Source organism: Leptinotarsa decemlineata, unplaced genomic scaffold (assembly GCF_025532065.1).
Source record: "Leptinotarsa decemlineata unplaced genomic scaffold, Ldec_3_MD MMD2_P_RNA_scaffold_6, whole genome shotgun sequence".
NCBI lineage: Eukaryota > Metazoa > Arthropoda > Insecta > Coleoptera > Chrysomelidae > Leptinotarsa > Leptinotarsa decemlineata.
In genome coordinates this window covers 1752842-1897020 of record NW_027412533.1, presented here as the reverse complement: position 1 = coordinate 1897020, position 144179 = coordinate 1752842, and the positions used below count along the sequence as shown (strand labels likewise).

General features: G+C 35.4%; 1 protein-coding gene across 1 annotated transcript; it reads right to left on the bottom strand.

Moving 5' to 3' along the window:
* Positions 1 to 49776: 49776 nt before the first annotated feature.
* On the bottom strand, positions 49777 to 127809 carry Dop2R (dopamine D2-like receptor). Its single transcript, XM_074170093.1, has 6 exons — positions 127790 to 127809; positions 125423 to 125611; positions 88950 to 89202; positions 85366 to 85631; positions 55440 to 55624; positions 49777 to 51504 (listed from the first exon to the last, which is right to left on the bottom strand). The coding sequence occupies exons 1-6, from the start codon at positions 127807 to 127809 to the stop codon at positions 51290 to 51292; spliced, it is 1128 nt and encodes a 375-aa protein (XP_074026194.1). The 3' UTR covers positions 49777 to 51289.
* Between the last annotated feature and the right edge of the window lie 16370 nt (positions 127810 to 144179).

Genomic DNA, 144179 nt, shown 5'->3' with positions numbered 1-144179 from the left:
TTTTTTATTTTTCCTGCAAATCATTGTTTCAAAAGTTATTCAAAGTAGCTCGTTTTCAACTTAAATAATTTGTATCTCCCAAACCATAAGCTTCACAATAGGCTACCTTCATAACTCGGTAGATTTCTGCACGTAAATGAGTTTCCCCACGTTATTGCACAGGTGAAAATTATTTTCGACACTTCCTACCCCTAATGATAAGATCGAACACCCTAATAACGAGATTGAATTTATTTAACGCACGCACACCTGCCGTGTATTATTATAGAGGAAAGCCATTAGAGTGAAAAAGTGGGGATTAGAGAAACGAAGTGTCCGAATAACTGAGATGGAGTATCAGCACAAGGTTTCATTCGATGGTTTTACATTGAGTAATTTCGACGTTAAGTGCCTCGAGGGCAAGAAGTGGAATTCTTCTGATATTTAATGAGCTTTTTGAGCTCCATTATCATCAATTCTTTCAGAGTAGGTAAGAAGTCCAAGAACTTGTTCGTATTTAAGAAATTGCATTGTTCTGAAATAGTTCAAAATTTCTCCAGATCATGTCCAAACAATAGTGGCATCGTCTCATTTTTTATTTTTTTGCGGGTTTTCAAGATTTTTCCAACATAATCTCCATGAGTTTTCCATTAACATTTGGAATAACGGTGATTGTTCTGATGAAAATTTATGTCCGGCTTTATATTCAAGATGAATGGGGAATTTTTCTGGAACAAAGTTTAACTTTACTGCAACCAGCGAAGGCTTATTATTATGAAATACTATTTCAAACTCCACCAGATAATTTCAGCTTCCTTTGAAAGCTGATAAGGGGCCGATAAGGGGCCGTTTAGTATCCAACGAAGTCGTTTCAAGAACAAAAAGAATGGAAAAAGTAACTGTTTCGAAAGGGTTTTTTTTCTAGTATGTGTCTGAAAATTACTTCTTCGCATAATCTACACATTTTTGTACAGAGTTACTTTTTTTGAAATCAATTGCATTTCGATTATTGCCTTTCTTTGGCAGATTCCCAAAATTGTTTGTATTAAGATGAAGAAGTAGAGAGCTGGAACCTTTTTTTCCAAAACTCAATCTCTTCTCAAAAATATACCCCTTCAAATTCAAACAAGATTCCTACGGCTGGAATTTAATCAAATAAACGAATGAATATCATTACGTACTGTCATCGATGACATGAGTAGATCAATCTCATTCGTAATTTCATGGATAAATGGAGTATATTTCTTATGTTATTCAGATTTGGTGCTGAAGAGCTCATAAGGCAAGTGTCTCATGACAAAACATCGGATGTTTACAGTGTTCTACATAGGTGAAATTTCACTTACCTCTTTCATTCACTATATTGTGTAGGAATTATATGAATAATATCTGATCAATTTCATAATGAACAGGGAAAAGTGTTTTTGTATAATTCAGTGTTCATATCAAAGTACATTTTCAGAAGGAATTTTTCTTTCGTGGAATACAATGTATATATGAAAGTAGCTATTTCGAAAATTCTTCCTCTTTCAGTTTGACTCTGAAATTCACTTTTTTGCTCTAGTCTTCTCGAGACTCCTCCGGAAGAAAAAATATCAAGAACAGATAGTTGTTGGTTTACAGATGGATCAAAACACCTTTCGGTTCTGGTGTAGGTGTTTTCAGTCGCAGACCCAGGACAGAGGTATTAATCTGCCTAGGAACCTATGCGACTATATTTCAAGCGGAAATTCCTGCTATTGAATTGTGTGCGGAGAGATTGGAAATATCCCACCTCATACAAAAGTCAATAAAAATATTCTTGGACAGTCAAGCGGCGTTGGAAGCTCTTGGTTTCTATCGAGCAATGTCTAAATTGGTAGCAAATAGCCAAAAACCACTCTCCTCGATAGGAAGACTTTACTGATTGTCTCTGGTCTAGATTCCTGACCATACTGGCCTGGAAGGCAATGAGGCTGCTGACTCACTTGCAAAGAAGGATGCTGCAAGCAGCTTCATCGAACCAGAACCAGTCATTGGCATCGCTTCAGCCTTTGCCAAACAAAGATTGGACACCCGGACGGCAAGAAGATTTATGGACTTCTGGCAGAATCTTTCAGAATTGGCTCACTCCAAGGCGTTTATTTACCTTTCGAAGCTTGATACCAAACAGTTGTTGGACTACAGTAGGGATGAATTACCATGTCTAACAGGCCTTCTTACAGGTCACTGTCATTTTAATCATCATATGCAGAGATTCGAACTATCGGAAGAAAGTGTGTGTCGTCTCTGTTTGGAAAATGATGGAACAGCAGAGTACATACTTTGTGCTTGTCCCGCTAGGGACTGAATCAGGTTCTTAGAGTTCGGCAGAACCGTACTCTTACCATCTGACCTGAAACATCACTCACCATACGAACTAAAAGGCTTCTTTAAGAAGTTGGGTCTATTTGGTCGAGTGTGAATAGGTGTGAGCCACAATAAACCCTTGCAGGTTGCGGTGGAGGGTCGAATAGATCCACTCACATTGGACCTAACCTAACCTAGCCTACTTTTTTGCATTATCTGCACATCTTTGTATGAAATTACTTATTTTGTTTCCTTCCTTCCTTTGGAAGATGCCCGCTTTTCATATGGAGATGGGGAAGAGAGTATCCAAAACCTTTCTTTTGGAAAATTTATCTTTCCTGAAAAATATACTACGTTCAATTTGAAAGCAGAAATAATGTTAGTCAATATGATATCATTAACTATAGTAATTTTTCATTCATTCCATTCATTTAGATATACTGTTTTTTTAAATGATAGTATCAGCACTAACCATGTCGTATACTGATTGGAGATACTTTTGTTTTCTGCAATATCGAAGTTCGATTTGGATCTGTGACGTTCCAGCATGGTTACGATCACTTGAAATCTGTTCCTGAGTTACCATTTCGAAAAGGATTCTAAAAACTGCCTTTTTTCAAACGGAATGTTGGCGGTTAGGTGCAGATTAAATAAAATGTATACAGATTGAAACGCATTCTATTTATACAATTCCCAATCCTGTTCACTTTCAGATTCATCCGCTTTTTGGAATGTTCTATTTCTGAATTCAGTCATCTTTTAGATAACTACAGTTTAGTGATGAGGTTTTATGTGTTTTATGAGAACAGCAAACACTCAGTTTGGAATTAATGAGTTTCCATAGAATTGTTAAGATATCATCCTCGTTCTTGATTTTGATTTCCATATCGGCAACTTTTGTGAATATATCTCCGGAAGCAATTCAAATTGCTTTTTCATCCAATTTTTTTCACCAAGAGAAGTGATTTAAAATAAAATAGAATTGAACTTGAACTATCGTTACTGCAATTTAATCCTACAAATACATTTTCAAACGAATACAATTCCCACAATTTTCTCCATGACCCTGTATTTTGATTTGGTAGTAGGAATTCAACAAAATGTTTTTGAGACACAATTTGGAATTGATGAATCAGTTAGTTTCTGCTCGGGATTCTCCTTTCCATTTTCTGGAATTCCAAACACCCTCAGCTTCTCTTTCTATTGAAGAACACGAGTCAGTTTCTGTTAAGTCATCTCAAATTTTGTTGACAATTCTTCAACTCATGCAGTCAATTTTTGTGAGACTTTTTCTGTTACATCTGTCAGGCATAACATGAACTTCTTATCAGGAACGAGCTCCTTTATCTGTTTTCGGTCGTTTCTTTAATTATTATAGCAGATATCTCACCTTCATGTCTCTCAGTGGAAACCATAATGAATAGTTTTGACCTGCGATGTGAGAAATATTTGGTACCAACAAACGGCTTATTCGTTGCACTTCCAATGCAAAGAAGCAGCAAATTTACGTGTGCTCATTGCGAAACCATGCAATATATATTTGAATGCATACAATGCATTCGTTGAGTAGCTCCAATTAATTATTCAAAAATGCACCCAAGCTCCAGATGAAAGAATTCTTAAACAGTGAAGTTCAAGGTGTACTGAGGTGAACCTTTAAACGATGAGCAGCCACAGTACGTCGCGAAATCGAATGTGCCAAGTCATTAGAACACTTTCCGTGAAAGTATCTATGAAAGAAAGACAAATCTCCAACCTTTTTTTTATGTTCCAGGGTATCAAAGTTGCACGTGATATTCGTGTCTCTAATCAGGCGGATGGCTCTTTTCTGGATGGAACCCTGCAACTTCAAGGTATGTTTGGGGGCAGAGCTACATACATGAGAACGATACTCCAAAGAAGGTCTGATCCGAGCTTTATAAATAATCAAAAATTGCTGAGGTATGTACAGTTTTCTAGTTAGTAACAGTGTTCCAAACTTTCGAGAAGCAGCCTTTGCAATTCCAGCGACATGATTGTGCAGACATTGTGAATACATATTGGTGTCCATTTTAACCCCTAACAAACTTATCGAAGCAAAAAGCGAAATTGCAACTAGGGAGACAGCCGCGGGAAAAAAGGGTCGTTCATAAATTAAAGTCACTTTTTTATCACTATTTGGGAAATGTTGTATCAAGTTAACGGACATTAACTTGGCGATGTGGTGGTGCTCCATTCCACTGAAACCATATCGTATTCACTGGAACTTGAAGGTTTCCTGAATCATGATATAAATTTGCTGAACTTGGAATTTTGAAGTAGTGCCAAATAATTATCGCAATTCAAGTTGCTCTCAATGAAAGAGGGACCAATGATATAGTTTCCTACAATCCCTGCCCACATTAGACATTAACCTCTTGAGGGTATTGCGTGTGTTCTCTCATTCAGTGAGGATTTTCCGTTGACCAGTAGCGGCCAATTTGCCGATTAGCATGACCGTTAAGTGACAAAGTACACTCATCAGAAAAATTAACGTCTTCTAATTGCATGATATTGATATCCAACACGCCATCATCTACTAACAAAAATGAGTTCTACTATCAAAATCGTCTTCCCTGAGCTTCTGAGTAGGTATTATTTCATAGGAATGCATTTTATTTTCTTTTAATATGTTTACTATCGATGTCTGGCTAACATTGAATCTAATGGATGCCTGTCTACTCGATGTATGTGGGTTTTCCTTTGACTCAAGCATCACATCTGATTTGAGTTCATCACTCATTGCATTGGCAGCTGCTTTTTTTATCTGCCACACATGACCAAGCTCGTGACACTGCTTCTGTATTTTGCTCATTGTTCTTTGAGATATGGGTGGTGAATTAGGAAAATCCTCAGAAGTAGGCAAGCTACTTCCTGTTGTGTTTGGGGTTTATCTCCGTAACTATCCATTTGTAAAACTGTTATTTTATGCATTTTCGTTGATCTAACCATTTGTCAGACTTGAAATTAACGAACTTTGAACTTAAATTGGAATACTGACAACTAATATTGTAACATACAAAACAAGTTGACAAGGCGTTTAAACGCCATAAAAATTATTTACAGTTTTTAAATGATACCATCTAAAAAGAACATTGCTATGGTTTTTGCTCACTTCATTATTATCAATAATAAGTTTTGAGTATATTGCAGTAAGTTTTGAGTGTATTTAATCGAATACACATACATACATAAATTTGATTTATTTTATTTTAATTGTTGCAATACACTTGGAAACGATAACATTTTCAAATAGAGAATGAAGAGACCTTTCAAACGATGTATCACAAGCCTATACTTCTCATTCGAAGTTGTACCTGTCATTCAATGGGGGTTGAAGGTAGGGGTAGCATTATTCCGTTGAAATATGTCAAATTATAATTTGAATTTGACGTGTTTCGTGATTTTGTTAAAATGTTTACCATAACCGAAATAATGAATTTATTTCATTTGGCTTTCACACATTGTATAATCAAGTACGAAGTCTACTAATTGGTGTTGTTCTAAAAACGGTAGACCATAAGCGTTCCTTGCTAAATGTGACTCAAATCGTTTCTGCCATAGCATAGCTGTGCTTTCCCGTCCATGACGATATCGATCATTCACGAAAGTCAACTAATACATTTTGTACATCAATTAGCCGGATCTATCGAACATTACCCAGACAAGCTTTTTATCTCCCAATCTGGTCGCATTATTCTTGACCTGATGACATTGAGCTACGGCACGAGCAGCTCATTGGGTTAGTTTGCGTTATGGAAATAACTGAATAATTTATTATTTACTGCATGTTCATCGTCAAATCGCATGTTTTCCAAATAGTAATGTACTCACAAACACAATATTTGCCGTTCATTCCACAGAGGATCATAAACTAGAGAGTTTCATGTTTATCTCCATAAATAACTAATCTGTTGAAAACAATGAACATTATCAGATATTGCTTCGTCAACGGTTCTCACTTGAAAGCATTTTTCCATTCAGTTACATATCCGTATTCAGAAAATTACTTTCAGTCACGTTTTTTATTGATCATTAAGTTTGACTTATTTCCAGTGATTGTCGCCTTGGAAAGAAATACGTAATTTTCCTTTAGAATCATTTGAATGTTAACAAGATTTTTCGACTCCAATCGGTCAGATTTTCAGTGAGCAGAATATAATCCTCTATACTTAGTTATGGTGATTTTTTTGACAATCTCAAAAAGGGATAAAAAATCAAACAGACAACTGCATGAATTGAGATATTTCCACATTCAGTAACGTCAGAAAGCTCCGAGATTCATTGACGTCGATAAATTAATATTTGTGTGCACTTACATTAAAATTTCAAAAATTGAAGTGACTTTCTTTGAGTTTTATTCTCCATCAACTCGGTCAGATTTTGTCTTTTCTTAACGGTGTTAAAGTGTGAACTGTTGCATTGGATGATGTTGTTATCATGCTTGTTTAGACTACTCTGTATCGACTGTAGGTAAATTTGTGCAGTTCTGCTGTTTTGAAGAGATCCATTGCATAATTTCACAGAAAATGTATGATTGCTGTATTTAAGAGTGCCACATTATGTGCAACTGCAGTACGAATATAAAAAACGACTGCCTTGTTTGAAAGCAATACTCTGTGATAGTGAAACCATTCGGTCCATTTGCGAAAGTCAATGCAGAATTTTCTCAGAATTTGATTATCGCAGATTCGCACGTAGCCAATTATTTCGTGTATCGAATTATGCATTATTTTAATACACGAAATAATTGGCAATTTGAATGACAAAACACGACATATAAAAAGTGAACATTTGAATAAGCTCGAATTTTGAAACATTTTTTTGAATATCATGTGAATGTACATAGATTATTGTCATTCATTGAGTGATATGTCATGGATACGCTTTATATAGAACTAGCGAGCCGCCCCGGCTCCTCACGGGTGTATTGCCTATACTAAACAAACTACAGAATGTCTTTATATACAACGTTCACAGCTATTTTTTCAGTAAACAATACAAACATGTTTTCTTCAGAGGTTACTCTTGAAAGGGCGATATATGATTGGTGACCCGGTACCGCTGCAACTGCTGCGGTACACTGCATTTTGAATCTGTAATATTTTCGAAAATATTAATTCAAATCACATGCTGTCATGAGGCATATTGATCACATAGATAATTTCATAAACGCGTATTTTCCCGCGCAACTGCCGTGTCATTTGGAATATTCTGATTTTTTTTTTCATTGAATTGATGGATGTAGCTGTTACTACGTGGTAGGAGATGAATGAAGATGAAAAGGAAATGAATGAAGAAAAGATAATTGAAACTTTCTATGTTTTTACCACTTTTATTGGTAACTAACATTACATTCTCAAACTTATTCTTTAAACTAACAATGGTTCATTACATTAGCATTACATTATATAGCACCCATCTAGGTAATAATAGAGATACTTGGATTGATTGGGTACCTGAATTTTGTTTACTAGTTACAATGCCGATATACTAATTTGAAAACCGGTGAGTAAATTAGCACTTAACAAGTTGCACCCGCAATGTTTATGCTTGTGAATTTCCAAGGATTCTGAATAATTGAGTTTGCAACCTTTTCTTGCATAGTGCAAAATTTCCGTATCGTTTAGATTTGGAAACTTGTGATTGCATGTTAACGAATGGTTTAAAAACGTCGAATCATTTTTTCTCAGTCTGAAGGACCTTTCATGTTCAGCATACCGTTTCTGGAAATTTCGACCACATTGTCCCACATAAACACTATTACACTTCAGACAGTTAAGCATTGAAAATGATTTCAGATAACCTGACATATGGTCTGAATGCCACTTCCACATTGTTTTTTCTGGAAAAACCCGCAATTATCTTTGTTTTTTTCCAAAATATGTTAGAGTTACTCATTTCTTGATTTCTGTTTGTTCGACCTGAGGGTATATTAATCTGCAAGTGAATTTACGGCTTTGCTTTCTGACTAACTTTTGGATAATATCTGCGTTGGAACCATTATTATGACCTATATGTGTAATTATATCAATTTTCCTAGCTAGATTGTTAGCAGATCAAGGCAATGAAAATGCTCTGTGCAACACTGAATTGTAGGCTGCTAATTTATGACTATCTGGATGAAAAGAATCGCTTGGGATGGTAATGTCTATATAGCTAGGTTTTCTGAAAACATTGAACTCAAATTCATTCTGATTTTGTGTAATGATCAGGTCAAAGAAATTTATCTGTTTCTCAATCTCTGTTTTGAGTGGGAACTGAATGTTGCTATTGAGATTATTCATGAATATCATAAATTGGTTCAGCTGTCGTGTAGTACCTCTGATACAGGCAAAAATATTGTCTACATATCTGTACCAAAAATGAATATGTTTTTCACTCAGGTCGGAATTTACTATAGTGGTCTCCAAGCTGTTCATAAATATGTCTGCTAAAAATGGACTAAACAGTGAGCCCATTGGTACCTGACTCCTGAATCCTGTTTATAAAATTCGTTGTTGAACTGTAGGTAGCTCTGATTAAGGCACACATCGAAAGCTGTTCAAACTCCAAAGGAAGTGATATGGTCTACTTTGGCTTGATCTAATATATCTTAAAGGAGGGGCTCACAGTCGTTGTACGGTATGTTGGAGAACATACTCTTCACATCGAATAAAACTAAAATTGAATTATGTGGCGTGGTTTGGTTCCGTATTTTTTCTACTACAGTGAGTGAATTTTTAATGCTGTGAGGTGCGACGAAATTGATAATATTTTTGAACAACTTGTTAAGACGTGTTCTAGTTCTCTTACCAAATTATTTATATACGAAACTACCGTTCTTATAGGTTTATCCTCTTTATGTGTTCATATCAGGCCATATAGTTTAGGGCAAGAGGTTTTCATGTTGGTGATTCTCCGTTTCTCTGATTCCGTGAAAATGATTTTAGTATCTGGGAGGAAATTTTTCAGTTCATTTCAACTATTTTGCGTAGATTTCTGCTCAAAATACAGTGGCATGGATTCCTAGGCAGATTGTAATATCTGTCCAGGGTCTGTCACTGTACCTGAAGGTGTTCCTGATCCATCTATTCAAAGCTATCTGCTCTCAATATTGTCTCCTCCCGGAAGATACAATCCCTTTGATTTAAAATAAGGACTACTTATATGAGACAGCTTGTAGTTGACAGTTGATGACATTAGGATGGATGTCACTCTCAGAATGCTATGCATAAGTATCTATGTTGTACAACAGCCTATTTTTCAAAAGCTTTTATTTAACTTGACTTATATGTATGTTAATAAATCTTGCAAGTTTAATTTGACCCACTTCCCGGTATCCGATTGACCTGAAATTTTGCATGCTGGTCCAGAACCGATGACAATGCATGTTAATCATAAACATGACCTGATGCTGTTACCAGGATCGGCTCCGTACGAGAGATCTCCTCAGCGGTAAATAGCAGGGACACGAAATTTTGTATACGCATTCGTTTATGATAGGCAGTTGGTAGGCCCATCATGAAATAGATGCCACATGCAGGGTTGGCTTCAATAAGAAAAATATATTTCTAGAAAAAAAATAGAATCAAGCTTTCACCTCCAAATACCCACTTCCCGACTCTAAAAAGAAGACAATCAATGGTGTAGACAAGATAGTCTAATAGAGTCTACTAGAAAAAATTATAATATAGATTTAAATAATATTATACCATCTGATATAAACAAGTTGGAAATATTTGTGGGGGTTAAGGTAATGTTGTGATACAATGTTGATGTGTCTAAGGGTCTAGTGAATGGTGTCATCGGTCATATAAAAGAAATCATATGGCCCTGTTTCCGGAGAGCACGAATGTATGACACATACATTCCATCAGTCCGTATCGACTTCGGCAAAGATGGGATCCACGTTATTCAACCGAAATTTCCAGCTAAATTCAGCCATGGTACAGCTGAACGTAGAATGTTGCTAATTGTTTCATGCTGGGCTTGTATAGTTCACAAAATGCAGGGTAGTTCGGTTGACCACGCTGTTGTACACTTGGGTTTAAAGTTGTTCGCTGCCGGCCAAGCGTACGTGGCTTTGAGTAGTGTCACATCAATAGAAGGCCTCCTGATATAAGAATTAGATTGTTCGAAATTAACTGAGACTCGGCTATATAATAATGATATATGTAATAATAGTTCATCCTAATAATAGTTTTCCCCGTACCTTGAGTTTTTCTGTTGGAGGACTCTCCGTTTTATAGATGGACTTTCGTATTGATTGATAACTATCGATTTAAACTAAAAAATATGAAATAAAATAATGATAAAAACTTTTCAAACAAGTTTTCATTCAAGTGCCCTAAAAAGATCAATAAATCACATGAACCACATTCATTTATGACTTTACAGAATTGGAATTATAATAAAAGCTCATCGCGATGCCTAGAAGAAATCTCTACATTTTCAGTCAGATGAAATTTAAATAAAATTTTAAATTTCAAACCCCATAAATCCTATGTGTGCAAAAAAGTTATCCAAGGTTTAAGTTCCACATTTTGAGCATTCACGGCACTTTTATTCAATTACAAACATTATGAATTGCTTACAAATTCAGTAGGTGCCTACCTAATTACAAAATTTCAATTACAAATTGAAATTGTTGCGACAAGCTTTTATTATAATTTCAATTATGTGAAGTCATAAATGAATGTGGTTAATGTGATTTAAAATTTGATTTTGATCTTTTTAGGGCACTTAAATAAAAGCTTGTTTTAAAAGTTTTTTATCATTATTTCATCTATATACCAGATTTCTTCACCCGAGTCGACAACTAGGCAATTGCTCCGTATGTGATCAATGGTCTGATAATCATTACATATATATACGATGATTGAAAGGGTGGGGTAAAAATAATACTTCAAAATTTACACAAGACGAACATTTAATGATAACAGTTGTTTCGACATAGCGTGTCATCCTCTGATCGAATTATAAACTGATCCAGGTATATGATATCTCCTCCTTGAATGATACCAAAAATTGCATTGGTAGGTAGAAAGAAATATATCAAGGGGCATATGGAAAATTACTAATAACATTATTGATGATTAGAGAAATATAAATAACTATCTGATCTTTCGGAACAATGTTGTTTGTATTAGCAAGATGTTGTTGTTTATTCAGTCTGCAACTTCTCAAATTATCCTCAAATCTCTGGTTGAAACTACGGCCAGTCTGCCCTATATATGAGGCATTGTAGGCTTGGAGACCCCATATTTTTGTAATTTGTCCCGTGCTGACTTAGAATTATTCATGAGCGAATGCAAATTGTTACTTGTCTTGAATGCTATATCTATGCCTTGTTTCTGGAGAGAGCCAGATTATTTGTTTGTAGAATAACTGAGATATGTTAGACACGCAAAACCATGGTCATTATTTTCTTTGATTCGAGGGTGGGTTAAATTTGAAATTTTGCGGTTTTGTTTTAGTATTTTGTCTACGATGGAGGTATTTTATCCATTATTGACGGCAATCTGATTGATTCAATTCAATTGTTTTTGAAAATTTGACTGGTTTTGCAGGATTTTAATGAATTTTGTATCATGGAGTGGTATGCTGCAAGTTCATGAGAGTATGGGTACATAGGTTGATTGTAAATTGTGTGATTGTGTGTGTGATCGCGAATTATATATTGGGATCAATAAAGAATTCACAATAGAATTCACAATGGAAATGGAAAACAATCACAATTCACTGAACTTCCTAGATTTGAATATCTGCCACTCAAACAAAAAACACATTTTTTTAATATATTACAAACCCACACATTGAATTATATTTTTATAGTTCTACAATCATCAATAATGTTATTAGTAATTTCTCAAATGCTCCTTGATACATCTCTCTACCTACCGATGCAACTTTTAGTATTCAAGGAAATGACGTCATATAAATCGGTTAGTTTATAACATGCTCAGGAGATAACACACTATGTCGAAATAGCTGTTGGCATCAAATGTTAGTATTGTGTAAATTGTGAAGTTTTATTTTCACCCTACCCATCCAATTTAAATGAATTTTTACATATTAGAAGCTGAAACTGTAAAACATATATCCACTAGATTTGTTTGGGGACCAAGCTCCAAGATTTTCGACATGTCCAAAAAGACAGTCTGGCTTTGTGTGGCTTTATGTGCCTGGCTTTGTGATATTTTGAGTGATTTAGTACCATGTAGTACCTGAAAATCTTAAATCTATCACAATTGGAATGGCTTCGCCATTGAAGGCAAGTGGAGTTAAACTAACAAGACTTCTGTTCCTGGTGCAGGAGATTATTACAGTTTTGTTAGGATGAGTTTACGTACTAACTGACTTCAGTTCTTTCTATGCCAATTGAAATGTATTTATTGTTCAGATACTGTTCAGTAACTGAGCTTTTCCAATGGGAAATATTAATTGCTTTTACAGTAAAGTATATTTTCCTTCTCTGTAGATATCAATAAAAAATACTATAGGATTCAGACATTATTACTCACACATTAATAGTGAAAAAATTTGTCCAGATTATAAAACTGAAAGTTGAAAGTTCACCTACTTGAATTGTTTGATCAACAACCGGCAATAAGTTCCGACTATTCAGAAGATGAAAACTGTTGTCTGACTGGATCATGTGATGTTTTGCAATAACGTTATCAATGCAAATATTTGCCTAATATTCCTTGTGTTTATGTACTTCAAGGGCTTGTGAATCGAGTAAACAGCGTTGGAGTAATGATCCCAATTAATAAAAGTTATTTTCCCATTCGGGGGGCAAATTACCCTGTGAAATTTATGCATACGATGGCAAATTTATTAGCCTTGTAAACAAAACGATGTTCTACAATGAGTGAACTTCAATAATTTTCACTTATTATGTAATTCATTACCGAAAATGACTATACGAAGCATTTAAAAACTTTGCTCCTGGGATTTTGAAAAATATAGGAGATACAGCTTGTCAAATCCAGGAAGAAACTTGAGAACCATCTCTCTCGCTCTCGTAGTCCTCTAATGAACGCATATCTAGTGTATGGGACCATAACGGAATTCCGAAAGCTCTTCCTACATTTAACAAGCTGTACATGGAAATTTTAATTGAAGTTAAGTTGCATTATTTGGCCATCATTTTTTTCATTCAGAGAATGCGAGTATTTCCTGAAATTCGAACTTTGGTTATCCGGGATGGGTGGCCGTGTTCCAATGGAGACATTAACTCTAACGTTTCGGTCTTAACTACGATGAACATATTCGGCAGTGGTTGGCAGCAATGCGTTTCGCCCCCTTGTTGCTAGACTCGTTAACGTATCGCTGCCAACCACTGCTGAAGATGACCATCGTAAATATGGTTGAAACTGTCGAACTTGTGTCTCAATTGGAACACAGCTACCTAGCCCGGATAACCAAAGTTCAAATTCCAAATGAAAGTTGATAAAAATAAAAAATGTTGTCTCTTTTCCTCAATTTGTGCAAAACTTTCGGTTCAGTTGACCATAGTATATTGTTGAAAAAATTAATCAATATTGGAATCAGAGGCAATCTTCTTGAATGATTTCAAAATTATTTCTATGATAGAAGACAATATGTTTATAAAGCTAATCAAGAAGCTCTTTTCAAAATATAACTTGTGGTGTACCCCAAAGATACATCGTTGTTCCTGTTCTTTTCCTTATTTATATTATTTCATCAGCTAATTCACAATTGAATGGTATAATTGAATTATTTGTTGATGAAAATACTATCATATATTTCTCAGACAATTATGAAACAATAAAAAATTATATGATGGATGATTCGGATGAAATTCTAATTTGGCTTGTTGAGCATAAGTTGAGGCTTAATTTCAGAAAATTTTCATATATGAATATTTTCCTGGGAATAATTGAAACTTCAAGTGATTTGATAATGTTTGATCAAAGTTCCATTGAATATACAAGAAAAACAAAATTTTCAGGTTTATACATTGATAAAAAATTATCATGGAATGAACATTGAAAAAATTAAAAAGGAAATATCTCCTCTGATTGGATTTTTTACAGAAATACAAACTTTTAACCTTTGAAATTCCAAAAATATATGTATTTCAGTCTCATTGAATCACATTTGCACTATCTTATTTCTGTTTGTAGAAAGCAAGTGAATCTATAATCAAGCCACTGAAAATCTTACAAAACATAATAATAAGAAACCATTTATTGGACTTGAATTCACTCTATAAACTCAAAATTAGCTGACTCATTCATTCTGTTGAAAATGATACAAAAAAACAAACTTAAATTTTATTCGAATTGGATTAATTCACAGTCACAATGGAAAAAAGTCGATATATCATGATGGAATCATTATAGGTATATAGTTCAATTTCAGAAAAAATAAAGAAGAACTTTGCCATTACGAAATTTAAATATCAACTAAAAAAAAAATATAATTACATTTGAATTCGTTATCAACAAATCATTTCAGTAACCAATTTCATTGTTTGACTGCATTTCAATGTAATTTTTTTCAAGTTATGTTATGTGTTATCTTATTTCTGTTATTTTATTTATTATACTTTGTAGTATACATTGGGACGATAAACTGAATTGAATTGAATTTATGGCCGTGATAGTTCAAAACTTCAGTTCAGTTCCTGAAATATTGAAAAATATGGTGATTTTGGAAATCGTTTTAATTTTTTCCTGATTCAATTTGATGACATATTTCAATAGAAATTGCGTTTTTTCATTGACACTTTATCATCATGAATTTTCTTTCTTCTCAAGTCTCTCCAATTATGTATCTCAAATTACCATTGTTCTTACAAAATTTCAAATTATCAATGATAACATTTCTATGCAGTAGTAGGCATTGGTTCTCCAATCTGTCGCATCTGAACAATGAAAACAATAATGATCGTTTTTATAATTTCCATCAGCTAATAATACGAGCCATTAAAAAAATATTATTCAATCTATTGAAAATGAAGGGCGAAATTCAGTTCCCTCAGATATGAATCTCTGATTGACCTGTTCTTCCTGCACAATGAATCACTATTGTCGGTTAAACTGAATTTCATAGATAAAAAAAACGCAATATAATGAAACTTTCGAAAAAATCAATGAAAAAGTGTGAAAATATGTTAGTCGAGTTGAAATTATCACAGAGTTGCTTATGCCGAGTTTAGTTCATAGTAATATGATAAAATTATACAGGGCTTTTCATGATGAGCGTTAATTAGCCGTTTATGGCAAACTATTCAATGGATCAACCTGAATATTCCACAGTATGCATAAGTCGATATGACCTACACGCCTAAAATATTTTAGACGAAGCGGCGTTGTCGCTTCTACTATAAAGAAGCGGCTTCTTTGAATTTTTGAATAGAACACCCCGTATATAATATCATATTATGATATATTATCTCTTTGTCAACGAATGACTATCTATCACCATTTAGAAGATATAAATTAATTTCGATATTTTTTTTACCAAACATGAACTTTTATAACTGCTGGTAATCTTGAACTCTCTTGCAATAAAACGATCAATTTGAAATGAAGTGGAGTGATACTATGAGGTTCTTCACTCCGAGTCATATTTTCATTTGCCTCACACAGGGTCTTCAAAAAATGCAGATACTTTGATCTCATGAAAAAATGAGTGGAAACAATAGTTTCATTAACGCTGAAACACGAACTGAAAATAATAAACCCATATATTAATGAGTTAATTTAATCGTCAGTGTATTTCAGAATATGTTCAAACACATCTCCACCTCTACTTAATCAAACATATGATCTCTTCAAAAGATTGTCATGTGTAGCGCTTCTGATCAAGTCTGGAGTCAAACTATTGGAAGCAGTTGTAACTTTTGATTTCATATCTTCCATTGTTGTTATTGGAGTAGAGTAAACCATATTTTTAATGAAACCCCACATAAAATAATCTAATGGATTGCCATCTGGTGTTCTAGGAGGCCAACGAAAAGGTCCATTATTACCAATCCATCTGTCTTCGAAGATTTCGGTTAAAGCTTCGCTGACTGAATGAGAATTATGGGGTGGAGCACCATCCATTCGGTACCATACACGTTCTCTTCCTGGTCTATTATTTAAAATCATTTGAAATCCATTCCTCAGTAAATCTTCATATTTTTATGCATTCAAATTATCATCATAAAACTCGATATAAAAAATTGACTCATTCTTTATGGCACAAAATACATTGAACTGCCATCTTTCTTGAAAACCCCTTTGGCGGACAACATGGGGATTTTCTGGCGCCCAGTAATGACAGTTGTGTCTATTGAAAACTCCATTTTTTGTGAACTTGGCCTCATCTGTCCATATAATATTGTCAAGGAAATGTTCATCCTCTTGAGTCTTGACAAAGTAACCATTCAAAGAATTCCACTCTACGAGATAAATCAGTCTCTTTCAAATGTTGGACACAGTAGAACTTATAGGGATGCCATTTAGGCTTATTAAGAATTCAACAAATTGTCACGTAGGGTATACCTATCTCCCTTTCAGCCTTGTGCAGAGAAGCATTTGGAAATGCATGAAAGTATCCCAAAACTGTTATACCATTGTCATCATCATCCACTTTAGTCTTCTTACAAATGATTTTTGGACGGAAGGTTCCATTCAACCTACACATTACCTATCACAGAATGTTTAGTTGGAGGTCCTGCCATTTTTGTATTTACTTTGTTCATTGCTCCTCATGAAAATGTGTTAAGGGTACTGTGATCTGGCAACCTAGTTGGCCATCTCAAAAAACCTTCATTTGCAAAATATACGGCACCGAACCTCTTAGTAAGGTTATCAATATCCGCTTTATGTTTTCAGGAGAACACCGTCTTGTTAGTCCTAGATACAATGATATTCAGCCAATGGATAATTGTCTAATGATCCATTTACAATATTGTTCAAGAGGTGAGGGCACAACAGTTTGCTTCATTTTTTTTCAATGAAATAATACAATTAACTTTTTCATGTCACAATCAAAATTGAATCTCAGGAAAATTCTACAAATTTCTGACGGTGAATCGAATATATGAGTAATAGTTGAAACTTTTCCAATGAAAATCATTCAATGAGATTCATGCTATCATTATATTATGATGAGTTTTCGTTTCCGAATGGAAATCTTGCGACGTTTCTCTCATTTTATTCTTGATATCGGGAGTTAATTTTGGACAGCACTGGGTCTCTGGAATTTCATTATGTTTCTAAATTCATTCCATCTCGAGATACAGGCAATGGAAAAGATCCGATAATAACTTTCAATTACATTGGTGAAATTACTTCCTGTTGAAGATGATCAGAGAAGTTTTTGGAATTCATGAATCAATGGGCATGTTGAGCGATTAATCGATTCAAACGAAAAAGTTTCGTAATTACAGTGTAGTGGCTAACAGTTCATTAAAAGGGTTGATTTCAGCTTCTCCTACTACGTAATTTGTATTGACGAAAATATTTTTGTAGGTGAGTGATTAGGACAGTGACAGTGATTGAAATTATAATCGAATAGTAGTGACACCTAGAAGTTAATTTCATGGTGAAAAAGAGTTATTTTCATGAAGAGATTTATTGAGGTGAATTTTTCTAGAAATTATATGAATGTTCAAACGAACAACATCGAGGATTCATTAAATTTCCAAGGCATATAAAGAAAAGTTTTCAAAATCCGTTCACCTGTAATAAATTCGTTTTCATTGTTGGCAACTCAGATAGTAATCAAATCCAAATTCCATGAGAAGTTTCACGCGAGAAAGTCGTATAAACGAACTCTGAAGTATCTTGAAGTTTCGACATATAAAAAAGGTTTCGGTTTTGTTTGAGAGGGTGTTCATCAAGTTGTCGGGCAAGAAATTCCAATTTATCCGAGAACAGAAAAGGACTAAACGATCATTCTCTTTGAAGAATAGTTCTGGGTGAATCAAAGTTATTTTCATCGAGGTGAAGAAAATGAAATATCACGTACAAATTTATTGTGGAATAGATACTAAGGGAATACGTGCAGATTATTTTTTATGGGTGGAAATCATTTTCAGGAAATAATAGAAACATGGTTCTGAATTCAGTGATTTCAGAAGTATTTTATTGTATTCTCGTATTTTAGTTTTGAATTAATAGATAATGAATAAAGTATTATAAATCATAAAAAAAATTATTCGACTCATTTTCAATCTAAAACCAAATGAATCGTGTCGACCATATTTTCAAAAATATAAAATTTTAAAAGTTCCATGTATTTATGTTTTCAAATGTATAATGTTATTTATGCAACATGTTGAGATGTATCAAACAGTTTCTCATTTCCATGATTACCCAACTAGAAACGGAGACCTCATCAAAATTCCTACACACAGCTCATCATTCTATGAAAGAAGCCCCTCATATAGAGGTATAAAGTTTTTCAATCATCTTCCCGCAAAACTGAGAGAGCAACGGAATGAACATTTCTTCAAATCAAAATTGAAAGTATATTTGCAAGACAAATGTTACTACACAGTATCAAAGAATTTCTTGATGCAAAATGAAAATGTGTTTGCTCAAATGTATGAATATAAATATTATACATGTTTTCATGAATATGTGAACAAATCTATTGAATTGTGATATTTTAATATTGTAGATTGTGAATTTGTCTATCATCACACGGTTTTTTTTTATTTGTTACGTATCCTATATCATGCTGTATGTGATCTGTAAGGATTGAATAAAGGTTATTATTAATGAATATGTTGAAGACTGGATTGAATACAGATGTCAACTATCAAAGTTGATTTGTTTATGAGCAGATTAGAATTGCCAGCAAAAGATGAGTCAGACTATTCACTATGAACTGGGATCCAATATGTAAAAGATGTTTATATTGAAAGAGGGGCCATATTTTTAGGGGTGACTAATTTTTGGAAAAGAAAGTTTTTGGCTCTCTACTACTTCATCTTTACACAAAAACAAAGAAGAAGAAAAAAAAGTTATCAATTTTAAAATAAGTAACTCTATACATGGATGTGTAGATCATACAAAGAAGTAACTTTTAGACACAAACTGGAAGAAAAAGCACTCCTGAAACAGCTATTTCCATATAAACATTGAATTATATGAAAGAAAAATTCTTTCGAAACAAATACTTTTATATGAACACTGAATTATACAGAAGGACACTATTCTCTACTCAGTTTGTATTCCAAACATTCGTTATGAAATGGAATCAGATATCATTCACAGGAGTTCTACACTAAATGAATAGTAAAAAATTTGCACTTACATGGAATACTGCCATCCTCACTGGTAGACATCGATGTTTCGCCGTAAAACACTTGCCTTAGGCCTCTTCAGTTCCAATTTGGATAACATTATGAGAAAAAACACACAGTTCATTCATGAATTACATTTATTTTATTTGCATGATCTACACATCCATGTATAGAGTAACATATTTTAAAATTGATTACTTCCTTCTTTTCTTCGGAAGATACATACATTTTTTAATGTCGAAATGGAGTAGTAGAAAGCCAAAAACTTTCTTTTCCAAAAATAAGTGAACGATGTATTTGCGACTTTTAATGCAAGGAAATCTGTAGTTTGTTTCAACTATAAACAACAGATCACCCAATTAGAAGTTTTTCATATGAAATTGAAAAAAACGAGGAGTTATTATTCTTGGATATTTCACTGATTAGAAGCAACCAGAGTCTAGAATTTGATATCTACAGAATGAATACCAGTACTTTCAGATATATTCCTGATAACTGACACTATTGTCCACAACATGAAATGGCAAGTCTGAACTTTCTTCACCACAGACTTGTTTCCTTTTCTTTTAGTAAAAAGGCTGCATTGTTGAGAGTAATTTTATCATAGATATACCTGAAAGTAACAAGCATTCTTCAAATATAATAGATAAGTCAATGAGGAAGTATATGAACTGTGACGAAAATATATCGCTCAGACTAAGGGAGCCATTGAAATTCGATTCAAAGAACACGCAACACTTATCTGACTTCGGAGACCAGAAGAATCTAGTATCACTCAACACGTCTCAGAGAACGGTTATAGATCAAACTGTCTAATATCGATCGGTACAAGACGATCGAGAAAAGTATTGCAGTTCTGGTGTATGGAGTTATTCTACGCCAGTTTACATTTCAAGTAGTTACGTCAATTTGCGCCTAATATTTTATTGGTATTATTATGGTTATTACGAAAATTCAATTATAACTGCGAAGAAACCCTGTTGGATGAAATTTATCAAAGTAAACTTCAAGGTTCCACTAAAAATTTACTCCCGATGATGTTCACCTGTTTGGTGAAACGTGGATCGCTTCATCATAGTTTCACAGTTCTGGTATGCGAAATAGCTTTTCCCTTTAGATAAAATAGTGTTCAATGATGAAAAATGTATACAGTGAATATCGATTACACCAACTTCGAATTGACTTCAAACTCGATTAATAACACAAAGTTCGATCCAGCACGAACTTCTTGAACAACTTATCGCTGTCAAAAAGAAAAATTAGCACTTTCCGGCTTCGTGAACGCCTGAATTTTACAATGAAAACTGGAATGAACGAGTGTTTTCTTCATGTTCTATTTTCATAGTCTGGTGAAACTTCAGATATAAAAGAGAAATTAAGTGGTTGTGGTTGGGAGGTCTAACCCGTCGAGTACAATAAAGTATGTGCTCGAGAGAAAACTCTTATCGGTTTCAAAGAAGGGTAATAATGATTGAAGAAGACTTGATTGAAATTGTTTGGCTTTTCACAATGGAAATTTTGACGAGGGATCATTAATATCTTTAAAACAAGCCTATTTGATGCTTGTTGAAAATACAATGAAAGTGGTTCAAATTCGAGTTCATTAACCACAATTATTTTCACATATAGATTTTCTGGTTGATTTGGTTCGTGAGTGACAAGAGTTGAATGCTCAATTTTCCTACGGAGCCCAGGTTGATAGAATCTCTGAATAGAATTTGAAAGTTGTCATCTCTACTATTCATCTGATTAAAATATCTCAGAATTGAAAATATCTCAATATGAATATTTCAATAGTGATTTTTTAAGGGTGTTGGCAAAAGGTTTCATCAAATCTAGGGAACATAATTCAAGGAAAGAGGATATTAATCCTTTCAAGTGATTCGAAGTATGTGTTTCGAGAGATGCAACAGAAGAATCTTGGCAGTATTAATGCAGTGACAGTTGTCTGATACGATTACGATCTTCATTGTGATAGTATACGGGGTCTTTCAAATTCGAACCTCACCATTGGGATCTCGGAAACTATCAGAGATACGGAGATGGTTGAATTCAAGCAAAGTTGCACATTTATCTAACTAACAATAAGCCGTTGCGAAAGTCCTGAAATTCCGAGTATATCCGGAGATATCCGGAAAAACAGAAATTTCAGAAAATGCTTTCAATTTTTTTTGTTTTCATGTTTCAAAGAATTCGAAAATAAATCACACTTCCACATTGCCACTTTTTCCCTGCTACATTCCCTGTTTTCAGATTCGCTATCCGACGTTTTGGCCACCACCATCATCATCTCTATTTTTTCTCATGAGCGCTACATTGTATTCTTTCTGTTTTGAATAGAAACAGATATTACCTTTTCAATGATGTATCATAAGTTATCATTCCTTCTCGAAGAATTGGAAATATTGAAAAAAATTAATTCTTATCTTCAAAGGCTTTGCTTCAAAGGCTTTGACTTTGATGTTTTTAAATTTGACTTCCAATTTGTTACACTCAATGACATTTTATTATTGTACGAGTCGTTGAATTTTTGGCGAAAAATGGCTTTCTCGAATGAAGAAAAAAAAGAGATGTTACAAAATTATTACAAATACGATAGAAACAGTGAAAGGACATCAGAAATGTATTTAAACTTGTATCCCGAAAGTCGACAACCACATCGAACTATGTTCAAGGTATTAGATCCAAATCTTACCGAGTTTGGTTGGTTCATTTGAAAAGCCGAGGCAAAAATACGTAGACAGAATGGACCGGGGAACTAAAAAAAATTTGATAAATGAGGTAATTTAGACATTGTGTCCTTTTCTATAAAAAGCAATAATTCGCTGATAAACATGAACTCAGGGAAATCTTCGTGTCAAATATCCTCTGAAATGAATGTCTGTCATACAAGTGCTTGGAGACATATAAAAAAAAGGTTTAAAATGTTACAAAATACACATGTCTCAAAAATTGCATCCCGGTGATCCCGAAAGACGATTAGAATTGTGTAATTGGCTAATAAGAAGACCTGATTTTTCTGTTTTCCTGAAAAATCTAAATTGAACAGACGAAAGCACTTTTAGGAATTATGGGATATTCAATCGAAATAATGAACACATTTGGAGCATAAACAACCCCAGACAGTTCCGAAAAATTCGACCTCAAGTGCGATTTAGTATTAACGTGTGGGAAGGAATTTACAAAGATAGAATTTTGGGTCCTCATTTATTCGACAGAATTCTGAATGAAAAAACCTATCAACAGTTTTTAATGTCGATTTTCAAAGACTATTTGGATGATCTACCTTTGGCTAAGTATAAAAATATATGGTTTCAACATGATGGTGCTCCACCGCACACTAGCAGACGAGTATCTAATTACCTGACTGAAAGATTCGGTGATATATGGATAAGGAATATTGGGCCGATGATGTGGCCAGCAAGAAGTCCACTCTTCAGCGTTATTTATATATTCATATATATATTCAATATAAAAATATTGAGGAAAAACAACACAGCATTGTTCGAGAGTTCGGAAGATTGAGGAGGAGGAAAATTAATCGTGCAGTGAATAATATTTGAAGAAGGGCACAGTTGTGTTATCATGAACGAGGCCAGCATTTTAAGCTTTTGCTGTGATTTACTTTTGTCTTTACATTTTAGTCAATTATTGATATTTGTTCAAAGTTCTATTTTCATTGGAAAGGACACAATGTCTAATTTACCTCATACACACCTCATTTATCAAATTTTCATTGTTGATTCTGTATCCGCATTTTTTCATTGGTTTTTCAAACGAACCAAACTCGGTGAGATTTCGATCCAATAGCTTGAACTTAGCTCGACGTGGTTCTCGTCTTTCGGGATACAAGTTTAAATGCATTTCCGATGTCCTAACACTGTTTGTGTCGTATCTGTAGTAAATTTGTATCATATCTCTTTTTCTTTATTCGTGAAAGCAATTTTCTGCTAAAAATTTAATGACTTGTACAATAAAAAAAAAAACATTGAGTGTAACAAATTGAAAGTCAAATTTAAAAACATCTAAGTCAAAGCCTATTATGATAAGAATTGATTTTTTTTAATATCTCCAATTTCTCGAGAAGAATTATAACTTATGATCATCATTGAAAAGGTAAACTTTGATTCTATTCAAAACAGAAAGGATCCAATGTGGCGCGCATGAGAAAAAAAATTGATAATGGTGGCCGGAAGATTCAGACTTGCTATCCGACCAAAACGTCGGATAGCAAATCTGAAAACACTATGATGTAGCAAGAAAAAAGTGGTAGCGTGGAAGTACAATTCATTTTCGAATCTTTCGAAAAGTGAAGCCAGAAAAAAATATAAACCATTTTCCGAAATTTCTGTTTTTTTCCAGATATATTCGGAATTTCAGAACTTTCTCAACGGCATATTTTCAGTCAGGTAAATGCGCAACTTTACCCCTATTTAATAATTTTCGTATCTCTCACAGTTTCCGAGATTTCAATGGTGATGATGGAATTTGTAACACCCTGTATGGTGTAGTATAGTGACTCACTGGGTTGAATTATCAATGAATATACCACAAGTATAATTTTTGATCTTTATTTCTTTTCCTGATTAGTACACATCGCGGAGTCACTGTTATTCATCTCCTTAAGAAAACAACTACAGACGTAGTAACTTCTTTGGGAGTAGACATTTCTACCATATTTTGAAATCAATTGTCATCATCTCTGTGATATTGCCAAAATAATTGATTAGTTTCGATCGTTGACTAATGTGTTGACATCATTCCCACCTAAGTAGAATAAATGATTTGAATGTCACCCTAGATGAACACGTTTGATAATTAATGTATGATTGTAACATTAGACACGTTGACATTTTTTTTGATAACTGAGAATTTCTTCCACTATACATTAGAAAAATATTCATTTATTCATCTCTATTTTACCTCAGATTGAACACAATTGTGCCGGAGTGTTTTCCAATCCTAATTGAAATATGCACTTTCTGGTGTGTCCTTGAGCTCTCCCAGAAATTCGTTTTTCATCTTCTCAATCGCCGCAAAACCTGCCTTTCCATGGTGTCCTCAATCTTTCGAACAGGAAGGAGTACCAGTCGTTGAGGCATGATTGCGATGTTGTTATCGGTCAAAAAATTACGAACAAGCAAAAGTCATAAATTGTTTTTCCACAATGCCGGACGTTTTCTTCGTATTCTTTCTCTCAAGCAACGCATAACTTCAAGATAATACTCTTCGTTAACCGTACAACCATGTGCTAGAAACTCCTGACATACTACGCTCCAGTAATCGGGGAGAACAGTGAGCGAAACTTTAACATTTGATCGAACTTAACATGCATTTTTTTGTTATTTGCTTGAGACGATTGGACTTTGGTTCTGTTATCTTTCCCATATGTTTGGTCAACAGTTATGGCGCTCTTAAGCAAATTATTAGGGATAAACTGCTTGCCAATCCCAACGGATCTAGATCCTTCTAGTCGGTAGCTGAAGCTGTTAATCAAAACTTTACAGAATCCTCCAAGTTGATGCAAATTCTTTGATCCATATTTTTGGATAGCAGAAAATCGCCGAACACGCAAAACACTTCTAACATGCATACCTCTCACCAATAAACTAAACATGCTGAATAGCTAAAACTATGAATAAACATTTGAGACAACTGTACCAACCAGAAAAAATCAAAATAATTCAATTGAATGTACGTAACCCGCGAAATTTGAACACTCACCTTATTTTTTGAACATACCTCGTATATTCATCATCGTTCTTTTCAACTTTCAAGTATCTAGTATAATCCCGTGAATTAGACATACTTCAGACATATAGATCTCGTTCAGAAATAATTATTGAAGATAATCATAGTTCTCCAGAGACAAAATTATTTCTCATACCAGAGTAACCCTAATTTCAACAAGTTAGAATTACTTCAGTCATGACTCATTCATGATATCTAATTCATTTGCAAATTATTGAACTGCCTAATAGACCCCAACCATTGTTACTTCAGTAAATAGTATTTTCATGTCAAAACCAGAGCAAGCAACACTCGCAGGAAAATATGTTTTTGGAGTCCCACTACCCGTTTAGTGTATATGAAGCTTATAAATGGCAATAAGAAGTTTTCTGAAAAAATGACAAATTCAATTGGGTTTCATTCGAATACACTCACCGTATTGATGAAGTGAATGCTGAATTTGAAGTTTGAGATTAATGAATAGAGTTACCAAAAATGTTCCACCTAAACATTTTGGTTTCTTAAAAATATTTTACGAAGTTACAAGGTAACCAGCAGAAGTGTCGCATATTGAAGTTTGGTTTTCAATATTACTGGACCAACATTACCAACACCAAACTGTTATTTTAACACCCCGACACGTGTCTGTTCAATTTTTTTCTTGAAAATGATCCCTTGGTAAGCGAAACACATGTGGAAGTGTTAAAATGACGGTTTGGTATTGGGAAAAACCTCAGTAATATCAAATACTACAACAGAGGTTCCAAACAGTGCATCACAAGTACATAAATTTGGTTTTCAAAATGGAATGTTATTTATATATTGCTCTCTATATTCGGAGTTCTTCGAAATAATGCTACTGAAAATATACTAATGTTTGGGTATACGAGTATATCGAGTGGTTCAGACATCAGAAAGTTGATCTATTTAACCGTCCAGAAATGTAATTTTTTCATCATTGCATATTACTGGAGTTTTTTCCCAACACACGTGTTTCGATCACCAAGTGATCATCTTCAAAGAGGAAGTTTAATCTTGATCACCAAGTGATCATCTTCAAAGAGGAAGTTTATTCATCCTCTTTGAAGATGATCTCTTGGTGATCGAAACACGTGTCGAGGTGTTAAAAATAACGATTTGGTGTTGGGAAAAAACCCCAGTAATATTCATTACCACACCAAAGGTTCCAAACAGTGCATCACAAGTTTATCATTGCATGGTAATTCGATTGTTCTTTCTGATACTGGGTGATTCAAAACTTGGAAACGATATTTTTTCAATCAGACCATTGGATTTTTGATTCAAAATATTTTTTTACTGGCAGTTTGTTCAGGATACTCAATCTTGGTAACGTGAAGACTGTAATGAAACAAAAAAGGATTTTTCAAAATCCCCATAGAAAATTAATCTACAAAAAAAGTTCACGTTATCAGCTTGCTTTATTCAAAACCAAACCCTTCTGATTGAATTAAAGGAGAAAAATGATTGGGAGTAAAAAATTTTGGCAAGAATCTTCTAAAGAGACGAAGGAAGAAAATACACTACAAAAACATACTTTCGTCTATTTTCCACGATAGTTCTATATTTGTTGACTAGTTTCGGTCATTACACCATTTTCAAAACTGATGTTTTTCAAAACTAGTCAACAAATATGGAACTATCGTGGAAAATAGGCGAAAGTGTGTTTTTGTAGTGTATCCTCAGTGAACATGAATTTCCATAAAATATATAAGTCGTCAATCAAAGGATTATCTGCAAAGAAGTAACTTTCAGACACAAACTGGAAAGAACAGCTACTTACACATAAAAATTGAATTACACGAAAGAAAAATAGTTTCCGAACAACTATTTTATATGAACATTGAATTATACAAAAAACACTTTTTCCAATTCAGTTGTACTCCAAACAGTAGTTATAGAATTGAATCAGATATCTTCGACACAATAAAGTATATGAAAGAGGAACATGTTCAGTCACATGGATCACTATCATCCTCAATGGCGGACGTTGATGTTTCGGAATAAGTCATTTGATTTATTGCCTCTTCAGCACCAATCTGGATAACATTACAAAATAAAACATTCAATTCATGAAGATATTTTGAAACATTGAATTCCCCAGTCGAATTACTTTTCAGATTCCATGTCAATGGTGTAACACACACAAATCACTTAGTATATTCTCCTCATTTTCAGGATGTGATTTTCATGAACAAATCAAATATTGAATGAAATATAGCGTGTTCATTTAAAAAAATCAAGAAAATATCGTTTTCGATTTTTGATTATCGTTATATCAGAAACAGATCTAATCAAATCAGCAATCAATAAAAAAGTTGTTTCTTCAAAAGGTCTTCATAATATAACAGACTTCTCAAATTAGTTTCCATTCGAACGAAGACGAATAAATAGATGAATTTTCCGAAGTTATTTTGGGTATAACTTACCAATGATAATCCACGCTTTTACTCTGTATATAGAGCAGGATAACTTGCACCCGCCCTGCACCAAATTCTTGAGCAGCAAAAGCAGAGTCTACACTAGTAGGAGAACAAAATTTGCCTGAATAGGTGAGCAAACACTTACGATAATTTACTCAAAGCCAAGGTAAAAAATCCCTGCATTGTTGAATTTTTGTATAGGAAGTTGTAGTTGATTTACCGTTGATCTCATATGGAAAGATTGCTGCGGATAACAAGGAGGAAATCTGACACTTCGAACATTCGACAACCTTAATATCGACCAATCAGTTGAAATCTCTTCAGTATACTATCATATCTGCTATAGACCATATTCCAGAAGATGGTCCACAGTTTCCAGAGCTGTACACTTTGGCCTGAACAGCTACAGATTACATGAAAAGAACATTTTCCTGCAGCCGTAAGTAAATGAAATGCATCATAGGAAAACTATTTTACTTGCTTACCTTTTTCTGAAGAAGGTAGAAAAAACTGACAGCAGATCAGGTCTTTGCTAGATCACCATATTCAAATGTACCATATTCTGTCAATCTTCACAAGGAAATTCAGGCGACGGTAGCTGAACATATACTCTTTGCCTGCCCTGCCATGAACTGGATCAGACTTTAGGCACTTGGCAGATTTAAAATCTTGGCAGCTGACCTGGGAGATCACTTACCAAATGGATTTATTTGCTCGAGTTTGAACAAGCGAAACCCACACTAACGCCAGTTATTCCAGCTTTCCTTTCTCTCTTGAATACGTCACTAGAAGGGGAGCTCCTTTTCTCCTGTCGGACAGACGCTCAGTGTTCAGTGTGCGTTAGATATATACTGGTGACAATATTATGAAAATATGACCAGCAAGCACGTAATATTTTTTTATTATGTGGACCATGGCTTGAAAATGATGATACTGATTTTGTTTATGTACATTATTGGTATCATTATTCAATCCTACAGAAGTAACAATTGGCTTGTGGTAGCTATAATATATGTACATAAACAAAATAGTCAATGGAAGAATCTATTAATAAATTACCGATCCTAACATTATCATATTAATATACATTGAATTTAAATGATAACCCAAATTTTTCTCCAACTTAAACAATTTCAATATTAAATAGTTCAACTTGTAGGTATTTGTTTTCATTATCACTTCGAGTGTCCCGAGACGTACACGTTTGTTTTTTTCATTATAAAAACATTTTTCCAGAAAGCTATCTTCAAAAAGGTACAGTTAAAATTTGTTCACTTCAAAATAACAGAATTCTGGTTTTGTTTGGTTTTTCTACCTCTATTGTAGATTCAATCAGAAAAGCCAATATGGAAATTAATAACAATAGAATGACAGACTTTGTCCGTTAAATTATATCCTCTACAATATCATACTGAAAATTCCTTCTAGTCATTTAGTTTCTGTAATTTTTAGTAATGAAACAAGCTTGTATAAGAAATAGCTTTATTAACATAAAATAGTAGCCATGCACTATCAGTATTCTATGTTATAATAGTAAGCGTAAGATTCACAATTTACAAAAGTTCGGAATATCAGGAGCTATCGTCCGTAGAAAATGGGCTCAATTGTTTTCTCAAGGACGATTTCTCATTTCCACAAGAATTTCAATACTGTGATAACGACGGAACATTAAATTATGAAGAAATTATATACATCGGCCTTATATTCACAAACAAGTGGAAAACCACTTAATACATTCAATCTTATAATATACACTAGATATATTACTACATTTTGAGTTTTCGTCTCACGACAGAGATATGGTAGATTTGGTTCTGAAGATTTCATTTCCACCAGAAGTAAGTGCCTATTCTATTTTTTGAGTCATACAAATATCACCAAAATTTTAATTACAACTATTTACACTTATGAATACCCTGTATGGTGTAATATTTATGCAATATCATCTGAATGGTCGAAGCAAAAACAACATGCAGACATATGTACAGTTTTCGATTCGTGAAATGTTCATAAACAACAGTAAAATTGTTTTTCTATAAATAACCAATTTAGTTAGACTTATCGTCACTTGAATCTCTTTTTTAATTCATTATTTTTGAATCGTCTATGTACTGTAACTTGCGACAATATACAAGGAGACTTGATGTAAACCAAAAACACGTTATGGATATTTTAATAGTATTTTCAGAAAAAAACATTAGACGAGTCTTTTTATTCGCAAAATTATTAATTTTGAAATTTTACCATTGATAAACTTTCAACGCCCTCAGGTTGAAATTTTCATGAAAGGAAATCGAAATAAACAGAGTAAATTCAAAACAAGTTATATAACAATAACATTATAAATCAATGTTGTACTATCAAATACATTCCTCAGTTCATTCAGTACATTTTGATAATCATATATTCTCGATGCATGAATTCTGGAAAAGTTTCAGTAAAAGGGTAGCCGGGACCTTAAACGTTCTACCTGTTAATTTGTCTTTCTCTTTCGATGAAATCAATACCTGTACGACTAATTAACCAGTTGATTTATTTGAAGAATAATTGTTGTAGAACAACCAGCACGATCACCAGATTTATCTCTACTAACTTATTTGAAAAAGAAATAGGTGAATGTTACAGTTTGGGCCACCAAACCGTTATCTCTTTAGGATTTGTAGTAATTTATTGTAAATGAATGTTGATAAATAACATCAAAATGCTTTGATAATGTCATAGGTCTACACATCCATCTATTGTTTAAAAAAGTATTGAGAGTTGGAAATCAATTGTAAAAAGGTAAAATTATTGAATTAGCGAAATTATACTGAAAACTATCAGACCAAAATATTCGGGAGAGTTAGTTGAAATATTAATGTTGAAAATGACATAAAATTCAAAAAAAGGAGGAAATTGAAATATGTGGACAAAACAAATATTTGGGACATGAATTAGAAATGAATTGATAAATCAATTGGATAATTAGTGGAATAGAATATGTTCAAAATATGTTTTTTTGTTAACCAGCTGTCGCACCCCTACGAACGACATCCCTCAGAAGTCGAGCTGAGGACTAGGGAGGTCTTACCTTTTAACGGGTGATTCCTAACACGGGATAATAATAATTAGAAATATATGCAATATAGTTTTTTTTTCAGTATGCGTTTCCCTACAACAGAGGTTTCTTCATTTGGACCAGTCCAACTGGAAAAACTACTGTTATTGATTTTCATCAAGAACGAGTCACTGTGTTCGAAAAATGAGTAGAATGCCAATTATATGTCAACAATAAACATGGAAATTGAAAGATGATTTGAATAAATGCAAAAAGATATTAAAAAAAATCAAATTTAAAAAAATCAAATCTTTCATTCCATTAGCTTTCATGGGATGGAAGATTTCGAACCAAGCTACTTGACAGTGTTAACTGATCACTGATGACTTCCAGACGAAATCCATCTTAATTTCGTTCAGGTTTGGAGACCAGCTCCCCTACCCTTTTGGCTGATCATTGGCCTTGAGAGGGACCAATGGGTACATGACTGATGGGTGACGGCATGAAGTCCTTAGACATCAGTGCCGCCCTTCACGGGATACCCCTACCTGGCTGGGGTGGGATGGATGAAAAAGTTATTCATCCTTTAACGGGGGACATGAGGGCCTCATTCGACAGAGTGTCGGGGCCTTCTATATCGGAAGGGGTCGTCTACAGCATAATCTGTGGCTTCCCTAACTAACGGGTTTTCGTGAGTTTCCGTTTTTTCAAAAACTCTCACATTCCTCGACTGAATGGACTGCCGAATGGAAGGCAGCTGCAAATCTCTGCGGATGGCTTCATTCCGCACGAACCAAGGAGCATTCACAATCATCCTAATTAACTTATTTTGTAACCTTTCCAAAATGGAAATGTTGGACGGAGCCGCTTGTCCCCAGACGCCTGAAGCGTACATGATGACAGACTTGAACATCGTGTTGTAGATCGTGATCTTGTTCTTTAAACTCATTTTAGATTTCCTGTTGATCAGAGGGTACAGTCTAGCTATCCGACCCTCGATCTTGGATTTAACGTAAATAATGTGCGGGTTCCAAGTGAGCCTACGGTCTATTAAAAGACCGAGGTACTTTACTCGCGCCTGCCAGTCAATCTCTCTTCCAGAGATTCTCACTTTTCTGGCCGGAGAAGATAGTAATCTTCCCATGGTTATCGCCTGAGTCTTTTCCGGGTTTACTCGGATCTTCCAATCGAGGTACCAGCGCTCGAGGTCGTCCAATGCACGCTGCATGTAGACGACGCCGAGCTCCCGCCCCATGGAAGACGAGAGTAGAGCCGTGTCATCGGCGTACAGGGATATCTTCACTCTTTCGGACCTAGGCAGGTCGCTTGTATAGAGCGAATACAGCGTCGGAGAGAGCACGGCCCCCTGTGGCACTCCAGCGAGGATCTCTCTGTTGTCAGACAGAGAGCCCTCTACTCTGACCTGAAAGGTTCTGCCTCTCAGGAAAGACCCGATCCATCGGATCAGGCCCCGAGGTAGGTCGAGCGCGTTTAGCTTATGTATAAGGCCTTCGTGCCATACTCGGTCGAAGGCCTTTGAAATATCTAAAAGTACAATGTGTACTTTTTTGTTATTATTCAGCTCGCTGATGGTATTCTCGACCAACCTTAGAGCCTGTAGTTCGGTGGAGTGATCTCTCCTGAAGCCGAATTGTTCGTTAGGCAGAACATTTCGGTCCTCAACTTCTTCGTTGAGTCTTTGCAGAACGACTCTTTCAGCCAGCTTAGCCGCCGACGAGAGTAGACTGATCGGGCGATAGTTCTGCGGGAACAGCTGGTTTTGACCCTGTTTCGGGAGCATGACGACGATCGCATGCTTCCACCCTCTAGGGAAGTGTCTGAGGGCCAACGAACTGTTGATAAGACTTAGCAAGAATTCAACGCAGCTTTCCGGGAGTCTCTTCAACAACTTGTTAGTTATTGAATCGGCCCCCGGAGCTTTCTTTGCTTTCGCAGCCTTGATGAGACCCTTCAGCTCCTCCATAGAAGCTGGACGGATGTCGTCGTCGTCATCCTCCCTGAGAAGTCGGTGAACCCGGTCTTCCAGCAGCATATCGCGATCGATGTCGTCATCGTCGTCAACGTTAAGTTGAAACTGACGTTCCATCGTGTCTGCAAAGGCTAACGCCTTGTCGGCGGGGGAGTAGCACACTCCGCGCTCTCCGTGAATGGGTGAGAGAGCAGTCTTCTTCCCCCTGAGCCTACGAGTGACTCGTCAAAGCTCGTCACTCCCAGGTTCGAAGGATTCCAAGAGCTCTTCCCACCTTTCGTTTCGATGTTCATTGATGGCCTGTTTGACACGATTGGCCATCCTATTCGCCGCTGTTTTGTCCCCTGGGAAAAGGGTTCGCTGATAGAGCCTTCTCAGGGGGTTTCTCTCTCGTATCAAGGCTTTGATAAGAGGGGGAAACTCGTTGTAGCTCTTCAGCGGACACTCCTCCCTGGAGGTGGCCGCTCGAAACGCATCATTCACGGAAAGCTCGAAACGCTCAACTGCCGCGTCGACTTCGTCGGGAGAGTCGAGTACCTCAGGAGGGGCGCGCATCTCTTCGAGCTGGGCTGTGAAGACATCCCAGTCCGTCTTAGATCTCACGCGATACTCAGGGGGAGGAAGATCATCGCCCAGTACCAGGATTACTGGATTATGATCAGAATCCAGTTCCGACAGAACGCAAATTTCTCTAGTCAGAGAGACGTTTCTGAGAAGCGCGATGTCTAGTACGTCAGGCCTAGTCTGCCCGCGATAGTACGTAGGCTCATCTGGTCCCAGCACAAGATATTCATGTCTGTCAACATGCGCATGGAGCGCTTGGCCGTTTCGATTTGTGGCTCTGCTCCAAGGTCTGTGCTTGGCATTGAAGTCGCCAGCAGCAATTGTCGGAATGTTGCTTCCCATCAGCAGTTCATCCAGAGATTCTGGGAGTAGACGAATGTTCGGAGGGTTGTAAACCGAGATTATCCTGTGACAACCCCTTCTCAGTTGAATTTCGACCCCCACGGCCTCAGTACCGTGTAATCGAGCACTGTCAATGCCGTATTGGACACACTGCAGGGATCGCTTGGCAAAAATGCCAACTCCCCCTCCAGCACGTCCAACACGTTCTCTGTGAAAGAATCTGTAATTTGGAATGACAATGGATTCGTTCCTTAGATGTGTCTCTTGGACTAGAGCCACATCTATGTTGTTCTCTATAAGGAAATTTTCGAAGTCCAGCTTCTTTGTTCGAATGCCATTAGCATTCCGAAAAACTATCTTCAGAGATCTAGGCAACGTTGGTTGTCTAGACATTGGCAGTTCCGGTCATCACGCTTGTATTCACCGTGAACATTGTCTGTAACACGGGGAATTTGACAAATAACTTTTTCATCTGGTCCAGTGCGGCACAGATGTCTGAAACCCCCTGAGGCTGAGGTGAGGGTTCAGGTCGAGGGGAGGTGGGCTTTGCAGAAGTACTTGCAGTACTTGCGCCCTTAGATGCAGCTTTTGCAAAGCTGACCCCCTCCTGGACGCGTCCAGACCCCACAGGTCTCCCTGAGGAGGCTGGTTTCCTTGTTGTGGTCTGCCCCTTCTTTTGTACCTTTGGGTACGCGGGGCAGCCACGGTAATTGGCTGTGTGAGCCCCCTTGCAGTTATTGCACTTCGGGGGGTCAGCCTTGGTCTTTTTGCAGGCACTGGTTAAGTGCCTGCCAGCGCATTTAACGCAGATGGGCACTGCCAAGCAGTTGCGTTGGCAGTGTCCAAAGCGTTGACAACGGTGGCATTGACCCACCGAAGTTTTCGCGTGTTGGGGTTCGACCTGAACCCTCACGCTCAAGAGGTCTTTGACCTCAAAAATATGCTTCTGATCCCTGTCTAACAAGACGAGGACCAGAGGCATAGGTTTGCCAGCGCGCTTCATGCGCGTGACGCTGGTGAGGTCAAAGCCTTTTGATTCAAGCTCCTCACGCACATCGGATACTGCCAAGTGCTCTGGCACTCCCCTGATGACGGCACGTAGTTGCCGCTCTTCGGGGAGCGAGTAAGTATGGTGAGGGATTTTTTCCCTCACCAAAAGCCTTGCAAGCCGCCGATAGTCGTCAGGAGACACCGGCTGAACTTTAATCCCGTCATGCAGGTTGACGGCTTTCGAGAACTTGATGTTCTCTTTAGTCGTCAACTTCAACAGCGGTACCCATTTGTCCTTCTGTCGGACAACAATGGGAGGGATTCTAGCCTTTGATGTTTTGTTTTGGCTATCTTGTCTCAGAGGGGTAGGGGGGTGGGCTCCTCGCCATGAACTGATTTGACGGTGCTTCCCGTAGTAGAAGCACCCTCGTTTGCGTTTTCGTCGAGATTTTCCATCTCGACTACATTCTCAACGATTTCGGTTTCGTTGAGGCCGCTTTTAGCGCTTTCGCTAGGTGCGGCCTCCTCGTTGGCCTGATTTTGGTCTACTTGTCGCGATGAAGTCTCGGACTCGGAATAGTAATTCCGAGCCTCTGCCTGAACATTTTGTAAAACTGCTCTTTTTTTGAGCTTTTTTTCTCTTTTTGTTAGTACTTGTTTGTCTTCAACTTTCTCGTGCCGTATCCATTCGTCGATACGGCGCCTTGATACCGATGGAAGAGGAGGAAATCCATCGTTGAAACGTATCTCTTTCGAGACTGACGAGGAGAAGGAGGCTACGCTGTCACTGTCGCTGTAGTCTCGATCCGAGTTAGCTTTTTTACGGCTAGTCGGGGCCTTAGCCACTCCCTGTTTACGAGCTGTCGTAGACTGACAGTCGTCCCCAGGGCCTGGCGAAGCTCTGCCAAGCAGGTCTGACTGGGACAGGCCAAGAGCTGAAATTAATTGGCTTATAAAGCCAATAATTTCGCCCTTCTCCTTCCCTGCCAGGCTACAAAGCAGTTCCTCCATACTGCCGTAACAAGAAGCTTTGTTTTCGGAAACCCAGAAACAAGTATGAGCACCAAAAACGCGACGGAAATGATATCTTTGAACGTACTCACCAAAAGTGTAGTCGTCTGCTCACGCACAAAACGAACGCACTATTTAAAGCGAGAAACAACACACCACAACACGGCTGCCACATTCACTAATTAAATTGGCAAAAACACTTGATCGCTCAGACACGTCTGCACTCAACGAAGTTCAGCAATCGAATGTATCGTGCAGGTTTGCTTTCGACTCAATATGTGTGTGTGTGTATGACTTCCATAGATCTGAAATTTATCATCTTCTTTTCGAAAATGGAAGTGAACATTTCAACCACATTTGAATTCATAAAAATGAGACTTTCATTGAAGTAGTTGCTAATGTTTGAAAGTTCATGGTCAATTTTTCAAAAAATTGTCAACTCATTGCATCGACTATTTCATCAAGGTCCAAAACAGATATTCAACCTCTATCGGTTTTTGGAATCATAGGGATGCGATTCAGTTGAGGATGAATAGCTACCAAGTGTTTTAACGAAATTCACGTGCCAAGAAAATTTTCTCAGAATAGCTTTCAATAATTTAGAAGTAAAAATGAATTATTCTTATTGTGTCCGCCTCTATGTTCCCTTCTTTCCTTGATCAAAATGCATGAATTGTGTTTTCTCGTTCATTTTCCGAAAGCCGATTTTTACATTAATAATGCAACGATTTATATTTGAAGTTGAATTTTGCAGAGCCATAGTTCAGTATCAGGATGAAAATATTTGTACAGTTTGTTTGGTTTGGTGTTCGTAATTTATATTTCGACATGGCAGTATGGAGCAGAACCATTTATTTTCTAATACATTTAATATAAACTATATTACAATTGCAGATGATATGAAAACATAAAAATGGGTTGACAATATAATATAATCATCCAAAAAGAATTCGCAGCAACAAGTTCTTGAATTTTTTGAATCGAAGTTGAGAAATTTCAAAATGAGATAAATATTTTGAAAATGACTGATAGAATTTATTTTGATTTCCACTATGAAATGTCTACAGAACCGCGAAACATGTTCCGCTAAAAATAGCTTCATCAAGCAGGATTTAATACCTAGTGAAACTATTTGGAAAATGTGGCTACTACATTAGCCAAAAATTATCAAAGACATAAAAAATGGGAGACCAGAGAAAAAATGATTAAAAAAAAGTTGAATGGAATACTCAGTTAACAGTGGTCAGAAAACTAATATATAAATTATATAAAAAAATCTCAAAATTCAGATCTACCTCCTGAAAATCTCATAAATGAAAACACAAAATGATAATATATCGGGAGATTCATAACCTGTCGATGAATGAGTAGCGATCTCCCTATATCGAATGATACCTAAAAGCGATAACCTCCAGCCACGGTGAATGACTTTAAGCCCCTGGCGTCATTTTCCAGTTTTAAATATAACAAAAACATAAAGTTGGGGATTGTCCTAATACCACGCCTGGCTATTTGTATACATCATCTTCCCTATAAAATTTGGTTGATGTCTCGATCTTCCGAGAAAAGGAATAAATATTGGGTCGTGCTATTGCATAATTCATGCAAGGAAAGCACAAAGTGAAATATAAATCAGATATTGTGTCATAAAAAGGTTTCAGTTTTCAGCATACAGAGAGAACTTCATAAATGTTTCTTTTCGTATATCTGGGACAGAGACTGAATAAGATACGGACACGAAACTGAAATGAGAGAACGACTGCTTAAGAAATAATAATAATATAAATTACATCTATGACGAGTATGATAGACATTCAACATGTACGTTATTGAGTACGTGATTCAATGTTCAATTGGCAAAACATTCCACAAAACACAGGGTTGAGCGGAAAAACAACAGAGTAGCACTGCCTATTTGAACTTCGCCCTTAATTTTCTCAAATGTATTTTACAGGATAATTTTTATTTGAATGTGGTGAAAGAGGAAATGAATAAAGACTTTATTGTTATTATGACAACAGTATCCTGTTGAAATAATTTGATGTATATATTTGTGAACAAGACGTAACATTCTAACTTTTCTATTATTCAAATGAAAAATTAATGCGAATGAATCGAATATTCAACAATTCCGAAAGTTTTTTTTTCATTTCTGTAGAGGCACTTCTATGAAAACTTCTATGAAAACTGGAACTGATTTCAGTTATTATTTTATTCTCAAAAGACACCTTGAATGGATCTCAGAGTCTACTTGACAATGATTGATTTTCATTACTCAATAATAATTTCACAGAATTGAAGTTGATATTAACGATGGAAAGGATGTATGCTGGCCTAACCATGCCTAACTGAGCCAGTTTACTTCCTTGCTGGTTAATATATATATATATTGTAGGAAACTTGTACGTTCTAAGTTGCTTATAGCAGGGGAGCCCACGATGCAAAATGGGGATTTACTCGAGCGTCATAGAGACCTAATAGGTTGCAAAGCTTAGATGATAAGAAGAAAAATATGTTATATAATATATACCTTTTCATCGGTGGGGGAAGCTGCTATAGATTATTAAATATGTAAAAAAACTGTTGCATGGACATACTCGAGCGCGTCAGATATCGATACCATCAATGTCCTACGTATTTTTAATAATGTTGGTATGTTTCTGATCGTTTGCATGATGTGGGTAGTTGTACGTAAGGGTTGAAAATGAAAAAAAAATTTAATCGACGCAAACTCGCGGCCATTATTATAATGTGCAATAAAAGATCGTCATTTTGAAATACTCAAGCGCGTCAGATTAAGATAGATATGGTTCATCTTTATGTTTTAGACGTGCTGTCTCATAATCTGACGATTATCTAGAGGGATTCGTCTAATCTGACAAAGAAATTTTTTTTTCATTTTTTTTCTCAATCATTGAACTCAATTAATTGAAAAGCTCAGGAAATAGCATGCAAATGAATAAGTGTATGTTTTTTAAGTAGAATACTTTAATAATTAATATCATTGAAAAAATAATTTAAAGAAAATGCTCAAAAAAATTAATTTTTTCATAATCAATTGATTAATTAATGAAGAAAAGAGAAATGAAACTTCCTATGTTTTTTTACCACTTTTATCAGTAACTAAAGTTACTACAGTTACTTATACAATATATAAGTTCGAAAATGTCCTTATAGGACGAAACTGCAGTTACGTTAGTTACAAATAGAAGTGGTAAAAAACATAGAAAGTGTTAGTTACAAACAAAAGTGGTAAAAAACATAGAAAGTTTCATTTCTCTTTTCTTCGTTATGATTTCCTACCACGTAGTAGCTACATCCATCAATTAATTGATTAATTGATTATAATCTTCATCTTCATCACGAGCGAGTCTCTGTGATCAGCTGTGATGGCGTCATGGCAACAGAATTCAGAGTGGGGACGGAATGAGAGAGTGATAAATAGAGAAAAAGTGAAAAAGGAATTGAAACGCGGAAAGGGAAATATAGGCATCACGCAGCTGCACGCATTGAACTTTCTCGACGAATTTTTACTATTTCGGCTTGCGGAAATCGTCAGATTATATATTTTTTGATATCCTTGAGTTATTTTATTCAGAATAAAAAAAAATAGCCACGCTCGAGAATGTCGAGATGATGTTTTTTTTTACAACTTTGCTGCCCTTCCTTCCTTTACGTCACTCTCAAATTCTCAGATTACTGGAATATACACATTTTAGCATGTAATTAACTCACCCTACCTTAATCTCACGCGCTTGAGAATTTCTGATGATCACTTTTTTTTACTAATATGATCCTTCATCCTCCACGAGCAGCCTTATATATGGGGCTCATATTTGATGGAGGTACTTAACCGGGTACAAGGTATCCCCCTGTATATTAATCTGCCGCGCTTCAGTGAATCCCGAAATCCCCGCTTGGGCTCCCTATTATTATTTCCTGCGGTTCATGTATATGACCCCGTGTACTTTGATTTTCTCAACTTTCACGTGGAAACAGCCGAGCGATTCAATAGCAGTCGGATATTTGAACTGACTTGCCCACATTCATTCAGCTTCCTTCACTGATGGTTACTTTTAGAAAATTGAATTAAAAACTGTGAAAAAACAGTGGGCTGTATAATTTCAAGTTATCTTCTAATTCAGCTTTGGAAACCTGCATTTGCAAATATTATTAACATAATTTCTGAGCTAGCTTCTCCATAGTTCCCTGTTCACACAAGGAATTCATGGAAACGAAGAACTCCACGTGGAATTTGTGGAAACTTGAATGGTACAGATGTGATTCTATTGAACAACAGCATCACTTTTCCGTAAGTGAATTCTTGCACTTGTGAGCAAATGGTTGGCCTCATTGATACGTTTGAAGACTTCACTTCTATTTATGACCATTCTATCTTCACATTAAAGTAAATTCAGTAAAGGCCATATCTACTTTTACGAAGCCACCATTTATGTGATCGACAAAAAAGTCAATCGTCAAATATCAATGATATACGAGGCTCCCTAAGGCGGTCAAATGCAAAGTCAAGCTTCGATATCAATCGCCAAAGGGGAATCGTCCTGTGTCTTTTACCGCGAGGCAAATATATGGTGGATCAGGTTTCATCTGGTTTTATTCTGAATGACTTACAATTTCATCCGTACACTTTGAATTTTGAATATGTGATTTGAATTTTTCAAAAATGAGCAAATGTTCCTTTTAATTCATATGGTACATTGACACAACTGTACAGCCAATTTCTTGGAATACAACGAATGAAATCATTATGATTGCGAAACAATATGTCATCTTTTACGATTTTCTGACTAATGTCATATTATGTTTTCATAGCCTGGCTTTACAGTCAGTCTAGTAAGTATCATTTTTTAAATTTTGAATGCGTTTTCAAAGAAATTCATGCCTGACGAGTCATTCGATTCGTAATGTCACCCACAATGATTTATGACTTGAACCGAGGGTTTGGTGACTTGAAACTGGGGTCTCAATCTGCCTACACCCAAGCGTCGGCTTTCGGTCAACCAGTTCTGGTCTGGTATTTATGCCCCTGGACGAGTGGATTTTGGGTTGATAGAAGTTACATGAATATATTTTGTTGTCAATTTCCATTTATATTCCTTGTGAAATTGTTATAAACAAATTGTTCATAACATAAATGATTTTTTAGAATACTTATTATTGATGTATTTGAGAAAACTCGTTGTTTGAACTATTTTTAATGCATAAAACGGTCAATCAAATGTTGATATTCGCCAAAAAATATCCATGTTGAGGAACAATTTTTCATAAAAAAGCTTATTCCAACTACTTTTTCGTATACTGGATAAACATGTTCTTACTTTGGTATTCAATAAAACATTCGTTATGAACAAATAGATTCAAATGGAAGACAACAAGGAAAATCAATGGAAAATAAAAAAAAATCCACACGTTTTATTGAATAAACAAATGACTTATTTTTCAAATATTCTTTCCAGACTACAAAATATCAGTTAAAATAATTATTTTCAATAAAACTAGTTTTTCAAGACTGATACTGTTTGCTGCAAGTAAAAAGTTATTCATTTAATAGGTTTCTGTAAAAAAAATCTGGAAATAATCATTTTCATCTTCAAATAATGAACATTAGGGATCTTCAAATTGATATCAATTCAGCTTCTACCAATTCTAAATGGAAACCATCAAAATTTTCATAATTTTTATGCTTCATCTATTGATTATATATCGAAATATTGAATTTTTGTTTAATTTTTCAACGAGCTTTCATTCTGAAGTCACCCTGAAATACCTCCATGAAAATGATAAGGACTTTGATTTGAAAAAAAAAATCAAATGTGAACCTTCAACTCAAAGAAAAAGTTTAGCAATGAAATTCTAATTGGGAGAATAGTTATGAGGAAGTTTTTGGCTAGTAAATTGTTCCTCATTTCACTATCCTCCAAGTTATTAATGTTTTATTTCTCAATATTTATATTTAATGTGTTGAAATTTTATTATAATGATATCATGCGTTGCGTGCCAGAGTCGTACTTATAGTTTTTATTAATATTTTTATCACTCGATTGAAACTTTGAATATTGATCCTGATGATTTCGGAAGTTGAGATTTTCCCTGGTAATTTTTTTTGTCTTCTTCAAGTCTTCTTTCTTTGAATTCTGCATATATGCAACAGTTCTTGACATGATTTCGAAAAATAGACCATCTATTTCGTTAAACAAATTTGGAAACCATTTATTTTTGCAAATTATCTCAGATCATAAATCACTCTGTGTGAAATCAAGAATCGAATGATACGTCAATTATTATTTTCTATGGCTCTTTTTGCGAAATAACATTTATGAAAGAGTCTACAGGAGAGGAAACTTAAAATCGTTATATTTTTGCAACTGAATGATGTAATTAGAAATCCATGTTTGAAGCCAACTAGCTAACCACAAAAATTAATGTTGAAAAATCAAAAGTGATCTAACCAACTCAATTTCACTCGATATTTCACTTATATTAATACGTCTGCGCTGTATATATCGTAGAACTAACTCTATTAGGTTCGACGATACAAGTGGAAAATACATTGAGATTTATTGAGATAGAAAGTGTCATTCGAAAATGTCATATTCAATAAAAGCCTGAATTTATGTAATGCTATATTGAAAAGCAAATAAATTTTCTGTATAAGCTTGGATCGTTGAAATGGATGCAGGTAGGATACGAACCGATTTGAATCGAAGAATGGTGATATATTTCTCTTCCAGTATATATACATCATTTAATGGAAGCAGTTTACAAACGTTTCAGTTGGTAATCTTTATTCACAAATGGATACAGGGTGTAACTGAATAATAGTACAACATTCAAGGAGGTGATTCCTCATCAAAAAAAAGATAGGATCTTTCATATAAGTAAACTTCAATAAAAAAGACACTTAGCCAGTAATTTATTTGGTTTACCCCATGGTTGTAAGGGGTGGAAAACGCAACCCCTAAAATTTATTCCCAATGTATCTTTTTGTCTTATTATTTGTTTAACATTCACAAATTCAATTCCGATAGTTTCATTCTAAACAAAAAATGTCTCCTGGGTTTTTTGCCCAAAATAAACCAGTTCGCAGCAAAAAAATATTTTACGAACAACTACAGAGATACATCGTCATAAATGCGAACTGGATTTATTGTTATTTTGTAGTTAGTACCTGCATTAAACGATTAATGGGTGATAAACAAAACTAATTTATTGATAACAAAACACACAACACGTAGAAATCATAGTAAATGTTAAATGTCTACCTTCAGACATTACGCATACGTCTAGACAACGGCACATTGAACCACGTATCCGCTCAAACATTCCTGGATTCTCTCTGATTACCCTGCACGCATCGATGATGCGGTTTTTTAAGTCATCTACATCGCGAACAGAAGTGCGATGAACCAAAAGCTGTGAATGGCCCCAAATAGAGAAATCGAGAGGATTGAGATCCGGGGTTCAAGCGGATCAGTTCTGTGGTCCTCCTCGACCTATCCACTGATTTGCATATGTTTCAGTTAAATGCTGACGTGCTACTTGACTGAAATGGGCGGGAGCCCCATCATGCATGAAAAATGAAAAACATATCCCTATTGACGCCCATAGGAACTTCCCTCAGCAGTACTGGATGCACTTCTCTTAAAAATTGAACGTATGCCACACCATTTAATCAAGGAGATAGAAAATGAGGCCCAATTAAATCATCCCCAATAACTTCGAGCCACACGTTAAGAGAAAACTGTTCTTGATGGTTAGTTTCAACAGCCCATATGTGGTAATTATGAAAATTAATAATCTTGTCCCGAAAAAAACTACATTCGTCTGTGAATTGTATCGTCTTCAGAAAGTCACAATTTCTCCTAATCATTTCCAGCATCCAATTGCAAAATTCAAGACGGTTCGGAAAGTCTCGCGGTAACAGTGCCTGTACTCGTTGCAGTTGGTGAGGGTATAAGAGTTGTTCCTTTAAAATTCGAAATACCGTCATATGATCAACATTTAGCTGGAAAGCAATCTTTCTAGTACTGGTAGTAGGTTGTTCTTCAATCAAATCATGTACTGCTTCCTCAAGCTGTGGTGTTCGTACTTCTCGATGGCGACCACAATCCTGCGTTTTTTTTGTCGAATGAACCATGCTGCCGTTGAGGATACATTTGAACATATCTTCTAGAAGCTTGTAACCCATTCCCCTGCGACAGACCGTAAACGTAATGCATATCAGCCATTTCCTCATTTGTGTATGCCATTTTAATAACAAGTGAATTATTAAAGTAACACATTGAGAACAGAACAACAACACACAATTACTAATAATTCAATTTCGAAAATTCACAAACTGACAGCATCATACCAATTTGATTGTCACTATCGCTAAAGCGACCTACTACATAGATTAGTTTCGTATTTCGGCATGTATCTCTGTAGTTGTTCCTAAAATAATTTTTTGCTGCGAAATTATTCATTTTGGGCAAAAAACCCAAGAGACATTTTTTGTTCAGAATGAAAGAGGCTATCGAAAATAAATTTTCAAATGGTAATTTCCAATGTAACAAAAAATTACATTGGAAATTAATTTTAGGGGTTGTGTTTTCCACCCCTTACAACCATGGGGTAAACCAAATAAATTTCTGGCTAAGTGGTAGTACAAAACATCAGGTCAATTTCAATATTGTAACTGTTTTAGTGCTTGTGAAAAAAATGTTTATACAAATTTTATGTACCCCCTTTAAGGGGCTGTATCTTAACAAGGGATGCTCCAATGAAGTTTCTTTTCATGGAAGATCCTATCTTTTTTTCAATAGAAATCACCTCCGTGAATATTTTACACTTATTCAGTTACACCCTGTATATTTTGATTTTCACTTGAAAGTGTATATACTGAGACTCAAATACCCATCTGCAACCATATTTGTTGAATATATGAAACTAATAACACTATTCATGATAAAACAATTCTTACACTGTTTACTTTACTGATTTGCGTTTTTGTGCACGGAAGCTTCCTCAGTCGAACTGCGAAAGCTACTTTCATCTCTAGAAATGAATTAACGGAAAACTAAACCGTCTCAAATCGAAGTCATTTTGAAGAAGTGAATGACCTCCCCACTATAATGGAAGAGAATTGATGAAACAATGAAAACATAATTCAGAAACAAATAATTGCATGGACTCGACACTCGTCAACTCCCAGACGCACTCACACTATAGATGGGGTTCATTGTCCAACGACTTTCAACCGATGACAGTTGATTTCAACCAAACCTCAGTAAGCCATCTGTAATTTGAAAGGCCTCATATTTCGAGATTGAAATCGGATTTTCAAGAACCCATAAATGAAAATATGTATCGAGTTTGAAGTGGAAAATTCAAGTTCAATGTCTGAATTTCGAGAATAATGTCAAAATTTTGGATCGAAATTTTGAGTTTGAAGTCGATATTTCGAGATTAAAGTCGAAGTTTTGGGATTGGAGTCGAAATTTCCAAAAAACGAATGATACAAATATGTGTCGAGTTCAAACTCGAAATTTCGAGATCATAATCAAAATTTCAACTTCAATCTCAATTCCATTCATGTTATCGACAGGGAACTCAGTCCCCGAATATCAAAGATAAATGAAGCTTCTCAAGGTGGTCAGTTGCAGAGTCAAGGTTCGAGATCGACCACTGACGAATTTCGTAATTCGTCTTTCACTGCAAGGCAATTACCTGTGAACTAGAGCCCAAACACAACGCATTTGTGATTCAACAACATTCAGCGCTATCTTGACCCGCCATAGATCCTACCAGTGGTGCTTGGCTGAACCACAAATGCATTGTGTACTCCACTGTCCTGAAAGAACAAGCCTAAGTGAGTAAGAACGATGACATCTACTCTTATGAAGATCTGTCACATGCATATTTTGTTCAACGTAGAATCACGGCGGATCGAAATAGCGCTGTTTGTTGTTGGGTTGATCATCGTTGTATGCTTGGGTCGATCATCGAATTTTTCATGGACAAACTTGATTACGGTTACGGAGGAAATAGTTTGCGGTGGTTCAGGTCTTAAGAATCAGTTGGTGAAAACTAACCACTATTTACAAATTAGAGATTCATCATTGTTCTCTACTTTATTTGTAATATATGTCAACGATATTTCCAGATGATTTCACTAAATTTTGGCACACTATTGGTGAAGCTTCTTTATTTCATGGCATACAAGATGATCTTGAATAAGTAACTGGAATGACAATATTCTTCGTGTACTCATTATGCAAAAAACTACTTTGTTATCCTTCAGATGTGAATTGGAGACCATAATGTTTGATATTGATAATGCCTTGAAAAATTATTTTTTTGATGCTGTGCCATTAGAGTTATGAACAAATAAGTAATTTTGGTAGCAGCAAAATTTCGAATCTCATGAATCTCATATGGATATGTATTGTCCCAAATTCGACAATTTTTTTTGTTCATGTACCATCCAAAAGTGGGTCTCATCGCTGAAATTTTTTTTTGTTGATAAAAATCAGGTTCAGTCTCCAACTGCTTCAAAGCCCATTCAGCGAACACACGTTGTCTATGGTCGTTCACCTTCAGTTCCTGGGTCATTTGAAATTTTGTACAGGTGTAGACCCAAGTCACGACGCTTAATTCGCCAAGTTGTGATCTGCGAAAGGCTAAGCTTTTGTGAGCGACGCGAAATCGGCTGCCACGGATTCTCCTTCACACTCTAACAGACAGCGGCAATGTTTTTGGCAGATCTTGCGTTTTGTCGACATACGGGTGTTGATCAATCATTCACTGAACCACTGGACTCAAATTCACCAACCACATTGCAAAAAATAGTCTTCCCGGTAAGACGATCATGGCGACCGAAAAATGAGCGAAGCGCGCGGTACGTTGCCCGAACATAACATCCATTTCAATGAAACAAATTTGTTATTAGCACGTGTTCTTGAATGCTATATTCGACCATGGTGATTTGACAAAACAGACCAAAAAAATGACAACTGATTTGATAGAAGTAGCTTTAACAGTATGGCTGTTGTCAAAGTTCGAAGGGCCTCATATAACAGATTATTAAAATGATTGGAATCCATTGATTTTTTTGAATCCAATTCAATGTGGCTTCTGAAGGTCTAGTTATACAGAATGTGGGGCTTTGGATATGATTCCGAATATTCAGATGAGTGTGAAATATGTGGACTCTAAAGCTTTTGATACTGTTAATCACGAAATTTCATTGAACAAATTATTTGACGATGAATTGGTTAAGGCTTCCGCAGCCAAGATTTTCAGTCTTCAGTCTATCTTTATTCTAATTTGACCAACGGAAAACCAGTAAGCGTTAAAAAATAAAGAAATTTTTTTAAAGGTTATGATAGACGTGGTGGAAAATCCAATAAATTCGGCACAACAGAGGGCTTTGAGTTATAACATATGTCAATATTACATTCAAAATTTTGAAACTTCCAAAATTCCATCCATATAGAGTTCATTTGGTACAAGAATTGAGTGGAGACGATTTCGATCATAGAATCGAGTTCTGTGAAGTTATTATGGATAAATTGAATGAAAATGTCAACTTTGTCAACTGCATATTGTTTTCTGACGAATTTACATTTTGTTCAAACAAGCACGTGAATCGACACAACTGTATTGGTTAGACCAACATCCTCCTCTATTAGATGGAGGAGGTTCACGCTCAACGGCCACAACAAGGAAATATCTGGTGTGGCATTATTGGTGGACACGTCATAGGACCATATTTTGAAAACCGAAATTCGACCTCTGAACGATATTTATTACTTTCAGAATAACATATTATTACAGAACTATCCCAATTTGCCGGCAGAACGATATGATTTCAACAAGATGGGGCTGCTCCACATTTTGAACGTGTGATATGAGCATATCTAGGTGGAACTTTTCCTGAAAAATGGATTGGACGCAGGGGAATAATTGAATGATCAGCTAGGTCTCCCGATATGACCCCACTTTACTTCTTTCTATGAGATCACATAAAAATGTAGTCTACAAAAATAGGCCGGAAGATTCATGAGGAAGAATAAGGCAGGGAATTTTTACTATTCCTCCTCACATGATTTTAGATTAACTAGAAAATTTTGTTCAGCGAGTTCATTTCTGTCAGGAGATGAATGGTAAACACTTTGAGAACCTTATTGAGTAAAATTTAAAAAAATTGTCGTTTATTAAAACTTGTTCTCTCTCTTTTTCTCCTGGCATAAAATTTTAAATATCCTGGACAATCTATTGAAAATGCATTTTATGGTTTCATGCATTTTTATCAACCCTGAACCATTTTTTGTAATTTTCTGTAAAAAAATTATAATTAAATTGTAATCGTATCCACATGCTCCACCTTGTGTGACTACCACAATAAATATTCATCATTTCATGCTTTTCCTTTTATAACTTTGAGAAAAGTAAAAAGTTATTTTCAAAATTCGATATTTCGAAAACGGTTGAATTTAGGCAATGCTGTAGTAGATATATCAATTTTGTTTAGAATTTTGAGGTGAATTGAAATATGGAATAATATACAGGGTGTTCTATCGAAGAAAAAGCAACTTCATTTCTTCAAGATTTTTCAACTAATCCTGTATACTCAATTTTTATTCACTGTGATAGATTTTGAAAAACCCCAAAACTTTTGTATACCAATATTTTTGCTAACTATCAAGAGATAATTAATTGACCGTTTCCATACATATCAGCGACCCTCTATATATGTATATATGTGCGTGAGTGTCCCCTTATTATTGAATTCAGTTTCATTAGAGTCCGTATTAATTTGCGTTTGTACATCCGTGAGTGATATTTCATTCATATTTGAATATCTATGTAGGCACTGAAAATTACTTTGTCAATACGAGTCAATACGACAATGAAGTTTATTCTAATCCTGATTATATTCACAACTAGTTGCCTTGCAGTTGAGTTCTGTGTCGATCCTATAAATGACGACTTCGTGAGGGAGGACGTCATAGCTTCCCTCGAAATTTCGACTTCAAACTCAACATTTCGAGATTTAAGTCGAAATGTTGAGTTTCAAGTCGGAATTTTCAAGAAACGAATAATAAACATATGTGACCCGTCTGCGCTTTCGTGAAATCATTCTCTTACAACAATTTTCCACAACAAAGTGACGATACCGTCCTATGACAATCTTGGAATATCTCAAGGACAGGATGGGGTACCAGACCACCGTATCGCGTATCCTGAAGACATCAGATATCCTACAAGAGTTGAATATCGGTGATAAAAGAGATATTTTTTGGATTATATCCGGCAAAACATATCATAGTAACCAGCAGATGACATGATCTTCAGGATGAGGATGGGATCAGTGATATGGAATATCCTGCGGAGCTCTAAAGGTTCTATTATTACATCATCATTTGAGGGATTCTTCACAAGAATTTCTGAAGAAACTGTGTGTTATTCATATGAGCGTTGAGTTTCACTGCTTATCATCCAACCGGGACAGGAATCACACGTTAAATTGTCAGACCACATCATTTCTTGACTCGCATTTATTTCGACTTTTGAGTGTTGTCGTTTGTGAAGGGGTGACAGCTGGTTGTCGGAAAATAGATTCGAACAGTTGAATTAAAATATCTCTCATCTGGTGAACAGATGTGTAAAGGAGGACCTGTCTTCGGGTCTTTTTTTATGTACTCTACATATTTTACTCCAGGTCTACGTCATCCCTAAATATGTGAGAACTATGGTGGTTTTCAATAATGAAATATATTGTATGCCATAATTGAAACGTTTCTGCTAGAGGTTGAAGTTAATTTGCTTTCTTAGTCTTCGAAAGAAATTATTTTGGTACATATGTATATCGATTCAGATATGAAAACGAAGAGCCTTCACTTCAATATCCATTCAAAAAGTTACGTGTTTGAAATCTTTGTATGTTCCAAAACTGACTGAAAATGGAACAGTCATTAAAGTGAAAAAGCATTATTAGTTCGTTGTTATATAAAACAATGTTGCTTTCATGCGTATTGAATAATGAAACATAAATGAACAATTCAGAGGCGATAAAAACAATATGGTAATTCAACGCTATTTGATACAATATTTGGCACATCGAATATCAATGAATTATTTGTTAACGAAAACAAATGAACCAACTTGAACCATTCACCAAAAATCAATTATATTTCTCATGAAAGAATTATGTTGGTTTGATTTGTTCATATTGAAATGAGTGTGTGGTATGATATGACTGAAGTCGTGAATTTTACTCAAATTGAAATAATAACACGTCATTTTCTTGTATCAGTATTGAACACTTACAAAAGATGAGATAGCTGAATGAATCAGAATATGATTTCTATCTGTCAGGAATATTTCTGCTACAGTTAAATTATTTTCCAAAACGTAAGGTTTAGTATTGTTGAAGGTTTGGTCTTTCATTGCCAAGAGTGTTAATGGATTTGAAGTCTACAAGAAGAAGAAAAAAGTAAATATTAAAAATACTGGAACCGTCATATATGAGCTGGTTGAAGAAAAAAATAATATAAAAAAAAAAATAAAAAGGAAATGCTGGTAGTAATATGCTAATCAAAGTGGGAAAATAACATAGAATCAACAAAAATGATGATTAGTAAATGAGCTCACGATGCGAAAACTTGCAAACTACTTATGATTGAGGGAAACATTCATGATGAATTGCCGTTTCTAGACGGTGGAGAATCAAAAACAAGTGTAAATAAAACATAAACTCTCACGGAACAGTAGCTGTATTAAGAATACAACCACTATCAATCTTCATGGAGTTGAATCATTGAAACCACAGATGATCGTGCATTCAGTCTCGATAACACGAACACCAATCTCGACAAAAATCTGGGTCATATCAGGAACGACTTTCAACAAAGTGGTAACTTCAACGAGTTGATATAACAGTCGACAACAAGATCCTTTCAAGGCAAAAAAGCCTCACACTCAGTACTCTTCTCAAAGTGGAAACACTGGTTCGAAAAGAAATTTGAAGAAGCTGCGTACATGTTGTGGACACATTCAGCCAAGCTCACTTTTCTCATTCATCACCATCGTTTCTTTCCAATTTTCATTTTTTATTGTTCGTATATACTATCGACATTTTACTATTTTTCAAATCATTTTGAGAAATCATTCCATTTCAAGATATTTCTTCAACACACAACAAATGTTCTCATACTGCAACATTCATACTCATCGTTTATTTCTATTCGTTCTTCGATATTATTTTTTTATTTCAGTTAACCCATCTTTCTTCAAATCAATTTACACTTTACTAGGCAGTGATAATCCAAAGGTTCATCCATGGTCAACCACATTTGAACAAAGCTTTAGTAATTTTTGGCAAGGTGGTTCATCGTTTATCATGCAAGTTCAAAAGTTGGACTCGTTGCAGCACATTCAGGTTCGTTGAAAAAATTAATTTGATATGTTATCGATGAATTGAAAATAGAAATTTCATAATGGAATGTAAAACAGTCATTTCAACTCATGAAATGCATAACAGATGAAGAAGATAGTTCAAATGAGATTCGAAATATATACATGTGGAAATGAAGTAACTAAGGCCCTAGAAACATTAATTTTTTGAACGCTTTCCTGAACTCTGGGTTGAATATTGTATAAATTACTGGATTAACGAAACTATTCATATACCCCAGCCACGTGGTTAGTAGAAAAGCAGCAACCCCAGGCTGGCATGGAAGATTCAGCTTGCTGCACATCGCATCTAGAATATTGCAGGTAAAAAACGGCAACCAGCATATCAGAAATACGCCTGTAACAATAAGTCTTCGTCATATCGAGCGCTGGATTGGAACTCACCCTTTTTTTTTATCATACATCATAGTGTGCATTCGAATCTGATATAAATTTTGAACTTTTATTATTTATCGATTCTTTTACGGAAAAAGTGACCTTTTTATTGTCGTTTTGATCTTGTACGAAACCAAACCTAATAACGTTACGTCAGAGATTTTCCGTGAGCTACTTTTGACTCTGTTGGTAGTCAGGAGAAAACTCAGATTCCAGAAGCATCTATCCCTTATACATCTTCATGCCATCCCCATAAACAACCAGAGGAGATTCTTATGTCAATGTGAACATATGAATCTCGTGAAAAAGACCAAAAGTATCGTGGGATAAAAAAAGGTTATTTGAAACTAATTTTAGTTGAACAGAAAAACTAGAAAAGTATCAAGATACTATAATCAGCTATGTACAGAACAAATGCAATTGCACCAAGAATCTAGGAAGTATTTTCATGGAATCCACAAATTGAGTTATTCGGCGGATGAATTGGAATCAACAATTACATATTATCATTTAACGGAAAAACAGATTTTAAACAGATTTTCCAAACAGATTTCAAAATTTTGAGCATAAATTAGATTTGACGACAAACATTAAAGGTCATGTGTAATGTGTTCATTAGTAGTTTATGCTCATTTTATGGAATTCCCTAGGGACGAATGATGGAAGAAAACTAAATTATTTAGCATGGGTATCATGGCTATAAAATGGATATTATCGCATTTCAAGAACTCTGGCATAGATGAGATTTATGGACAAACATTGGAGGTTATATGCTCATTAGTAATTTATGGCACAAATTAAATTGAAAAGTGCTGTGAAAAATTGAAGGTATTTCAAATAAAGTGTATCACATTGAATTGGGAGAAAAATTTCAAAATATGAATAAGCAGGCTCTGACTAAAACGAAAGATGTTGTCAAAAAGAGCTATATTATGAACAATTAGAGAAATTATTCAATGAAATATCGTCGAAATCAAGGTGGCTCTAGACGATTTTAGTGTTATATGAACTGTTAACACTGAACAGTTATATATAACAGTTATATGAACTGCTTATAGGTGCAGTAACAGAAGTGAACAACGACATATAAAAAAACAAAGACTACCTGAGTTCTCGTATTAACCTCACTTAAAATAACTGATTATTTATGCATCTCTGCCAAAAGATCATTTGCAAATACCACAGGTTGTTTCAAAAGTTTTGTCTGTTTAAATGGCATGTGTTTTTGTTGCTCCATTAAATACTGATTGATGGAAAATTTTGTACTCTGATGCTGTTCATTTTGTTTCAGTCTATAACTTTTTGCTTTTTTTCAGATCAATACTACATGATGTCGTTAAGCGATTTTCAGCCAATTTTTCTCTACAAATTCAAAATGAACCAGAACGCTGCCGAAACAAACTGGAAAATCAGCCAGGCATTTGACAAAGATAGTGTAAACGAACATGAATTTTCGTTTGGGAGATTCTAGCTTCGAAGATAAGCCCCGGAGTGGTCGACCTACACTAATCCAGGACAAGAATTTGAGGACCATCACAAATGGTGCGTGAAATGGCGAAAGAACTAGACGTCATTTCCCAAGTATACAACGTATTCACGATTTGGTCACGATTTGGACGATCTACAGAAATTGTCACGTTTTGAAGTATGTTCATCTTTGCTTCTGCACAACCAAGACAATCCTCAATTGGATTGGATCGTCATGTGTTATGAAAAATTGACCCTTAACAACAACAGTTGTCGTTCAGAATAGTACTTGGCACTTCCAGTCACTTCTCAAAGGTGTTTTTCAGAAGCATTAACCCACCATAAACGGTCGTGGTTACTGTATGGTGGCCAGCGGTTGGTTTGATTCACTATAACTTTCAGAAACCGGGCCAAACCATTACAGCAGAGTCTTATTCTGGGGAAATCGACGAAATTTACCAAAAATTGCTAAAGCAGCAGCCGGCACTGGTCAACTGTATGGTGGTCAGCGGCTGGTGTAATTCACTATAGCCGTCTTACTGTGAGGAAATCCAGGAAATGTATTGGAAATTGTGACAGTAGCAAGTGTCAACAGAAGAGATGGGATTCTGCTCCACGACAACACATATCACAAATTACCTTCCAAAGATTGAACGAATTGAACCATCGTCTCGGTTATACCGAGACGGGTTAGAGATAATCAATTCAATTTTCATTGAATATCAAACTGGAAATTTAGTAGGAGGAAAAGAGAAGGAAAAGAATTGGAGGAGCACCTCATATTTTGATGAAAAAATTGAAGAAGGGAGAAATGGTAAATGTGATATACACCCGGAGAGAGCAGAAGACTACATTTCAAAGATATCGAAGGCCAAATTGTTAGAGGCAAATGATGGAGAAATGGAATAGATTTTCATAGATTTTCAAAAGAAAGAAAAACAATATGAGTTCAAAAGACACTAGAATGAGGATAGGTATACCAAACAGTGGTGAACAGAGAGCGATGTGAAAAAATACTGGATAATAGCAACATGCTGGTGTTGCCTCTTACTTATGAACTACATAGAGGAAACCAAAGCAGATCAAACTAATGAATTTAAAAACAATAGTTTGGTTCACATGTACTTTTTTTTGCTTATTTTTTAAAATTCCACAGACGGGTACAAAAATTACAACCAAGGTGTCACTGAATTCGTATTTTTACCTAAAAAGTTGAAAAAAAATACAAAAGTTATAAACAATTGAGTGAAAAAACATGGGGTTTTGGTTTTTTTTTAATATCTCGAAAAATTTTCAAAATTTTGGAAATTTGAAAGAAGATTTGAAAAGATCAATGAAACTGCGTAAAAAAGCCTTGACTTTCGAAAATGTACCTTGATTATTTATAATTTTTACAGGGCCCTGAAAATAGAGCCAAAAACGGGTAGTCTGACGTCAGCGCGCATTCCGTCACTCTGACATAAAAAACAAAACAAATATTTAAACATATTGAATGCGAATATTAATGGATGAAAAAAATCATGTGATGTTGGAATACATCATTAAACAATAATCCGCAGTCAAAAAAGTTTTACTTCAATTTTAACATTAAGTATGCATTTGTTAATTAATAACTTTTTTTGAATTGAAAGTTGACATAAAAGCCCCTTTAACTATTAAACTAAAACCCTGGCTTCCTTTAGTGAAGTTATTCTCAATAGGCTAAAAAACAAATAACCGTTGCCAAAATAAATAAAAATTGTTATTTTCTACTCCTTTTTTGGAAATTTAAAATTATAATTTAAAAAAGTACAATTTTTTTTAAATTTTCATTGTTTCAATATCTCATGGTTAAAAACTACTTTTCAGATCTTTTTTCAAATTTCCAAAATTTCGAAAATTTTTCGAGATATTAAAAACAAACTAAAACCCCATTTTTTTTACTTAATTATTTATAATTTTTGTAATTTTTTCAGTGCCTTTTTGAACCCTTCCTTAAACTTTCTAAGTAAAAATACAAATGCAATGACACCTTGGTCGTAATTTTTGGACCCGTCTGTAAAATTTCACAAAAAAAAGTAAATGTGAACCAGACTACTAGGAGCTAGCCGTGTAAGTCTGGAAATATGGTAAAAACTAGAGACATACAAAAATATCTATTGAAATATCTATTGACAGACGTCTGTATCAGTTTAATCAATTTTTTGTCCCAATATAAAACAATAAAATATTTGACGAATAGTCATCCAGCCATTCAGCTACTACTTCATGAATCGTAATCATTTATTTTTTCATGAATGCGAAAGTTTTCTGGAAATTGTTCAAATAATATTTGACATTGATATGAATTTGAAGAGAGCTAGGCTGTCATGATGATAAGAGGCAGATGCTTATAAAATACTGTTGTTCTTTGTCAGCTCACTGAAAGGATATACTATCAAAACTACTCACCGAGCACAATAGCTAGAGTTTTTGTAGCTTTCCGTTCCTTCTTCGCTGACGATTTCTCTCGTTTCTTTCTACTTGCTTTGTTGACTTTATAAATTGTGAATCTGGCAGCGGCTGTCGCTTTCCTTTCTTTCTTAGAACCTGTTGACATTGGTTTCTCCATTTCTGAGTCTATTGTAGAAACCGTTCTGCAACAAAAAATATCTGTTATTCATTCGTTGTAGAATTTGTATCGAACTCAGAATTATTAGACAACATCTAAGAGAGTACTTCATGATTCAACTTTCCTCCTATGTTTAAGTTACAGTTACAGTCTCATTCTCGTTGTTCATACTTTTTTTAATTGGACATCTTTTTGGGTAAACTGGGTTGACACGAGTAGGAGAACGTGATTCTTGAATATTACAGAATGTGATAAATGAGTTATTTCATTCATCTGAGTGATTCGTTATAGACAAAACATTTCAAATTGGTATATGATGAAATATTTTGCAGTCAAATCAATAACACCAAAAACTTCAAAGCGGTACATAGGCACTGACGTAAGTGGATAATGGGAATTTCGGAATAGGGGGCGTCAGCTGTCAGTGGCGTCTGGCAAAACTTCTATAAAATCTCGAAAAGCATCAAAAAAGCATTTCGAAAACGTTAAAGATTGCTAGAAACCTTAAGGAAAAGTTCAAAAATATTCAGAAATTTCAGCGACGCTTTTTGACGATTCTTTGACTCTATTTGACGCTATTGAACATTTTCTAGTTACTTTATGATACGTTGTATTTTATATGCTTTTCGGAGCTTTTCAACATTTCCAGAAAGTCATTTGACACTTTTTGACGTTTCCTAGACCCTCTGCCAACAACTGACACCTTTCCATTCCGAAGTATCTCACAGTTACCCATTATCTTCTGACATATATCGCTGTGAAAGAATTCAAGTGAACTGAATCAGTCGAAAACCTCCCAAAAAAATTTGAGTTCACAAACTTCCTTCGATGTTTCAAGAAGAAAGCTCTCAGCCTCAGATGTTATCTAATTTTCCTCGAAAAAGACTGAGTATCCTCTGGATGGGAGGGTTATCGGCAAACATTATTGGCAAGTATCATCAATATTCAGAATTATCGTCCTGGAGACTGATGATTAAACCAGGAGATGAAGTATTGAAAATATACAGTGTGACCCATTTAAAATGGAACCACCCCTGTAGAATGTGCATTTTTCAATCAATCTCATTTTTTTTTTATTGAAATATTAAGCATGAAAAACTGTATCTTGACACTAACTTTCACAATTTTAGTTTCATTTCCAAGGCACTCTATGGTTTTTTTTGTTTGTCAAAAACAGCTAAAGTTTATTAGGCAATTTTTGTTCTCAAATTTGACTACACCACTGGATTCGTAGTCGTTATAAATCAAAACTGTCAAATTTTCATTAAAAAATATTTGTTAACAACAAAGTTACAACAACTTCAATTTTGGAAACAAAGTATTTGTTTGTAATTTTTATTCAGATTATAGACATATTTGAGATCTGACAACACTGTCATCACCAAGTAGAACACCAGTGAATTTGTACAGTGAAAATCCGAAGTCAACAGCTCAATGCGTTCTACAGTTATAACTCCTGAAAATATGGTAATGTGAGAGATATGTGGTGCAAGCGTTTTGTAATAAAAATCTGACTACGCCACTGGATTTGTGGATAATATTCCCTTAAATCATTCATTTGAGTGTAGATTACGAGAAGTGAAAATAAAAATAAAAATTGAATAATTGAATAACAGAAAATTAAAAGTTCATTTTCAAGTTACGCAGTAGTAGACCAAGTTCAGAATCTCATGTCATGGGATCTCCCAATTGCGCTTTTACCAAATCTTGATAGAATCTTGAAGTATTAATGGTCATACTTGTAAGCTTTTTGGAAGTTTCCCAATAATAAATAATAGTACTTTTGTAACAGCGCACCTGGAAAATCACATTTTATGAGATTCTGAACTTACTCTACCTTCTTCTATAGCTGATGAAAACAAAATGTATACAAACAAGTTTCAAAGTATTCATTCAACAATTAATTGCCATTAAGAAAAAACTGATACTAAAATAAACATTGATTTAAAACTAAACATTCAAATTTTTGTGGCTTCTACCAAACCTCCATCAAGTTCAATATATTTATCGTATCTCTTCCGAATATTGTTTACACTATTTCTTATTTGTTGAACTGTAATTTTGGCACAAGCTTGTCGTATCCTTTGCATGAGTTCAGCTCGATTCGTTGGTCTTGTTCTGTATACTTTTTGTGTCAGAATACCCCACAGAAAAAAGTCTAATATTGTTAGATCAGGCGATCTAGGTGGCCATTCAATTAAGTCACTACCTCGTCCTATCCAATGATTTGGAAACTGGTTATTTAGCCACTCTTTAACAATCCTCGAATTGTGCACGGAACAGCCGTCGAGCTGAAAATATAAATTTACTTGTTCCGCAAGAGGCATTTCATCTATTTCGTCCGATAATTGGTTATTTAGAAATTCCAAAAAATTTTGCCCGTTTATGTTTCCATCAAAAAAATATGGACCTATTATTCTATTTTGTACTATACCACACCAAACGTTAACTTTTTCGGAATATTGACTTTTACAATTTATGATCCAGTGCGGATTTTCCGTAGCCCAATACCGAGCATTTTGCGATGAAACTACCCCATTGGTGCTGAAAGAAGCTTCATCACTAAACATTATGCAGTTTAAAAAATTTCTTGTATTCAGGTACACGCCTTGTGCCCACAAACAAAATTCCATACGTTTCACTTCATCACCTGCCTTTAAAGAGTAAAGAAATTTAGGTTTAAATGCTCTCATTTTGTTTTGTTTAAGACATCGTCGAATAGTCTCTCTCGGTAAGTTTAAATCCAAACTGGCGACTCGTAAACTTCTGTTTGGGTGGTTTCTAAAATAATCTAAAACAGCACCTTCGTTTAAATTTCTTCTTCGGTGATTATTTTTTAAAATATGTTTGCTGACTGCACCGGTTTCTTTAAATGTTTTGTTAATTTTACTGACGGTGCTTCTGTCAATGGGAAGTCGATTTGGATGTCTGTGATTAAATATCCTAGCTGCTTCTCTTTCACTATGATAATTGTCCCCAGAAATTCTCACAATTTCAATTCTTTCTTCTAATGATAATTGCAAAGCCATTATTAAATGCACGTAACTAACAACTATTATTTTATTTATGATTAACTGTCAAAATCACAGCCTACTGTTGATTTATTATAAAACCTTTGCATAATGAGTTCAGCTTCCTCAAATTATTGATATCTCCTCTAAAAGATTGTTTTAGCTGAGTTATGAAGAATTTACAGGGAACAATTTTTGTCCTGCTCTCTGTTTTATTATTGAATAAATGATTTCCATGCTTTAAATCAATTTGATTTTAGCGGCTATGCGGAAGAATGTACTAAGTACTGCATAACTTGAAAATGAATTTTTAATTTTCTGTTATTCTAGAATACACTTCTCGTAACCTACACTCAAATGAATGATTTAAGGGAATATTATCCACAAATCCAGTGGCGTAGTCAGATTTTTATTACAAAACGCTTGCACCACAAATCTCTCACATTACCATATTTTCAGGAGTTATAACTGTAGAACGCATTGAGCTGTTGACTTCGGATTTTCACTGTACAAATTCACTGGTGTTCTACTTGGTGATGACAGTGTTGTCAGATCTCAAATATGTCTATAATCTGAATAAAAATTACAAACAAATACTTTGTTTCCAAAATTGAAGTTGTTGTAACTTCGTTGTTAACAAATATTTTTTAATGAAAATTTGACAGTTTTGATTTATAAAGACTACGAATCCAGTGGTGTAGTCAAATTTGAAAACAAAAATTGCCTAATAAACTTTTGCCGTTTTTGACAAACAAAAAAAACCATAGAGTGCCTTGGAAATGAAACTAAAATTGTGAAAGTTAGTGTCAAGATACAGTTTTTCATGCCTAATATTTCAATAAAAAAAAATTGAGATTGATTGAAAAATGCACATTCTACAGGGGTGGTTCCATTTTAAATGGGTCACACTGTATCACTTAATAATGCGAAGAATTTATCACATGATCTAGATCTTCTGGCAATTCGATATTTTTTTTGAGGACAAAACACAAACACTACAGGAAACTGCCCACGGTTGTTTCAGAGCGGTGCCTGTGCGGAAGTACCGATTCACATTGGATTTGAATCGTTGCAAAGTAAATTCATTTGAAAAAACGTTCTTAGGAAGTTTATTCCACATGAACGCAATTCTCCAGATGAAAGAGTTCTTGAACAGTGAAGTTCGAAATATACTGAGTTGAACGTCAAAACGATGAGCAGCCACAATCCGTCGCGTATTCCTGATATGTACCGCTCTTGGTGAAATCAAATGTGCAAAGTCACTTGAAAACTTCTCGTGAAAACATCTATAGAAGAGAGACCTTTCGATTTTCCAGGCTATCACAGTTGCACTTGATGTTCGCGTCTCCAATCGGGCGAATGGCTCTTTTCTAGATTAAATCCAGCAGCTTCAGGGTACGCTTAGATGCGGAGCTTCATACATGACAACACTACTCCAAAGAATGTCTGATCTGAGCTTTATCAAGCATCAAAAGTTGCTGGGGTGTGTACAGTTTTCTGGTTCGGAACAGTGTTCCAAGTTTTGAGAAGCAGCTTTTGCAATTCCAGAGATAAGATTGTGCCAAAACATTCTGGTGTCCATTTCAACCCCCAACAAAATTATCGAAGCAGAAAGCGGAATTTTCTGACCTGACATTCGGTTTGGAGAAAACCGATGCCTGGGTTTTTGTGGCATTGAATTGAATCTGATTACTTTCACCCCAATTCGAAATCATTTCTGGATCCTCATTAAGATATGCCACCTCCTGCTGCTGGTGAAGATGTGCCTTCGTAGCCGATGTCCTGGAATCCAAATGGAATGATGAGACAAGTGTAATGTCGTCAGCAATATATTGGATTCTAAAATTGATTTTATTAAAACAACGATAAACATAAAAACAACAATAAAAATTAATTGGCGCTCCGGGGCGACTCCATTGATTCCAGTGGGGCATTTGCTTTTTCAGCTGCAGGAAAACCCGGAAAAATCTGCAGCACCACATCATCTGAAGATCTTGATATACCAACGTCCTCTCTCTTTCAAAAAACAATATGTATGGTGTCTCCAGAGGCTCCAATAGATTCAATGCATCACCAGAAAACTTCGTGACACGACTATCGTCAAATTCAAATTCATCTATTTCGAACCTTCCAAAGAGTTTCTTGCTTCCGTCAGAGGTTGAGTCTTATTTGAAGATAATCAGTGTTATTATTAGATTGACTGGTGCCTCAGCTATACTTGTTTCCTTATAACAGTCACTTAGTTTGGCGCATGTTTGGCAATACAGTCGATCATCACCTGTTAAAAATTACAATTTCAGATGATTCAATAATTAGCTTTGCACGGACTAGTTATTAGTCATATTAGGAAAAACTAGATGAAGTTTCAGAAATTCACATAAGTTTTCGCTACCTCTTGAACATTTACTACAAAGTAAACAAGTGAGAATTTTTCCAGCAAATGATTTACGAACACAAGACGAGATGGATTGTACGGAATCATTCAATCCAGAGCTGTCAGGAGTAGTGATTTTGCTATTGTTTTGCTCATGAAGAGTAAGCAACAAGAACCCCAAAAATTCGGAACAATCCTCTTGTTGTCCTAACGAGTATCTAGTAGACTTCAAAGACTCCAGGAAATCGGTTGGAGGGAAAGATGATACATTCTTACGAAACTGCAGCTGCATGAATAGGTGTTTGAGTTTGATGAATAAGTAGGAAACATTCCCGTTCTCGTTCATCATTAAAACCCCGTTCTTGAAATTCTTCGTCTCGAACAACACTTTGGATTCTTGTCTTTTCTCAATAAGTCATTGATATACAATAAAAAATGGGTTGTATTCAATATAGTTCCCTGGGGACACCACCGTTTATGGTGAAAGTATTCAAGAGATATCCATCGACGGCCACTTGCAGGGAACGTTTTTTCAGGAAGCTGTAGAGCCATACACAAAAACGATTCGACAAGCCATCACATCGAAGTTTGGCCAACAAAATCTCATCATATATATATATATATATATATATATATATATATATATATATATATCATATATATATATATATATATATATATATATATATATATATATATATATATATATATATATATATATATATATATATATATATAAGATTATTGCAAAGTTAAAGATTTTCAAATTTTAATTAGTTAAAAGTTTACATTTATTTTAGTAGTTAAAAGTTAAAAGTTTGTATTTATTTTGATAGTTCGATGTTAAAAGTTTTTCATATTATTATTAATTTGATGTTAAAAGTTGACATATTTTGTTAGTTCAGTGTTGAAAGTTTGTGAAAATCAAAGTTATTCTTAGATGTTTAATTTTATTAGAAAGCCAGATACTTTACCTTTATTCAAATTCTTATCTGTATAATTTGGAGTAATGTTCATGCCCAGATCAGGCAAAGTTGTGACTTATCAGTATTAGAGTATTTCAGATCATTTACAAACAGCACAACTAACCAGAAACCATGATAAATGGTAAAAAACCATCGGGATAAATACACTGAAAACAGTAAAGACATTAATACAACATAATAACATACAATAAAACAGATTTACACTACAAATTAATAACAAAAATTCAATTAACACTGACATTAGGAATTTTATCTGAAAAATGGTAAGAACACTCAGTACATGATTTGGATGCAACTATAGAGTAGCCAATCAGATTGATAAATTGAAAAGGAGGTGTTAACTTCTGAAAAATGATGAATTTTGGATTCAAAATTAGAAAAATTCAAAACAAAATGTGATGAAATGTAATCAAAATTAATCATTATTAGTATTAGTGAAAATTGGGAAACAGAAATCGTAAATATAATATGTGTGAACAGTGAAAAGTGTCAAAATTGAAGAAATTTCAAAATTATTGTGAGGAAGAGCAGTAGGCAGAAAAATTTTGTCTGGTTGCCAGGGGTGAATCAATAAGGGGTGGAGAGAAGCTTTTGAACTGTCCAGACGCGAATTTTTTTGAAGAGCTGTTAGAAATTAAAAAAGGGAAAAGAAAGAGAAAAGGCCGTTTTGCATGTTCTTATCAACATAAATTCATCAATAGGAGCCAGAGTATAAATAATAATAACAAGAAAGGATACTTACTAGAGATTTTAGAGTGTCTGGAAGAATTCAAAATTCCAATCAAGGGAAAACCAATCCAGGGAAGCTGTACCAGTTTTGAGGTATTACAATATTATTTATAATTCCCAATCCATAAGAAGAATACATTTTTTTTGAAAATTTTGAACAATTCATAACCTCCAAATCGAATCAAAAGTTTTCCAGTCACAAGGAACTTCCAGTGTGAAAATCACAACTTCTGAACTTTTATGTATCAACGAACTTCATCATTTTATTTACATGAACTATTATTGGATTTGATATTAGGAAAATTTGAAAAATTCACTGACATTTAACACAGATATTTTTAGAATCGTTTCCCACGCACGAACCACAGACATCTTAAGTTTACAAGTAACTAATTTGCCGTTACACGTGAATTTAACTGTACGGAACACAATTCTAAGAATATTTTTTGTTTCAAATTTAACATTTACTGTAACAATTCTTAGCATAAGGTATTTTGGCGCAGTTTTAGGGTAATTTAAGTTTGGTTTGACAAAACATTTACAAAAATTTCACATTCATTTTATTTTTTAATTTTGAGACAAAGTTTTAATTTCAAAAACACAGACTTACAAAATTTTATTTATAACACCTTTCCAAGAACTCTACTCTGAGAAAGAGAGCTGCATGAGCTTCGATTGAGCTGAGCAACCTTGAAGAATAGAGGTAAGATTTAGAGGTAAGGACAGGTATCTGCCGGAGCACTAACACTGCCTCATGTTTCTATATTTACCGCCTATTTCGTGTGATAATAGGGAAAATCATTCAGTATGAATAAAAAGAGAAGGATGACGGAAAAAAATCGTAAATAGATTGAGTAACATGTTTGGATTTGGAATAAAAACTGAAAGTGGAAAATAACAGAGCAAAAATAAAAAATGATCATCACGAATAATGGAGAAAGTCTAATGTCAACCAACATTACATTCTGTGACATTAAATAGAATCTAGAATATTTGACCAACGGAAATACATAGAAAGGGGGAAAGAAAAGAAGGAATCGCTACAAGTATTCGAATTCGGACTTGGGATGATGAAAGTGGTTTTATTGTAGTTTCTTAATCTTCTCTTTCTTTGTGGGAGCTCTTCACTTTCTATATAAAATTGGAGAAACAGAAAGCAAAAAGGTTGTGTGCATCAAAAATTCTCAGAATTGTATTGAATTACCAGAATAAAGTTCTTTGATCACTTGTGGAGGGTACCAAGAATGTTTGTTGCTTTTGAAATTTTACGAAATGATACGATTCGTTTCATACCTGAGTTCTGTGTCATGAGCCGCTCCATTTTTCTTAGCTGCATTTCGACTCTTTCGCGGACTCCCGAGCACAGATATATCCTGATGACTATGTACGTACCCTGAGTCATTATTGCCATTCGGATCGGACATTGGAGGAGGTAGGGTGGCAACTACAGTTGATATTCTGGAACAATAAAGAACTCAAGAATCTTGGAATACTCATAAACCTCAATGTACATTGAAACAAGCTTTGAAAACATGAATACAGGACAAGGAAACTTCATAGAATGTATTGACAAACCGCCATGAAGACAATGGTAAATATTGAAGTCTTATATAATGCCAATCTATATTTTTTTAAAGAAGTTCTTTTAATCGAGGTGGGTTGCATGGAATTGCTGAAGAAAATATAGAAAAAAAAATTCAGCCAATTCAGTCAAATGATACCATATCTTAAATTTTTAGTTAATTATAGGTGATTCTGTTTATTATTCTGTTATTTTCTGAGACCATCTAACCCAAATAACCCAATTGCTTTTCCAACAGGATCGTACTAATGAAATAAGGAAATGGATTGAGTAATCAATTCAGTATATTTCTCGGGCAACTTTTTGTTTATTTCACTGAAATATGTTTTTTTTTTTAAATCATACTTGGATTCCACCAATAACCAGCTTATTCTGGTTCGGAACGGGTTTCATTTGTCATCCAGGAAAAATAATTGAATTCAATTCACTGCAAGGATATATTTCAAACTGAAAATTTTTGGATTCTTGAATCACGAATAAATCGAAACTCAAAAATTTCAGGACTTTCATCATATAAATAGGTGCAAATGTGCTGTACATAACATATTTGTGAGGTATTTGCTGCCGGTCTGTATAACGTTAGGCTCCTGAACTGTTTCAAATGCACACTAATTTTACTCAGGATCGTCCATGAAGCACAAAGAACCATTGAAGTCGCACCTGGACCCAACCAGAAGCTCCATATGGAGTTTTTGGAAAAAAGTTGTCTTCAAAATCATCTGTGTACTTTATAGTGAATGGCTTAAACGTACAGCGACCCCTGACTCGTGGGCGAAAACCACTTATTTGAAGCAATTGGCAAAAGATAGAAGAAGTACGTAGAAGGATAAAAATAGTTGAAACTAGTGTTCAATATCGAATGGTTTCCCTCTGCAAATCTATTGATATCCACCAAGTGGTTTTATCAAAATGCCTGCTGTCTTTTTTTTTCATCAAAAACTAATAGTATGCCTATTGCCAGATATTGTGTGTCACTTAAAAAATCAAAAAAAAATTGGATCAGCTACCAATAAGGCAGAAGGACCTGGCTTACATTGTTCTCACCATATACCGGTCATTTTTAAAGTTCACATCCTCTCATGAAGCATTCCTTATCGAACAGAAACCTGTGAAAGTTCAATAACTTTTCCTCATGAGAGCATTGGTCACGCCTGAAGTATGCCTTAATAAGAGTTCCCGGGTGAACATGAGATACTTCGAAAAATAAGAGACCAAAGTCGATCATATTTTTCATTGGTACAAACTTTGCCTATTTCCAAGCATTGACTAATTTTTCCTGATCACTGAAGGTTTTATTTTCCTAGAAAAAAATCATGTGAGTCATTTCTATGTAAATAAAAAAAAGTAATATTTTTTTCCATTTGGTGATAGGTGTTGAATCTTTGTTCAGTTTGATGCAGGAAAATTGAAGGAAGTTGTCCTTTGGAAGATTTCCATCAAACTGTGTTACAGAAAATGAATTGTATTTGCAAAGTTAATAGAACAGACGGTTGAAAAAGGGTAATTTTATTAACACTTTCTGAACCCCAAGAAAGTGCAAACATGCAAGGTTCATATCTACTTATTAAATTAACTGATTCAATGTGAACAATGTTTTTCTTCTGAAATAATCATCACACTAAAACTCATTCACGATTTAAACAACTAGGGGTCAGGTGGGGTTTTGTGAAGCGAAGAATATAAACTTACAATTGATTGTAGGATGATTCCATCCGAGATATTCTGGAAATCAAAAAACGATTTGAAATTTGACCACAAATTTTCACGAATTTCAAAACATGAACTAATGAACAGTGTCAACCTAGTTAGTATTTTCTGAACAACAAACATTTTTGGAATGTTCACATCACTGATACATTCAATCAGGGGTGAAATAGTATTTACTTAACCAGTATTTGGTAATATCAGGAATGATTTTATTTGATTATATAATCATCGCATTTTCAGATCCCACTCCCTCTTCAGACTACACTGCCCTTTGAAGGCAAAAATATTATACTTACATAGCCTTCTTAATTTCTCCAAAATACAAATTTTTCCATAATTCGTTATTACTAATAATGTTAACATCATAATAATATTTATTAGCCATTCAATTTGAAATATAAAATAATCTCAGTTAACAACAAATGAATATAGTTCCCACAGAAGGATAAACCTTTGCGTGGGTTATATCATATTGATAAACAATAAATTATGATGAATGAAATATACAGGGTGTTTGGTAGCTGGGTGCAAACCTTTAAGGGGGTGATACACTAGCCCATGTAGAACATATTCATACAAAAATTTTTATTTTCTAGCGCGTTTTAGATTTTTAAGGGAACTTTTACGATTTTTAGTACAAAAACCCAAAATTGGTCAATTGAATGCTAATAACTTCGAATCTTAACAGAAATGTCCGGTTTTTTTAATTTATTTTAGTAGTCTTATATGTCCCCAATCGTACTAAAGTAGTTTGAAGCACCATTGTGTCCAAAAAAGTTATGTACAGAGCATTTAAACTTTACAAAAAAAGAAAGAAAATAAAAAATCTGGCCTTTGATGCCAATTAAAAAAATAAATAAAATACATACAGGTGTTCAGACACCTTTTAAAACATGCTTAGTTATTGCTCTTTCGTTTGAGGTATCATTCACCTATCTAAGTCTTAACTTTTTTAATTAGGGTACCTGAACCTGTTAAAGGTCGTAAATATGGATTTTTGTGGAATTAAAGAAAAAAATATTTTGTACTGTAAAAATTTATTTTTGGTGTTCAAAATGTTCTCCACCATTGCGTATACACTTTCTACAACGATTTCGTACTTCAGTTGTGGTTACTTTCACGGATGATAAGGACAGCAATCCAAATTGGAAAAAACAGGTAAATAAATGATTTTTATTATTATTATTTCATTACCCATGTTCAACTAATTTTATTGCATTTTTGTTTCAGATTTCTTTCCAAAGACAATTTTCAATAAATGTGTGGGCTGGGGTCATCGGACGTACATTGGTTGGCCCACACATTTTGCCGGACAATTTGAATGGATCAAATTACGTCGAATTCATGATAAACGATGCCCAGCACATTGGGCTGTGAGCGTCCGCGAACACCTGAACGGCTGTTTTCCTGGCAACTGGATCGGGAGAGACGGACCCATCCCCTGGCCTGCCAGATCGCCCGACCTGACTCCGTTGGATTTTTTTGTGTGTGGTCGGGTGAAAGAACTTGTATACACAACAGAAATCACCACGAGAGAAGAATTACTTCAGCGAATAGAGGCAGCGTTTGAAATTATGAAACAGGAAATGCAAATGAAAGTAACCACAACTGAAGTACGAAATCGTTGTAGAAAGTGTATACGTAATAGTGGAGGACATTTTGAACACCAACAATAAATTTTTACAGTACAAAACATTATTTTCTTTAATTCCACAAAAATCCATATTTACGACCTTTAACTGGTTCAGGTATCCTAATTAAAAAAGTTTAAGACTTACCTAGGTAAATGATACCTCAAACGAAAGAGCAATAACTAAGCATGTTTTTAAAGGTGTCTGAACACCTGTATGTATTTTTTTTTATTGGCATCAAAGGTCAGATTTTTTATTTTCTTTCTTTTTTTTGTAAAGTTAAATGCTCTGTACATAACTTTTTTGGACACAATGGTGCTTCAAACTACTTTAGTACGATTGGGGACACATAAGACTACTAAAATAAATTTAAAAAACCGGACATTTCTGTTAAGATTCGAAGTTATTAGCATTTAATTGACCAATTTTGGGTTTTTGTACTAAAAATGGTAAAAGTTCCCTTAAAAATCAAAAACGCTCTAGAAAATAAAAATGTTTGTATGAATATGTTCTACATGGGCTAGTGTATCACCCCCTTAAAGGTTTGCACCCAGCTACCAAATACCCTGTATAAATGGAGTATGAACAAAAAAAGCACTAGAAAAATTGTATACACATATCACATTGAAATCACATATAGTTAATATAAATAAAAACAAACCATGAAGTAATTGACCTACAGATTTCACGAGTTAACGATGTGAACAAAAAATATCATGATACCTTTCTGCACCTATATTTTTCAATCGAAAGAATTATCCAATTCAATTAACTACTAACGCAATGCCACCGAATTCCGTCCAGTTATGAGTACCTTACTTTGAATCACATTAAAGATATTGAAATAATTATGTAATTTCTAATCATATTATACATGTCTGAAGTTTAATACGTTCATTTGGAAATAATGAAAATAAAATACTCTATGTGTTTATTTCAGTTTTCTTATTTGCAAATTAAAATATAGGTGCAAAAAAATATTAAGTACACCATTTTCGGTCCGAACTGTGGCAATTTTACGTGAATCCGTCCACTCGAATACCGGATTCCGACCAGCCATGGAGTAAGAAGGAAAAGCTGAATTATGTCCTTTTCACGAAGTGATAATTTCGTAAAAACAGAAGATCATAACTGGTTTATTAACGAACGTGAATATCACATGAAATTAAAATACAAAACATAACAAAATTTCTCATTGATTCAGTATAAAAATAAACAAATAATTTTTACATGTCATGAGTTCAGTGAATAAGTGTGGCAACTATTTTCATTTGCATTTTCTGCGGAGTTCAGACTTCAGGAACATAGACACCACCTTTAGAAACTAGTATAATAGGACTTTCAGTTTCAGATATAACATCACTAACACTAACTAACATAACTAACTAACATCATCATAATTCAAAATATCGTCTTTCTTTGGCCATTTCCAGAAGTTTCCACTCATCGTCATGGCCTTTATCTTCAAGCCATTATCTGATTTATCCAGTACTATCCCAGGGAAACATTCTCCTTCATACTGAATGATAACGTAAGCTCCTTGTGAATATTCTTCTGCTTAATATTTTTCCTGTTTAACTACATTTTTTGCATTTGAATTATCAGCTCTACTTTTCAATTTACTTTGTTGATGTTTGAGCTTGTCTTAGCGCTAATATTAAATGTGTTTTAGAAATTGGGGATTCATTGGTCGGTCGGTAGCCAAGTGGTTAGACGTGGGGCTTTGTTCACCCACTCAAATCGACCGCCGTGTTGGACGGTGGTTCAAGCCCCAAGCTGAACGATCGATTTTCATTTGCTATCGTCCAACCCGTGTTAGGAATCACACGTTAAAAGGTTAGACCTCGTTAATCCTTAGCTCGCACAAGTTTCGACTTCTGAGGGTTGTCGTTCTTAGGGGTGCGACAGCTGGTTAACGGAAAAACAGATTGTACGAAATGATTTCTTCAACATTGCCTGATGCTGTATTTTTTGTTTTTTATGTCAAGTAAAGCTTTTTCTAGGTTCTCGCGAGGATATGCGAGACGCTTTTTAGAATCCATGATGATGATCTGAAACAAATTTGAATGTCGCAATAAGGCGCTTAGAAAAACTTGATTCCGTCCGACCCGGACGGAAACTGAGGAAGTCTGCCCTGTTCCCGACCTAAATTAAATTTGGTTATTACCATCAAAAAATCATTTGATTGAGATCATGTATAAAAGAAAATATAGTAGAAACCTCAATATACCAGGTAATATCGAGAAATATCCACAAATAGTAATTACTAGTTTAAATTAAACATTTATATTGTCTAAGTAACTCGATAGTGAATCAAGATAATTTATTAGAATTGTTTTTTAGTTCTGCGTTGAATTACGACTAATCTAATTGATTTGAAGTAGGTCGTATGAAGGTCCCATATTGTAGAATTACATGAAAATTAAATAAATGAATTCCAAATACATGTTATCGAAATAGAAATAACCGAAATGATTTTTGTATTACGAAATATCAAAATCATGTTACCGGTCAATTGGTCGGAATCTGGATGGTTGATATTTTTTAGATAACCCCATTCCGACCGCTTTTATTCACTTGATAAGTTCGAAAATTCAATTGATTGTGCACTCATAACGACGTGTTGATGGCAACAAAGTATATATTCAGTCAAAGAAATAATAAAATACTTACTGTTCAGATTATTTCGATAGAAATGTTAGTGAGTTTGCTGACTCTCCTCCGACTTTTTTTTAATTGAAAATCGTCAACCTGCCTCATGGTTTTGAGTCGACAGAAGATTGATAGTTACTTATTTCAAATCGGCATTTTTACAGTTGACGCATGAATAATAAGTGAATGAAAAACGCGCACTATCTCAGCATTTATATGTAAGTTGGAACTAATATTTCGGATATTTCATATCGAGCGGATAGAGGAGGTAGGTCGGAAACCGGTACCATTGCGTTAGTTGAAATTCTATAAGATCCAGTTTTCCTAAATTATGATTTTGTTGATATTCTCAGAATGCCACGGCAAACAGTGAAATTAAAAAAAAAATTGATTCGTGTTCGAAACACATGAATCAAAGAGAGGAAAACATTGAAAATAATCAATAAACTTTGGTTATGAAATTATTATTCCAGAAAAAAAAAACTGACATTTTCCTTTTCCACTTCCTCTGTTAGTTTCTTTTTTTACCCGCTTCAGTTGGACACCGCCATGGATATCCTTGATGTTTGCATGTGTTATATTGGGCAAAAATTATATTATTCAATTCATACACTTCATATACAATATTTTCGAAATTATCATTCGTGAAAATATTATAATATATAAATTTTTTTCAAAGTCGCTTCGTGGGAACATTTTGTTTTGGCGAATAAAATAATTTAAAGGATCCTGCAAATATTCATTAACTCTTAACAACTATGATTTTGAATTGAATTTTTAGAAACAATGCCCTCCCTTGAGAGGACAAAACAAAATACATAGGTATTATTTTCACAACCTTTCATTTTGCTCCAAAAATTTTCTTTTTTTCGAAGACAAAACACAAGCACTACAGAAAAATTCTTAAGAAGCTTTCAGAGCCGTGCTTGTGTGAAAGTAGCGATTCAGATTGGATTTGATTAAATCCATTGGGGTGTACTGAGTTGAACCTCAAAACGATGAGCACCCACAGTCCGTCGCGTATTTCTGGTGGTGGTATCAAATATGCCAAGTCGCTTGAACACCTCCCGTGAAAGTATCTATAAAATAGAGACAAATTCCAAACCCTTCTTCGATGTTCTAGGCTATCGAAGTTGCACGTGATGTTCGCGTCACCAATCAGGAGGATGGCTCTTTTCTGGATGCAATCCAGCAACTTCAGGGTATGGGGGCAGAGCTCCAAAGATGAGAACAATATTCCAATGAAGGTCTGATCTGAGCTTTATAAAGTATCAAAAGCTGTTGAGGTATGTATAGTTTTATGGTTCGGTACAGTGTTCAAGCTTTTGAGGAGCAGCCTTTGAAATTCCAGCGACATGATTGTGCCAAGACATATTGGTGTCCATTTTAACCTCCAACAAACTTATCGAAGCAGAAAGCGGAATTGTCTGACCTGACATTATTATATCCGGTTCAGAGACATTTATCTTCTCGGAGAAAACTGACTCCTGGATTTATGTGGCATTGAATTGAACCTGGTTAATCTAACCCTAATTCTAAATCACTAATCACTTCTAGATCCCCATTAAGATATGCAACCTCCTGATGACTGTGAAGATGTGCCTCCGTAGCCGATGTCTTGGAATCCAAATGGAATGACGAGACAAGTGTGCTGTTGTCAGCAAAGCAATATATTGGATTCTTGGTTTTTTCCATTATGTCGTTGATATAGAATATGGATCCCTGGTGAACACCAGCGTTGACGGTGAATGTAATCGAGATATATTCATTGACGGTCACTTGCAGGAAATATTCTTTCAGGAAGCTGGAGAGCCATACACATAAATGATCCGAAGCCATAGCATCGAAGTTTTGCCAGCAATCCTGCATGACACATATGGTCAAAGGCCTTATCAATATCAAGCGCAACAGCTATTAACTCTCCATGTTTCTCGATTGCGTTATTCCAAATATGGGTAACATACGATAGAAGATCGCCTGTTGATCTTTTCTCTTAATCAGAAATATGAACACCGAACCATTAAACACCTCGACACGTGTTTCGATCACTAAGTGATCATCTTCAAGAGGAAGATTGAACTGTTTGATCTTCCTCTGTCGTGGTGTCAAAATATCGGTTTAATGTTGGGATAAAACTAAACTTGCTAAATCATTGGAGACTTTGTGAAAGTGTGAGGATCACCAAGTGATCATCTTCAAGAGGAACATTAAACTGTTTAATCTTCCTCTTGAATATGATCACTTGGTGACCGGAACACGTATTGAGTTGTTGAAATAACGATAATATTCCAGTAATATTCATCTAGTTTTTTGCTAAATCATTAGAGAAGGGCAAACTGAAAAGTCAGATGGTGAAAAATTATAATTTCCCTCTAACATTCGTTAAAAGAAAAAAACTTGTTTTCATTTGAGGTGTTTTTTACAAGTTTAATTTTCGACATTTCGAAACGAAATGGGGTTACTTTCCGAAACGTCAATTAACAAAGTAAATACATTTCATTTTCTTCATATATTATTCAATTCGTAGGCAGAATTTGTGAATATGACGAGAACTAACTAATTGGACTTTTCGGTGGTTTATTTTACATAGTGACTTTTCGAGATGAAATTTTCAGTTTGCCCTGTGTCACTCATACTTCAACAAATTCTCCATTGATTTGGTTTCATTCATTTTTTGAATTGCAGAAGGTTGAGTCTTCAAAAACAAAAAAAAATCATTGGCTTATTGTAATTCAGCCATGAATTCACTGAAGCCAGAGCAATCATTTAGAATATCATACTAACACTCCATTCTATAGGTCTGACGTAAAGGGATGATAGATAACAAGAAATTAGCCTCATTAACCCTCCTAATATCTTTTTATAAATTTATATTGGCGCGGGTATGAAATTGTATCGGTGGAATTTCATGATGTGGACTCTAACATATTCAAATTCTGAGAAATTGCTTGCTAATTGCCCAATGCAGTATGTACACCAAAACACTTTTCTTTGATTACGCGTTTCCCCAACCAAGTGGAGACGGTGAAAACCTCTTCCTAACTCCAAAACTGTCTATGTATATCTAATAGAAAACACTTCCACTTTTACTTTTCAATACACATCAATGACTTCGAGTAGACATTTGCAGAAAATTCTATCCTAAAAGTTTTCTGGAATTTCAACATAGTGCTTCGCGAAGTGTATTGTACATCTGCTAATTGGAAGAATTGCTTGTTTTGGATTCATTTTACGCCAAAGGTTCCAATTTTGCCTTTTATATAGTAATATTGTTGACATTAGATAACAATGGTAATCATCTGCTGCATTACTTTTTTTAGTGTGTGTAAGTGTGCTGTAAGTTTATTCATCTATTTGATTCTAGACTTTTCAGTGAGGCCATATTTTGCTGGGTTCTTTCTGGATTCAACATTTTGACATTTGCTCATGTTATTTTTATTCGACTTATTCAAATACTTCACGTATAACTTTATATTTTCCATATCATCTTCATCACCAACTGCAAATATTTCATCAAGAACAGTTGTTTGTTTTACATTTTCGTTGTCCTCAAATTCGTCTTCTTCATCAAATAACAACGTGATATTCAAGATTTTATTGTTTTCTAAGTAGTACAAGAGTTTTGCCTCATTAAGGGTTTTGTGTACTGGAACATCTTCTTAAATGAAAAACAAATACTTATTCTTGCACGAATTATAAGGCCCATGAAATTTGCCAGAATTAGCTGACTTGCGTCAATCGGAAGTAGTTACGAACGGAATCTACCGATCTTTGAATTGCTGGAAAAAGATTTTTCTTTCGAAGGTACATTTGTATCCAATGCTTAGAAGACAAAACTGGAAATAAAGCTTATTTCTTCAAAGGGACTGATACACCATGATGGTACTTTTTTCATGTGACTCTAGGATTCCTTGTTCACAAATGCAAAGTAGATTGTTTAACAGATATCTAAAAGTGAATTCAAGCGTATTACAATTTTTAAGAAGATTATTGTTTTATCAAGAGAACCTTCATAATATGGAACCATAGGAATACTTAAATAGACGCTTTCCTGAAGCACATCAACAGCACATCACAAGTACATCACTGTCATAATGAAGAAGAAACTCCACAAGAAATTGCCATTCTTAGATGTATTGATGAAGAGGACCGACACTAAGTGGGAAACATCTGTATACCGAAAACTTACTCACACGGGGAGACAGTATCTGCACCACGAATTCAACCACTATCAATCGACTGAAATAGAAATCATCAAGACTATCAGATCGTGATTTTGGTCTCTGTAATACGAAGGAAGGTCTCGAGACGGAAGTAGACATCATCAAAATTGATCTTCGATGGAATGGTAACTCCAAAGCGATGGTGGAACAGACTTTGGCTGAAAGACAGCAGGAGTCTTGCAAGGAAGAGAAGCCGTCACAACCAGTGCTTGTACTTTCCCACATCAGAGGATTATCGGAAACGTTAAGAACAATTGGATCCAAGTACAGCATTAGAACCTGCTTCAGATCCGGAAACACAATCCGTAGCAGCCTCACGAAAACCAGGCCATCTTCTTTAATGTTTATCGAGAGTGAAATCATCATTATTTCCTCTTTGGAACTTCATTTCGCTTCAAGTACCATTCACAGAGTCAAGGGCATTTGCAGGATATTGTTGTATTATTGGTATTGAATTCGATTTGTTATCTTGAACTTAAGGTTCAAGTTTTTGTTCTTTAAAGTTTCTAGAAACACCGTCCGCAGATTTCAGTCTTTGACGATGAGATGACTGTAATGCTTCCTTTGAACGATTACTTTTCTCTGTTTCACTTTCACTAGCCGGTGAAGGTGAACTGATTTCTGTATTTGTTTTCTTGACTGAAGGTAACTTCAGTCAGGCTTGAGAATATTCATGTCATCCTCGAAGGAAACGTATTTTTTGTATTCCATTGAATGTATTTCTGCAAATATATCAATTTCAACTCAGCGTTAGGCTCGTGAATCGCACTTGTGAACGGTTGTTGTGATCGGTTATGTCGTTCGCCAGGGCGTTTATCGTGTTCACAACACCACACTGCCTTTTCGTCATCAATGATCGAAATCTTATCCAGTTGCTTCAGGCAGCTTGGATGAAATATTGACTCACATATCTTATATCGGACTGTGTACTTTGTTGCATCTTTCGCTTGTTTTACTTAAGGAACTTACTGATGTACCTTGCGCCGGCGACATATGTTCTATTCTCTCTGGTGTTGAAAGCACCGGAAATAAACAACCTGTTTCTGTATTCTAGATAGCTTCATCTGAATTTGCTATACTGATGGCTTAGAATTCTGCTAATAATTGAAAATGAAGTCACCTATACTCATCTTAGTCGAGAAAGGAAACTTGATTTTCGATTACAATTTCAATACGAAATTGGATCTGTGCTCTCACTCGTGAGCAATAATATTTAAATAATCTGTACTTTGTTCTCATTCATTTCATTATGACAACATAAGTCAAGGTGGCTAATATGGCTTCCAGGAAGGATATGATATTTTTTACCGAATAACAAAAATGCTCATTTCACTACAGGCTCTTTTTTTCGGAACTGAACACATTAAACAGGTCAAACTTTAAGCGCAAGTCACAATTAGACTTATGAACTGAATTGTCAAGTGGTAGCAATGATTCTCAATAGGTGTAGTGATTGGGAGTTGATTTTCACTTTTATTTTTGTTGAAAAAAATGAGGAATATTATTTCCGTTATTACTTGCTTGATTTTGATGTAAGTGAATATCATGAAGAAACACCTATGAACATTTTCTTCAAAAAATGAGTATTTTTAGAAGAATTCATCTGTTGTACATTGAACATGTACTTCAAAAAATGAGTATTTTTAGAAGAATTCATCTGTTGTTTGGTTACTTCACTTTGGATCTTCCAATTTTGGCAACAACAACAGCTGTTACTTTTTGTTTACTGGTTTTGCAGACACTAGAAAGTCACCAATTTTGTATTTTTCATAAGCCTTTTTCCTGCCAGGAGTGATCAGCTTTACAGTAGAAATGATAATAACCTGAATCGATTTTTTTTTATTCAATTCGGTGCTGTTTGGCGAAATAATACAGTATGGACTGAATAATCGTTGAAAACCATCCATTGATTGATTGCAAGATGAAACGCATTGACAGAATTGCTGGAATGGAGGTCAAACCACAATCCAGCTGACTTATATGTCAACTCTTTTTAGTATGATAGTGGTTTTGCACATCTACTCTGTTTTACAAATACCTCACTGTGAAAAATGCGCCTCTTTTGAAGTTTGATTTGAAGTGGAAACGTTTCCTCTTGATTCCAGTTATTCATGGCGGTGTTTGAATTTTCTATTCCCTTTGACGTTATAACATTGCATGCGGTTGAAGTTGCAACCGAAATATTATTCCCTCAACAGTTCATCCTCTTCCTACACATATTCTCATTTTTTTTTCAATTCCAGAAATGAATTCACACATTAGAGTTTGAAGCATATTTCATTCGAAAATGTTTATGATATATTGAGACGCTGTGGATACGATTTTAGGAATAAAAACTTTTCTGGCTACATACCGAGTGAAACATGAGAGCATTTAACATGATGAGTTTGGGAAAAATATATTTAATCCAAGCATCCAAGGTCAGAAATCGACGTTCTTTTCTCATCGGGTTTGTGTTTTTTGGACGTTGAATCCGGATTTCAGCTTCACATCTGAAATCGCAAAACTCATTTAAATTCTCCAATATTCAGCAGTTTTACCATCATACTGGACAACTGGCCATTCCAGTTTTTATTTTTGTTGCATAGCATACTGTTTCAAAGCTGCAAACCAATCAATTTATGGTCTCTGTGACTTTTTGGGATCGAAGCTGCATATATTCGATGCCTATCAGATGATTTGCAGACTTCAATTCACTCAAAGAATGTAAATTTTCACAGCCGGAGATAACTGTGTGAAAGCTTTTCTTCGTGTTTTTTGGCCGTGGTCTATAGGGTTTGATTCCTGACGTTCCGTCTACTATTGCGGAAAACATTTTATGTTGAAAATGTTACAGACCGGGTAGGGATAATCTTAGGAAAACATGATGTGAAACACCTGGGGTGTACCAGATTCCTTTTAGCTATGGTTCGGGTTACATTGAAACCACGGAAAGAAGTGTAGGTATCCGTCTCTCTGATAACAAGAGAACGTGTCGACTCGGACAAACCGACATTTCAGATGTAGTCTAATATGCTCTTGATGAAGAAGACACCAAATTGCCTCATCCGAAGATACAGTGATATTCGATAAAACTCATAATTACCACTAATTAATACAGTATGATTTTCACTATAAAGGGTTTTGCGAACATTACGTTCTGCTATAAAAAAGCTTCCTCAAGCGTGAACTACGCTTAATTAGTTTTAATATGAATTTTCATCCAGTATCGGTCAGTTCTATTCAATTATCAAAATACCATACAGGAGTATATATAGAGTCAATAGAAATTCAAAAACACAGGAACAATTTTGATGAGAAAGAAAAGGCAATGAACGATAATACAATCTGGCTACATGTCCTTAAATACACAAACGAGGTCAGGTGATCCAATTAAGAGAAACCAAGCCACGCCGACTGAAAATGATATAAAACTAGATTAAAATATCAGCGCTGTATTTAATGCGGTCAGAACGATGGGAACAACAACTCCAAGGCGTTCGACATAGTTTGGCACAACGGATTACTAGCCAAAATGTGCTATGTTGGCTACTCGAGACAAATGATAAGACTAATCGAATATTTTCTAGCTGACCGGCGATGCCGTTGGCCTGGCTAAAGGTACAACTAGACAAAACATTTTACCTTTTTCTAATTTATCTGTAGGTAATTCCACTGGAAGTAGACATTGAAGTAAGGCGAAATCGGCATTGAATTGTGTTTTTAATGCAAAAGCAATAAATAATTCTCAAATCAGAGGAAGCTCAGTGGTCTCTTTGCTTCAATACGCACCGCTGCATTAAGTAAGGCAATTTTTATCACTCGTGTGATTTATTAGCCTCACTGCACTCGGTTAATGAACTCTACAGAATTGAACTTCAATGCTTTTTGACTTGAATAACAAGTAAACTGACACCAAGCTTCTTTACAGAAAAAATGCCACGAAGTAAAAGTGGAATGAAAAGAGACAAAATGGATGTAGGTGCTTTGCAGAAAGCTGTCGAAGATATCCTCGAAAATAAGATTCCGGTTCGACAAGCTGCCAAAAAATAAATGTGACGATTAACCTCATCTAATCATATTCGAATTCATGTGAACTACGAACATCCTACATTCGAATTCAACTCGAACAACGAAGTTAAAAAAGTGTTTTCACTTGAACAAGAGTCACAGTTGGATGTTGAATCCGGATTTCAGCTTCACATCTGAAATCGCAAAACTCATTTAAATTTTCCAATATTCAGCAGTTTTACCATCATACTGGACAACTGGCCATTCCAGTTTTTGTTTTTGTTGCATAGCATACTGTTTCAAAGCTGCAAACCAATCAATTTATGGTCTCTGTGACTTATTGGGATTGAAGCTGCATATATTCGATGCCTATCAGATGGTTTGCAGACTTCAATTTACTCAAAGAATGTAAATTTTCACAGCCAGAGATAACTGTGTGAAAGCTTTTTTTCGTGGTTTTTGGCCGTGGTCTATAGGGTTTGATTCCTGACGTTTCGTCTACTATTGCAGAAAACATTTTATGTTAAAAATGTTACAGACCGGGTAGGGATAATCTTAGGAAAACATGATGTGAGAAACACCTGGGGTGTACCAGATTCCTTTTAGCTATGGTTCGGGTTACATTGAAACCACGGAAAGAAGTGTAGGTACCCGTCTCTCTGATAACAAGAGAACGTGTCGACTCGGACAAACCGACATTTCAGATGTAGTCTAATATGCTCTTGACGAAGAAGACACCAAATTACCTCATCCAAAGATACAGTGATATTCGATAAAACTCGTAATTACCACTAATTAATACAGTATGATTTTCACTACAAAGGGTTTTGCAAAAATTACGTTCTGCTATACAAAAGCTACCTCAAGCGTGAACTACGCTTAATTAGTTTTAATATGAATTTTCATCCAGTATCGGTCAGTTCTATTCAATTATCAAAATACCATACAGGAGTATATATAGAGGTAATAGAAATTCAAAAACACAGGAACAATTTTGATGAGAAAGAAAAGGCAATGAACAATAATAAAATCTGGCTACATGTCCTTAAATAAACAAACGAGGTCAGGAGATCCAATTAAGAGAAACCAAGCCACGCCGACTCATAATGATATAAAACTAGATCAAAATATCAGCGTAGTATTTAATGCGTTCAGAAGGATGGGGACAGCAACTCCAAGGCGTTCGACATAGTTTGGCACAACGGATTACTAGCCAAAATGTGCTATTTTGGCTACTCGAAACAAATGATAAGACTAATCGAATATTTTCTAGCTGACCGGCGATGCCATTGCAGAGTAGGACAAGAACTCTCCACCATGCGATTACTGAAAGCAGGGTTCCCACGAGGTGCGGTCCTTTCACCACACCTCTTCTCGGTATACACAGCAGACATGTCCAAACCTGAGAACAACATTAACAAATTCAAACCCCTTACAAAAATCAATGGATACTGTTCACCCGGAGGATGGTACACCCGGAAGAAAACGTCATCTTCAACGGACAAGAGATTCAGTAAACAAACGAAGCGAAATACCTGGGAGTCTCTCTCGACAGAATACTATTAGTCTAGGATAACGATGAAAATTACTACGTCCATAGCGTAGTTAACCAAACTCAGATTATTACATGCATTTGTGAATAGGAGAATATATTTACGAGAGGGTGCCAGTCAAAATGTGGCCGCAAATATTTTCAATTAAAAAAAGCGATTGTGCTACGAACCACACGACTGAAGTAAAACTTCTTCAGCTCCATCTATATGTATGTATGTACTTACAATGGCTGTGTCTGGGCAACCAAATAAAGTATAAGAAATCTGAAAACAAATTTAATAATAATTGAGTGAATATGGAATAAAAAAAAATTTGAACTAACGGAGAATTATTTTCAAAATTGGTTTTTCATTGTCAAGCATAACTGAAAAATTTCATATAAAATTCCAGCTAGGTTAGGTGTACCACAAGGATCGAATCTAGGACCACTTCTGTTCATAATTTTCATCAATGATTTATCGTCAACTTTGAAATATATAGATTATCTTCTTTTTGCTAATGATTTTAAACTTTTCAAATTAGTCCAAACAGTCCGAGACTATACATATCAGCTGAAGGATATGAATAACATTTTAGATTGGAGTTTGAAGAATAAAAGTTTTATTGTATTATCGCAACTCAGTACTCGCTTTGCTTATTACGAGAGGATTTATCGCTGTTTCACCCAACCCTACGATCTACAAACACAAGACGAGGTAGACTGTACGGAATCATTCAATCCAGAGCGGTCAGGAGTATTGAATCTGCTATTTTCCTGCTCACGGAGAGTATTCAACAATAATCCCAAGAATTCGGAACAATCCTCTTGTTGTCCTAACGAGTATCTAGTGGACTTCAAAGACTGTAGGAAATCGGTTGGTGGGAAAGATGATACATTCTACCGAAACTGCAGCTGCATGAACAAGTGTTTGAGTTTGGTGAATGAGTAGGAAACAAACGTTAATAAACGCTTTCTTGCGAGCCATCGTAAACGATACATACTAAATAGATTCATATACCGCGACCTGGACCTGAATATCCACTACATATGAGAGAATACGCAGAAAACGTGTTCGAAAGAGTTCGATAACATACCAGTCCATTTTCATGAAGATTCCGAGAAAGGCACAAACACAAGAGGCCAACGAAGCAAAACCAGAAAAAACCCCGAAAGTCGCTATCAGATGGCTCCGGTAAGTATGAAAATTGTATGAACAGAACTCACATTCACTTCTTTTTAAGATCATAGACAAACATTAATTCGCGACCAGAAGACACTTGTCTTCGGTTAGTTTAATAGGGCCCTATGCAAAAATTACATTCAGTAACGTCACGTTGAAGTAAAGGAAGTAAAAGCAATTAAAGGCTGACTTTCGACCATAGCAGGTCAGATGTCAATCTTACTGATATGCCCATCAACAGGTTGAGGTCCGCTCTGCAATGAATGGGGTTGGATATGGACGGAATTCTCGCTTCTGCACACAGTAACTGTGAGCCTTGACTAAATGCTAAAGCTAGCGTAGAGATTGGTACCATATGGAAACCTCTAATCAAACGAAAAACGACCAACTTCCGCCAAACGGTCATCTCCCGCTAAAACCAATGAAGCGGGGAGAGGGAAGAGGGGATAGGTGAAAGCACTCGAATGACCTATAAATAGAGTCAGATCTCGGATATAAGTCCAGTTATCACCTGAAGACGATTGTGGATACTAGCAATCGGAAAGTCTTGACGTAACTTGGTTTGGAATCTTTCAATTTTGATTTTTCATTTTTTGTTAATAATAATTTTTTTTTTATTTTCAGCTTGTATTATTATTTCTATTTTTTATTTTTTTGGTTGTTGCTTGTATGTTATTTCTTTGTCATTTCAGTTTTTTGTTTAATATAATTATTATTTTTTGGTTAATCTTTGTAATGTTTTACAGATTTTTTTAGGGATTTCAAATCAATTCATATTATATTAGACAGCGGAAGTCCGAACTGATGAAATACACAACGAAACATTGTCAACCACCTTCAAACAAACGGGAATATTAGTTTCATTCGCAATCATTGAGACGCAAGCGCTTGAAAAGCGCAAATGGGTTGATCTGTTCAGCCCCAAACTATGGAGTGTTGAAGGCGATGGCTCAACACCGGAATCAATTTATCGAGCCATATGAACATTCTTGGATAGGCTGCAGCAAGACCTACATTCACTGGGGATGCGAAGAAAAATAATTTATGTGGTTGAATTTACAACTCGATAATGTACGCATGTAATTATCGTCTATATAAATGCAAATAACCACCAGGTCATGAGCTTGGTGAAGTCTAATCAATACTTCGAAATATTCCACAAGATATTGACTCCTACCGAAATTCACTAACGAAAACTTATTTCCAATGGAATGAAACCTTCTATGAACAGATAGATGGAGTGGCCATGGGCAGTCCATTTAGCTCAGTAGTGATGAATTTCTACATGAAAAAAATTAAAGAAAGAACCGTTCAATTAGAAAAACGACCGAAAAACTGGTTGGGGTATATAGATGACATGTTCGTTTTTTGGTGACATGAAAAAAAAAGAATTCAAGAACTTCCTGAATTAACTTCTTTTTCTATATAGAGACATCTAAAAATCCAGTTCACTATGGAATTGGAAGAACACCTCCAAATCCCATTTCTGGATATTTCATTAGTCATCGATACCTAACATAATAAATCCAACCATCATCCAAAACAGGAGCGAACCTTCATTAACACTCTATGTGGAAAAAAGTACGTCTACGATGAAATAACACACCTAACACCTGTGTTACAAGCGAACGGCTACAACAGAAAAGACATAATCTGTGCTACGTGAGACGAAGAGGAATACCAGTGGGGAGCTACCCCAAGGCAATGTCTATCTACCATACATAGAAAGTGTCACCAACCGATTCGGGAAAATTCTTGATAAGGAGAAAATTAACACCTTTTTCAAACCAACGAAAAGAATATCGGAGTGTCTGACATCAGCAAAAGAAAGAAGAGATCCACTCAAATTTGCGGGAGTTTACAGGATTCCACGTAATAGTGGTGGAGTTTAAATCGGTCAGACAAAAAGGAGCATTGATACCCGCCTAGTCGAGCACAAATGGAGTTGCCGATAGGAACAGAGCAAAAAGTCCGCAGTCGCTGAACATGCATTGTCCAACAGCGAACACAAGATCTTTTTTTAAAATACCGAGATGCTAGCCATAGAAATACACAAACACCAAGAGAACTTCAACAGAAAGGAAGAGAGAACATATCCATACCAAAGATTTGGCACACATCATTGAATTGCGCCAAAACGAAGTCATGTCACTCAAATCGCGCGGAAAGTATGCGAGAAGTCGCAATTATAGAAAGTGCGCAAAAAATCAGCACATGCCAGAAATGAGAGCTTCAGTTTCAGTTGATACGTCAATAAGGGTACTTCGACCACACCACTGAAGATGTAGTTGAAACGTTTGGAAATTTTAATCAAAGAAGATCACGGCAAAACCCGTGAACCAACCAAAATAATAGTCCTTGAATTCAAAGCAACTTCGACTGTACTTTGCAATTCAATATACCTACTTCACATTTCGAAAGTGGACAATTCAGAATGAAAAATTCACTGAGCAGGGATTGGGCAAAATTGAAATTTCATAATACAACAGATGAAAAGTTGATGATAAACAGACATCTGGAGAACATACTTGGCAGAAACAAACAAACGTGTTTGTTTCTGCAGGGTGAAATTTACATGACACATGACCATCCATTAAGCTATTCGCTTGATGGATGGTCATGTGTCTTTTGTTTGCAATCATGCAAAGCACAATATACAATAATTGAAGGATTCAACGTGATGAACAGATCAAAATCAAATTATAGTTACAGACATCTAGGATGCACTGCATTCATGCACCTATCTAGATTAGTGTGACATCTTGAGAAATGTCGTGGAATAGATCGATTCTAATTCTGGTGTCTGAATTGGGGATGAGTATATTAGGTACGTATCCATATGGAACCAAATCGAGAAATAGGCCAAGAAAAAAAAAAGTATTTCGCCAGAGCTACCCACTGGACATTGTCCATCTGAAATTTCTTATAAAACGGAAAACTCAGCTTCAGCAAAGCAACAAAGACAGATCATCATATCTTGAATGTGGTACACTGGATCATAGGTGCATCGCAATTCATGTACAACCAAAATTATGTGCAGGTAAATATGGCATACATCCAGCATAGAACCTTCACGAACTTCAATCAGGGACATAGCTGTATTTGAGTGGATAATTCAATTATAAAATTAATAAAACAAAAACAAAAATTAATTGGCACTCCGGAGCGACTTCATTGATTCCAGTGGCGCATTTGCTTTTTCAGCTGCAGAAAAACCTGCAGAATCACATCATCTGAAAATCTTGATATGCCAATGTCCTCTCTTTCACAAAACAAAATGTAGGTTGTCTCCAGAGGCTCCAATAAATGCAATACATCGCCAGAACACTTAATGACACGACTATCATCAAACTTTGACCAAGGCGTAATAATGACCAGATTCAACGCCAGAACCACAGTGAACAATGACTGCATGAAGATTATAAGAGTGGTCTGTAATTGAAGTGCTCATCTATTTCGAACCTTCGCAAGAGTTTGCTGCTTTCGTCAGAGGTTGAGTCATGTTTGAAGATCATCAGTGTTATAATTAGATTGACTGGTGCCTCAGCTATACTTGTTTCCTTATAACACTCAGTTAGTTTGACGCATGTTTGGTAATACAGTCGATCATCACCTGTTGAAATTTCCATTTTCAGATTATTTAACAAAAATCTTCGCACGAACTGATTATTAGTCATATTAGGAAACGCTAGTCAAAGTTCCAGAAATTCACATACGTTTTTGCTACCCCTTGAGTATTTATTACTAATCAGTTATGTAAGGATATTTCCAGCAAAAGATTTACGATCTAGAACACATAACAAGATTTTTGACATGGTTGTGAATCGGAGTGAAATGTCAATGAGCCCATGAAGACTAAGAATGAATGGTATCCCAAATAGGAAAAGGATAGTTCGAAAGGAATAATTCATTCAATAGAATAGATGATTTTTCCGTAAACTCACAAATATAATCGCCTTTGAAATTATTTTTTCACTTCTTGTGTGTCTTCATCGATAAAAAACTCCATTCACTACACATAAATAAAATCCCCGATTTTTTCCAGTGACCCACATTTATCTCTTCTTCCACCCTCTTTGTCATATATCAGAACTAACGACAAAAACACTAAAACATCAGAACTCGAGAATTCGTTCGAGCGCAAAGGATTTATCATAAAGTACTTACGCGGCTTCTTCCACGACCGTCGCAAGGATGAACTCCGTGCTCTTGTCGTTCGAGATGACGTGACATTCGGCGTCGACTACGTCTTCGTCTTCGTCGCCGGAGCCCGAACCGGTGTTAGTCGCCTGTTCCTCGATGGGCGTCGGTCCTAGCGTCGTCTCCGCCAACCTGTGAGTATTCGAGATATTCTCTATCACTGATCCTGGTTTTATGTCGCACGCCAATGGTTTCTTATTGAGCTTCAATTGCATCGCCCTCTTCCTTAGAGCCTGTAATCAATTATTTCGACTTGAATGACGTGGGTTTATTTGAAAGAACAAGTTGAACATCAAAAACGCCCGAAATATTGGTTGAGAAGGTTCAAATTAAACTATTTCTCCATTGAAACGAAAATATTGATTGACACTCGATTGTTCGTACTTTATTCTTGTGTGAATAGTACGATTTTGTTAACTTTGAGTGAAAATCTCAAATAATAGTGTTATGTATTAAAAATGTACACGTGTCACGGTCTTGTAAACTTTCAAGTGGTAATCATCATTGAAGTGTTTTTTGCATACATTGTAATTAATTTTCATTGAGTGTCGGGTGGTTCTATCATATAATTCTAACTATTTCAAATTATGAAAACACCAAGAGAGTCTTAACGTATTTTTATCTCAGTATCTAGAATGGGTGGAAAAAAAATACTCTTCGTAATTATTCTTTGTAATACATTTCCCTTCTCTCATTCATTACTTTCTGAAAAGTTATTCTCAAAAGAGCCGTACCCATTCTGAAGGATTATGGAATAGGTAGAATTGGAACTTTCAGTATGAAATGTAAGTCAAGAGAAGTGCTTTTAGGTTAGGTTAGGTCAGAAGAGATTGGGTCTATTCGACTCTCCACCGCTATCCGCAAGGGTTTATTGTGGCTTACACCTATTCACAGTCGACCAAATAAACCCAGCTTTTTTGACGAAGCCAATTAGTTTATATGGTGGGTGATCTTTCAGGTCAGATGGTAAAAGTGTGGTTCTACCACAATCTGAAAACCTGGTTTGGTCCGCAGCGGGGCAGAAAAAAGGTATATGCTCTGATGTTCCATCATTTCCCAAACAGAGGGCGACACACAGTGCCTTCCGACAGTCTGAGTCTCTGCAAATGCTGATTCAGATGATAGTGACAGAAGTCTTTGAATCTTCTCACCATCCAGGTGCTCAATTTTCATTTGGCAAAACCTGAAGCAATACCAATGACAGGTTCTGGTTCGATGAAGCTGCAAGGGAATCAGCAGTCTCATTGCCTTCCAGGCCAGTGTGGCCAGAAATCCAAACAAGAGGCAATTTATTGAGTCTTCCTATTGACAAGAGTCGTTTGAGGTTGGATTCTACGAATCTCTCCGCACACAATTCAATAGTATAGATTTCCGCTTGGAATACAGTCGTATAGGTCTCTAAGCAGGTTGGTATCTCTGTCCTGGGTCTGCAAGTGAAAACACCTGCACCAGAGCCTGAAGGTGTTTTCGATCTATCTAAGAACCAATAACTATCTGCTCTTGATATTTCCTTCTTCCAGAGGATCGAGTCCTTTCTACTTGAGTATAAGGCAGTTCGTATTTGACAGTTGAAGGCATAATGTCACAGGTCATTTCCAGAATGCTGGGACTCCTAATGTCAATCAGCAGTCCAGTGTACTCTGCATTAGACTGATAATATGCATTCCATCTAGCCTCTCTCTTCAGAAAAATGTGGAGTGGAGATAGATCTAGGATAATCTTTATGGCCACTGACGGTGTGGTACTGATGGCACCATAAATAGTCAGACAAACCTGTCTCTGTAAGCCAGAGAGCTTAGCCTGAACCGTTTTCTGTAAAACTTTAGGCCACCAGGCAATTGCTCCATAAGTGATTGTCATTGGTCTAACAATCATCACATATATTCAATGGGTTTGTTTGGGACCTAAACCTCAAGTTTTACCGCAAATCTTACCACATACCCATAGGGACAGTCTGGATTTGTGTAGAACTTTTTCCAAGTGAGCGTTCCATGTGAGGTTTTTATCAAGGACAATGCCAAGATATTTCACTTCCGTTCCAAATTGAATGACTTCACCAATGAGGAAAAGTGGCATTAAATTGTCCATTTTCTCCTTCTGGTGAAGGGGATTATCATAGTTTTACTGGCATTGACAGACATCTGTTCCCTCTGGCACCAATTGTGAACCACGTCCTTCGTACTTTGGAGTAAATTACAAACTATCCTTCACGACTTGGACCCTGCCAAGATGACAAGGTCATCTGCATAAGATTGCAGATCTACTTTTTTCTAACGAGGATATCAAGCATGCTATCCATCAGGAGCGACCACAAAAGGGGAGATACTACCAGGGCAGTTTTGTTTAGTTACAGTTATGTTTACCAGCATGGCATAGATCTATCCACTTAAGGTTGAACCTATGCCAACTCCAGCCAGGGCTGATCCTTTAAATTCAGGCAGTGCATTGTCGAATGCTTCAATATCGAGGAATACAGCAATCATGATCTCTTTGTTGTCAAGGGATTGAAAAATTTCCTCTACAAGGTTGTTTAATGTCTAATCTGTCAATTTTTCGGTTTGATATGCATACGGTTGGTTATTTAAGAAAGCTACATATAAAGCTACCTTCCTGTTGTGCCCGTCCAGTATCCTCTCAAGTCCTTTAAACAGGACGGATGTAAGGCTGATTGGTCGTACCGATTTGGGGTGTGGCTCTTACCGACCCACTTCAGGTATATATACAACCCTTGCTGCTAACTAACTTGGTGGTATGTAGGAGTGAGGTAGTTCTAGTGTTAACAAATTTTTTCATTGGATTGGAAAACGATAGCTTCAATACTGATCTGACCTCAATATATGACGACAAATTTTGATATACTCCCCGAAATGAGCTGAAATCGATATAATGAAGCATTGATTATCTCGATATCAGTACAATATTCTCTTTGTAACCGTTGTTGACAGCAATTTGTTTGATTAAACTCAATTTCGAATATTACTTTCTGACAGTAGAATATTCATTAGTTTGTGAATCATACTATTGCTTCTTTACGCTGATAGGCATGTGTTAGGGAATCACATATGTCCGTATAAAATGGTCTGTGGTAAATGGCAACAAACATACTGTTTATTATGAGTTTCAGAAATAGTCAAGTCTGAAAAATGTACTGATTTAATTTCCATTTATTGGTTGGTTTCACCTTCAACAGTAAAACATACTGAGATATCATCTACATATCTATATCAGTATAAAAAACTGTTAATCAACTGGTCATTATCCATATAATATTTAGCTTGCAAAAGACTCAACGGATTTCCAATTATAATTCTTCCATTCATTATATCGTTCATAGATGCTATTTTCTAATGCAGTTACTCGAATTGTGAATTGATAATAATCAGAATAATCTTTCTGTTCCATTTCAGTAAGTACTATATGACATTGGATGAATCAGGTGAAAACATGAATATTTCAAAATATCAATCGACGGAAAGGTTGTGCCGTAGAGATAACAAATATTAATGAAGTTACCGTTACCATAACTGTCAGAGGAATTAAATATAACTCACCTTGAATATATTATAATACAAAAAAACCATGATGGTACATGGGATGTAAAACGACGAAAGACTTGAGTAAATTAAAAAATCGCTATTGTAGAATAGGCAAGCGTCCGCTACTCTATCCGGTGTATTATTCAGTCCCAATACAATTGGAGAGCCTATCGCCGCAGATATCACCCAAACGAGGGCTATCGTCAGCCACACTCTCCTTGTATTCTTGTGTTTCGCGTATTTGATTGGTTGCGTAACTGCTATATATCTGTAACAAAGAAAACAACATAAGTAAGTTATCGAAACGATCACTGGAATACAAAAAACAATAAATGGAGGTACACAAATTGGGAAAGAGGTCAAGAAACAACTTTTAGTTAGAACATGTCACCACTGCATATTATAGAATGTTTTTTCCTAGCCCATTTTACTAAATCCAACGTTAATGCCTTCAAATACAATTTTTATCGAACGTTATCGAAGTGATTTAATAACACTGGACTTTTAGAAAGACGATCAATGTTATGAAACCGGATATTCATGAGTCATATAAACACCTGCAGGAGATTTGATAATTTGGTGACATGAACATTTTCTGGGAGTGTCAAAAAGTTCATTTCATTTTCGAATAATGTTGTATTGATATAGACACCTATACTAAAGATCTGTCTGCTTGACTTGCATGCAGATGCCTGTAGATGAAATTACACGAAAAAAAAAACGGTAGATTATAAAATATTCAAAAACTGCCAAACGCATATAAACACGAATCAAAACCTTAGAGAGTGACTGTACAATCGATATACGAAAACTCTTGATCTCAAACGACCAACACTGACAAAAAAACTTGGCAAGTTGACTGTTTCACTTGCGTTTACGCAGCTATTTTCATCAAGTACTTTTCTGGTTTTTCACATTTTGCCTTCAATCGAAGACCACCTGCCCGGTACTGACGATGCCCAATAGGCTGGAACAGCTGTCTACCGGTGGCTCTTCCAGGCAGCTATCTTCCAGCAGCTTGACTGCATTAACCTTCCTAGGTTTTATATATATATATATATATATATATATATATATATATATATATATATATATATATATATATATATATATACAAATAGAGATTTTATCGATAGGTTTTCACGGACAGGAATATGTTGAAATTATTCTTCGGGTTTGTTCCGTGTGGTGTATTGTCATTCCCAATAGGAATGAATTTTGCAATGTTTCGACAAAATCACATTTTTCATCATCTGGCGATTATTTGTAAAGTGTTCGGAAGTCGTCTGACCTCACTCAGATGACTTCTTACTGTGCGGGTACAATGATTTTATTACATATATATGTAATAATACCAAGAACGGTATATATGTAATAACATATATATGTAATAATACCAAGAACGGTATATATGTAATAACATCATTGTACCCGCACAGTAAGAAGTCATCTGAGTAGGGTCAGACGACTTCCGAACACTTTACAAATAAACGCCATATGATGACAAATGTGATTTTGTCGAAACGTTGCGAAATTCATTCCTATCGGGAATGACAATACACCACACGGAACAAACCCGAAGGATATATATATGATATCACAGCACATCTGTTTTCAAAAAAAATCTGTTTTTCCAATAATCAGCTGTCGCCCCCATACGGACGACGACTCTCAGAAGTTGAGAAACTTGTGCGAGCTGGGGACTAACGAGGTCTTACCTTTTAACGTGTGATTCCTAACACGGTTGCAGAATCATCCCAGCGGGAATCAAACCCACGGCTTTCCGATCGTGAGTAGGGCACACTACCACCGCGGCGAATTCCACAACATACATCTATATACAGTGCAATCAATTTAAAACGAGCCACCTTGAATAACTTTTGCTACGATGATTGGCAGGAAAAATAAAGAAACACGTCAACCATAGTATACAAGGGGACACATAATGACATATTCATAGTTGATGTTACGTTCTCTATCTCACCCCCAGAGCATGTCACCATTTTTTTAAATGGATCACCCTATATTGTTTCGCAGATTGTTGAGCAGATTTCAACAAAGTAAAAAACATATGGTCTGCAGCTTATGGTTCGGTAGCTATAAATTATTTGAGTTGAAAACAAGCCACCCTGAATAACTTTTGGAACAACGATTTTCAGGAAAAATAAAAAATGCCACATATTCACATCTGATGTTACTTTCCCTATCGCACCCCTAGAGCAAGTCACCATTTTTTTAATGAATCAATTGTTTTGTATTATCAGATGTTGAACAGAGTTCAACAAAGTAGAATACATTATGGTCTGGAGCTCATAGTTTGGTAGATAAAAATTATTTGAGTTGAAAACGAGCAATCCTGAATGAACTTCTGTACAATATGTTACCTAAATTTCATAAGTGTTTTTGATAAGTATACTTTAAAACAGTCTTATTTTGCCTAGTTGAGTTTGAATTCGATAGTCTCTTCATTGTGTATTAGTCTCATTCTACAATAACGATTACCTACTAGGTGAAGTTACAATTGGTGTTTCTGTTTTTGTGAATTCTTAAGAAGCAATGGTTTATACGCTTCGAAAACGAATTGAAATAGTGACTTTTTACTGTCAGAATGAAAATATTGCTAGAGCTACTGTCCGCATGTTCAATGATAATCATCCAGGAAGAAATGTACGACACAAATACGTTTCGGAATTATTGAACAAATTTATGGAAACTGGATCTGTTAACAATAAAAAGCATAACCGGTCAGGATCAACGATGAAGCTATTTGTACTGCAGTTTAAGGGCACGTTAGACTAATGAAAAATTGGCAATATCTTACTAAGTTATCTCGAGAATCAGGAATCAGTCGTACAAATGTTTTCAGGATCCTCCATAAGTACAAATTTCATCTATATAAGATTACACTAGCTCATGAATTAAACGAAGAAGATTTCGATTGACGTATCGAGTTTTGTGAAAGTCTCACTGAACGGATCATCTTCCATCAGAATTTCTTGTATGAAATTTGTTTTTCGGATGAATGTACGTTCAGTTTGAATGAAGAAGTGAATCGGCAAAATTGTCTATATTTGAGTGATACGAATCCTCATTTATACCGTCAAGATCATACCCAACGACCTCAAAATCTGAATGTTTGGGCAGGAATTTCAGGTGACCACATCATAGGACCGTTTTTTATCGATAATAATTCGACTAGTGGCTGTATGGCCATGTAAAAATAACGAAAGCATATTAGTTTATCGTGAAACAACTTCAACGTCATCCACAGTTTTCACGAAAACACATTTCTACGTGAACCTTAACCTATTGTCAGCCCTCTTTTCGATCCAACCTACGTGTCAAAAATTTCAAATCGGGAATTATAGTTGAGCGACACCTAATTTCAAAAGTCTCCAAACTCGATATACAACCCTGTAACATTTTGACATAACAATAGTAAGCAATGTCAGAAAAAAATACCTTTCGAATGAATTCTATTTAGAACTTTTTTACTGACAGATTAATTTCGAACTTCTTTTACTGGAAGATTAATTTTATTAACAATTGAAAATTAACAAAAATTGAGAGAAAAGAGAAAAAAACACCTCAAGAGTTCTGCTTCGTTCTCTCCAATTCATAAGAGAAGACATATGCCTCCTCACTCACAAGCAACTTAGGTGAAATTGGGGACACATGTGAATCGTTGTATTCATGCCACTATATGGGTGTCTGCAATATGCTGTGTAATGCCTGTTGTGAGTAGTCCCACTGTGATGCGAAATTGCATATAGATTATATCGACTAGGAGCCACATTATCTGCTGCTGCATAATTGCTCATATCTAATCCTTCTAGAGAAAAGTCGGTGACAACATTTAATTTGTCTCTGAATCTTTCCGTTGGAGATAATCTTTTTAAATGAATTACTAAAATACGGGGAAATTTAAGGACTGATAGGGACTTTGTGCATTTTCTCCTTTCCTTGCACCTCAAACACGTTAGTTTTTCATCTCCATCCAGAGTTTCCTCTCTTGAAGGAATCTAAGCATTGTAATAAAATCAATTGGTCAGTTCTTTGTGGTATGGAGAGAGACAAATCCCAGAAAGGATCGAAGGTTACTGAAGAGTGTCCACAGTGTGTGCACTTCATATTGGATTTCAATTGATCAACAAAATTGTCTACAATTTTAGAGTTGTTCATGTTCAAATATCTCAGCCAGGACTCTTGTGCTTTTCCGCTGTCACTCAAATTTTCGTCAATCTCCTTTAAGATCGGTTCAGGTTTCTCAGTAATTCTATTGAGGTCCTCATGTAAACCTTCTGAAAGAAATCGAAGGAATTCCTGGGCGTCTTGATGGGCAGATCCCATGAATCGAGGAGCAAATTTTTGAATCTGACTTTTCAAATAAGCAGTGTTTATTACTCTATGAGATGAATCTTCTGAAACAATTCCCTGATAACTTCTGCGAACGCTTTGATTGAAGCACTTTTCATAGTAGAAATACTAGTATTGATATATTCCATGTATGTATAATTTTTCAAATATTCTAGCAACCATCTCGTGTTTGATAAACATTGAATTACATTGTTCATGAAACAGGTGTTGCCGATATTTTTCAACCCATCAAACCCAAGAGTTCTGACTGAAGAATGTATCACTGAATTAATGTTGTAACTGTTGAATCTACGTTTGCCCCTGCTGTCTTCTTCTGAATAATCACGGATTGGATGATTCACCCTTTCATTGGATCGGTGAGATAAGGAATTCGAAGCTGAACTGTCCAAAACTGAATTGGATATAGCATACGTATTGAATTTGGTAAAAGAAGATAATTCTAGAACTCAATCATATTTCTCAGTATCTTCTGATGGAAACTTATTTGAAGTAATACAAGAAATATGGGAGGTTTTATGAGGAAACAATCTCTCGTCGTGACTAGGATATGAATATGATTTGGAAACGACGGGATGAAAAAAAATTTCAACCAGTGAATGTGACGATGGAATGGTGCCAAAAACAGAGGCTAAATTACTACGCTGTATAGCTAAACTTTAGTTTCTTCAGTCATCCTTCTGCCAATTCCATTAACAAAATTCAGAAATAAGTCAGTCTAATAAATAATTCATTTAGAGAAGGAATCTTTCCAGTTTTTTTGAAGAAGTCGATTGTGTTAGCACAATGGTCCATCAAGTCCAATTTCTCTAATCTCTGCAATGGCTAAATTGATAGAAAAACTAGTTAAAACAAGACTCCTGTGCTTTCTGAATGGAAACAAAATAATAAGTGATTGCCAGTTTGGTTTCCAAAAGCAAAAAAAAACACTTCCGATGCCATATTTTCATTTCTTTACAATGTTTATTCCAACATAGATGACAAAGAAATAGTAGCTGCCGTCTTCTGTGATATAGCCAAAGCATTTGATTGTGTGAATCATAAAATTCTTTTGCGGAAACTCAGTAGATACGGTATAACTGGAATAAGTCTTGAATGGTTTGAGTGATACTTAGCAGATCGCACCCAGATGGTTAAAACCACTTCATACTCAAATGAAGGTAAAATTACTTGCGGCGTCTCACAAGGTTCGGTACTGGGCCCACTTTTATTTTTAATTTACATTAATGACCTATCGTCTATAAACATCCAAGGAAAATTCACTTTATTTGCTGATGATACTACAATTTTATGGCATGCTCCTAACAACCATACGTTGTATGAAGTTATTGAGAATGACATCACGATAGTGAAGGACTGGTTTGACTCAAATCTATTGAGCTTGAATTTATCAAAAACAAAAGTAGTGTCCTATCGTTGCCAGATTCCAGCCGTACATCTAAATAATATTCAAATAGATAACGTACCAGCTTCTAAATTCCTAGGCTTGTTCATTGACAATAGTTTAAAATTCAACAATCATGTAGATACTTTGAAATCGAAGCTCTCCTCTGGATGTTATGCCATAAGAGTAACTGCATTTGAGCTCGGATCTGCAGAAGCTAGAATGGTTTATCATTCCCTTTTTGAACCACACCTCCGTTATAGTATTTGCTTTTGGGGTGTGTGTTCTACCACATGCCTTCAATCAGTATTACTAATACAAAAACGTGAAATACGATGCATATGCAAAGCCAAGCCTAGGGACTCTTGTCGACCTCTTTTTGCCTCTAACAAAATCCCAACTGTGGTCTCCCTATTTATATACGAGACAATCTGCCTTGTCTTCAAAAATAGGGTATTGTTTAACAACTTGGACGCGCCAATGTATCAAACCAGGCAAAGATTCAGCTTTAAATTACCGCTGCCTTCTTCGTCGCTAGTTGAAGATTCCATTATTTACAACGGTCTTTAAATGTTCAATCACCTTCCTCAAGCTATAAGAACCATAAATGACCTTAGAGCTCTTAAGAAAGAGTTGAAAGACTTGCTCTCTGGGAGACCTTATTATAGCTTAGCAGAATTCTATGATGATAATTTTAATTGAGAAGACTAACTGTAATATCTACGGTATTTTATTGATTTCATTTCATTCAATTTAGTTTAAATTGATTTATTTACATTTTGTAAATGACCATGTTCTTATATCCTGAACGTTTGTTATTATTTACATGTCTCTTTTCAGTTCGTGTTATAACCTACTTTTAGTGATTTTACTTTTGTGATGTCATGTATATGTTATTTATATTTCGCACAAGGCTTTGTCAATAAGAATTTATTCTTCAGACAATAAAGTATATTAAAAAAAAAAAAGGGGCCATATACACCAAAAGTTTCTACAGCCACAGGACAAAATATAAAGTTATTTCCAACATTTCGATACTTCTTTTGCTTTCTCATTGGGTGAAGTGGCAGCACCTGTAGTTTTAGACGTTCCAGCTGAATGAGATGGAGCCACTGTGTCCGCACATGTGTAATCCCAAACGACAGCTTCGCCACATTTTCAGGGAATAAGCCTCATTCCATCAGGCCTTTTGCCATCATCACGGCTGATTCCTAGTGGTTCTAGGATAGAAAGTATCCCGTCTGATATCAAGGCCCTTTTTATGATGTCGTTGACTTGGTGATGTCTTTGAAAGCGTCCATAACTTCTTCTGCACCTCAAACCATGAGTACCTTTTTCATTTACCTCACTACCACAAATACATTTATGAGGGGTACAAATATCTAAACCAACTAGAACTAGAAAGTGAAACTGAACAGAAAAATTTAAGAAAAAAATTAGTGGATAGTCACTAACATGAAGTTATTGAAAAACGGGTAGTTCACCATACGAACAATAACGGATAGAGTTAGGTAATACTGACACGTAGTAGTAAGTTACTACTAACAGGTAGTAATTAGGCCACTAGCATATAAAAACACTCACATAGTAGTGAAATTCAGTGATAATGATATCCTGAGGACGCTAACTTGGTTAGCGAAACGCGCGTCGAGAGACCGTAATTTTGTTCTGGTGTTGGGAAAGTGTTTTCATTAGGAAAATTCACTTTATCAAATGATCAAACTGATCACCATTTACTAGCATACAATGGTATGAATAAAATTTTGTTTCCTCCATTACATTTGAAAGAATACCAGATGATAGTAGTAGTTTTCCTTAGTGGTTGACTACGTCCTGTAGAATTTTGATTTTATCCATACCCATTGAGAAGAATCCAATAAAGTCAGATCAAGGGATATGATGTGTCTTGGTGACCATTCCGTAGAATCTCGTCTTTCAATACATCGGACTGGATAGTTATTATCGAAGAACCTTATCGACGACGAGAGATGTCGCACTTATATTTCAACCAATGCGACCTTGATATCTTATTTCGTTCAACAGTTAAGGAGGGACTTTTTACGTACATAATAGTAAAGTCTGAAAAAATTCTCCATTGAAGGTGGATTTGATGCTTTGTTGATCCAAACTGATATTTCAAAATGATTTATCTTTGAAGAGGGTTCTTCTATGTTAGAACGTTGTGATCGATAGAGCTCAGTACCACTGAATTTTCCCAAAATCACTCTTCATGTGGCCTATTTTGATACATAATTGCTTGCTCAAATTCAGAAAATGGTTATAGAAGGCACTATTATTGAATTAATATATTATCAAAATATATCCTCAGGATTATTGAATTTTCTTGAGTTTTAGTAAGAAAAAATCCCAGGTAACAAGTTAGATATTCATTCTGATCAATCTATTATCACATTCATCCGAAAATTATTTTATTGTGGAGATAAAGCATATCAAACTTTGTCCATTCCAAATACATTAGCGGGAATATTGTTCGAAAATTCAGACGATGTGCATAAATCTCCAGAATTTCGAATGGTGATTTACTACTTTTCCTGAAATTTTATTCAAATATTTGCCATATCCCAGATCTAAATCCGGACCAGAGTTCGATAGATTTCAGAATATTTATCTTGGTTTTGTGAACAGTTCTTCAGAAAGGAATTTGAGCATGAAATAATGTTATTTCTGGAAAGTTTATAACGAAAGTGGATCAGTGCAAGAAAATGGTTATTCCTCAACTTTAGAAGTTCGGATTTTGATTTCTTAGAAAGTATTGACGAATTTCTATAACTGAAAAAGATAAATGTTTCATGTTTTCAGAATAATGGGAGCATAGTATTCCGGTGAGCTGATCAATAAATTCAATGAGAGGAAATGAAAAATATCAATATTTACTATAGTAGAATATGACATCTGTAATTTTCAAAGCAAAAATTCGTTTTACATTTTTCAATGGTAAAACACTGAAATATTCTCATTATTCTCTCTCGAAATATGTTTATGTTTGTTTCTAGTCTCACAGTTCCACAGTGTAGCTGAGTCGTTGGAAAACGAGGAATGTTAACAGATAACTAGTTTTCTGGAATTTCCATTTGTGAAATGAATTCGTCGATTTATTAAAATCATCTAATGGCACGAGTTCTGTTATGTTTTTAGTTTTATTATTTTTATGACTCCAGTCTAACTGCATTTGAAATGATTACTTATTTTATTGAGGCTCATTCTACACAAGTGGTTTTTGATTAGTTCTTGTCACCTGTCGGCTCCTCATGGAACACATAATATAATTGTACTGGATAATAGTAAAATAAATGACACATGTAACACTATCTCCTCTACAAAGTAATAATGAATAAAAAAAAACATTATTCTCTATACCTTGAAGGTTATTTATGATTCTCCCAGGTCGAGTAACCACAGTACGTTTACTAGTTCCACTAGATTCATTCGAAACATTTCTGTTCAAAGATTGTTGACTAGAACTGGATAAATATAAATCACTGTTGTTCAAATAAGCATCCGGCCTAGAAACATGCAAGTCATAAGAAATATTGTTCTCATTGTTTTCAGAAACTGAGTTATCATTAGGGCTGGGTTCAGTGGTACTGTCATATTTAATTTCCGATCTTATAGGCAAAGCAGGATTGGGGCATGTTTTGATGATCTAAGAGCACTACATTCCCCTATTATCTCCTCCTGTTGCTAATTCCTACACTTTTCCTTTTGAAAATAATATTAAAAATCTCCCACCTGAAACCCTTTTCTGAACTTTGCACTCGAATTGTACTATTTGATAGTTTTTCCTCTATGAGTTACAATAGTTTTCAAGTCAATCATAGGTTTTTCAGCCAATATATTTGACGTCACAGGCAAGGTTGTACGCAACAATCTGTTGTACAATAATTCTGTTGGAGATAAACTTAGGCCAGTCAAAGGGGTTGTCATGTAGTCTAAAAGTGCTTAATAAATATCACTATCATTCTTAGAGCACTTCTTCAATATGTTTTTACATATCCCAAGTGCGTGTTGTGCTAGTCCATTATATTTCGGATATCTTGGACCAGATGTTGTTAATGTGAAATCCCAATTTTTCGAGAATGTTTTGCTGTTGTAGGGTACATTATCTGCGAAAACTGTTTCAGGAATTCCAAATGTGAAAAAAATCTGCTTTAAATGTTAAATAACTTCTTGCGCACTTTTGTACTTCAGAGAACACATTTCTATCCATTTACTAAAGTAATCAACTACGATCAAATAATCGCATCCACCATATGTGAAAATTTCGAAAGCAACTTTATTAAAAAGTAAGTTGGGTCTATTATGAGGCATTAGCGGTTCTTTAATATTATTACGAGAGTATTCCAAATATGCTGAGCATTTAGGAATACATTTCTGTATATCTGTTGACATATTAGGCCAATAGAAATTTCTTTTGGCTCTATTTTTAATTTTATCCATGCCTAAATGTGCAATATGTAGTTTCTCTAACATTGAATGTCTCAATGGTATTGGTACTATAAGTTTATGATTTAAGAAAAGTAGATCATGTTTTGTGTATAACGAATTTTGTATCTTGAAAAACCTTAATAATTCTGTATTGTCAGGAAGTTCTGATTTGAGTGGTCAACCATCATTACAAAATGTTATTATCAAACTCAATGTAGGATAATTTCGTGTAGCATTCTTTGATTTCGTTAAAGTACTATTACTGATAGAAAGGACTATTTCAACACTGGGAACAGTCAATTAGTATCTGTTTGATTAAGACTATCAAAATCATATTTTGATAGTCTTAGTTTGAGTCTTTGGAGACGACCAGATACTTTATAAAAATATGTTTTACAGATCGACACCAACGGCCGATGATCAATGTTGATTAATATTTTTCTTCCATATATAATATTATGGAATTTTTCAACAGAAAAACAAATAGCCAGTAACTCTTTATCAATTTGAGGATATTGGGTTTCTGTTTCTGTCATTGCTCGTGAACAAAAAGCCACGGGTTTTCCTCTTTATAGTAGACACCCATCAAGTCCATTTTTACTTGCATCAGTGTGTATAACTATCGAATGTGCTAAATCAAATATCTGTAACTGTCAAATTTCTGAAATGAGTTTTTTAATATCATTCAATATTCTTGTATGATTATCAGTTCAAGTGAAAGTCATATATTTCTTAATAAGCTCTCTAAGTGGGTATATTGAATTACATAAATTAGGAATGTATTTTGTTAAATAATTGAGCATGCCTGGTATGCGAAGGAGTTATTTTTTTATCGTTAGGTGTTTGTTCATTCAACACAGCTTGAATGTAATCAATGTCAGGAGAAACATCTGTAGAAGATGATATTTGGCCTAGATATTTTACTTCATGTACTACTTTATCTCTATTAAATTTGATGCCAAACTTTTTCGCACGTTTTACTACTTCACTCGAAACAGCGTCATGTTCTTTAACAGATGCCTATGTTGAGATCATCAAATACTTTTTCTATTGTCCTTTGAAACAATTCTGGGCTGATTTTGAGACGAAAAGGAAGCCTTCGGAAACAAAATTTACCAAAATGTGTTAGAAAACATATGTATTTCATGATTTCTCTCTCCAACGGTATTTGATAAAATCCTTCTTTTTGATCAAATACTGTACATATTGTTTTTCCTTTCAACTTGGACGCTAAATCTTCTAATGTTCGAATTAGAAATTGATCAGGAATTATATTTTTATTCGAGTATCATGAATCTATACAAATTCTTAAAGCACCACTTGATTTCTTCATTATTACTATATTATTTACCCACTCTGTTAGCTCTTCAATTTTCTCACTCAATTATCTCACGTTTCACTAAATCGTCTAAAGTACCTTTTAATTCATTTTTTACAGTCTCAGGAATTCTTCTGCAAACACTAATACGAGGTTCAGCATTTTCTTTCAATATGATTTTATATTTAAAAGGTATCTTGCCTGTGCCTTCAAATAAATCTAAATTATTATCAATAAAAGTATGTTTATCATCTTCACTTCCTAATTGATTATTTCTTTGTATCGAATTCATTTTTATACACGCTTTCAATCCTAAAATAGGCACAACCATTGTTTCTACTTGTCTATACTTTGACAGTGTACCCAACCCCTTTTACAATGCACTGTATAATAGCATATCCTGAACATTTTACTTTTACTTCACCGTGTGTAATTATTGAAACACCTGTATCATTTATCTCATACCTGTTCAATCCCAGTTTTTCCTAAGTGCAAATTGACGTGCAATTACAATCAGTACCAGTATCTAACTTGAAATTTACAGTTTGTTTCTAGATTATTACAGGGATACTTCAAACAGTTTTACTTCCATGTCTCATTTCCTGTACATTATCAACAGATATTTCAATACTGTCAATAAAAGTTAAATCATCATCACTACTTTCCTTTCTATTCAATAAACCGTCTCTCATTTCATATGTATTTCTGTTATGGTATGGATTATGACTAGAGGTGGAAGGCTGTTTGAACTTTCCCTTGTTTGTTTGTCCTGACTTGTATTGACAATCTATAGCAAAGTGATTAGGTTTTGAACATGACTATGACCGCATTTCAAACAGTCATAATGTTTTCATTATTATTAAACTGTGCACTTTTTGACCAATCACTTTTATTGTTTATTCTACTTTTGATTTGTAAAAAGTGTACTTCTTTATCATTTTTCAGCTCCTTCACTTGTCTTTTACTAATTTCCGCACCTTTGAAGATCTCCTCAGCTTTTTCCAATGTTAAATATGAATGTTGCAGTAACCTTTTTTGTACAGACGGCTCATGTATTCCACTCACTATCTTATGTCCAATTAACGATTTCTCCAAGTCACCAAAATTACATGCAGAAGCTAGTACTTTTATGTCCGTGGTGTAATTGTCAAAAATTTTCCCTTACTCTTGCACAGTAATCTTTGAAAGCTTTTATATCATCATCATACTTCTGCCTGTTTTCTTCCGTCTATCAAAAGTTTGAAATTTGATTTGACCCTCTTCACCTGCTAGGTTCAGAAAAATTGCTATCTTAGTTTTTTCGTCTTTGTCAATCAGACCTGTTGCCTTCAAATATATATCCAGACTTCTTGAGAAGAGATCAAAGTCTTTGTGCATATTCTTGTCGAATACCAAACTTTTTGGAGGTTTGAAACTTCCACTGTAATTATCCATTTTATAACAGTACTCACGCTTTGGTCAGGATATTTAACCTGACACCATGTTATGTTCTTTTTTTTATTATTTTTATGACTCCAATCAAACTGCATTCAAAATTATTACTTATTTTATGGTTTATGGTTATGTTTATCACATGGTTGTTGGTCACCTTTCGGCTCCTGATGGAACACATAATATAATTGTACTAGATTATAATAAAATAAATAGCACATGTAACAAGTTTCTCTCTCAAGAAATTACGACGGTTGATATTCCTGTATAAACAAAATACATATACAACTTTTTCAACTTGATTCCAAGATCAAAATTGTAACATATAACATATAGAATTGTAACATATTGATCTTTTAGTATGATTGCGAATAATCAAAATAGAGGTTTGATATATTCCTGTGAAGACAAACTTCAGTAATCGAATGAACCTCTTGCAAACTCGCCTGATAATCATTAGGAATTGACTCAGTTTTCCGGAAATGAAGTTGGAGCACTCCGTTTCGAACCACTGGGAACAGAACGAACTTTCGTCATATGTTCCTGAATAAGTCTGTAAAAGGATAATAAACTGGGATAAGTGTAACACTCACTCATTCGATGAGGTTGGGAGTTTTATGAGGTTTGTGAAGGTCAGAAGGAGCAAATAAAAAACAATTTCTTTGATGAACTGAGACGTCCGAAGTGGAAGCTCTGTGCTATATAGGGCAGTATATTCATGTTGACACTGAGACCTTTTTTCCGAATAAACAGACTGGTGAACTTCCGGTCGAGATTAATTGATAAATAATAAATATCATTGTGTCACTTTATTTCGGGTTTAAAGGCCGTGGAATTGGAATTTCTTCCTGACGTTTTATTGCCACGATTGCCAATGCTAGTTTCTTCAGAGGTTTATACATCCTGATTTATGTAACACCTAGCGAAAGCTATGTATGGTAATATACATTCTAATTTCGGAAAGAGACACATTTGTTTGATTCAGAATTTTATCAAACGCCGGATCTGACTCTCATACAATGTAAAATAATGGCCGAGAGACCGAAAGTGTTTATATGAACACTATTCATCGGCGTGTTTTGAAAAGATACACAGTCAGATATATGTATTTGTCACATAGCTAAACACTGCTCAGGATGTAAATATGGGCATAACAATATCCCAGCATTGAAATCGTGAGTTATGTTAATTCAGCGAAATAGGTTTTTCTGGTGATCATCGTCGTACGTGGGTGACTGTTACAAAGAAAGGTTTGAGAAACGGGTGGAACGATCAACCCGTGATTTCTTCCTGGCTCTTTGGAAGGCAGGGAAGAAAGAAGGTTCGGGGGAGTCTTGCGAGAGCGACAAAGGGGGTCGGACACAAGAGTCCGTGAAGGCGAGTTCTGGTGTGTCATCCTGAAACTGGGGATAGTAACCTGTAGTACAGTATGCCGGAACATATATTTAAAAGATAGTATTTATCGACATGACTGCAAAAAAAATGTTTCCTCTGATAGCAATGGACCGAGGGAATGCCGTTGACTGACCATGTATACTCTTCACGCTTACCAAAATAAACTTGCTAACCTTCACCCTGTGAAGAATTGAAGAACCCTGAACCCTCCCTCGTCTCCACTGTTTCAAAGCTAGTCTGGTAAATTGAAATCGATTCTGATCTTTAACAGGCTAATTAGGGGCAGATGGACCAAATTATCTTGCGCCAATATGTAGGGGTAGCTATTTAGATATGATAACGGAAAAGATGAATATACAGAGAAAAGCCAGCGCCTCCACCCAAATATCGCTTCCTTAAAGGCGAGTCGAAAAATCAACTCGTTTTATAAATGTGGGGCTGTGATGGTTCTGTTGATTTCTTTGTGAGAGAATATGAAAGATGTAGGAAAATATTGACGTTATTCATTGACATAAATGAAGATTCTGGAATTGAGATAATAATTACAGGATTCTTATAATTATTAGAGATATGTGGACAGTAAAATTCGGGATGAGGATATAAGATCTAGAATTACTGAAAATATTATTGAGCTGTAAGATAATATTTCAACAAAATACCTACAGTGCACAAATGATGAATTGGAATGTCACTAAATTATGTTCACAAAATGCAACAAATCCCGAAGGAAATGGAACTGCTTGCATACATTTGAATTTGAATAAAATTATGGCAACATGTCGACAGTATTTGGTTATGAGAAAATTGAACTCGGAAAATTTCATAGAAAAAAAATCAGCATCCACTGTACTTCATATGCATTCAAAACATTCAGAAATTATTTTTTAGTGCACTTTCCAAGATATCAAGAATATGACAAAGGCAAAAGTAGTAGTATTCTTTCAATCAATTTGGTTCAATGTAAAGAGAAGTGTAACCAAACAAATTGGTGATGATGACTGAGGCGCCATAATATACAGGCCGTTTTTTTTATCATTTGATAACATTGTTATATTCTAACTAAACCGTAACAGATACGAAAACGATTAAATGGAAAAAAAGTAACTGTCATCGGAAACAATACAATGATCAGAGAACATTTACGGGAATCTCGCCCTTCTCGAGTTATACGGGGATATAATAATAAGTATTTGATATAACGTTTCGTGTTATCATGGCCACCATCAACTTTTTTTTTAAATACGCACCTATCTTTTTATCACAGATATTGATAAAGCGATAAGTTCACAATCAAAAAGTATATCACATTTGATATTTTCATAGCTTTTCATGTGAAATAACTACCATCATCAGTGACAACAATTTTAAATTACGTCATTACTTCTTTTGTAAATTGTTTCGTTTTCTTCAAAATATAATTCAATAAATTCGACAGGTAGGTACCGTAACACAATGAAAATTCGTACTTTTTTTGTTTTGGAAATTTGTGTATTGCCGTAATCCTTCTTTCATGGTTAATTTCTCCCTAATCAATTATAATTCGTAATATTCTTATAATTCTCAATCCTGGAAGTGACGAAAATAGCAGTTTTTGGTCAAAATTCGATTATTGTATAATTTGGTATGATCAAATAGCATCTCAATTTACCATCTTGAACGCGTAGGCTTTCCTTGATTTTTATGGCAGGAAAAATTAACGCGTTTCTGATATATGTTGAGAACTGTAAAACGTTTATGATGAAATGATGAAAGAACTGATATGCTATCATGCAAAATCAAATAGAAATCATCTTTTGGCAAGGAATATGTTTGTTGAGCTATACCCGAATCGACGTATTCCGAATATCCAAATGTTTAGACGATTAGAAAAAAAATTGAGGGACTATGGTGCATTTGACAGAAAAAATATAAGAAAATGTGTGGTTACTGAAGTGTGAGGAATCGAATAAATGTTAAAGGTAAGCAAATATTACCACATACAAATTTACACAGTGAAAATACCTTTTTTTTAATTCAGGATAGGCCAGTTACAAAAATTATGCTAATCAAGATTGTTTTTCATAAGTAGTTGCCCACGAAATGGGGATCAGAACTATTTTGAAAAAGAACAAATATAAATTCTACAGGATACGCAAAGTTTATCACCTCAATGAAAGGGATTACGGAAGGGAGTACGATTTGCGAAGTCGTTGAGACGTAGAAATAGGAAAGTAGGAAATATTTATAAAAAAATAATATGGACGGACGAATCAAAATTCACCAACAATAGTTGGTTCAACAGAAATATCCATTATAGATGAAATAATACAAATGAACATTCACATAGGGAAACCAGTTGTGGGAATTGTGGAGACAAACATCCTTGACCCTTTCTTTTATGATGATCATCTGAATAGTGAAATGTATCTTCATTTTCTATTCAATGAAGTCGATGGCTACCTAGATGAATTGCTACTGAATATCCGCCATGAAATACAATATTTTCAACAGGACGGCGCTCCTCCCCATAATGCAGCAATAGTAAGGAAACATTTAGATGCAATATTCCCAAGAAAATGGATTGGAAACAATGGTCAATTAACTGGCCAGCTCGATCCCCAGATCTCACTTCTTTAGTTTTTTTTGTCCAGGGATACATTAAGAATGAAGTTTTTTCAACACAGAACTACAGATATCGACAATCTCAAACAAAAAATAAGAGATGCATGTATTAGTATTACACCTACTGTGCTAGAAACTTGCCATAAAAATTGTCTGGGCCACAATTACGTGCAACAAAGAGGCCATCAATTCGAGCGTTTGATGTAGATTGCCGTGTAACTATGATTTTCCGTATTGGTTTCATTTCTCCCAAAACTTGAAGAAAAGAGAAATTAAACTTATCATGTTTTTGTAACCACTTTCATTTGTAACTGAAATGTTACTGCAGTTTCGTCCTATACGGACATATTCAAAATTATACAAATTTATAAAATGTCCCTATGAGACGAAACTGCAGTAACGTTAGTTACAAATAAAAGTGGTAATAAAATAGACAGTTTCATTTCATCATGATCTCCTACCATGTAGTAACTAACGGCTACATCCATCAATTCATTCCAAAAGTCCATGATAGATTTTTTTTTCTGTGTGATTGTTGTCACTGATGACGGTGGTTGTTTCAATAACTATAAAAATATCAAATGTGTTATACCCTTGAATTGTGAATTTATCGCTTTATCAATATCTGTAAAGACAGGTCCGTATTGAAAAAAAAATTGATGGTGGCCATGTTGACACGAAACGTTTTATCGAATATTCATTATTACATCCCCGTATAACTCGAGAAGGGCGAGAGTCCCCGTAAATTTTCTCCGACCATTGTATTGTTCCCGATGACAGTTACCTTTTTTTTCATTTAATCGTCTTCGTTTCTGTTACGGTTTGGAGTTTAGAGTTTAAACTATAGCAATGTCACCACATGATAAAAGAAAAGGCTTGTATATAGAAAACACAAACTTCAAGTTGAAGGTAAATGGGAATTCAGATGATAGTCCGTTTTGAAGATGAAATCTGATTTAGAACTGTTGCATAAGAGATCGCTTTTTGTTCCTCTCAGCACCTTTTAGTATATGTGTATGATTTGAGGGCTCTTCAAATGTTCACCAATGATGAGATGAAGAAAGTAATGTTCCAAAGTAATAAAATATGAGATGAATTTGCCCGACACTTGATAAAAATCAACGTCGAAAATAACGTTACACTTTGTCGTAAGATTTTCACCGAACAGTATACACCACCACAACCGCAACATGAGTTGACTGCCTGAAAAGTCACAAGGCTAAGGAAGAAAACGCGTTTTTTTGTTCAAAATTGGCTTTGTTCATCAACATGATCTTCATCAAGAGCCACACAATCATTCCAGCGTCTCACTTACTTTTCAATATCACTTGTGTAGAACGATTTATCTTTTGCATCCAAATAGGCCTCATTGTCAGCAATAACCTCTTCATTCGAGCGGATTTTTTACCAGTGAGCATTTTTTGAAGTCTGCGAACAGCTATCAGTCGCTGGGAGCCAAATGTGGCAAATACGGTGGATGTAGGGACAATTCGAAGTTCATTTCATGTTATTTTGCTATTGTTTTGATTGAGTTGAGACTCAGTGCGTTGTGTTGATGGAACAAAACTTTTTATTTGCCATAAGCGATGGTTTCTTTGAAATTTGGGCATTCAAATGCTTCAATCGCGTAATATATTTACTATTGATGATCATTTCTTCCTCAAGATAGTCAATGGAAATTACACCACGCCAATTCCAAAGTATCGAGGTCATAACCTTTCCAGCAGATTGTTGTGCTTTCGGGGGCTTAGAACGAGGTTCACCAGTTGTTCTCCACACCAATGACGATTGTTTTGATTCCGGAGTGGAGTGAAGGATGCATTTTTCATCCATTGTCACATATCGATGCAAAAATTTCCATTTGTTATGTTCAAACATGGCCAAACACTGTTCAGAATCATCAAGACTTTCTTGTTTTTGGTAAACAATGAGCTCGCGCGGCATTCACTTCAACCAGCGCTTCCTCATAGTTTCCTTATAGTTTTCAGTTTAACTGCCTCATTTGGACTTTCACTGCGGTCTACGTCATAGGTGATTCTACGACCATGTTTGAAGTCAGCAAACCAACGTGTTTCATTGTTCTATCTGATAGAGCGGAGTTCTTAACACTTTTGAAGCCATTGCTTTGCTGAAACGGTTTTTTTCCCATCTAGAAGTAGTGTAAAATTGAGACATTAAATTGTTTTTTATCCATTATTTTGAAAATAACAAAAGTAATGTCACTCTCAGCCCAATAACTCACAAACTGAGAAGAATACCAAGAAATTTCAACAGCTTCATTTTCAGCTGAAGAAGCGGTGAATGCATGGAGTATAGTTGAAACACGTTTTGCGATTTTGAGAACTGTCCAGTGAAAATCGCATAATGAAGTTTTACTCAATACTTTCATATATCCAAATCATAAAATTCATTGGAAAAAACAGACAATGTGTTGCCCCTATTCATTTACTTTACATTTTGAACCTAACATATAAAACAAAGTCGCAAGATCGTGTTAGTTACCTCATTTACCACTCAGGAACAGCTGAATAGATTTTCAAGATTTCTGATTTGTTGGATCTGTCTACGTCGGAAATAGCGGAACAACTGTTAAAACGTTCGAAAAATTTAAAAAATATGAAATGAAACAAATTGATTACGTTTCGCTTCTTGTTCAGTTTTTACAGTAGGTCTCCTGTTTTGGCTCGCTAACTACTATTGTGTTGTTTTAGGGACTGGTTATTTCATATAACGATTATCAAATATATTTCCTACTGTTTTTTATCAATGTACAGTTAGGTAGATCGGTAGTGGGGTGATTCGACGTGTATGCTTTGTTCACTTTCTCAATCAACCGATGTGTGAGTAGGTGGTTCAAGCCGCGAGCTGAACGTTCGATTTCCACTCGCTATCGTGCAAGCCGTGTTAGCAATCACACGTTGAAAGCTAAGACCTCGTTAGTCCTTAGCTCGCATAAGTTTCGACTTCTGAAGGTTGTCGTTCGTAGGTTTGCGACAGCTGGTGAAGAATAAAAAATTTTCAACATATTTATGCCACAAAATCCACCACTTAGCATGAAAATGACTTTGCAACGCTGACCGCGTTAGTATGACCCCACTTCATGCTTCACAAACACAATATAAAAATGTTCATCAGCTCAGCTAATAACTTATCATACATAACATTCAATAATTCTGAGGCGATACAAAGTTCATCGGATCAGCTAGTTTTAATCAAATGAAAAATTTTCGAATATTTTTGAATGACTTGTTCATATTCCCATACAAAATTATTCATGGATGAAACAAAAACCCTCTACCGAAATGTTTCCATGGAATTAATTGTTCCCAAAATCAATATCGAATTTCTGCCATCCTTTCAATCCTTCGTTATCATCATTCATGGAAGTAGTTAGCGAGCGCCAATATCACAAAACATGTGATTTTACATTGATTGATTAGTAATTTGATATTTCGTTGCCGAAACAAATGAGGTTACAGCTAGATCAATAATGGTTCAAACCACAAACTACGTTTCCTATCAACCGAACTATTGAGTGTTTACTATTGGTGAGTATTCATTAGAAAAAACCTCTTAGGATAATTGTGTTTTCAATCATTTGATTTTTCAAAATTACTACTACTACTAATGCATTTTCATAGTTTCATGAACAATGCGACTCTTGATATATGTAATGGTAGTTTTATACATATGATTACAGTGTAAAATAATATAGTATATCCTTTCTTTCAAGGAAACATTAACAATTTTCACATTCCATGAAAATCATTAGTATCGAAACAGTTGAAATATCGTGTTTGAGCTGTTCTGCATCTTCATTGGCCATAGTATGAGGGTTTATGTTATAATACATTATCATTGCTCTCTCTGGTAAGAAAAATCTCGTTTGTAATATAGGTTTTTAAAGTGAAAAAAATACCTGGTTTTCAAAGTGGTCATTAGACGAAATAAATTTGGGAGCCTCTTATTTATATGCTCAAAATTTCATCTACAGTGTAGCCCGCAAAAAGCTACTAAGAAATGGAAGTCGCTATGACGACCAAGTATTCGGCTCCGGCTAATTCTAGTGGAGGTGGGAGCGAGTTGTAACAAAGATGTATTAGTGTTTAGGCGCCAGGTACCTTCAACCCTTGAATACTCAATCAACTATCAATCGCAAAGTACCCAACTAACTGGAGTTGGACTTCAAAAATGTCGCAATAATAAAAAGAATAAATCTCGCTGGTGAATCAACGCTTTACTAATAACAATAAGTTTTTTTTCTAGCCAGTACAGGCGTAATATTTCGAAAATCTCCTCTACTATGGTGCTGGACAGAAAGTCTATTTCGGTCCTTTCGAATTAATAGTTCTGACTCTTCAGCCTTCAACGGTCTTCAGCAGGAAGTGGACGGTCTTCCACGATCGATCGGTAATAGAATGGTATTTCACGTAAAAAAATCTTTGGGTTGTTTTCATCAGTAGGGGTCAACGAAAATATTCCGGAAACAGATTTTCCTAGTTCCTGGTTTTCTGTACGATCTCAGAAATGATTATTGGTATCTATCCTTTTGGTACTATGCCCAACAAGACCTTGATAATGTAGGGTTATGAAGTTTGAATGATCCTCGGCGAGGAGAATGAAAACCACGTTCAAAGTAATACAATACCCAATATACGCAAACAATAATGGTTGTTCAAGGTGACTCCGAATATTTCGCATTTTTTTTTCCAGGTAGAAAAAGAAGATCAACCGCATGTCTCTACGTCACTACTGATAGAAATATCTAGGTTATTTATCCAATTTAGAAATTATTTCCAGTGGTGATTGCCATAACCACAGTTGAATATAGTACACTTCCAATCGGTGCTCCTACTAACATTTTCGGATATTGACCGCTAGATAACGGAAAGAGTCTCGACGGATTGTTTTGAGAGTAAATACGTTGGTTAACAGAAGATGTCCGAAAATCATTTGAAATCGAATATCACATTTCTCTTAGGAATGTCAGATAAAAAATTGAAGAAGTAATATGAAGTTTATTGAAATGAAAAATAAACTAATTTTCGTATGTATCTCCAATTAATAATTCAGGGTTATTGGTGAAGTGAAAATATACCGTTACAACAGCTGCGGCATATATTATCGAAATTGTTTCAATTAGTTCAATTTCCTGACGTGATCCATTTAATATAACATATGCATATTCAGACTTCTTGATTTATCCGTACCCAAAGAAACAATTTCATTTTCGCGATCGGTGAGACTGTTCCGTCATTCCGATGTAGACTGATCTTCAGCTTCATGAAATCCAAAATAACCCTGGAGATATTTACTCTGACCTTAGATGGATCCACATGTTCTGTAATACATACAAAAAAGCGATTGTTTCTTGAGTTTTCGAGATATCATAAAAGGGTTTTACGGCAGAGCCCAATGAGCTTTTCATTACAGTGTCATCCATTTGTTCAGAAAAAACATAAACTAACTGAAAGTTCGTAGATGAAAAACGAATTGTCTCCCGGAGATACTCTGCCAATCAGCTATGTACCTACTGTCTGTCTTCAACCAAAAATAATGTACAATGAAACCCTAACGAAGTTTAAAAGTATTTCTCCTGAACCAATGGCGACGCGAGATGATGTTGAACATTAAAACTGGAATATTGTTAGCCATGAAGGTGAAAAGGTGTTGAATTATTTCCTAAAAGATTACTCGTTTTGAAAAGGACGAAAGTGTTTTTAGAGAAAAGTAGACTAATTGTCGAATGCGGCAGCAATTCAAAAAAAGAACATTTGCTTTCACTGTTTAGCAATATCAACATCAATATTCTACAGAATACAAACTGTAATGTTGCCGAAAATTGAGCAAGATACCGTTTAAATATTATAAATACAGCCATCCTGAGTGACACAATAGGTTTTGAAACTGTAAAAACATCGTGAAACAACTTTGGTATTTAGGAAGACACAGTTCTACATGAAAATCAATTCATTGTCATTCATTTTCTCCCCATAAGAACCCACCTGTCGGTAATTTGAAATGGAAATATAAGTCGACATCTCCTTTGACATTACGAGACAAAAAAATAAAACTTTTTCAACGTTGTATTCGATTTCGAACTGAAATCAAGAACTTAAAGAAAAGTTTAATTCACCATATATTCGAACCGAACACCATTAACTTGTATACCATAGTAAAAGTTCAACAAAATTAATTAGAAAATGAGTTGGATATTTTGGAATACAGAGGGTGCCTATAATAAAAACTTGACACCACCTGAACTACAAAAAGCCTTGGAAGAAATGGATAATTCATCACCTGGACTTGACCAAATTCATTATGATACGATAAAAAAACTACCCTCACAAGAGAAAACGAACTTTACACTTCAAAATGGAATCTGGTCAAAAGGTACTAATCCTTAATCCTGGTAAACATATCTGATAATCCCTATACCTAAACCCGGAAAAGACCCCACAGACCCGACTTACCGCCCAATATCACTAACAAGTTGTCTAAGCAAATTTTTTGAAAAATGATAAACCATTGGTTAATCTGGTTTCTAGGAACCAACAAATGTCTTTTAAATCACCAAATAAACAAGTCCAACACAAGACCTGCAATGATTGTGAGAAACTACACCAACGGTCTTGAGCCAGTTTTTTCATAGTTTGGTTTTCGAGAGGAATAGCAGATTTGAAGTGTATCTTCTTGGCGGGCGATGATCTCGAACGATATTTGTTTCTGAGGAGAACGTTTCACATACATATGTCTAGCCAAACATAGTGACCAAATTTATGGCATGTTTCTTGTAATTTTCATATTTTTCTGGTTTGTCCCGAAATTCTTCAGTAGATACCGCTTTATAAATTTGCAAAGGCACATCTTATTGAAAATCAATCATCTCTGTTAGAAGTGATGACTTCAACAGATTGAAAAACTTGGCAGTTATGTCTGTCTATTCTGCCGCTACATCAATTTCGAATGGCGAAATAAGAAAGAAACGGAGATAGCTTGCCAATACCCATCTCTTCAAAGTGTTGTAATCTTGTAGCAAATTCGTTCCTTAAACCAGTCAGCAATTTCACAAACAGTGCAAAGTATTCTTTGGAGTTCTTTTTATATTCAAAACGGAAAATGGATAAACTTTTGTTTTGCAATATATTCTTCAAATATATTCAGCTTGCGGCGGAGACTAGACACGATTTGTATCAGATCATGTATTAATTTTCCATTTCCTCGTAACTCTGTGTTGAGCGCATTTAAATATTTCGAAGTATCTTTCGGCAGTTAGATTCTAACTAGATGGTACTATTAATGCTTGTCAAAATTTGTGATTTTAGGGTATCTTCCACCCCATAGATTTGCTTTCATTAAAACGGTCCTTAAACAAGATTTTCTATCATTCTATCAAGGCAAGATGACCTAGAACTGCGACAATAATGCCTCCGTTTTTGATAATTCCTAAATAATAGTATTATTCGAAATAATGAGCTGAAGAAAAGTCTTCTTGAATTTTGTTGAATGTTGAGTGGGCGCATGCTTTGCTCACTTGATATGTCCTAGAGCTTTTGCATATTCATTCCTACGAATACATTCACAACTCATTGAGAATGATGATACAGGCCTGCGCTCCTTTAACGTCATACCCAACAATATAACTCCACTGTCCTGATTAGTACGAGGAACTGAAAGTTCATATTAGCATCAACTGAAAACACTATTTCACCCCAGATGCGTGTTTTACCAAACAAAATAGCGTCATGAGAGGATAATGAAATTGATGACTCCAACTTCGTGTGTGAGAGATGTGTTTTCATTACATTCATTCAACGCCAGAGATTCCAATTGTACCTGTCAAGTGATTTCCTTCAGCGAATCGAACAACAAAATGAGTGATATTGTATTCTGGGTACAATTCTCATCAATGAACAGAATGGAACAAATATCGAATTCGAAAACAAATAAGAGTGATTTATTCAAACTGGATGATGAAGGTAAAGCACACCTTAGAAATATATTGGTCTCTAATAAAATGTGAAACTGAAACCTGTTGCTTACAATAAATCCGAAACGAGTACATTTTCCAATCATCAGAAATGCGATATTCTTCTTGACGCCCGTTTCAATTTGGCGTCTTTAGGAGATTAAGTTTTTTGTATCTCATGAAGAGTATTGCATTTCTGGTAATAAGGAACTGTGCTTGTTCTCCCTATATAGGTCTTTGATGCGTTCAACCTTTTCCCAAAAATGGCAAGAAAAATCTTTCAAACAACTATAGATCAGTCGCTTTGACATCTGTGATAACAAAAATCATATCCTTGAATATTTGAAAGGCATCAACATCTTGAGCGATCATCAATATGGCTTTCGGAAACGAAGATCAACAGGCGACCTCCTACCGTATGTCACACATATTTGGAATAACGCAATCGAGAGTCAAGAGCTGCTGCGCTTGATATTTCTGAGGCCGTTGACCGTGTATGGCATGAGGGTTTGCTGACCAAACTTCCATGCTATGGCTTGTCGGATCATTTTTGTGTATGGCTCTCCAGCTCCCTGAAAGAACGTTCCCTGCAAGTGGGATTTTCCAGTAGTGCTCTTGAAAAAATGAATTATAATTGGTGATCCATATGTGAACTTCGAAACAGGCATATATATTTTCAATTTGAAAAGTTGAAATTACATTAGTAGATTATTTCAATGCAAAATCACTGCTCTCTGATTTTCAGAATACTCATTACACGAGAAGGTTTATGTTTGATAGGAAATGTTTGGGCTTAAGAGCCGAAAATATAATACTACCAGAAATATTTCTCCTCAAAAGCTGAAAAATTAGTTTTTTGTAAACAATTTTTTTATGATTTCGTTTCAAATATGATTCAAATAGCTGATATTGAATATCATTATCTCTGGTCCATAATGAAGGGCAACATTCGAAAACTCTCAATGAAAAAATTAATAATCAATAATTCCTCAAATCATGAAATTCATTATAGTCGAACATCGATTGGGTACATGTTATATTTATTACTAAAATTCGGGAATTTTACGTATCTGTCAGATATAAAGGTCTGTGGTGTACTTGGTTTAGCGTTCGCTTCATAACAGGTAGGTAGGTAGGTAGGTAGGTCTAAAGTGAGTGGGTCTATTGGACCCTCCACCGCAACCCATGAGGGTTTATTGTGGCTCAACCCTATTCACACACGGCTAAATATGGGAAGATAATCATCTGGTCGCTAAGTGCTATTTTTTGAACTGCTATTTCTTCAATCTTCTACAAAGCATTATGTCACCAACATCCAATTGAGCAGCTATTATCATGGAACTGCTTCCAGAGTTTTCTTTGACGAATTCAAAAATCTCCTTATCGTTTGTAGTGGACGACCACTATTACCAGCAACTTGCTGTCATGAAGTACCCGTAAACGACGATCAGTAGAAAAAAATGTCTGTTTAGTGCAGCTGCTACACTTTCTCCTTGACATTCACATTCAAAATACGCAATAATCGAAAACTTTGATTGACACTTGACACTATTCACACTCGACCAAATAAACCTAGCTTCTTGACGAAGCCGATTAGTTTGTATGGTGTGTGGTCTTTCAGGTCAGATGATGAGAGTACGGATCTGCCGAACTCAAAGAACCTAATTCGGTTCTCAGCGGGGCAGGCACAAAGTATATGCTCTGCAGTTCCATCATTTTCCAGACAGAGGCGACACACATTGTCTTTCGACAGTCCAAGTCTCTGCATGTGATGATTCAAATAACAGTGACCTGTAAGAAAGCCTGTTAGACATCGTAGTTCATCCCTACTGTAATTCAACAACTGTTTGGAATCAAGCTTCGAAGGGTGAATAAACGCCTTGGAGTGAGCCAATCCTGGGAGATTCTGCCAGAAGTCCATAACTCTTGTTGCCATCCAGGTGTTCAGTGTTTGTTTGGCAAAGCCCAAAGCGATGCCAATGGCAGGTTCTGGTCCAATGAAGTCGCTTGTAGCACCCTCCTTTGTAAGAGAGTCAGCAGCTTCATTGCCTTCCAGGCCAGTATGGCCTGGAAGGCAATGTCCTGGAATCAAGAACAATGCCAATGCCAATGGGAAAGTGGCGTTAGATCGTCCAATTTCCTTCTCTTGGTGAAGGGGATTAACACAGTTTTGCTGGGGTTGACAGACATAACAGGTAGTTAATAGGTTGAAAACGTAACGGAGTTCATTTTTCTATCGGTTGTTCGCATATTGAGGTTGTGAATGATCTAAATGTATAAGTAGGGTAGTGATGTGATGTTATTATGACGCTGTTCACTATTCTCACAATTTTCATCATATTTTGAATACACTCCACAAGACGTAAATATGATTCAGGAAATATGATATTTATATAACGCTGAAGTTTGGAACTCATCGCCTCAAAGTTAACGTAATGAAGAAATCATAATGATGCCGTCTATTATTTCCAAATGGAACATCCGACGTTCATCTAACGTTTACAGAAAAACAATGTTTACGGGATATATTGGCGAAGTCGGACGACGACCAGTTGGTTAGCGTGAATAATTCTGAGTAGTTCGTTCTACCTATTGTCAGTCATTAAGTAAACGTTGGTTCGATTCCAACTGTGAGATTCGCAATTTTTACTATGTGTTGTCTTGATCCATGTTATAAATCGCACGTTGGAAGAATAAACATGAATCATCGTTAGCTCATATGAGTTGCGACTTCTAAGGGTTGTCGTTAAAAAAAATGCAATAACTGGTTGATGAAATCACACACACACACATAGAAATCACTCGTCAGTGTACTCGAAAATTATCCCGATGTATTACCACCTGTGATTTGTAAACTCTTGAACTCGCCCCATGAGAAGGCAGATTTTGGAAATGTACTCTCAAGTTTATAACAACAATGATATTCTAACACATAGCGTGCCAGTCGTTCATATATGAAAGACAGCAATATTTCTGCAGGGGCTTCGTCGGTCATATTTCAAAGACAGACATCTTTCACTTCCTGACAGTGTATATCAAAACTGAAAGACGCTGCCGTGCATTTCGAATAGGGAATGTTCTGCATGGCCTCTGGGAAAAGTATTGTGAACCTTGGTTTGAGGAAAATTGGAATTATGAAGATTTGGTAGTACATTATATACAGTGACTCAGATTACCCATCACAAGTGAAGGAAAAAAAGTTTTTAATATTTTTTATTGAATAATTACAAAAATAAACAAGCATTCCTATTCCAGAGAATTATACCTAATATATAATAGAACATAAATAAGGAAAATGTTTTTCATTGAAACACGATAAACACATTTGTGGTTGCCCGGGAAACTCTTTGCAATAATTGTGCTTCATTTTTGCTTTATTTTTTGAAACTATACGACCTGATGTCTTTTGTAATTTTGAATAACATATGGAACACTTCCGACGGATTTTATTTTCGTTTTCACCTATTCTCACAGCTAGATGGTGATATGTAGTTGTAGATGTAGGTACCCTTGGCGTTTCTGAGTGTTGCTCATGGCCAAGTAGGTTTGCTGCCAAAATATCCCTGAATGCACGGATTTGAATTATCTTCTTAGTGGCCCGTTTGTACAGGACCCATGCATTTACAACTGCCACTCACAGAAGCAATTCCATTCCTAACTTCCTATACCATTTTACACCTTTTCGGAGAGTAGTGGCGTAATAGGCCATCTGGTCAGACAAATCAATACCAGATTTGCCTTTGTTGTAAGCCAACATTGCCATTGGCTTTTCCTTTGCTTTTCGAAATTTCCTTTTCCTTGGTGTAACCAATGGTCTATTGTCGCTATCTTGGAAGTCCTCAGATTCCTGTCTCTCGGTTGATAAAGGGAAATCTCTTTCACTAGTAGAAGGTTGAACGTTAGAGGTTCTGGAGGTACCAGCTATAGGCAGATCGTTTTCAGCAAATATATTGGTTGGCACCATAATTGGAGCATTCTTTGTAGAGAGCAACCCCACATCTCGCATTTCTCTCCATTTCAAAATAACAATTCTGTTTTCATCTTCGCGAGATACCATCTCCCCTCTTTTTAGTTTTGCGTGAAGAACTTCTTTTGGCATATTTTTTTCTTAGCTCTTACGGTTCCAACAACATGTGTTAACTTCTCGAGCATTGTTTTGGCCAACTCTGGCATAATCTCAAACAAACATTTGATGCTAATCCAATTTCACGTTGCCCATTCGCTGATTTCCCAGCATAGACTTCAAGTGCCCATGTGTAACCATCAGTCGAACAAAGTTTGAACAGCTTGATTCCATACTTATGAGCTTTATTTGGAATATACTGCCTGAATATCAGGCGGCCTCTCCATGGTACCAAAGTTTCATCTATAACGATATCTTCATCAGGTTGAAATAGCGACTGAAATTTATTCTGAAGAATATCAGCTAGAGGTCGGATTTTTCCTAAACGGTCACCGTTTTGCATTGTTTCGTTGCCGTTGAAATGCATTAGAGATAGTAGCAACTGATATCTGTTACGTGACATAGTAATTTTAGGAATGTTTTGACGATAAATTCCCTTAGTCGCCCAATAATCTGGTAGTGCACCTAGTCGAACCAATCCCATCCACATTGTTTATCCCAAAAACTTTTTGATATCTTCTGGATTGGTAGGTGGCCATTTTTTATGCGGGAAAATTCCTTCACTCCCTTCGATGCTATAGTTTCTGCTGCAATTCTGTTGGTTTCAGTAACAATAACGTTTATGACTTCATCATCTACGAGCAGAAGGAATGTTTCAAGCGGAGTTATTCAGGAGACAGTTCTTGTTGCGGTCCTCTGAAACCAGTAAACTGAAAGTTCTTATGGCGTCCCACATATTCGCTCCAATCATAGGAAGATGATGGCAGCCAGTTATCTTCTTCAATTTGGTAAATATCTTCATCCAGAGCCTCTTCCATAGCCAAGTCTTGTAGGGCTTCTTCAATGTCCGATGATTCATCGTCATCCTCTTCATCAGATGGATCGCATCTGAATTGTGGAGATGCGGTGTCCAGAAGAAAATCCGGATCTCTCAAAGAATCATCAGAATCAAAGTCACTTTCATTATCAATATTTATTTCAGCTGCTATTTCTTCCAACTCCTTTTGAGTCAAGGTTCGACGACGTTTAGACATTGTCTCTAAGGTATGTATAATTTTCAAACTGAAGACCTGCAACAAAAAGAAATCATGGAAAAATGCGTCTTTCAGATTTGAAAGACGTGGCCACAAGCGCAAAACCTACATTTTTTTTCCTACAGAGCCACGTCTTTCATAAATGAGAGGCATTAAAAAAAGTGGGGGAACCTACTGAAAATGAAACAAAAACACTAATTTGTTGGTAAAAAATTTATTTTGTTATTGAATACATAAATTACTGCGAAATAGTAGTGTGGCCCCTGTGTAAGTGTTCCGATTAGGGCTTGTCACGCAATGTGTCTAAACAAAATATACTTTATTTTGATTCATACAAAACAATGATTCGGTGATGATTTCTGAGAGACTTAAACATAGGATCAAGAATCTGTGAACGTCAGCTTATACTGTCATGTAAGTTCTAGATACGCCCCTGGCTCATCTCGGTTATTCATATTTCTTAAAATATGTTGTCCTCGATTCATGTGTTCGGATACGGCATTGTAAATAAATCAGTTGAAATATAAATGAGTTATTTGACATGGCGCTGCGGAATTGTTTGTCCAAATAAATATGTCGGACTTTAGGGCAATTTCACCGTTGGATATGTCCAATGATGTATCACAAAACTGGCAATTTTGGATACAAAAGTTCAATAACTACTTGAAGGCCACAGAAGTAAACAAAAAGTCAGAAGCAATCCAATGTGCTCAGCTTTTGCAGTATATTGGCGATGAAGGAATCCGAATATTGAATACCATTAAAATGAAAGATGAAGATCAAGATAAGATCGCCCCACTGATCAGTGAATTTGAAAAATGTTTCAAGCCCATAACAATATCAGCTGACTCCTCAAAAAGTGGAGTCGGAGCTGTTTTGATGCAAAATGGTTTACCGTGTCTGTACGCTTCGAAATCACTATCTGATGCACAAAAAAACCGGGCTCAAATCGAAAAAGAGCTGTATGCTTGGGTATTTACATGTGGAAGGTTTCATCAATTTATATTTGGAAAAAATATCACTTCAGAGACTGATCACAAAGCTCTCATTCAACTTTTTGACAAACCTCTTCATGCATGTCCACCCCGACTACAAAGAATGTTCTTAAGGTTGCAACGGTATGACAAAAATTTTGTTTACAAACCAGGAAAAGACTTAGTAATTGCAGACACTTTATCTAGGGCATATATTCAGGAAAATGTGGAAGAAAATGACATAGAAGGGGAGACAGAAACTCAGGTTTGTTTATTACGATTAAATCTAAATGCATCTGATGATAAAATAAAAGAAATAAAACTTGTTACTTTCTAAGATAGAGAAATGCAAATTTTGACGGACTACAATAAAAATGGATGGCCTAAAACTATTAAACAAACCCATCCAGCAGTGAAAACATATTATAAATTCAAAGATGATATCACAGAAGCCGATGGTTTAATATATGAAGAAAAAAAATTAACCATTCCTGAGAAACTGCGAAAAGATATATTGTGTAAAATACATTATAGTCATATGGGTGTCAGTAAGTGCAAAAATAGGGCTAGAGAGTGTTTTTTCTGGCTGTTCATGACTCAAAATATAGAGGATTACATTTCTAACTGTCCAACGTGCAACATTTTCAGAAAAATAAACCGAAAGTGCCAATGTTGCCTCATCCAGTGCCGGAAAAATCTTGGAAAAAGGTTGCTTGTGACTTATTTCACTTTGAAACTGATGTATATCTATTAGTAGTCGATTATTTTTCCAAGTATATTGGAAATTTCCTCAACTGTTATTAGTGACGGAGGTCCTCAAAAAAAAAATTGCAGAATCTTGGCAGATCTCACATATAATGACTAGCCCTCTATATGCACAGTCAAATGGTCTTGTTGAAAGACATGTACAGACTCTGAAAAATATGCTTCGCAAGTCAAAACATGACAATAAAGATTTGTATTTAACATTATTAAGTTACAGTAAAAATGAGGTACAACATTTTGAAAATGATGTTTTAATAAAACCTAAATTATCAAATGAAATTTGGCATGAAGGAATAATAGAATCAAAAAACTGTAATAGACCTAGATCATGAAATGTGAAATTGAAAACTGGCAATGTTTTGACAAGAAATAGTGAATTCATTAACAAAAATCATGTGTCTCATAATGATATTATGGATGATAATGATTCTGATACAGACACATTTGTTGAACAGAAAACCATCACGGCGAGGGAAAGGAAGAACATGATGATGATGTCATTCATGTTCCTACTACTACTAAATCAGGTAGAATTGTAAAATTGCCTGATAGACTGCATTATGAATGATATCATGTGAAATTTTGAAAGTATTTCTTTTACATTTTAGTTATGATTATTATTGTATTGTATTGTTGACAAGCTCTTTCGAACAAGGAAAATGTCATGTAAGTTCTAGATACGCCCCTGGCTTATCTCGATTATTCATATTTTTTAGAATACTCTTTTTATGTTGTCCTCGATTCAGGTGCTTGGAAACGGCATTGTAAATAAATCAGTTGAAATATAAATGAGTATTATTTGACAATACAACTTGCTAAATATCAATACATTTTTTCACTTCATCTCTTCTGATATAACAGAAAAAAATTTGTGAATCTTGGTTCTTTTTGAATACCTCTGGAACCAATTCGACTTTCTCAAAGTTCAAACATCATTTTAATATTAGGTTGTTTCGAAAGTTTTGCCCGTTTTCATGAGTCTACTTCAAATTGTAATATATCAGTGAAAATACACCATTTTTGCGTGATCCTGATTGGTGAACGTTTTACCGATTAGAAAGTCATCGAAGTGCTCGAAAAGATGGTAGTCAGTTTGCTAGAGTTCTGGGAAATATGGTGGGTGAGGCAAAACTTTGACGCTCAATTTGCTGATTTTTCGATGGTGATTCGTGGAACGTGGGACCGGCGATGTCGTAAAGCAGGATCGGACCTCTTCTGTTGACCAGTGCCGACTGCTGCTGCTGACACAATTTCCAATACATTTTGTCGATTTCCTCACACCATCCGCTGACCATCATACAGTAATCATGCTTTACCATGGTGGCTTTACGCCTGGGCGACTCGTGGCTCCAGTGGTCGTAAAAGTTCCTCTTTTCATCTCACGGGACGATCCTATCCAAAACAAGATCGTTTTGATTGTGAAAAATGATGAAGAACGTGACAATTTCAGTCGATCGTTCAAATCGTGGGGCACCAACTTTTCGAGCTTTTTGGCCTTTTCAATACGTTTTAAACCATCAAAAACCTCACAGAGCTGACGTCCAGCTCTGTCGCCATCCCTCGCACCGTTTATAATGGTCAGTCTCTACCAGAGTCCTCAAATCGTCGTCTTCAATTACTGTAGGTCTACCACTTCGGGGCTCATCGAAACTAAAATCTTCGGAACAAAAATTCGTAAACCAACGTCGAGCAGTGCCTTCAATAACACTATCATTGCCAGTTGCCTGGTTGATTTTTCAGGTTGTTTCGGCAGTTCTCAGTTTTAATTCAAATTCGTGATTCAAACATTTTATTTTTCAACTTAACTGAAACAAATTTAATATCTTTTAGATGCTCAATCAACGAACTTTTTTTGAAGACAGTTCACTGGATTTCAAAAATAACACTAAATTCATAGGAGTGTTCATTGACCAGAATTTAAAATTTGTGAATCATGTTAAACAACTCACTAGAAAAGTCTCCTCTGGCTGTAATGCGGTTATAGTAATTTATAGAGAATTGGGGTTCAGCATTGCCAAGATGGCACTCATAGATTCTCACTTACGCTACGGAATACCGTTTGTTTTGGGGAGCATGCAGTCCAACTTTACTCAAAAGTCTACTAATTTCACAGAAAAGGGCAATAAGGTATATACGAAACCTTAAACCAAAAGACTCCTGTAGAACCTTCTTCAAAAAACATAATATTCTAACGGTAACTGCATTATTTATACTGGAATCTGTGTGTTTAATGAACGCGCATATATTAAATTTTGCTGTACCCCCTTTCCATTATAACACCCGAAACAGCAGACACAATCTGAAACTTACTGTGCCAACTAAAAACATCACCAGAGACGCCATATTTTGCAACGGAGGAAAAATGTACAATCATTTTCTTGTGGACATAAGATCTGCCAATATAAATTACTTTCAAGTCGGGAAGTTCTATCTGGTAGAGTGGTAGACCCTATTGTACTTTGAATGAATATTTTAACGATAGCTTTCAACTGACTCACTCATATTTTCATCTTTATTCATTAACGAGCTTCTAAGTTGTTACTTTTTAAGTCTACTCTTTTATAAACCTGACTTTGACTCTCTTATATATACATATCTTTCATACCCTCTATTCACAAAAATTTTTGATGATTTTTCAATGGAAGCTGCATTTAAATTCAAGCATCTAGGTATGATTATTGACAGTCACCTTCAGTAGAATAAGCATGTCGCGTATGTGATCAAGAAACTACATTTTTTAATTCACAAACTGAACAAAATCCAACTGAAAACAGTATATCACGCATTAGTGGAATCACATATAGGTTAGAATATAGGTTAGATATAGAATGGTAGCTTGGGCAGCAGTCGGAAAAATCTATTAATAATAATCTAGTGATAATACAGAAAAAAATTATCAAAATTCCATTCTGTAAAACAATACGATATTCTATACTCTAAAACTGAAATCGTAGACCCGACACAGCTGTTTTCTTTTATTTGAACATTGAACAGCATAAAACTAAATCCACTGTGATAACAAATGTACACCACTATAACACTTCAAAGTCCACCGGCAGAAAAATTTAAAAATTTTGGGCCCGAAACCCTACAGACGCCTTCCGCAATATATCTCAGAAATCAATAATATCAATCAATTCAAAAATAAGTAAAAAGGTTCATCAGTGAAGTCCCTTCTGATCATAAACCCATTATATGATATATATTTTCTGAGATATATTGCATTGTCTATGCATGTGTTTATATGTTTAAAAATCTGTTTAAAATCTGTTTTTCCGTTAATCAGCTGCCGCCTCCATACGAACGACAACTCTCAGAAGTTGAGAAACTTGTGCGAGCTAGGGACTAACGAGGTCTTACCTTTTAACGTGTGATTCCTAACACGGTGAAAATTATTCTCTCAAACACTAGTTATGATTTTCATTTCCACCTCAATTGTTTGTTCATCTTGTATTTTTCAATATATTCTTTGAATTTATTTCTATGCATTACCACTAGATATTTGGAATAATGCTCATGTTTTATATCTACTATTTATACTTATTGCCCTGCATATTTTCATCTGGTCAGTCGGTAGCCTGTCGGTTCGATGTGGGTGCTTTGTTCACTCATTCAAATCGACCGCAGTGTTAGTCGGTGGTTCAAGCCCTAGGCTGAACGATCGATTTTCACTTGCTATCGTCCAACTCGTGTTAGGAATCCCACGTTAAAAAGTAATATCTCATTGGTCCTTAGCTCGCACAAGTTTCGACTTCTGAGGGTTATTGTTCGCAGCGGTTCGACAGCTGGTTTACGGAAAAACAGATTTTTAACAGGAACATATTTTTTCAACCTATACAATAATTTGATTTCTCACAAGTTACCCCACTTTATTGTACATTATTCAAGTTAGCTTATGATACTTCTATGTTGTAACGGTTTCCATTGTGCAATATTTTTATTATTATTATTATTATTAATTCTAATCAACTTTAACAGATTTTTATGTTCACATTTTTTTCTGAATACTATAGGAATGTGATCAGAGTATGTTATTATACTAAACACAATATACACCCTGCAATCATTTCTTCTTTGCTCACCAGTTTCCTTCAGGTCAATATGAACTTCAGATAATTTTGATGTTCGGCTAAATAGGGAACGATTCGTCTTATCTTTTCAGAAAAATCAGTCGAATAAGATATCTAACTGAAAGAATTGGGTTGTTTTCGTTGTCGTTGGAAGTTATTGATGATATTGTGGTGATCGATGTGGTTTTCAGAATGTTGTGTTATAGATGAAGTTGATTTGATTTCATCATGAACTGCTTTGAATTATTGTCATTCAAACGTAGTTATTTTCATAGGCAAATTCGGTAATTTGCTCGCTATATTGAAAACAATTTCATTTATTTTGAAACTTTCCCACTGAATTATGAAACAATATTGTTAATTGTCTCGAGATGAAATACACTTTTTTTCCTAAACGACAAGAAACGAACATTATTTGGCATCGAGAATTTTCTTTATCGTTTTTTCTCATTGAACTTAATGAAATGAGGAATATTCGTTGATTGTTATTTCATCAATAATATTACATTTTCCAAAGGAAAAAATAGATATCATCCAAATGTACTTTCATTCATTTCTGACTGATTGTTTCTGGTGCAGAAGGAAAAATAAATAAAAAACTCACCTATCTATCGAAATTGCTACCAAATTAAAAATGGAAGATGTCGAACACGTAACGTCCATCGCAATATAAAAATCACACACGAATCCTGGCAACATCCAAGTCCCGTTCACCTGCAAATAAAATAAACATTTCAGAAACAGGAGTGCGTGGAAAATGTTGAAGTTTGTTCTGTTTCCAGAATGGAATTGTCTAGAATAATATATCGTTCAGGATATGGAACGAAAACTTCAGAAAATTAATTGAAGACGTTGTATAGAAATATCAAACAGAATTACTCGTCCTGAAAAGATGTATTATGAATTTTTTATTTTCGTTTCAGAGCATTCAAAGAAGAACTCAATTTTATAAAACTTCTGAGTGATGATAATAGTAACTGTGGACCGATGTATTTTCAAACGGTTCTATTTAGCTTGCCCTGGTTGTTTGGGTCAAATTTAGTAGGAGTATTGGTATCAAATAACAAGGCTTGACTAGTAGAATAGTAGTACACTTTGAAAAAGATGTAAATTCGAAATGGTCGCAGCTACAGAATAACGGATCACATCTTTTTCTACAACTACCCCTCAATATGGATATCAAATGACAGGGTTCGAATAGTACTATAGAAGTACACTATGAAAGATATGCAGATACGAAATGATTTATAGAAAGAACTTTGTTAACTCAGAATCTGGATACAAGCATGGATTTCCCACTCAAGTCAAGATTTTGTATCATCTTAGGCGTCAGGGTGGCAAAAAGTGATACGTCGTTAGCGATACACCAACCAAATTGAGGTAAAAGGTTGAAACTTGAAAATACAATGTTAAATGTTGAACGGTTTCATTGAAAAAAAGAATAATCTTGTAGGTTATGTACTAGAAACTAAAAAGTAATTCGAAAGGTCCTAGGTAGTAGTCATTACACCACTCTCCTCAGCTATCTATGGTATTGATCAGATAAAATAATAATAAAATAGTTGGGAGTTGTATTTACATATTTACTCAGGTTACGCTACATTCAAAGATTTCATTATTTTTCCATCTGGTCAATACCATAGATTCCTGAGGAGAGTGGTGTAATGAATGCTACCTAAGACCTTCCGAATTATTTTTAAGTAAAACGGTAAAACCGTTCAACATAAAACTTTTTTTTACTCATGTTATTCTGACTGCAGTCAATTAGTTGAACAAAAACTTATATAGTGAATATAACGAGATACTTTTCCGACTATACAACCATAATATAAATACAAAAATGTTATTTTTTGACGACGCAATATCACGATATTTGAACTGAATTTAAATATTCATTATGCACTTCAATTATTCAGTTGAAATCTTGTCACTTTGGAATTAATCTCATCTCTTCCTTGCCTACAATTTCTCAAAACTTCTTCTTCTTCCTTATTCCATATTTTTATTTGTCAATTTTGTAGTTTCTCAAATAAATATCAAAATTTCAACTCTGGTACTAAAACTTTTGAAATTATATTACCGTTTTCTTCTTTCCGAAAATAATCTCAACATATACAAGTACCTCTTGTACATTTAGCCAATCTCACATGCGAAATAAAAACCTTGCATTCCTGATCGGATAACTCAACCTTACTATTTCAGTTCACTGTGATATTTTCACCACGGAATAAAAACATCCTCGAGCAAAACTGATCTTATTTTGGATACGTTTTGGACAAAAATCTTCTTTCAAGCATTTTTTGAAAAATTAAATTTTCAGGTTTGAAAAGGAACATTTCAGAAGTAATTGAAGATATATGACGAAATTGGCCGATACTTGATGAAAATCCATAACTAATGTTACAAAAAAATACATTATTGTGCACCCACAGTTCGGCGAAAAGCCGCCAACTACAATGTTTCCAACAGTCAAAGCGTACTGCTGACTACCAAACAGCACTGCCTTGATAGGATACGAATTCTAGTGTCTGCTAAAAAGTCACTAGTACGGCGAGCGAAAAGTATCGCGGAAAATCTTACATTCCGCAAGGAACCTTCCCGCTCATTCCAAGAGCCTTCACGTGTTGTAGATAATCCGCCAACCGCCAATAAGGTGGAATCCTTCTGGAAGGATATCTATGAACACCCGCAGCCACTCAACTTAGACACTCCAGCCCTAGCGCCGTTCGAATCTTTCAACAGAGAGCTTCGACAGCCTGGGTTGAGCTAAAAACTTATTGGTGGAAAAAACTACGAAGCACCCACCGCCATCTGGCCAGAGTTTTCAACTCAAGGTTGGACAGAGAGCAGCCGATACCGGATTGGTCCCCGAAAGCAGAGATTTGTCGATTTCTTAAAATTACAGACCGATAACATGCTTGAATTCTTGTTATAAGTTGTTTACAAGCATCTTATACACACGAATACTGACCGCAGTTGAACGAGTGGCATTTTATACAACATCGCATGAGCTCATCTTGCATTTGATCAGATGCCTCGCGGTACCCGAATAAATAGTGAAATGCCTTGAACAACTGATACAACTCTGGCGAACTCGCCTCACCATAACATCTGGTTAAACCCGAGTCCAAACAGAGTGGGCAACTTTCAGAAGGGGTGTATGTCAGGGCGATTCTCTCAGTGCCCTTCTCTTCTGCATCTCACAATTGCCATTTTCCTTCGAACTGAAGAATATTCGAGAGTATAACTGTGGCACCCCCGGAAACCGGAGGCCCAAGGTCACACGTTTGTTTTATATAGACGATCTCAAACTTCATACCTCTGGAAAGAAGGATTTTCATCAGTCCTTGAGATTGGTGGAAGAGTACATGCATGCTATCGGAATGGAATTCTGGATAGACAAATGTGCAATGGTGCATCTCAAAAGAACACTATGCGGGGACTATGGATAGGATGTGCAGGTCGTAGATGGAAGCATCCTACACCATTTGGATGCCAGAGAGACATTTACTTACCTCGGGGTGGAACAACGCCACTCACAAGAGGTAACAGCAGTAAAGCACTCTCTCCGCAGCAAGAATCAGCACAAACTACGACAGATCTGGTCATCGGATCTGTCGCGAAAGAACAAAGTTGCTGCAACAAATATACTTGCCGTTCCTGTCTTACTGTACTCATTTGAAGTAGTGAAGTGGACTCAGGACTGGGTTGGAACCCGTTCAGCAAAAGGCTCATATAAAAGCCGCAGAGATCACCTCACTCCTAAGGCAACACAAGGATAGGCCAATATATGGGGTCTTCTTCAATAACAATAAAGACCTTGGCTTATCAAAGCGCCCGACTATCGCTTTCCTCAGGTCGAGTAGACTGAATTCGGAAACTGAGGGGTTCATCATGGCTTGACAGGATGGTGTCTTCAACACCTTAGTCTACCGCAGTCGCGTGATGGGTTTAGAGGGTATGAAGACGATTTGTATGTTTCATCAATATTTTCTCTTGGAACTCCGCATACTCCATCCATATCACTCTATCGAGATGGTTGTTCTAATTATTGGAGTCGTTGGTGAAATAATGCCCTCCCTACTCTCAAATCCTAAAATCATACCAGTTTGCTCCTCTAAGGCAGAAATCATCTTAGCCGGACAGATGCAGAAGGCTGTCATTCTTGGCTCACTGCTCTTGCCCAGGGCACATGATTCTCGGACCCAATGATCATTTACCCAACGGTGTGGGGAGTGGTCGTTGGTTGACAATGCTGGTGCGCCCTCTCGAATGTATAGGGGCTTCGGGGGATATGGCCTGACCAGCGCAGACTATGGATAAAAAATGATAATAATAAAAGTCTTTATTGCTACAACCACAAAAAAATTCACAGTATTAAGTTCTAACTATATATAAACAGTTATAGCAAAAGGCGTAGTTCAATTTTCACAGTTATGCAAATAACTGCTCAACTGTTCTCCCACTACTTTTTTGATATGAATGCTTCCTTCCTTTCTTTTGAAGATTTCTACATTTTTTTGTATCAAGATGGAGAAGTAGAAAGCCAAAACCTCTTCTAAAAATATACACATCTCAATTTACAATTCACATTGTAATTTACAATTACAATGTCGAAAAATGCATCGTTAACCAAGGTTCACCTTTCACAACTGTGAAGTAGGCGATCATTGGGTGCGAAAATTGTGTGCCCCCAGTTATCGTAGCTAACCAATAATGCCAGCGTTCTGCATATTCATCAATATTTCTGATGTGGCATATTCAAAGCACAATGAAATCTTGAATATTCTGTTACAAAAATTCAGTTTTTCGTTGAAGAAGAAGTTTTTGCTTTATATTTCGTGGGAAATTAATAATATTCCTAACATAAAATTGTAAAAAATGAATTTTGAAAGAATGTTTTGGTGGAATTGTATAGTTCCGTTTGAAAATTACGGAAAATAGTGGAAATGAATAGTTATTTTTAGGAAATATAATATCTTTCACAAACACAAGGGTCACTTGCACATTTTTAAGCATATGAAAAATGGTCAGAATAAATGTCGTAGACACTTTACGGGGGCCTGATAATCCATTTCTACCCAATAAAGTGAAATGAGTTTGTGTGTTCACTAGATAAAGCTGACTTTATTAACAAAAAGAGCTGACGCAGGTGGAAATGTGTTATTAAATTTGGTAAGTTGTCTGGTCGTTTCAGTAAAAATGCACCGCAAATCACTTTAATTGTGTTCTGTCTAGCGTGATTCATTTCCATGAGTACCCAGGCATGTTCGAGAATCAGCCCAGATTTTTTTTAATTTCACAGACTTACGAACTTCAAAAGCTCGAAAACTATGTTGGAGTATACACTGAGAAGATAATAATTTTGAAATATCATTAGGAACATTGTGACATACGATATTTCTTATTGGATTTTGAAATATTTCAAGCATTGTGAAAAAGAGAGGTTAATGAAATATAAACTTCCAGCGTGAAATTGTCATATCGAAATCGTGTCTCCAATGTACGTATCATTATCCAATCTATACCCATATTTTATTTGTTTATTCATAAATGAATTTTATTATATTCCTATTATTTTTATTATATACTTATCTACCTATAAGCTGTATCTATGTGTTGTACTACTGTGTATTTGTGAAATGTATTCCTAAAATTGGTAAAGATTTGTGAATGAACCTTTTTATTATCATTTTTATATTATCATTCCCAACTACTGATCCTTTGAACATTATTGAAATCAAGACAACTTTTTGTGAAAATTCCATTACAGTGTTGATTTAATTCAGTTATCCATAGCCTCAAAACTATTCACGATATACTTTTATTTTTCTAGCAACAGATAAAAACAAATTTGGATGCATTATTGATGTATTGAATGACAGATGAAACTAAATCAAAATATTCAGAAACAATATTCAATTGGTATAAAGAAACCAGCGCTTTATGTGAAAAACTGTGAATATCAGACAGAACTGAATTGACTCCATGTATTTCAGATCCGGGTTGTTATGAGATTATAGCAGAATAAATCTAGTAGTCAACTTGAAAAAATTATCACGAATCACGCTTCGAAGATGCATACAATTTGAAAAATCTAACGTTTTACAGATATATGAAGTGATATACCGAATGAATTGTTTTTTCTGAATGTATTCTCCGAATATAATTCTACGTTTTCATGAAAAACCATAAAATGATAATTATAAAGTAGAATAGAGTAGAGTACTTTATTTGACCATTTTACATACAGTTGTACATTTATGGCAAGTCACAAATACAGAAATCTTTGATCAGAGGTAAAATTCATCTACTATGAAATATAAGTGTGAAGAATATAAGTATAAATAAAATCATAAATATAAAATCTTTGAAATATGCCGCTGAAATTAAAATGTAGGTATGTAGATTTAATGTTATAGATCCCGCCATTTCAATATATTCATCTATATTATAGAAACAGTATTGAAGGAGAAAGCTTTTGATAATAAATTTAAATTTAGTGAGGTTGAGTGACTTGACAAATGGATGAAGATAATTTATAGATTCAAGTTCAGTGAATTTCTTTGACTGGTAATCAGATTATGTCTAGGCAGGTTCAATAAACTTGCGGACCTCGTTTCATATACATGATTTTCACCATGTCTTTCAAAATTTTCAACATTTTCATGGATCTCCAGTAACACTTTATAGACTTACAGTGTTGGGAGTGGTATGATGCCGAGTTGAATAGAAAGAGATGATCTTTGTTACCTGCTTTAGCTAGAATTCTTATGGCCTTTTTCTGGCACCTAACACACTCATCGAGTTACTTGAATGACCCCAAATGGGAATACCATAAGAAATAACTGAGTGAAATAATCCGTAATAGGCTCTTTGGCGATTGGAAGATACGATTATATCTTGAGTTTTATTTCCTTTCAAGGTGAGTTTGTTAGAAGCAAACCAATTGTAAGCTAATGTTTTTCTATCTTCATCATTAGTTATAAGCTAGTTAAGTCTTTACTAGAGCACATTAAAGTTGTATTATCTGCAAACAAGATACATCCTGCTGGTTTCATGAAACTGCATAGGCCATTGAGGTAGATCAAGAACAATAGTGGACCTAAAACGGATCCCTGAGGAACACCATGCTTCATTTCTTCGAGGTCTGACTTTACGTTGTTCACTTCAACAAATAATAAAATGTCTTCATCCACAGCTGAGAGGAAATAATTATATAGTGTGTGAGGGCGGAATTCAGTCACCCTATCGGCTGACACTAGTGACTGAATATGTAAAATATTAGTGTTTACATATAAAACAGATAGCATGAACCCAAACGTGTGTAAATTGAAATCAAAGGAAACATTGAAATGACCTTTAGAAACTTCAACAACAATTTTCCAATACCAGAAAAAAAGTATTGTCTCTTGATACGCGTTTCGCCAACCAAGTTATCATCTTCTGTTGATACTTACTTCGACAATACGCGTCAAGAAACAGTATTTTCATTCTGTTATATGGAAAAGTTCTTTCAATAGTTTCATTTCATCCCTATGTGAACTCCATACAGAAAAATGAAAGTAGAATATAAATGAATCTCAATAGGTTTTGATTATTTATCATAAGAAATCTTTGATGAAATCGGTAATGAAATCATTACTGGAAATATGTCTTTTTTTTCAATTCTGAATGATTCTGCAAATTTCTTCATTGTTTCTCACGAGAACACAATTATTATCATGAATTGTTTCGACATTGGGGGTGTTCAACTCATTTGAAAAATCTTGAAAATCAAATGTACTGCTGGATCTGATCATATTTCATCGTTTATTACTGCATTCGTTTTTCTTTATTCAAATCGTTACCACTTCATTCCAAGGCAATATAAAGGAAAACACTTCAGACCATCTAGCTATCAGGCCATGATCGGAAATATCATGTAGCAGTATCAAACGTATCTTTTGCTACTGCCTGAGACACCTTTAGTAGTGTATGCGTTGACTTCGAGGAAGAAGGTAGTGAAATTTCAGCATCAACTAACTGGAGAGCTCCGTGATCATTTGTATTTATGGTTGTGTGGGGTGGTGGTAACATGATGTTCATGAAAATACCCACTAAAGAGAGTTGTTGGGATATTTTGTATCAGATAGGGCAGGAGTTTCTTCGCTTATTATCACGCTCTGTTTCTGCTATGCGGATTCTTCCGGTTGTATTGATTTCTTCTCCCATGGTGTGATTCGTTCGGCACTTCTGATGTAAACGGACCAGCAGGAACAGGAAATCATGACAAAGACTCTCTTTTGTTCCTAGCCGATCTGACAGTGTTGTCTAGTTGATCAAATGACATATTAATGGTTTTAATATCTTGATATTTAGGTAGTTTTCCAATGCACTTCTTGAATTTGGTTATGTAAGGCGAATAAAACAGTGGCGGCTGAATTGTTGTTGAAGGTAGAGTATTTCTATCGTGACATTGCCTTCATACAAAAAGAGTGTTCACACTTCCGCTAAAAGGTGTAACAAAAAAGTAGGTCATACATTGAACCACATATTTTGAGGTCAAAATTAATTCAATTGAATATAACTACCTTTATGGAAATGTGCACGAACAAAAAGTTACAGCGCTTGGTGAGTATAAAATGGAGATTGATATTTTTCAATATTTCATGAAATTATTTTGTAATGTTCATTATTTTGTAATGAAAATGGATCCGTGGCTTTTTTTATCCTAAGAGTACCTTTTTTATGTAAGACCACGAAATCTATTTGGTCCAAATTTCAGAGAGGCATCAGACCCCTAAACCTTCCAAACTTTTTTATGAATCAGTATTGAATCAGGATCGTGACACCGTTGGTGCAAAACATCATTTTCGTAATTTTTTCGCCACCTATAATTTTTTGGAAAAGCCAGTTTATATCGACTTGCAAGCTATTTTTCATTATCATTTAAAAATTCATCAGTTGGCTGTTTAACAATTTCAGCTCTTATGGATGAACAACTCTCCTCGATAGGGAAGACTCAACAGATTGTCTTTGGTCTGGATTCCTGGCCATACTGGCCTGCAAGGCAATGAATCTGCTGACTCCGTTGCGAAGGAGGGTGCTGCAAGCAGCTTCATCGGATCAGAACCTGTCATCGGCATGGCTTTAGACTTCACCAAACAAGATTGAACACCTGGATGGCAAGAAGATTTCTGGACTTCTGTCAGAATCTTCCAGGATTGGCTCACTTCAAGGCATTTATTCACCCTTCGAAGCTTAATACCAAATAGTTGTTGGACTACAGTAGGGATGAACTACAATATCCAATGGGCCTTCTTACAGGTCACTGTCATTTGAATCATCATATACAGAGACTCGGACTGCCGGAAGACAGTGTGTGTCGTTTCTGTTTGGAAAATGATGAAACAGCAGAGCACATACTGAATCAGGTTTTGGAGTTCAGCAGAGCCGTACTCTTACCATCGGGCCTAAGAGACCACTCACCATACAAACTAATCGGCTTCGTTAAGAAGCTAGGTTTATTTGGTCGAGTGTGAATAGTGTCAATTGTCAATCAAAGTTTTCGATTATTGCGCATTTTGCGCATTGTTTATACGTTTGCAGAAATGGCAGATATGCATTCAATTCTGGGTTAGTTTGGTCGGCTGAAACAAGATTCCAGATAGTTATCTGTAATTCTATTGAACATAGGTGAATGTCAAGGAGAAAGTGCAGCAGCTGCACCAAATAGACATTTTTTTCTACTGATCGTCGTTTACGGAAGACGGGTACTTTATGACAGCAAGTTGATGGTAATAGTGGTCGTCCAAAAATTTATACAAACGATGAGGAGATTTTTGAATTCGTCAAAGAAAACTTTGAAAGCAGTTCCATGTAGAAGATTGAAGAAATAGCAGTTTAAAAAATAGCACTCAACAACCATTCCAAAATACTAGATGATTATCTTCAAATGATAGGATTTCGCTACTGGTTTTTATCGGAGAACAATCAAAATATCAATTTCATATCATATTCCATTTGGGAAGCTACATTCGATAGCAGGAAGCTTTCCAAATGAAATATGATACGATAGCAGTAGCACACCATATGGGTCTTCTCGCAAAAAATCTTTCGAGGCATTTTGAATAATAGTTTGATACGACCAACTAATTGGGAATAATTCAATATCTTTTCGGTCTGTATAATGTGAGTTGGATTGGAAGGGGCCCTAGCGCACCTATTTCTTGAACAGCCAGTGGTCCAAATCACTATTTATTTTTTTTGGGGATTTTGTCAAAAGCATATAATTCTCCAAATAAATTCAGTTTTCCACTTTGAAACGGTGCTGAATGTATATTCAGGAAAATGAAGGTCATTTGAAAAACTTATTTTAGAATATAACACACATCTGAATTGTTACTACAACTTACTTCTTGTTACTCAAAATTTTTGCCACATCTCGAGGTAAGAAAAATTGAAAATGATGTAATAAATCGATGGTGTCACGAATGACAGTATGCAATTGTTGAAGCAACTGTTTTTTATTCATTTGTAGGAACTACAAGTGTTGAAAAGCCGACTGAAAAATTTTCAAAAGATAATGTAAAAAAGCCTGCATCTCCATGAAAACTGGCTTTTCGAAAAAGTGCTAGATGACAAAAAAATTACAAAAATGATGTATTCAACTGATGGTGTCACAATACTAATTTATTTTCGAAGCATAAAAAGGTTTAGGGGGTTTTAGGGCTTCAATACCCCCTGAAATTCCTATGGACAAAACAGATTTCTAGTTTTATATGAAAAAGATGCTCTGACGATAAGGATGCCATGAATCCATTTTCATTACAAAATGTTCATGAAATATTGGGAAAAAACGATTTTCATTTCGTACTTCCCAACAGTTGTAACTTTTTTGTGTGCACATTTGAATGAAGTAAATTATTTCTTGACCCCAGAATCTATTTTCTATCTGTCTGTTTTTCCGTTAACCAGCTGTCGTACCCCTACGAACGACAACCCTCAGAAGTCGAAACTGGAGCGAGCTAAGGGTTAACGAGATCTTACCTTTTAACGTGTGATTCCTAACACGAGTTGGACCATAGCAAGTGAAAATCGATCGTTCAGACTGGGGCTTGAACCACCGACCAACACGACAGTCAATTCGAGTGAGTGAACAAAGCACCCACATCGAACCGCCTGGCTACCGACCGACCATGTCGGTCCTACCTTTTTAATACACCTCGTATATCAAGCTCTATATTTCACAATATGAGACATCTTATAGTATCCCATAAAAAACGACGAATTTCTTCGTGTAATTTCTCAATTTTATCCGGTAATACTCCAAATGATTACATAAAGAAAATGATTTTTCACATTGATTTGATGGCAAATTTTAATGAAAAATCCAGAAAAAAAATCCCATTCACTGGTGTATATATATATATATATATATATATATATATATATATATATATATATATATATATATATATATATAGTGGACAATCAGATTCTCCCCTATTCATGGATAATCTTCAATCCCGAGTGACCTAATGCACATTGTTGATGTAACCTAGATGGATGTCATTGTTAGTTTCGATTACCCCTGGGCTTCAATTGTTGATATGAGTCTTTGTTAGTAGAATAAAAGCGCTGGTAGCGCCAACAGAAAGAACGAAAGCGAACCACCAAGAATAATTGGTTTGGATCTTTTCTTTTTATTTTCGATGTCCTCCATATACTACTTTGAAAACCATTCCTGGAACTCAATTATAATTTTACTTAATATATTGTCATTAGAAATATACTGGGTGGCTTCTTTGATTGACGACTTGTTTATTTTGTGGAAATTCATGTTCACTGAGGATACACTACAAAACACATTTTGTCTATTTTCCACGACATTTCTTCATTATTGACTAGTTTCGGCTATTACACCATTTTCAAAACTAACTGATTATATTTAAATATGAGTAATTTATACCTAAGTTGCCTATCCTACCATAAATAATTTGGTACCTACATTTTGTATACCTGTAATATCCATGAACATAACAAAATAATAGTCCTCTCCTGAACCTCTAATCAAGTTCCCAAAACCTACATTATATCAAAAGCTTTGTTATGTTATGTTCATGGATATTACAGGTATACAAAATTTAGGTACCAAATTATTTATGATAGGATAGGAAACTTAGGTATAAATCACTCAGATTTGAATGTAATCAGTTAGTTTTGAAAATGGGGTAATAGCCAAAACTAGTCAACAATAAAGGAATATCGTGGACAGAAGTGTGTTTTTGTAGTGTATCCTCAGTATACTGGGTGAAAATTTTCAACTTTTCCGGCAGTTATGAGTCTGGATTTTTGTAGATTTTGTTGATATTCTTTGATTTAAAAAAAATCCTTGAGGCGTTCTAAGAGATGCCTGTGCAAAAGTATCGATTTAGATTTAATTCATTCCAAAAAACCTTCTCAGGAAGTTCATTCCACATTAACGCAGTTCTCTAAAGGAAATGAACTCACACAGAGAAGTTTGAAGTGTACTGAGTTGAACTTCAAAACGGTGAGCAGACACAGTCTGTCGCATATTTTTGATATGTACCACTCTTGGTGGAATCAAATGTGCCAATTCACTTGAATAACCCCCTCTGATAGTATCTATGAAAGAGAAACAAATCTCCAACCCTTGTCCGAAATTCCAGACTATCAAGGTGGCCAGTGATGTTCGTGTCTCCAATCAGGCGGATGACGGAGCTCCATACATGAGAACAATACTCCAAAGAAGGTTTGATCTAAGCTTTATAAAGCATCTAGAGTTGCTGAGCTGTGTACAGTGTTGCAACCTTTGGAGAAGCAGCGTTTGCAATCCCAGTGACATGATTGTACCAAGACTTACTGGTGTTCGTTCCAATCCTCAACAAACTTATCGAAGTAGAAAGTGAAATTGTCTTTCCTGACATCATTATATCCAGTTCTTTTTGAAGAAAACCGATGTCTAGGTTATCGTTGCACTGAATTCAATCTGGTTACTTTCACCCTAATTGGAACCTCCTTCTGCCGGTGATGATGTGAAGTCCTGGTTTACAAATGGAATGACGAGACAAGTGTGGTGTCATCAGCAAGGCAATATATTGGATTATTGGTTTTTCCTAATAAGTCGTTGATATACAATGAAAAGAGGGTTGGAGACAATATGAATCCCTGGGAAACATCAACGTTGATGGTAAAATTATTTGAGATATATCCATCGAAGGCCACTTGTATACACAAAAATGATTCAACAAGCCATATCATCGAAGTTTGACCAGCAAACCCTCATTCCACACACGGTCAAAGGCCTCAGAAATATCAAGCGCAACAGCTCTTGGCTCATCATATTTCGCGATTGCGTTATTTCAAATATGAATGACATAAGATAGAAGGTCGCCTGTTGATCCTTGTTTTCGAAAGTCATATTGATTATCGCTCAAAATGTTAAAGCCTTCCAAATATTCGAGGATGGGATTTTTCATATCACTGATAGCAAAGCGACTGGTCTATAGTTATTTGGAAGATTTGTCTTGCCCATTTTGGGAATAGGTTGAACACGAGTACTCTTCCAACAAGAAAGAGACAGGCTAAAAAGTCTGCAAAGTTCCGGCGCGAGTTCATTGGCGCACTTTTGAGTACGATGACGGGCGTCAAACGCTGAGTCAAATGAAAAGCTACCTTGAAAATTTTTGTTGAATGCTGAGAAACTGTGACTTTATTATCTCTCCCATTGATATTATTAACAGTTAATCATCTTATTGATATAGAATTTGAATGGGCTGGTATTTTCGATGAAAATGACTTGTACAGAAATTATTGTTTCTGAAATAATAAATGTAAGATTGTGTTTTCACGAATGTTAGCGTAATAGAGTCTCGTGGTGGTCGTAGTAGTGGGCGAACGTGCTAATAACGTCCGTCCACAAAGAAGGTACGTGGATGCCATGTGCTATTGTGGGGCTCCGTTTTGTGTTGTGTCTGCTAGTTCTTGTAATAGATACTGAAATATGTGAGAGTTTTGGGGGCCCATATATGTGAATTCAAAAATCAGAAGGTCTCCCGAAGAGGAGGCGATCCAATAAATATATATGTAAAAAATCAAAAGGTCTCCTGATCAGGAGGCGACAGTAAAAAAGCACATCGTTTTTAATTATGAAAAGTGTGACAAAAGGGGTGGCAGCATTGCTTCGAGCAAGACTGCTGCGCCCCTCCCGACGAAGCTTCTGTCAAATTGATGTCAATTTGATAGGAGGAGTCTGGACAAATGCGCCCAAGTGGGAAGCAACGTCCATAAAATTAGAGAGAGAGTTAGCGTAATATTTTTATCTAGTTGATGTTTGAAGTAGAACAAAGACTTCAACTTTGTGATATGATTTACATGCTCACTAAATGTGAAACCACTGTATTATTGTTCAAGATAAAATATTCATTATCATGCACATATCTGGGTGGTGAGGCATTTTTAGCACCTATTGATAAAACATACATCATTCCTTCGAGTATTGACTTGAATAATAGAGGGAGTAACTAATTATAACGTGTTTTTCATACACGTTATGAAATATCTCAGTAGACATCGCAGAATTAAAACTATCGTCAAACAAAAGGAATTCCAATGGACTGACAAATTGATGTAACACGCTTGATGAAAACTACCATCAAGTTGCAATTAGGTACGTTTTTTGTTTTACGGGGTCAAAAGTTCTCAAAGACGTATGTATTATGTTGCTATCGCTCCCTCTACAGGCAGAGGGGTCGATGGCAAATATGTTGCTTATCGTTCGCTTCAGCTTTGTTCCAGGTATGGTACTCTGAAAGGATTTGATTTTTAATTATAGGAAATTATCGATTTCGTGTTTATGTAGGACACTACTTTGCACTGACGAGAGGCCAAATAGCCCGAAACCGGTCTGCAAGTGTACCCGTTCCAATGATTCAAAATCGATTCTGGCAGTTGTATCGCCAAAAGTATATGCAGGAATAACTTTTGTGAAGAATCCTCCACCTACACCCGTGGAATATAATCCAACGTCCTTTGTGGTATTAGTCAGGGGAGTAGTTATTCTCTGATAGGTTTCAGCCCATGAACCTACTGTGTGGGTAAGGGAAGACTGGCCTGAAAGAATTGTTCCTTCAGATATTATGTTGTCATCATAGTTAGATAATTACTCATCTTCATCGAAGTCAATAGTTGCCAATACTGTGCTATTCTAGTGAACTTTATCAGGAGTTACAAGTTTATGTGAGATTGAGACCGACAAAAATGTAGACATATATTCATTGCTACCCGTGCCAAGCCGGGCCAAATCCCTGGTCGGTCGGTAGCCGGACGGTTCGACGTGGGTGCTTCATTCACTCAGTCAATCGGCTGAGGTGTGAGTCAATGGTTCAAGCCCCAGGCTGAACGCTCGATTTCCACTTGTTATCGTCCAACCCGTGTTGGGAATCACAAGCTAAAAGATGAGACCTCGTTAGTCTTTAGCTCGCATAAGTTTAGACTTCTGAGGGCTGTCTTTTGTAGGGGTGCGACAGCTGGTTAGCGGAAAAACAGGTTTTAAACATATTTTAAATATATATCTATATTTTGTAAAGACGATCTGTATCATGTGATGGAACTGTTGAAAACATCAGTTCAGATTTGCAGAGACATATTCACTGCGAACAAATTCTTATGATGGGAATTTTATTCTGTACGTGAGACCTGAAAGAATATTTGCTGACAACGTATGATATGTACCTACATGTTTTGTTATTCATGGAAGAGCATATTTTCAGCAAAAATATTCGCACCAAAACGTTCTTCACGTTCATTATGTTACCAGCAAGAGAGATATTTCGTTCGAAATCCGGCGGATCAGTTGAAAGTTTTAAGGAGTTTGAGTAAAATATCTTACTTCGGGAAGGGATGTTGATGGATGTTGAATTTTTGGTTTCGTTGCACAGAGTGGGCCAAATGGGACACTTCCGTTTTCAAACTAGATAGATGAAAACTGATGGGGTCAAATTCAGTGACACCCCTAATGGTGAAAACCGCATATCGATATCAATCATCATTTCTGAATTACAGCATGCTCAAAAATATTCATTTCCGAAAAAATTTTCGAACTTCGAAAATGTTCATTTTCGAAAAGTTGCTAAAACTTTTTTTCTGTCAAAAATTTCTTGTTTCTATGAAAAAAATTCCAAGGCACTTTTTTACGTTTCCTTTTTGTCTGAAATGGTGCAAAAAACTAATTTTTTCAAATGAGATATCAATCGTAATTGATGGAAAACATTTTTTCTGTGAGACACCTTGCATATTCCGGCATATTTCAATGGAACTCAAAATTACCTTTCTAACAAAAATGTAGCACACTTGATGTTTTGCTAGAGTTATCTTTGAAATACAGGTTAATAGGTTTTTCCATGTAGACTTTAAAACGCACACTTTGATCAAGAAGACTTTGAACGACGCGGCGATAAAACAGAATGCAAATCTTTACCAGTAGCTGTCAAATTTTGATTTAAGCATTGAAGACGCTCCTTAATTAGGAGTTTTCGTTCAATTCTCAAACGCATTCGCAATGAAGTATGAGAATCATGAAAAATTAGATATGATAGTTTGTTTCATACAAACCGGGGACAATGCAGAAGCAGAGAGAATTCAACCTTTTATGCTGTAATGCTGTAATGCTGTAAATCAAAAACGATGATAGATATCCATGCCGTTTTCACCATTAAGTTTGTCATTGAATTTGTCCTTTAGACACAGTCGTCAGTTTTCATCTATCTAGTTCGAAAACGGGAGTTTTCCTGTGACTCCAGGATATGCACAAAACATCGAGTTTTGATATTTGTTCTGCTTGGATTCCATCTTAGGGTTGTAAAAATGGAATATGATGAAATTAGCCGATACTTAATGAAGATGCATAACGTATTCGAGTAACATTTCATTGTGATATTTCCACTGAACGGTTAACAAAACCGCAACACTTGTTCCGCTATGCAATAGCTTCCTCAAGCATTACGTACTAAAGTCTACCTATTTAGTGCTTTGTAAAATATATTACTTCTTATTTATCTTATAGCTCACTATTTCATCCAAGTTTAAGTATGAACTGATTAAGAATTCAAGCATTATGGAAGAAATTTCACCAAATCATTGCTAGAACATGTAATAAACTGATTACCAAGTAGAACATCAGAAAATAAATTTAAAAGAGGCAAAGAATGCTATTTTATCCAGTCATTCAGGGAGTTTTCGGAATTCTTAAATCTATCAATGTCCAGCTATTTCAAAAGTCCACGTTTCAAACCTTTCTCTTCCAAATGTAATACTTCATTGTTGTTGAGCTCATGCATCTCTGCACAAAAATTGGTTTGTAAACGTGAAATTGATCTTCACATTCCAGAAACTACTACAATGTTCTTTTATTTTTGGGAAAAGGTTACTTCCGTTTCGCTAATATAAAGTTTGGGCAAGAACTACAAGGGAACCTAAGAAAATTGAATTCGAATATCGGAATCAAAGTTGGAATGATATTTTGAACCCTCTGATAATCTACCGGACTTCTTGAATTCGAGTCTATACATGGGAATCTTGCAAACGTTGACAGATAGACATTTCAATAAATTGATGGATGTAGCCTCTACTACGTGGTGGGAGATCATAATGAAAAGAGAAATGAAAATTTCTATGTTTTTTACCACTATTTAACCACACTTTTTTACCACATTTCTCATTTTCAGATAGACATTTGTTTGAATTGTGGAAATGTTTCTTTGTGGTACTTTTAGATGGAAACAAAAAGTTGACTCCGAAGATATACATAAAAACCGGAACAATTAAAATTCTATTTTGTGTATATAGGGTCTTCCAACAGGGACTTTCGAACATTGAAAATTGATAACGGTCATTTTGTTGAAGCTTAATCTGTCGAATTAGTTGTCATTTATTAAGTCCATTTTGCCTAATTACCATGAACAGATGAAGCATTCGACAACAGGTGCAGATGATGAAAATTGGTGTTCTTTTTGGGCAACGTACCGCGCGCTCCGCCTATTTCACGGTCGCAATAATTGTTGTCTTCTGGTTCAGTAAAAAATCGATCAACAATCGTACGTCGACGAAGCGCAAGATCTGCTAAAAACATCGTCGCTATCTGTGAGAGTGTGCGGGAGAATCCGAGGCAGTCGCGTCGCTCACAAAAACTCGGCCTGTCGCAGACCACAACTTGTCGAATTTCGCATCGTGACTTAGACTTGCACCCGTTCAAAATTCAACTGAACCAAGAACTAAATATAAACCAAATCATCCAAAAGAACAATTCGTTCAGGCCAGTCTCAACACCCTACACAGTAGGTTAATGGACTGACACCTATCAGAAAACAACTACTCCCCTGGCTAATACCACGAAGGGCGTTGGATTATATCCGACAGGTGTCAGTGCAGGATTCTTCACTGAAGGTATTCCTGCATATGCTGTTGGCGATACAACTGCCGCAATAGATTTTCAATTATTGGAACACACTTGCAGACCGGTTTCGGGCTGTTTGGCCACTCGTCAGTGCAAGGTAGTGTATATCATCAACATAAAGTCGATGATTTTCGATAATTGAAAATCGAATTCCGTCAGAGTATCATTCCTCGAACTAAGCTGAAGACTACAACAAACAACAGGTTTGTCGTCGCCCCATCTGCCTGTGAACGAGGTAACCAACTGCATATCCGAAATTTGTCCAATTCCTCGTATGAGGAAAGAAATCTTTCACGTATAGTCAGTGGGCATACTTGAAGACTGTCTTCAAGTATGCCCACTGACTATACGCTAAATATGAACGACCATAGATAACAACGTGTGTTCGCTGAATAGGATCTGGCAGTTGGCAGCCGACCCTAATTTTCATATAAAAATCATTTTTAGCAATGAAGCCCATTTCTGGATGAATGTGTACGTGAACAAACTAAATTATTGAATTTGGGACCATATCAAATCATATAAGATCTAAGAGCGTCCAATGCATCCCGAAAAAGTCACGGTTTGATATGAATTTTGGGCTGGTGGCGTCATCGGTATATATTTCTTTGAGAACGACGTTGGCCAGGCCTTCACTGTCAACGACGAGCAGTATAGGTTAATGATTACCAACTTCTTCTGGCCTGAATTGGACACCAACAACCTCGTTAGACTTTTTCTTGTGGTGTTTTCTCGAGCCGGACGTGTATGCGAATTAGCCAAAAACCACAGCGGTCCTAAAATCCAGCATAACTCATGCCATCGGTCAAATTCAGACTGATTTATGCGCCAGAGTTATGGAAAATTGGACGTTTCCACTCCAGCCGAGGCGGACATTTGAACGATGTTATATTTCACACATGAT

Coding starts and splice junctions, on each gene's coding strand:
- Dop2R (XM_074170093.1), bottom strand. CDS start 127,809: ATGCCACTCGTTCAACTGCG. Junction 85,632..88,949: donor TGTATTATAATATATTCAAG/GTGAGTTATATT, acceptor AATTGATTACAG/GCTCTAAGGAAGAGGGCGAT. Junction 55,625..85,365: donor ACGGTCGTGGAAGAAGCCGC/GTAAGTACTTTA, acceptor TTTTTGTTGCAG/AACGGTTTCTACAATAGACT.